Source organism: Moschus berezovskii, chromosome 22 (genome assembly GCF_049115385.1).
Source record: "Moschus berezovskii isolate FMDL1 chromosome 22, NW_MosBer_1.0, whole genome shotgun sequence".
NCBI lineage: Eukaryota > Metazoa > Chordata > Mammalia > Artiodactyla > Moschidae > Moschus > Moschus berezovskii.
Genome location: NC_142481.1, coordinates 12,319,981 through 12,459,322, shown reverse-complemented (window position 1 = coordinate 12,459,322; position 139,342 = coordinate 12,319,981). Strand labels below are relative to the sequence as shown.

General features: G+C 50.4%; 4 protein-coding genes, 3 long non-coding RNA genes and 3 pseudogenes across 32 annotated transcripts in view; all 10 read right to left on the bottom strand.

The window, feature by feature from the left end:
• The window catches only part of LOC129546754 (cell adhesion molecule CEACAM6-like), an 18,600-nt gene extending 17,789 nt beyond the window's left edge, over positions 1-811 (bottom strand). The window contains exon 1 of the mRNA XM_088830909.1: positions 466-811. Coding sequence (XP_088687035.1) covers positions 466-745 — 280 coding nt within the window. The 5' untranslated portion in view covers positions 746-811. The remainder of the gene's footprint in view (positions 1-465) is intronic.
• A 7,888-nt stretch (positions 812-8,699) lies between these two features.
• Positions 8,700-24,025, bottom strand: LOC129546752 (cell adhesion molecule CEACAM7-like). Of its 8 annotated transcripts, none has more exons than XM_088830903.1 (10): positions 23,894-24,025; positions 23,340-23,517; positions 22,087-22,446; positions 20,586-20,864; positions 19,442-19,720; positions 14,816-14,927; positions 13,599-13,627; positions 13,248-13,279; positions 12,586-12,627; positions 8,700-12,325 (listed from the first exon to the last, which is right to left on the bottom strand). In XM_088830903.1, exons 2-10 carry the CDS (start codon positions 23,401-23,403, stop codon positions 12,260-12,262), a joined length of 1,263 nt encoding a protein of 420 aa, XP_088687029.1. In that variant the 5' UTR covers positions 23,404-23,517; positions 23,894-24,025; the 3' UTR covers positions 8,700-12,259. The 8 variants fall into 8 exon arrangements, with proteins under 8 accessions (XP_088687029.1, XP_088687028.1, XP_088687033.1 ...); XM_088830902.1 differs by lacking the exon at positions 14,816-14,927 and adding an exon at positions 14,662-14,815; XM_088830901.1 differs by having other exon boundaries at positions 12,191-12,325; positions 14,662-14,927.
• A 3,443-nt stretch (positions 24,026-27,468) lies between these two features.
• Positions 27,469-33,065, bottom strand: LOC148774349 (uncharacterized). The gene is made up of 3 exons (XR_016035977.1): positions 32,918-33,065; positions 31,702-31,738; positions 27,469-31,462 (listed from the first exon to the last, which is right to left on the bottom strand). It is a non-coding gene; the product is annotated as an uncharacterized LOC148774349 (long non-coding RNA).
• Positions 33,066-41,582: 8,517 nt separating this feature from the next.
• On the bottom strand, positions 41,583-46,605 carry LOC148774348 (cell adhesion molecule CEACAM1-like; annotated as a pseudogene). The gene is made up of 4 exons (XR_016035976.1): positions 46,447-46,605; positions 45,056-45,415; positions 43,585-43,863; positions 41,583-42,730 (listed from the first exon to the last, which is right to left on the bottom strand). The product of XR_016035976.1 is annotated as a cell adhesion molecule CEACAM1-like (transcript).
• Positions 46,606-53,281: 6,676 nt separating this feature from the next.
• Positions 53,282-68,109, bottom strand: LOC148774347 (cell adhesion molecule CEACAM7-like). 5 transcript variants are annotated; one of them, XM_088830300.1, is made up of 10 exons: positions 67,912-68,055; positions 67,521-67,623; positions 66,659-67,018; positions 65,158-65,436; positions 64,014-64,292; positions 59,232-59,385; positions 58,169-58,197; positions 57,818-57,849; positions 57,164-57,205; positions 53,282-56,903 (listed from the first exon to the last, which is right to left on the bottom strand). In XM_088830300.1, exons 3-10 carry the CDS (start codon positions 66,960-66,962, stop codon positions 56,838-56,840), a joined length of 1,185 nt encoding a protein of 394 aa, XP_088686426.1. In that variant the 5' UTR covers positions 66,963-67,018; positions 67,521-67,623; positions 67,912-68,055; the 3' UTR covers positions 53,282-56,837. The 5 variants fall into 5 exon arrangements, with proteins under 5 accessions (XP_088686426.1, XP_088686424.1, XP_088686425.1 ...); XM_088830298.1 differs by lacking the exon at positions 67,521-67,623 and having other exon boundaries at positions 67,912-68,109; XM_088830299.1 differs by lacking the exons at positions 59,232-59,385; positions 67,521-67,623 and adding an exon at positions 59,386-59,497 and having other exon boundaries at positions 67,912-68,089.
• Positions 68,110-68,198: 89 nt separating this feature from the next.
• LOC148774346 (cell adhesion molecule CEACAM7-like) lies at positions 68,199-91,052 on the bottom strand (annotated as a pseudogene). Its single transcript, XR_016035833.1, has 9 exons — positions 90,974-91,052; positions 89,678-90,037; positions 88,208-88,486; positions 77,477-77,588; positions 76,259-76,295; positions 75,912-75,943; positions 75,451-75,550; positions 75,255-75,296; positions 68,199-74,993 (listed from the first exon to the last, which is right to left on the bottom strand). The product of XR_016035833.1 is annotated as a cell adhesion molecule CEACAM7-like (transcript).
• A 3,401-nt stretch (positions 91,053-94,453) lies between these two features.
• Positions 94,454-111,843, bottom strand: LOC148774345 (cell adhesion molecule CEACAM7-like). Of its 7 annotated transcripts, none has more exons than XR_016035832.1 (10): positions 111,664-111,843; positions 110,392-110,751; positions 108,903-109,181; positions 107,732-108,010; positions 102,949-103,214; positions 101,888-101,916; positions 101,534-101,565; positions 100,886-100,927; positions 95,843-95,923; positions 94,454-95,447 (listed from the first exon to the last, which is right to left on the bottom strand). XR_016035832.1 is itself a non-coding variant. In XM_088830295.1 (10 exons), exons 1-9 carry the CDS (start codon positions 111,725-111,727, stop codon positions 95,861-95,863), a joined length of 1,260 nt encoding a protein of 419 aa, XP_088686421.1. In that variant the 5' UTR covers positions 111,728-111,843; the 3' UTR covers positions 94,454-95,447; positions 95,843-95,860. The 7 variants fall into 7 exon arrangements, 6 of the variants coding, with proteins under 6 accessions (XP_088686421.1, XP_088686418.1, XP_088686419.1 ...); XM_088830295.1 differs by having other exon boundaries at positions 103,103-103,214; XM_088830292.1 differs by lacking the exons at positions 94,454-95,447; positions 95,843-95,923 and adding an exon at positions 96,981-100,625.
• A 5,904-nt stretch (positions 111,844-117,747) lies between these two features.
• Positions 117,748-125,792, bottom strand: LOC148774344 (uncharacterized). Of its 7 annotated transcripts, XR_016035840.1 has the most exons (6): positions 125,658-125,792; positions 124,626-125,406; positions 121,972-122,137; positions 121,224-121,335; positions 119,661-119,692; positions 117,748-119,298 (listed from the first exon to the last, which is right to left on the bottom strand). It is a non-coding gene; the product is annotated as an uncharacterized LOC148774344 (long non-coding RNA). The 7 variants fall into 7 exon arrangements; XR_016035837.1 differs by having other exon boundaries at positions 117,748-119,692; XR_016035838.1 differs by lacking the exon at positions 119,661-119,692 and having other exon boundaries at positions 117,748-119,626.
• Positions 125,793-125,866: 74 nt separating this feature from the next.
• Positions 125,867-129,616, bottom strand: LOC148774342 (uncharacterized). The gene is made up of 4 exons (XR_016035843.1): positions 129,482-129,616; positions 129,070-129,180; positions 127,773-127,856; positions 125,867-125,921 (listed from the first exon to the last, which is right to left on the bottom strand). It is a non-coding gene; the product is annotated as an uncharacterized LOC148774342 (long non-coding RNA).
• Positions 127,861-129,004, bottom strand: LOC148774343 (cell adhesion molecule CEACAM6-like; annotated as a pseudogene).
• Positions 129,617-139,342: the final 9,726 nt, after the last annotated feature.

Sequence of the window (139,342 nt, the reverse complement as noted above, 5' to 3'; positions counted from 1 at the left end):
GCTGAGCCCTGGCTGGTGACCTGCTCGGGAGCCTAGGGATCTGGCACAGGCTTTCCAGTGTCACTGGAGGCAGGAGCCCTGGGACCGGGTCTGGGAGGGGCTTCCTGGGGCTGAGCTTCTCCGTGAGGATCCCTGGGGGCCCTCAAGCCAGGGTCTTCCCTGAGTCCTGCAGGGTCTTCCTCAGGGTCATGGTCACGGGGAGGGACCCAGGGGGCTGGACTGAGAGTGCTCTCCCTCTGCTAAGTCCCTCCATCAGACCGTCCTTCCCTCTACACAGTGTCTGCAGGGTCCGGCTTCCTGGAAAGCGTTTCTGACCCTTTGGAGTTTGTCTCCACAGTGTGTGTCCTGCACTGAATGTTCAAACCCCAGCATGAGAAGTAATGCAGAGGGGTTGAAGGCACCATCCAGGTCTGTCATAATAGAATTCACCCCCCAACTCCCCGAGGTTAGACAGGAAGTACTCACGGTATACGTTGAGGTGTCCAGTCTGTCTTTTTGTCTGTAAATCATAAGTAGTAACGAGCAGCGTGTAGGATCCTGTGTCTTCCTGGGTGACGTTCTGCATCAACAGGATTCCGTTGCGGTAAACTGTCTCCCGACCTCTGTGTGCAGGCCCTTTGGTAGTTATATTGCTGTCTATTCTGTAAGATGCAATTAGCTGGCTGTTGTCTACCCTTACTCCTCTGTACCACGCATAGCCTAGAAGATTCTCTGGCACGTTGTGGGCAAGTAGAACAACATCCATCCCTTCTGCAGCAAGGGGGGGCACCGTTTTAATACTGAGCTGAGCAGCAGTGGGCAGGGTCCGAAAGTTTAAGAGTGAGATTAGGAGGGAAGAGAGCGAAACCAGTTAATATTCTGACCAGTGTGGGGGAGGGGAAAATGGTGCCCTGGGTTCAAGCAGGTCTCTTCATCCAACAGTCTTGGTGTGTGAGTGTGTATGAGTGTGTGTGTGGGTATATGTGAGTGTGTGTGAGTGTATGTGAGTGTGTGAGTGTATGTGTGTGTGAGTGTGTGTGAGTGTGTGTGTGAGTGTGTGTGTGTGTGTGAGTGTATGTGAGTGTGTGTGTGTGTGAGTGTGTGTGTGTGTGTGTGTGACTGTGTGTGTGTGTGTGGTTCAAGGTCAGCAGCATGACCCCCATCACTTCAGCCCCTCTGGGCTCGTTTTTCCCTGTTTCCCCAGCTGTGCCCTGGCTCACTCCCTCGCTGCCCTCACACGCCTGCTCACACTCAGGGGCCTCTTGGGAGCTGCCCCTCCCTCGACCAGCTGCTCTAAAGGCCCTCTGTGTTCGCTTGCTGACCCTTCCCTGCTCCGTTTCCTGCATGACTCCTGTAGCACCTGCCAGCACATTCTGGATCTCTCTGCTTGTCTGTCTTCCTCCCCCCAGAGCGTGGTCTCCATGAAGGCAGGGGCTTGTCTGATCCTGGTTATAACCCAGTGCCAGGACCAGCCTCCAGATATTAATACCTGGGGATGAAGGAAGGAGTGTTCCCTGGAATTCTGTAGCCTGGTGTTAGTTTCTTAGGGTGTTGGGTAAGGACAAAGTTTGCTGTCCTGGTTATGTCTTTTTCTGCAGTGACACAATTAATTGTTATTATTGTCATCAGTTTTCAACAATTACTGCTCCGTGAAGAATAACTCATAAAACCTACGGCAGTTGAGGTCTCCCCGCCCCTCACCAGCTCTAGTTCATGCAGCGTCTCCTGTGGCTGAGCCCCCCGCCCTCCCCTGCTCCCCTGTCCTCTGCCCTCGGGTCTGAACAGAAGCCCTCTGTCCCCTCAGAGCCCTGTCTCCCCCAGGGACCAGCCAGTCTCTTGTTCTCCAGTCTCGGCCCACTCCCTAAAATTGTCCCCTCTCACCTGCCAGGAGGAGCCTGTTCCAGGGGACATGCCTCCTGCTTGCAGGGCCTGACGGGGGCTGCATGGTGCCTGCTGTCTGCTGTGTCCCTCTGTCTGAGGAGAACTTCTGGTCCAGAAACCCTTGCGAGCACTGCAGTCCTTGTGTGAGCTGTGCTGTCCTTCCCGCTCTGTGCTGGGCCTGCCCCCGGGGCAGGAGCACTTCTCTGGGTCACGTGGCCTGGGGGAGGGGTCTCTGCCCAGGCCCCGCCCTCTCCCTCCCCTCTCATCCTGCCCTCCCTGCTGGCCCCCCTCCCCCTTCCCCTTCTGTCTGTATTTCTAGTCCCTGAACTCTGACGAGTCCTCTGCCTTTCAGAGCAGTGATTCTCTACCCACACACACACCCCCCCTACACACCTACACACACACACTCCACACACCTATACACACACACCTACAAACACACATCTACACACACCCCTGCACACACACCCCTACACACACACACCCCTGCACACACACGCCTACACATACACACCCCTATACACACACATCCCTACATACATACTTGTGTGGACAAGCAGAAACTTGGGGTGTCCAGTTCTGGGGTCCCCAGTCCTCTGGACCAGAGGCATGCTCAGCCTCCCCCACAGCCCTCCCTCATCCCCTTCTGGCTTTTCCCTTCAGAGCACGAGCCTGGGGGTGGGGGTTGCATGGGAACTCTTTTCACAGGAATGTCATCCCTATGGTGCGTGGCATCACCTGTGGAGCTTCATGAAGACTGCGAACCCCCAGGTGACACCTTCAGTTCAGTTCAGTCGCTCAGTCGTGTCTGACTCTCCGCGACCCCATGAATCACAGCACGCCAGGCCTCCCTGTCCATCACCAACTCCCGGAGTACACTCAAACTCATGTCCACAGAGTCGGTGATGCCATCCAGCCATCTCATTCTCCGTCGTCCCCTTCTCCTCCCGCCCCCAACCTTTCCCACCATCAGAGTCTTTTCCAGTGAGTCAACTCGTCGCATGAGGTGGCCAAAGTATTGCAGTTTCAGCTTTAGCATCAGTCCCTCCAATAAACACCCAGGATTGATCTCCTTTAGAATGGACTGGTTGGATCTCCTTGCAGTATAAGGGACTCTCAAGAGTCTTCTCCAACACCACAGTTCAAAAGCATCGATTCTTCGGCGATCAGCCTTCTTCACAGTCCAACTCTCACATCCTTAGAAATGCTGTTTTGGCAGATTTGCAGGTCACACACTTGCCCAGCCTGCCTGAGACCCCAGAACACCAGTTAGGCTGCACCACCCACCCCAGTGTTGGCCTCTGCTGTGTTTTGGTCTGGGTCTCAGCACAAAGCAAAGACCCAGGGGTTTCCAAATTTTGGTGGTAATTGTTCCTGTGAACAGAAACCCAGCTGGATGCCCAGGGTCTTCCTGTTGTTCTCAAATATCTGAGAAGATTGCATTGACTCCCTGCCTGAGGTCACACTGATTCTGGAGGAGAGAAAGGGGTCACATGAGAGATGACTGGAGAGGGGACCTGACCTCCACTTTCGAGTGTCACCAGCCTGGCATCTGTTTTCAGGGACAGAGACCCAGAACCGGGTGTCAGAAGGAGCTGCAGTTCTCAGGTGAGAGGGGAAAGGTTTCCTGTGTGTCCTGGGCAGAGAGGAACCTGGTGCGGCGGCTGGGCTGACTGGGCTCCCTGGTCCTCGGGTCAAGTTCCGGGAGGCTCTCCCTCTCCCTGTCTGTTGCCTGAGCCTTGGTTCAGAAACCACTCAGGTCCTCCTTGCTGTTACAGGGCCTCCTCTGTCACCCTGGCTGATTTTCCTGTGGTCACTGTGATCTTTCCCAGGGGTGGTTGCAGGCAGGGATGGGAGCTGGCATGGGTGCCCATAGGCCCCTAGAAGGTTGGGCAGCGTAGTGTGGGCACACAGGAGGGGCTCTGAGGGTCTGTTAGAGGAGGGGTCCCCTGGGGTCTAATGATCTGAGGTGGAGCTGATGGAATAGTAATAGGTATAAGTGCACAGTGATTGTAATGCGCTTGAATTATCCCCAGACCACCTCCACCGCTCCGCAGTTATTGTCCATGAAACTGGTCCCTGGTGCCCTTAAGGTGGAGACCGCTGTTTAGAGGGAGGGATGGAAATGAAGCTCCTTCTCTACCTCCTTATCCCAAGCAAAGTTCACCTGTTAATTTCCTGCGTGTTGTCTGTACTGCCCAATGTTGCTCCCTGGAGGACATGAGCAGAGCTGGGGACAATGTAACGGGTTGCACAGGGGTGAAACGCCAAAGGGTGTGAGCCGGCTCTGCACCCTGGGCAGAGGTGGGCGCTGACCTCCAGACTGAGGGGCTATCAGCCGGGGTCCGTGTCACTGTGGGTCCCCAGGCTTCCTGACCTCATCCCAGTGCAGGGTGAGCCCAGGCAGAGGATGGGTGTTACCCAGTGTCAGGAGAACCATCCATCCAGGTGGATGTGTGCTCAGGAGGAGCTCTCAGTCCCTGAGGCTTCAAAGGAAGGGCCGTGATGGGGTCTCTGGGGCTTTGGGGAGACGGTGGAGGCCTGTGGGCTGGACCCTAGGAGGCCCCGTCCTTCTCCGCCTCACAGCACTGGGCCTGCACCCTAGATCTCTGTGACCCCATCGGGGGTCTGCTCTCAGCCTCCTCACAGTGCCAGGACTTGCGGCAGCTCCATCTGGAGACTCTGTCAGGGGAGGGGAGACCCCCTTGGGACCTCAACCCCTCTGAGATGGAGCAACTGCAGAAGCTGGGTTCCTCTGCTCCAGAAGTTCCCCTCCTTTTCCAGGACACCTTGGGGGGAGGGGCTGAGACATCTCCAGGGACCAGACCCAGGTGTCCTCACGGATCAGGGACCTTGGGATGAGGATCTGCTCCCCGATTCCCGTGAGTTCACGCTGGGGCTCTCTCCTCCCCTGTGGTCACTCCCTTGGGATGGAGGATCAGGAGTTTGATCCAGGTCAGCTCTCTGAGAGAAGGAGAAGGACTCAAGCTGCCAGCGCAGGCCCTCCAGGGAGACTAGAGGATTCTCCAGAGTAGAGATGGGAGGGGGTGTGACTATCTGGGAACGAGCAGAGATCTGACTCCTCACAGGTAAGAGGCCCCTGTCCTCAGTCCTGACTCCAGGAGGAATAAAGTCCCGTCCTGGAGCAGCTGTGTGCACTTGCAGGTCTCCTCCCACTCTGACGCCAGGGCTCCTGTGTCCATAAGGAACATTCTCTGACCCCTCGGTGTCACACTGGGTGGCGGGTGGGGTGGCTTCTCTTATGTAGATTCCCTTATCTATTTCAGTTCAGTTCAGTCGCTCAGTCGTGTCCGACTCTCTGCGACCCCATGAACCGCAGCACGCCAGGCCTCCCTGTCCATCACCAACTCCCTGAGTTTAGCCAAACGTCCATTGACTCGGTGATGCCATCCAACCATTTCATCCTCTGTCGTCCCCTTCTCCTCCTGCCCTCAGTCTTTCCCAGGATTAGGGCCTTTTCAAATGAGTCAGCTCTTCGCATCAGGTGGCCACAGTATTGGAGTTTAAGCTTTAGCATCAGTCCTTCCAGTGAACACCAGGACTGATCTCCTTTAGGATGGACTGGTTGGATCTCCTTGAGGTCCAAGGGACTCTCAAGAGTCCTCTCTAACACCACAGTTCAGAAGCATCATTTCTTCGGCGCTCAGCTTTCTTCACAGTCCAAATCACACATCCATACATGACCATTGGAAAAACCATAGCCTTGACTAGATGGACCTTTGTTGACAAAGTAATGTCTCTGCTTTTTAATATGCTGTCTAGGTTGGTCATAGACATTACTTTGCCAACAAAGGTCCGTCTAGTCAAGGCTATGGTTTTTCCCGTGGTCATGTATGGATGTGAGAGTTGGACTGTGAAGAAAGCTGATCGCCGAAGAATCGATGCTTTTGAACTGTGGTGTTGGAGAAGACTCTTGAGAGTCCCTTATACTGCAAGGAGATCCAACCAGTCCATTCTAAAGGAGATCAATCCTGGGTGTTCATTGGAAGGACTGATGCTAAAGCTGAAACTCCAATACTTTGGCCACCTCATGCGACGAGTTGACTCACTGGAAAAGACTCTGATGCTGGGAAAGGTTGGGGGCAGGAGGAGAAGGGGAAGACAGAGAATGAGATGGCTGGATGGCATCACTGACTCTGTGGACATGAGTTTGAGTGTACTCCGGGAGTTGGTGATGGACAGGGAGGCCTGGCGTGCTGTGATTCATGGGGTCGTGGAGAGTCAGACACGACTGAGCGACTGAACTGAACTGAACTGAAATGAGGTTGGTCATAACTTTCCTTCCAAGGAGTAAGCGTCTTTTAATTTCATGGCTGGGATCACCATCTGCAGTGATTTTGGAATCCCCAAAAACAAAGAGTATTTATTGAGCATGTGTGACATGTCAGCCCTGGGTTGTGTCCTGGACTCCAGAGAATAGGACAGACTTGTACTCTGGGCTCACATACCTGACCTTGTGATTGGGAGACAGACACTCAGAAAAAACCTGGAAATAAGGAGCTAATTATACTGGAGGGATGGACTGAAGAGGAAGGGTCTGGTGCATCCGGAGTCTGTCATGGAATCTCAGCTGGAATGGGAATCATGGAAGGCACCCCTGAGAAAGTGATCTTTTGACTGAGACGTGAAGGGTGAGCAGACCCTCAGCAGAGGACAGCAGGCTCAGAGGGCAGAGCTACCTGAGGGGAGTCTAGCCTTCAGGTGGGCCTGGCTGGGAGGAGCGGCTGACAGAGTCCAGTGTGGGGAACTGGGAGAGTGGGGAAGACTGTGGACGGAGTAGGTTGGTGAGGGTCAGAGACTGCTGGGTGGTGGGAGCTGCTAAGGGGGAAGGAGGTGGGCAGCCCTGTGGAGGCTCCAGACTGTGGAGGAGCTCCACCGCCCTCTGGTGGCCATGGAGGGGAGTGTCGAAGGGAAAGGACCTCAAGTAGGTTTTCTCCTAAGACAACTCAAGTATATGTCAAGTGTTTACATATCATTTCACAAATCCCTGATACAGAGGATGCTGGCAGGCTGCAGGCATGAGGTCGTAAAGGATCGTATACGACCAAGCGACTAACCCTTTCAACACTGCATATCAACACTGCATATCATTTATGCTGAATCATGTCCCACTCTGAATTTCCAACATCTCTCATCCAAGATCTTCTCTTATATACCCTACTCCAAGATTTCATCCAGTTGAGATTTGCGTTGATACCAGGCCAATTTCTCGCTGTAGAAGAGGATCCAGTTGCAACATTCTCAGTCCTCGGGCAGGACGGGAGCATCTGTAAGTAGGAGGAGGGTGAGGAAACGTCCGTGTGTCCTGCCTGTGCCAGAGAGTCCATGTGGACGCGAAAAGGCTTCATTTCCTTTTCTCCCCCGACCCCTTAGTGTCTTTACAAAGGGACAGGGCCAGGTGGAAGTGGAAGACCAGGGGTGGTGCAGTGATTCTGTCTCTGCCCCATCAGGGGACCTGGTCTTCATGGTGGGAAGGAAGGTGGGGCTTCTCCGTAGGCTCCTGATCAGAGATTCTTTCAGCAAAAGGGACACCGGGATTGAGCATGTTAGCTCTGGACTCTGTCCCTGTCACCCTGTGTGATGGTAGTGACTGAATTATTTGGATCTCATGGCCTCTTTAGCATTCTAATTATTAGATGGTTTTTACTTCTTTTTACCTTTTGATATTTGAAGTTTCAAAGGTGAATTTCCATTTTCCTTGAGCCTGAGCAGGGTTGGTGCCAGGGCAGTTCAGTTGTCTGAAAGGTTATTTTTTATAGTAGCTTCAGTTTCACAGCAAAAGTGAGGGTAAGGGATAAAACTCATGTCCCATGCTTTGGTAGGTGGATTCCTATCCACTGAGCCATCAGAAAAGTCCTCTAAATGATGCTTAACTTGTAGATAGACACTGGTTCATCATGGCCACCGCACACATGAGGTTTCCATATTTGAGTATGGGTAAATAAACAAGTGATGTATGTCATCCTTTTCGAATTTACAGACACACAACCACTGGCTCTGTATTCATCAGCCCTGATGGTGTGACTTGGGCAGCAGGACTTTTACTGACATTGCGGTTGTTCTAGTTGCTAAGTCCTGTGCAACTCTTTTGTGACCCCACGGACTGCAGCCCGCCAGGCTCCTCTATCCATGGGATTTCCCAGGGAAGAACACTGGAGTGGGTTGCCATTTCTTCTCCAGGAGGTCTTCCTGAGCCAGAAATCAAACCCGGGTCTCCTGAACGGGGAGGAGGATTCTTTACCACGGTGCCACCAGGGAAGCCCACGTTGCTGACGATCACTTGCTCAAACCCATGCAAGTTACGGTACCAAGTTGAACCCTAATGGAAGCTATGAAAGCTGGGTAATTTTCATGTATCCACTAAGTTCATCAGTTGATAAAATGTACACCTCGGGTGTAGAATGTTGAATATTGAGGAGGTCCTACACTTGTGGGTGGCAGGTTATCTAGGAAAACCTCGTGTGTGGGGCGGCCATGATGAACCAGTATCTATCTACAAGTTAAACATTGTTAAGAGGACTTTGCTGGTGGCTCAGTGGATAGGACTCTGCCTGAAAAAGCATGGGACATGGGTTTGATCCCTGCTCAGGAGGGTTTCACATGCTTCTGAGCAACTAAGGCCATGCATCAGAACTACTGAGTCTGTGCTCTAGAGCCCATGAGCTGCAAAGACTGAAGTCTGCTTGCCTAGAGCCCATGCTCAGGAGTAGAGAAACCACCGCAATGAGAAGCCGGCATATCGCAATGAAGAGTAGCCCCTGCTCGTCGCACTAGAGAAAACGGGTGGAAAAGCAATGAAGACCCAGTGCAGCCAGAAATAAGTAAATAAATAAAAATATTTTTTTAAGAGTAGTTCAGAATTAAATGTTATTCCTGAAGTTGTAAGGTCTTCTTTTCATGTCCTTCTTTCTCAAACATCCAGAACACCATTGAAACATTGATTTTCCACAGGCTGAGGACCTGCTCTGCCATTGGGGTGACTTCACTACAAATCTGTTTTCAGTCTGGAACAGCCACTAGCGAGCATCCCACCTTTCACACTGACCATCAGCTCTGCAGTGAACATCCTCACCACAAATCTCGGCCCCCGTGGAGTATGACCCAGGAGCTCATTCATTCGGCACACAGGTATGAAGCTCCCTACACCAGGCCTGGAGCGGGCCAGTGGACTCAGCAGAAGCAGGACAGGTGAATCCTTCCATGTCTGAGCTCCCAGCTCAGGGATCCTCTTAGAACTGGAGTCCTGGTCAACATGTGTGCACGCTGAATGTCACTGTATCCACTAAACTGCATTTGCATGGGGAGTATAGGAATATGTTCATTTCCAACATCCTCACCCTTTACAGAAAAATTCTGTGAGGAGATACCACGTCTATATGTCGATCTCTCTGCCACACCCCATCCCTCCTTTATCCCCTACCCATCCTTCCATTCATCTTTTCATGAAGTCCTTTGGCTGTGTCCTTGTGGTTGACCAGATGCCAAGCCTCTGAGATACCCACAGTAGCTTTCTCTGTTGCTCCATTTAAACACCATGGTTCCACAGGTGGTGCACCTGAGCCGGGGTGATTCCTGCAGAGTCTGTCCCAATGGAAGGTAAGGGAGGCCCCTGGGACCCCGGTGACCATTATTCTGGGTATCTTGAACATTTTTCATGACTGTTAGGGATGCCGGATGGGTTAGACCTGAGCCCTTGGGAAGCATAGTGCTGGTTTTGGGTGTCAGAGTTACCCCTGTCAATGGTACATTTATGGAGAAGAGGAAGTTTGGGGTGACTGTGGGAGTCCCAGTTCCTTCTCTTCCCTGGGGTTCACAGGCAGACAGAGGAGCCCTCAGGTGACGGATTGTACCCTGGAGACTGGTCTTCAGGCCCCACTTGTCCTTCAGCAGGACCTGTGCTCTGTTGGAAGCATGGAGAGATGGCAGAAGCCCTCACACCAGGCTCGGGGCTCGGCCTGGAGGAGCTGCGAGGGTAGCCCAGGCATTCTGCTCAGCCTTGCTCCCTGGGGGATGGGGGATCATTTGGAGAGTGAGGGAATAGGAGGCTGTGCTCGGGGGGCCTCCAGGCTTGGTGATGGCTGTTCCAAGGTCAGGTACCGAGGGTCAGGACTTAATCATGAAACGCTCCCTCCAAGTTGTAGACAAGCCAATTATCTGACACTCAGCAGTGGGGATATACTCTGAGGGACAAAGTTAGTTCTTAGACTCCTTGGGGACACGCTCCAGGTGCAGGAATCATTCACCTGGGAGTTATCATGTGTGTAGCTACAACTAATACACAGATAGCAGAAAGTGTTCCCGATTCATAAAGTAGAGCAAAGTGGGTTATCCCTGCACACCTTCTACCATGTTCATCTTCCTTATAGAATAGAAATGGGCAGGATATCCAGCTGCCCCTTCTTATTGAGGCCTTCTTGCTACAGCCCCTGGGATGAGCACAGCAGAGACACTGTCCATGGTGCTGATGAACACAAGCTACCTAGGGACTTGGGAGTTGTGGTCTTTGAGTCACATCTGCTTTCGTTTCATTCTGAAAAATTGGGCATTGCTAGAAAAGAAGATGCTTCCATGGTGGCTCAGATAGTAAAGAATCTTCCTGCAATGCGGGAGACTTGGGTTTGATGAGCCTACAGAGGTGGGAATGGCTACCCACTCGTAATTCTTGCCTGGAGAATGCCATGGCAGATGTGCCTGGAGGGGTACAGTCCATGGGGTTGCAGAGAGTTGGACAGACTGAGCAACTTTCACTTCACCGAAAGGAAGAGGTGGGGAGAGCTGCAGGGAGTGTGGACTGGCCTCAATCTCCAGGGCTCAGGGACAGTGAGATTGCTGTGGACGTCATGGCAGGACTTGACCCCACATCAGCATGACAAAGTCCAAGCTGCCCAGAGCAGATTGCAGTGAGGGAAGATGATGACCACGGCCTTGAGAGGAGTGGTAGGCAGAGCAAAGAACCATACAAGATGTCCACAACTTCAAGCCCACAATCCGAGAAATGTGCCCCATGATTAAGGAAACCTACAGATGAGCGACCGAAAACTGCTAGCCCAGGTGTGTGGTGGGGGCTGCAGGTGAGATCCGGGTGGGAAGGGCCCTTGGGACACTTTGAGGAGGGGACAGGTAGGCCCTTTGCCGTGGTAGCCAGGTTGAGTTTTAGGTAGAGCCCTGTGACTCTGCCCTGAGGCTCGTGTGTGTGTGTGTGTGTGTGTGAGGGGGAGCCTCATGATCCACACTGGAGAACAAAGTGGAAACCAGTGGGAAGTGGACAGAGGTCATGGGAAGTTGCTGGGAGGGCCTTGGTCAGAGCATGGCTTCTGGGTCCCTCTTACTTGGGTGACTCTTGATGGCTCCTCGGGGTCCCCAGGGACCTCTTACTTGGGTGACTCTTGATGTCCTCAGGGCTTAGGTCCTTAGGGAAACAACAGAAACCCATGGAAAGTGTAGACATTCTGGATCCTAGACCTGTGGACAGACAACAGTCCCTGTCCCATCGCTGACTCAGTGGAGATTAGTGGAAGCAAACTCCGGGGTAAGTGACAGACAGGGAACGCTGGAGTGCTGTAGTCCACAGGGTCCCAAAGAGTCGGACAAAACTTAGTGACTGAACAACAAAAAGTCATCTGAGACAGACACAAGTTGGGGCCAGCAGAGACTGGTGAGGAGGGCCAGAGGGCTCAGGACACCAAGAGGTCTCATCCATAATATTTATCTCACCCACGACTCGTCCTTCCTGACACGTGTTCTAGTGGGTCTCAGATGGCCGCAGATTCTGTGCTCCAGAGACTCCGTTCCAAGTGAGCAAGCACTGGGAGGTTTCTGGGACCCCAGGGCAGTGTGAGGACTGCCGAGTGCCCACGTGGCTGAGAAGGGTCTGATGACCCTCCTTTCCTGTTAGCATGCCCCACCTCCATTCTCACAATCTTCCCCTTCCTTTCTCCCAGAGAGTAGATGGGGAAGTCAGGTAACTAGAGCTAATACTTTCCCTGTGGGACCATGGAGAAACTGGAGCAGAGATTCAGGTGAATTTCTTGCTGGACAGGACCCAAGGGCAGTGTATTTTGCAAGCAGGGGAAGGAAAGTGCTCTTGATTCGGATCTCGGGTGGTCCACAGTGGGTCACAGGCCCAGTCACTTGGCCTGTTGGGACCTCCCCCGACTGTGGGAATCGCAGCCTGAGTTCTGGTCCATCCAGGGTTCAGGGCAGCCTGTCAGGGTCTCCAGGAATCCAGGAGGGACCCTGAGCCTGGGCCCAGGTTCCCAAATAGCCTCAGGTCTCAGAGCTGGTTCTCTGCCTCAGGCTCCACCTCTTGACCTCACTCGGGTTTTGGGTCTCAGATAAGCTCTTTCGCACTGTCCGTAAGGAGATGTATCTGGAGGAACTAAGGACCCACATCTGCTTTGTGGTTGATACGACAGTAAGTGTCTGTGTCAGGGCGTAGTAATTCCTGCAAAAGAAAACCAATGCCTCGGAGCTCATATAACCTTCTCAGATGACTTCCCAGGGACTTCCCAGCCCCAGGTCCCCCAGGGCTGCTCTGTTGGCGGTCTGGTTGTGTTAGAGGTTTTTGGCCCAGGTCCCCTTCTTCTTCATCCCTTTTCCATCATTCCTGCTCTTTCTTGGACCTCCAAGCACAGCCAGGTGTGCAAGGGGCATTTCCTTGGCCCCTTGGGCTTATTGGACCAGAAATTGGATCCCCACACTCACCTGGTATATGGGAACTGGTGATCTGACATCAGCTGCGGAGGCCTGGGCATGGGAGTGAGCGGGCATAGGGAAAGAGGGAAGGAGAGTCATTTTTCCCAAGCAGCCTTCTCCGAGCCTGCAGCCCCTACCCCAAATCCGATCTGGGCTCTGTTTCCCACCCTTGTTAGCCTGGCTCCCCTGACTGATGATCCAGTGCCCACTCTCTTCCTGGCTGAATTCCAAGGTTCTCCTGAGGTCAAGTCAGGGGACCAGGGCAGTCTCAGGATAAGGTGGCGGGTGGTCATGTCCCTGAAGTGCATCCAGTTTCTAGCTTGGTGGGACTCGCCATGTCCTAACTACCCTTATGAGCTTCCCTGGTGGCTCAGAAGGCAAACAATCTGCCTGCAATGTGGGAGACTGAGGCTCGATCCCTGGGTCGGGGAGATTCCCTGGAGAATGCAATGGTAACCCATTCCAGTATTCTTGCCTGGAGAAATCCATGGACAAAGGACCCTGGCAGGCTACAGTCCATGGGGTTGCTTGAGTTGGAAATGACTGAGCGACTTTAAACTACCCTTGAGTGAAAGAGGTATGCACAGTGCGTCAGGGTTAGACATTCCCCCTGCCCTGAGCCTGTGAAGCTGGGAGGCTGGGGAGAAGAGACAAGGAAGGGATGTACTTACCTGGGAGACAGAGCTGCCAGATGGACCACGTCCTGGGAGAAGAAATGGGAGTGAGCACCGGGGCTGTGAGGAAGCTTAGCCCATTCTCTTAGGAGAGGTTGGATATCCACCTTCTGTAGAACCATGGGAGAAAGATCCCCACCAAGGGACAGACACTCTGGCAATTTCAGGCCCCAGTGAGTGTGAGGGAGCCTCCCAGGATTATAAGCCATTACAAGCACACTAGCCATTGGGGTCCCCTGTGCTGAAGCCCCAGAGAAAGGTCCTGAGACCCTGGGCGTGGCAGGCAGGAACAGACAAGGCAGGGCCTGACTGGGGCTCCCCGCTGTCCTGGGCTGAACAGACACTCACCTGAGGTGGACGCTGGGGGCGAGTTCCCTCTGTTGTGGTGCAGGCAACCGGGGTTAGGGAAAAAAATAAGGCTTATTTGTGAGGAGTGTAGATGTAGGTCGAGGCTTTGGTGTCAGAACATGGGACAGGAGGATCCCCACGTCCAAGCAGAGGCTGGACACCTCCTTTCTCCACCAAGGCTGCATAGAGGGGAGGGCCCAGCAAGGAGGCTGAGGAAACTCCTTAAGAAGCCATATCTGCCCTGAGTCCAGAGGGGCAGGACCATAGGCTAATAGGGTTCAGGAGAAAGTGGCCACCAAAGGGACCAAGGTGCTGGGAAAGGCATCCATCCATCCAAAGGCTTTGTCTGAGTGGATTCATCACACTTATGGAGAAACCAGGGCCAGTGCATGGGGAGGAAAGGGGAAGCCCGTCACTCTGGGATCTCACTGGGTGCAATGTCGCTGCTGTGGCCACCTGCCCTCGTCCAGGAACTGCTGAAATGCGACAGTGGCCTTGTCCTCTGTCTCCATCTACCTGGACCTTCAGTGTAAAGACCATCTGCTAACCTGGCACGATGTTCTGTCTCATGTTCCGGGGCTGCTGTTAACGCAGCTGCCAGCTGGGGGCATTTGACCCAACGTGGCCTATCCAGACTTCCACTCTCTGGCCAAGCGTGGACTTGGCGAGGACGACCCTCAGATCCTGGCCCTGTGACTGCCCGTCATAGAGTAGCTGGATTTAAATACACAGGAAGAGATAGCTTTCTCTGAGTACTTACTACCTGCCAGCCTACATATAGGGAACTAGGACAAGGAGGGGTCTTAATTCTGTTAACGGAGAGATGAGGCTTCCCTGGTGGCTCAGAGGTAAAGAACCCGCCCGCCAATGCAGGAGATACACGTTCGATCCCTGGGCCAGGAAGATTCCCTGGGGAAGGAAATGGCAACCCACTCTAGTATTCTTGCCTGGAAATTCCATGGACAGAGGAGTCCATGGAGTGGCAAAGGATTTGGACAAAACTTCGCGACTAAGTAACAAAATAAATGAGGAAAGTGTTAAAGAAGCTGCCACAGGTCAATACCTGGTGAGGGAGGAACTGAAGGACGAAAGAGAATATCCATGGGGAAGTGGGGAGGTCCTGGAGATCCAGGCCGAAAACTGGAGGATGGGGTGTCCTTCTTCTAGGACTAGGGTCAACCTGGAAGCAGGAGCAGAATCTGGGAATGGCACTGTACCTGTGAAGGAAAATGAAACATCCCAGGGCAGCCACCAGTGTCAGGACAAACAAGACCCCAATCACGATGCCGATAATGGCCCCCACACCGAGGGCTCGGGTATTTTCTTGCCCTGAAAGCAGAAGAGAAAGAGAGAGGGGAAATGGGGTCCGAGTTCACTGGAGGGAATATCCAGAGGAGTCTTGCAGGGAGGGGGCCTGGTGAGGAGGAGGGAAATGCTCTGAGGTCTGTGTGTGGCTGTGCTTTGTCATCACAGCTTCTTCCTGACTCTCCCACTGCACGAGGTTGCATCATTTTTCTCTTTATCAAGTTTGAAACTGGGACTTGCTCTAAGTCTCACTCTCTCACTGTAGCCATTTCCGTGTCCTGTTCATTTTCCTCTGAAGGGCTCTTCTTGTCTCACATTATGGCCCCTCCCTCTGAGTTTTTGTTTCCATCACAATTGTCGGTCTTAGACGGTGGTTCTTTTCCAGTCCACTCAACGTTGATTAGTAGTAATAACATTAATGAACTGTTTCCAGGTCCTCCTGTGCGACTGGCACAGTGGGAAATCCTTTACACCCATTTGCTCTGATCTTTCCATCCCCATGAGGGAGGGGTTGTCATCCCCGCTGTGCATACACAGATTTGAGACACACAGTTCTTCAATAAAGGAATGGAGTCATAGAACTAGGACCAGGTAAACCCAAAATGTAACCGAGTTGTTTGACTCTATGGCCAAAAACCACAACGTTGAAAACCAAAATATCACCTGTGAAAACATTTCTTGCATGCTGACTCTGTGTAGGCAAGAACTTTACCTACAGGAAGAATTTTAATCTCACTGACTTCCTAGTGAACATCCTCACAGCAGCCCTAAGATTCAACTCTTCCTCTCCAGTTTTACAGATGGGGAAACAGAGGCACAAGATCCAGCGCCTTGCCTACAGTCACACAAGTCTCACAAACAATAACCAAACCACGACAAAATTAGCTAAGCTTTGCAATTAATTAAACACATTGTTCTACAGGCTCCGAAAGGAGACTACCCACGTCCCCATTATTTGCATTCATTACACACCCACTTCCAGTGAACTTACAAGGGAAGATGCAAAGGTGTTGAAGGTCACTTAGATTGCTCAGCTGGGGAGTGGGCGTCACATCTGCAGACTCTGACTGGGAGGAGACCCTACCCTGATTGGACCCTGCATCCTTCGTCCTGACACTGTTGCTTGTCTGGGACAGCATCGCCTTCCCAGTGAGCTGGAAACTCTGCTCATTGAATCACTGACCATTGGATGCATGTCCCCATATCACTTTGTCTGTTTGCACCCAGATTGGAAGGTTCATGGGATTTCTAAGAGGGAGGGCTTGACTACCAAAGAGCATGACCTTGTCTGTGGTTCCAGATCATTGTATTGGCTCCTCTGTCCGTGGAATTCTCCAGACAAGAATACTGGAGTGGGTTGCCATTTCCTCCTCCAAGGCATCTTCCTGACCCAGGGATCAAACCTGCATCCCTTAGTCTCCTGCATTAGCAGTGGCAGGCAGGTTCTTTGGTTCTTTACCACTAGCCCCACCCTTGAAGCCCCTAGAGAGGGAAGAGGGTACATCAAACGTGACGGCAAGTCCAGTTCCTTGGTTGATGCCATCTGAGAGCTCCTTGGGATGAGCCTTCCTTCTCAGGGTCCCAAACTAGCCTCCTTTCTGTTGTGGTCTTCTACTGCTAACGTGCTTGTCTGAGACTGACCCAGGTAGCTACATAATCAGTGTCCATGTCTAAAGCACTGGAGTCCTTAGTGTGAGGGGATGGCTGTCTCCATATTGGGGAGGTCTGAGGAGAACCTGCTCCTCGAGAAAGATGTGTTCTTCCTCATTGTTAAATTATTCAAACAGGGTTGAAGAAAATCTGGAGCTGAAGTATAAGAACTGAAAACAAGAACTTAGAAGGGTGATTCCTCAGTACATCTGAGCAGGTAGAAGAAAGCATCAGTGAACATGAAGATAGAAGAAAAAAGAAGTTATTCAGACTGGGGCGTAAAAAGGGAAAAAAAAAGAGGACTAGTGACTCCAGGCAAAGTATTATGCAGAACTCCATCAAGTGGACAAACATAAGCAGTATGGGAGTTCTTGAAGTAGAAGAGAGAGGAAAAAGCAATGAAAAATATATAAAAAATAAATGATTTAAAACTTTTGAAACTAGATGAGATCACATACTAGAGATGGTTAAGGAACTCCAAAGAAAAGGTAAGTCAAGGTATGGACACTGTGACACAATATAGTCAAATTGTTGTAATACCGAGGGAAAGAGGAAGTGAAAAATGCAGCAAGAGAGAAGTGACTTATCAAGTACAGTGGATCTTCAATAAGTGAAAAGCAAATTTCACACCAGAAGGTATTGGGATGACTGATTTAAGTCCTAAAGGGAAGACTGTCAGCCAGGAAACCAATGTACAGAGAACCTCTCCTTCAGTGAAGCTCAAATTAGGACTTTCCCAGATAAACAAGAGTCGAGGGAGTTTATTCCTTGGAGACATGGCATATATGAAATGTGAAAGGAGTCCTGATTGAACAAACACTACGCAGTAGTTCAGAACCACAGGAATACATAAAGAAGAGTGGTCAAAATGACACAGAAGCTAGCGATCTCACTTAAGCCAGTATCATTGTCTTTGATGTAATCGGTTGTTTTTGTTTTTTATTTCAAAGGTATTACATGTAACAATATTTATAAATCTATATAACGGGTATATATTGTATAAGGATGGCTGAAATCTATGAGAGTAAGTGTATAGAATGGGGGGATGGAGATGGATAGGAGCACATTGTTTGTATTATACATCATAGGATCTAGTTGGTATTTCAACTTGATAGTTATATGTTTAAGGTATAACTGTCATCTTCAAGTTAGGTACTAAGAAAAGAAATGAAATATACTGGAAAGGGGAAGAATAGAATCAAAATGACACATATGAAAGGAAATCACCTAAATACCAAAGAGGAAGTCATAGAGGAATTAATGAATAAAGCATGTAGGACATATAACAAATAAAGAGATGGCAGAAGTTCTTTGCTATCAGGAAGTCTTTGAATGATAGATGGCCTCAACCTTCAAACTAAAGGCAGAGGTTGACAGAATGGATAAAAATTATGATCCATCTCTATACGCTCTTCAAGGGACTCACTTCAGATACAAAGACATAGAAGGCTGAAGTAAGGTTGAGAAAAGATATTCTATGCAAATAGTAATAAAAAGAGAATTGTGGTGGCTGTATGAGCGTCTGATATAATAATCTCTAAATCATAAAAGCCTGCAAGAGACATTAGTGTTAGCCGCTCAGTCGTGCCCGACTCTGCGACACCATGGACTGCAGCCCACCAGGCTCCTCTGTCCATGGGATTCTCCAGGCAAGGATACTGGAGTGGGTTGCCATTTCCTTCTCCAGGGGATCTTCCCAACCCAGGGATCGAACCCGGGTCTCCTGCACTGCAGGCAGATCCTTTTCCGACTAAGCTACAAGGGAAAGGAACTTACATATCAAGAAAAGTTTCCATTCACCAAGGAAATAGAACAATTATAAGCATCATGCACCTAACAACACCAGAGTTGTAAATCAGAAGTGGACAGCATCGAGGGGAGAAATAGCTCTGTCGTAACAGTGACACTGCAACACCCCACCTTCAGTAATGGACACAGCAGTCCAGAGAATCAGTGAGAACTAGAGACCGTGAAAGCACTGTAAACCAGAGACCTAACGACCAATAACAACACACAATCAGAGGAGTTTATGTTTCGCAAATTACAGTCCTCAAGGCCCCCAACTCTCACCACACTCGACACCGCCCATCCTGTTAGGAAATGGTGTCACTTCCACTGCAGAGACGATGGTGCAACGAAGAAAGACAAGTGGAGCGACCTGGAGTTGAATGTAAGCCTGTATCACAGCAGCGCCAACTCACATACTGACACTTACTGCCTGAAGACATGTCTGCTGTGATTCCACTTTCATTGGAGCGCGAATTCACAAAGCTCTACAAAGTGCCTCGTGAACACCACTGCACACATAAGAAAAAGGAGATTTAGGCTTTGACTCACTGGGATTTCCCAGGAGGCACTAGTGGTAAAGATCCCCCCTGCCAATCGGGAGACATAAGAGACACGGATTCAGTCCCTGGGTGGGGAAGATGCCCTGGAGGAGGACACGGCAACCCCTGCAGTGGAAGGTGGCGTCTTAACCCCTGGACCGATTCTAGTGCTGCTTCCAGCGGTCTCGCAACAAGGCTTCACAGCAGAGGGCCAGGAGAAATCAGGGGATGAGGAGGGCAGAGACAGCACACGTTCCAATTGCTTGACGTGAAGGAAATGAGATGACAGGATAATCGTTGGTGGAATTAATAAAGGAAGGTTATCCAGGTTAAAATGGGCTTCACTGGTGGCTTAAATGGAAAAGAGCGCCTGCAGTGCAGTAGACACAGGTTTGATCCCTGGGTCAGGACGATCCCCTGAGTAGCGAATGGCAACCCACTCCAGGATTCTTGCCTAGGAAATCCCACGGACAGAGTATCCTAGTGAGCTATAGCCTGTGGTGTCCCAAAGAGTCGGACACCACTGAACGACTCACACAGGAGGCAATGATGGTTACTCACAGGTCACACTCAGCCTGAGGGGGTCACTTTTGCTGGAGTTGCCCCTGTTAGAGACCTCACACTGATAATCCCCGGTGTCCTTTCTGCTGACGGGGTCTATGGTGAGGGTTCTATTGTCTGAGGACAGTGTCATCCTCTCTGCGAGGGGGAGACTCTGGCCTTTGAAGAACCAGCGTACGGAGACCCGAGTCTCATCTGTGAGGCAGGTCAGGACCACGGGACCCTCATGTTCTGTGACTGCGGTGTTGCTGGCGTGGAGGGAGGGCCGTGCCACTGGGGCTGTGGAGAGACAGAGGGGTGACTGCTGAGAGTGGGTCAGGGGCCTGGGCCATGCTCCCTCTTGGAGATCTCAGCCGGCCCTGGGCCCCAGTGACCTCTGTAAAGGCGCCTGTAAGGAAGGCCCTGAGTCTTTGTTCAGGTGGCAATGGGAAAGAGATGATCACACATCTCCTCTGACCCTCATATCATGCCAGGGGGACCCTTGCCTGGTTGCTGGGACAACACTCTAGTGTTGGACCGCTCTGTGCTATCAACCCTGGGAACCTTGGTTTTCCGACTGTGGTGCCATCCAGGCCAGGCAGGGAATGTAGGATCTGAGAGTACATGTTATGACTGGGGATACAGAGAACCTGGGCATGTTGCTGGGCCTCACATTGGCAAGCCGGGAGCATGGTGTGGCTGGGTTAGAGGCTGTGTGGCTGGAGAGGTTGAGGTTCCCTCTGGATAGTAACAGAAGTCTGAGGGGGAAGTGGTGGGGTGTCCGGACCATTTGGTGCAATCAGAAGAAAGGGAAGTTCCTGGTCTGTATAGGGCCCCTGGGTCCTTCTGAGCTGGTCACATACTTGTCTGAAAAATCTGCAGTCATTACCCTTCACGCTCACTCATTGTGAGTCTGACGTTAATTTGTTTCTCGCATCATATTCTGGTGATCCTCAGCCACCAAGACAGAGCAGCCCCTTCCCTCCCTGTCTTCATTCAAGGTGGACCTGCCTGGACTTGCCTGAAACAGGAAGTCATGTCCAGCCTGGGTGTCCAGGGGTGACGGGCCATGTACTCGGACCTGAGAGGGATGGGTGTGGATTGGCCTCTGGCAGCGTGCATTTGGGCGGGCAGCTCAGGTCACGTAGGAACAGAGGCTACTCACAGAGGACATGCAGGGTGAATGGGTCACTGCGGCTCACACTCACTGGGTTCCGGGCTTCACACACATAGGGTCCTGCGTCATTCCTTGTCACAGTGACTACTGTGAGAGTCCTCTTGTCCTTGGACAGTTCCAGCCTGGTGCTGCTGGGGAGGCTCTGACTGTTGATCCACCAGGTGTAGGAGGTGCTCTGGGTCTCAGCTCCACATGTTAACACCACAGTGTCCTCATGCTCCCAGGGGTTGGAGTTGTTGCTGGTGATGACGGGGGTGGGTAGCACCGCTGTGCAGGTAACAGAGAGAACACACCCCTGAGCCTCCCTGCTGGCTCAGACAGTAAAGAATCTGCCTGCCAGTCAGCAGACCTGGGTTCAATCCCTGGGTTGGGAAGATCCCCTGGAGATGGGAATTGCTACCCAGTCAGTATTCTTGCCTGGAGAATTCCAAGGACAGCAGAGCCTGCTGGGCTATAGTCCATGAGGTAGCCAAAAGTGGGACATGATTGAGTGACTAACATTTCCCTTTCTTTATACCTTTGCTTCCTCTAGAAACATCTTTAAACAAAATTGGCATCCTTCTCCTATCAGCCAGACAGTCTTTAAAGAATAAGGCAGGCTTGTGTATGGCAGGACAAATGCATGGGGAGCTGAGCTCAGAGAGTGTGAGGCCACCTTGCTCTGTGTCTGGGAGAAGCATAGGCTTCCTCGGGGGTTGACTGTGCAGCAGCGTTTAGTGGTGGACAGAACTGGGTGGGAATCAGAGACCACCGGACATCTGTCCTGGTTTCATCAACCAGCCTCATGAGAGCGTTCCCTGGGCTGCACCCTGGGGATGAGGAGCTGCCCGGAGCTCCTTCTCCTCTCTGTTCCTCCCTGGGGATGCTGAGATTTCTCTGGAGTCTCCAAGTCCCCCAGGGCAGTTGACTAACAGCCTGGGGACCTTGTACCTGTGTGCTCTCCATGCTGAGTCTCAGGAGTAGGACGAGGTTGTGCCCCTGTGCGGATGTGGCTCTCAGGGCTGAGCCCTGGCTGGTGACCAGCTCAGGAGCCTAGGGATCTGGCACAGGCTTCCCAGTGTCACTGGAGGCAGGAGCCCTGGGACAGGGTCTGGGAGGGGCTTCCTGGGGCTGAGCTTCTCTGTGAGGATCCCTGGGGGCCCTCAGGCCAGGGTCTTCCCTGAGTCCTGCAGGGTCTTCCTCAGGGTCATGGTCACAGGACGGGACCCAGGCGGCTCGACTGAGAGTGCTCTCCCTCTGCTGAGTCCCTCCATCAGACCGTCCTTCCCTCTACACAGTGTCTGCAGGGTCTGGGTTCCTGGAAAGCATTTCTGACCCTTCGGAGTTTGTCTCCACAGTGTGTGTCCTGCACTGAATGTTCAAACCCCAACTCGGGACATAATGCAGAGGGGGATGGAGGCACCATCCGGGTCTGTCAGTCCTGTGTGTGTGAACAGAATTCAACCATCCCCCCTACCAAACACCTTGAGGTCAGAGAGAAGGCACTCACTGTATATGCAGAGGTGTCCAGTCTGTCCTTCTGTCTGTAAATCAACCTTTGAAATGAGCAGCATGTAGGATCCTGTGTCTTTCTGGGTGACGTTCTGGATCAGCAGGGTTCCGTTGGGGTAAACTGTCTCCCGACCGCTGTATGCAGGCCCTCTGGTAGTTACATTAGTGTCTACTCTGTATGATGTGATTAGCTGGCTGTTGTCTACCCTTTCTCCTCTGTGCCAGGCATAGCCTAGAGGATTCTCTGGCACGTTGCGGGCAAGTAGAAGAACATCCGTCCCTTCTGCAGCAAAGGGGGGCATCGTTTCAATAATGAACTGGGCAGTGGTGGGTGGGGTCCAGAAAGTTAAGAGTGAGACTAGGAGGGAAGAGAGAGAAACCAGTTAATATCTGACCAGTGTGGGGGAGGGGAACATGGCGCCCTGGGTCCCGAGCAGGTCTCTTCCTTCCTCAGCCTCGGTGTGTGAGTGTATGTGTGTGTGTGTGTGACTGTGTGTGTGTGTGTGGTATAAGGTTAGCAGCATGACTCGCATCACTTCAGCACCTCTGGGCTCGTTTTTCCCTCTGTTTCCCCAGCTGTGCCCTGGCTCACTCCCTCGCTGCCCTCACACGCCTGCTCACACTCAGGGCCTCTTGGGAGCTGCCCCTCCCCAGACCACCTGCTCTAAAGACCCTCCGTGTTCACTTGCTGACCCTTCCCTGCTCTTTTCCTGCGGGACGCCTGTCAGCACGTGCCAGCACATTCTCCATCTCTCTGCTTGTCTGTCTTCCTCCCCGCAGAGCGTGGGCTCTGTGAGGGCAGGGGCTTGTCTGATCCTGCTTGGAACCCAGTGCCAGGACCAGGCTCCAGATATTAATACCTGGGGATGAAGGAAGGAGTGTTCCCTGGAATTCTGTAGCCTGGTGTTAGTTTCTTAGGGTGCTGGGTAAGGACAACGTTTGCTGTCCTGGTTATGTCTTTTTCTGTAGTGACACAATAAATTGTTATTATTGTCATCATTTTTCAACAATTCTGCTCCGTGAAGAATAACTCATAAAACCTACAGCAGTTGAGGTCTCCCCGCCCCTCACCAGCTCTAGTTCATGGAGCGTCCCCTGTGGCTGAGCCCCCCGCCCTCCCCTGCTCCCCTGTCCTCTGCCCTCGGGTCTGAACAGAAGCCCTCTGTCCCCTCCGAGCCCTGTCTCCCCCAGGGACCAGCCAGTCTCTTGTTCTCCAGTCTCGGCCCACTCCCTAAAATTGTCCCCTCTCACCTGCCAGGAGGAGCCTGTTCCAGGGGACATGCCTCCTGCTTGCAGGGCCTGACGGGGCCTCCATGGTGCCTGCTGTCTGCTGTGTCCCTCTGTCTGAGGAGAACTTCCTCTCCAGAAACGCTCACGAGCACTGCAGTCCTTGTGTGAGCTGTGCTGTCCTTCCTGCTCTGTGCTGGGCCTGACCCCGGGGCAGGAGCGCTTGGCTGGGTCACGTGGCCCGGGGCGGGGTCTCTGCCCAGGCCCCGCCCTCTCCCTCCCCTCTCATCCTGCCCTCCCTGCTGGCCCCCTTCCCCTTCTGTCTGTATTTCTAGTCCCTGAACTCTGCCGAGTCCTCTGCCTTCCAGAGGAGTGAGTTTCCACCTACACACACACACACACACATCTACACACAGCTCTACACACACATGCCCACATACACAGACCTACACACACACACCCCTACACACACATACATAGCTACACACAGACACCTACATACACACACATGCACACACACACAGCTACACACAGACACCTACATATACACATGTCTATACACACACACACACCCTTACCTGGAAAACACAACCTTGGGGTGTCCTAGTCCATCCCTGGGACTCTCCAGGCAAGAACACTGGAGTGGGTTGCCATTGCCTTCTCCAGGGACAGAGACCCAGAACCGGGTGTCAGAAGGAGCTGCAGTTCTCAGGTGAGAAGGAAAGGTTTCCTGTGTGTCCTGGGCAGAGAGGAACCTGGTGCGGCGGCTGGGCTGACTGGGCTCCCTGGTCCTCGGGTCAAGTTCCAGGAGGCTCTCCCTCTCCCTGTCTGTTGCCTGAGCCTTGGTTCAGAAACTACTCAGGTCCTCCTTGCCATTACAGGGCCTCCTCTGTCACCCTGGCTGATTTTCCTGTGGTCACTGTGATCTTTCCCAGGGGTGGTTCCAGGCAGGGATGGGAGCTGGCATGGGTGCCCATAGGCCCCTAGAAGGTTGGGCAGCGTAGTGTGGGCACACAGGAGGGGCTCTGAGGATCTGTTAGAGGAGGGGTCCCCTGGGGTCTAATGATCCTAGGTGGAGCTGATGGAATAATAATAGATATAAGTGCACAGTGATTGTAACCCGCTTGAATTATCCCCAGACCACCCCCACTGCTCCACAATTGTCTTCCATGAAACCGGTCCCTGGTGCCCTTAAGGTGGAGACCGCTGTTTAGAGGGAGGGATGGAAATGAAGCTCCTTCACTACCTCCTTAGGCAAAGCAAAGTTCACCTGTTAATTTCCTTGTGTTGTCTATACTGCCCAATGTTGTCCCCTGGAGGTCATGAGCAGAGCTGGGGACAATGTAACAGGCTGCACGGAGGTGCAGGCACCAAAGGGTGTGATCTGGCTCTGCGCCCTGGGCAGAGGTGGGTGCTGACCTCCAGACTGAGGGGCTATCATCTGGGGTCCAGGTCACTGTGGGTCCCCAGGCTTCCTGACTCCATCCCAGCACAGGGTGAGCCCAGGGAGAGGATGGGCATTATCCAGTGTCAGGAGAACCATCCATCCAGGTGGACGTGTGCTCAGGAGGAGCTCTCAGTCCCTGAGGCTTCAAAGGAAGGGTCGGTGGGGGGGTCTCTGGGGCTTTGGGGAGATGATGGCTGCCTGTGGGCTGGACCCCAGAAGGCACTGTTCTTGCCCCTCTCACAGCACTGCGGCTGCCCTCAAGTCATCTGTGTCCCCATCAGTGGTCTGTTCTTGGCCTCCCCACGGTGCCAGGACCTGGGGCAGCTCCACCTGGAGACTCCGTCACGCAGGCTCCCCTGTCAGGGGATGGGAGACCCCCACGGGACCCCAGCTCCTCTGAGATGGAGAAACTGCAGAAGCTGGGTTTCCCTCTTCCACCCTGCTCTGGAATTTCCCCAATTTTCCCCAGATGCCTGGGGAGGCTGAGATGTCTCCAGGGACCAGACCCAGGTGTCCCCACACATCAGGGGCCTTGTGATGAGGAGCTGCTCCCCGATTCCCGTGAGTTCACGCTGGGGCTCCCCCCTCCCCAGGGTGAATCCCTTGGGATGGAGGATCGGGAGTCTGAGCCACGTCACGTCTCCGTGAGAAGGGGAAGGACTCGGACTGCTGGCTCTGACCCTCCAGGGAGACTACAAGATTCTCCCGAGTAGAGATGGGAGCGGGTGTGATTATGTGGGAATGAGCAGAGGTCTGACTCCTCACAGTTAAGAGGCCCCTGTCCTCCTTGCTGACTCCAGGAGGAATAAGGTCCTGTCCTGGAGCAGCTGTTGGCACTTGCAGGTCTCCTCCCACTCTGATGCCATGGCCCCTGTGTCCATAAGGGATATTCTCTGACCCCTCAGTATCACACTGGGTGGGGGGTGGGGGGGTCTGGCTTCTGTTATGTACATTCCCTTATCTATTTAAAGATTATTTATTGAGCATGTGTGACATGTCAGCTCTGGGTTGCGTTCTGGACTCCAGAGAATAGGACAGACTCGGGTCCTGGATGAACACACTTGACTTGTGATGGGGAGGCGGACACTCAGAGAAAGTCCTGGAATTAATGAGCTAATTATAATGGAGGGAAGGGCCATGAAGGGAAAGGTCTTGTGCATCCAGAGTCTGTAATGGGGGCTCAGCTGGACTGGGGTCATGGAAGGCACCCCTGGGAGCAGATGGCTAATAGATTTGGACAGTCAGGTGGACATTAAGGTAGGTTTTGGCAGATAAGGAAGGGGAGGGAGGGTGCCCTTGGCAACACAATGGTTGGCACTTGCCTACACGAGCAAAAACAGGAAGGAGGTTATCCTGGCTGAAGCTTTGAACTTGCGACTGAACTTGGAGGTTCGATGGATGAGCAGAGGTGTTATATGTGTGTCTGTCCCCAGTGTAGACAGGAGAAGGCCTGTGGTCTGGGTTGGTACATGGGTGTTGCGGCCCGCTTAGTGTCTGCTTTAGCTGGTACCGTTCTGCCTAGAGGGTCAGAATGGATCTGAGCGAAGTGGTTAGCATTGTGAGGCGGTCAGTTATGCCCACTGACCCCAGCGAGAGAGGGGAGCGATGAGGGTGCCCCTACACACCTATGGCTCAGCTGTGTGGAGCTGCAGCTGTCTCTCCTGGTGACTCTGGAGAAACATGCCTCAGGGGCGGGTGTCATAGCCATAGTGGGCGTCATTCTTCTGAGGTTGAATGAAGGGGGTCTTGGTGTCCAGGGACCCAGAGCCAAGGTCCTGGTGAAGGGAGGTGTTGGATGGGGCTGAGTGGGTTCACACGGTCAGAGTGTGAAAGATGTGTGGAGGGACAGATCCTCGTCTCCTCTTGACTGGAGCCCTGTCTGTGTTCGGGAGAGAAAACGGGGCAGAGAGGGCAAGCACAGCAGGACACAGAGGACCTGGGTGACTGCTCAGCTGTGGGATGTGAGAGGAAGTCTGTCCCCATGAAAGACAGGGGAGGCCCCTGGCACCCAGGTGACCTTATACTGGGTACTTGAGTGTTTTGAATGACCATTAGGGATGCTGGATGGATTAGACCTGAGTGCCTGGGAAGTATAAGGCTGGGTTTGAGGTGTCAGAGTTACCCCTGTCAATGGGACCTTTATGGGGAAGAGGAAGTTGAGAGTGACTGTGGGAGTCCTAGTTCCTTCTCTTCCCTGGGGTTCACAGGCAGATGGAGGCACCCTCAGGTGATGGATTGTACCCTGGAGACTTGTATTCAGGCCCCAGTTGTCCTTCAGCAGGACCCTTGCTCTGTTGGAAGCATGGAGAGATGGCTCTGACACCAGGCTTGGGGCTCAGACAGGAGGAGCTGGGAGGGTAGCCCAGGCGTTCTGCTCAGCCTTGCTCCCTGGGGAAGGGGCCGCATCTTGAGTTTGGGGGACAATAGAATGTGCACAGGAGCCCTCCAGGCTAGGTAACCGCTGTCTCCTAGGTCAGGCACTGGGGGTCAGGACTAAATCATGAAACATTTTCTCCAAGTTGAAGACAAGACAGTTATCTGGCTCTCAGAGGCGGGGAGATACTCTGCGAGGATAGTTAGTTCCCAACCTCCTTGAGGACACCCTCCATGTGTAGGAATCATTTGCCTGGAAGCTGTCATGGGTGTAGTTGTAACTAATACACAGAGAGAAGAAAGTGCTCCAGACTGATAAACTAGAGCAAACTGGGTTATCCCTGAACACATTCTACTGTGTTCATTGTTCTCATAGAATAGAAATGGGCAAGATATCCAGGTGCCCCTTCTCACTGAGCCCTTCTTGCTGAAGCCCGGGACTGAGCACAGCAGAGATACTGTCCATGGTTCTGAACACTGGCTCCCTACTGACTTGGGAGTTGTGGTCTTTGAGTCACACCTCTTTTCATTCTGAAAAATCGAGCATTGCTAGAAAAGAAGAGGCTTCCCTGGTGGCTCAGACAGTAAAGAATCTGCTTGCAATGCGGAAGACGTGGGCTTGATGAATCTCTGAAGAAGGGAATGGTTACCCACGGCAGTATTCTTGCCTGGAGAATCCCACGGACAGATGTGCCTGGTGTGTTACAGTCCATGGGGTCGCACAGAGTTGGACATGACTGAACAACTTTCACTTCACAGAAAAGAACAGGTGGAGAGAACAGCAGGGAGTGTGGACTGGCCTCTATCTCCATGGCTCAGGGCCAGTGACGGTACTGGGGACATCATGGCAGGACTTGACCCCACATCAGAATGACAAAGTTCAAGATGCCCAGAGAAGATTGCAGTGTGGGAAGATGATGACCATGGCCCTGAGAGGAAGGTAGACAGAACAAAGGCTCCTGAGGGATGAGCACAGCCTCATGATAAAAACCCAAGAATGTGCCCCGTGATTAAGGAAACCTACAGATGAAATTCCAATCATGTGACCGGGAGATTATTTTGGGTATATGGGAGATATGGTGGGGGTGACTGGGAGATTATGGTGGGGAGTGTATGTGGCTGAGCCCAATACATTCACAACGTTCCTTATAAACGTAAGAGGAAGGCAGGAGAGGCAGAGCCAGAGGAACTGGGATGATGGAAGCAGAGCATGGGGAGCTTCAAGATGCTCCACTGCTGGCTTTGAGGCTGGAGGAAGGGGCCACGAACCCAGGAAAGCAGGCCACCTCTCACGGCTTGGAAAGGCGAGGAAATGAACTGTCTGTAGAATCCAGAAAGAACAGGGACATATTGACACCTTGATTTGGCTAGATTTGTGCCACTGAATTCGTGGTCATTTGTTACAGAACAATAAGGAACACCAAGAAGTGTCACCTTGACTCATCCAAGACTGTGTGCCTGGGGGATAAGGAGTAATTTAGACCTAAATCATGATCGGAAGCTTTGCAGGTGGTTTTTCTTACCTCTCCTCTCCTCTCCTCTCGGCACAAATGACACTTTGGCAGAGCATGCTTGTCAACTGTGGGCTCTGCCTTAGGGCACACACCAGCTATATTTGTGTGCGTGTGGGCTCCTGATCTGAGCGGACCTACATGAGAACAGCACCTATCACAGGGACCTCAGGGAGAGACTGAGAACTGCCAGCTCGGGTGTGTGGTGGGGGCTGCAGGTGAGATCCGGGTGGGAAAGGCCCTTGGGACACTTTGAGGAGGATACAGGTGGGCCCTTCGATGTGGCAGCCAGGTTGAGTTTTAGGCAGAGCCTTGCAACTCCACCCTGAGGCTTGTGTGTGTGTGTGTGTGTGTGTGTGTGGTGGGAGAGACTCACAATCCGCACTGGAGAGCAAAGTGAAAACCAGCGGGAAGTGGATAGAGGGCACCAGAAACTTCTGGGAGGGCCTTGCTCAGAGCCTGGCTTCTGGGTCCCTCTTAGTTGGGTGACTCTGATTGCTCCTCTGTGTCCCCCCAGAGGGAACGATTTTCTCAGGGCTTAGGCCCTTGGGGACACAACAGAAACCCATGGAGAGAGTAGGCATTCTGGATCTTGGATCTGGGGACACACAAATGTTCCTGTCCCATCACTGACTCAGTGGACATGATTTGGAGCAAACTCCGGGAGATATTGAGGGACAGGGAAGCCTGGCATGCTGCAGTCCATGTGGTCCCAAGGAGTTGGACATGACTTAGCTATTGAACAACAAAAATTCATTTGAGGTAGCCACCAGTTGGGGCCAGCAGGGCCTGATGAGGAGGATCAGAAGGCTCAAGGACCAAGAGGCTGCAAAGGGGCCTTACCCATAATATTCGTCTCACCCATGAGTTGTTCTTCCTTCCTGACTTGTGTTCTAGAGACTCTCAAAGGATCTCATATTCTGTGCTCCAGAGACTCTGTCACAAGCAATCAAACACCGAGAGGTGTCCATGACTCCAGGGCAGTGTGAGGACTGCCGATTGCCCACGTGGATGGGCAGGGGTCTTGTGACCCTCCTTTCCTGTTAGTATGGTCCCCACCCCCACCATCCTCACATTCTACCCTGTGCTTTCTCCCAGGGAACAGATGGGGAGGTCAGGTAACTTAAGAGTTAATACTTTCCCTGTGGGACCCAGGAGAGAATGGAGCAGAGAGTCAGGTGAATTACTGGCTGGACAAGACCCGAGGGCAGTATATTTTGCAAAGCAAGGGGAAGGTGAAAGTGAAAGTCACTCAGTTGTGTCCAACTCCCTGGGACCCCATGGACTACAGTCCATGGAATTCTCCAGGCCAGAATACTGGAGTGGGTAGCCTTTCTGTTCCAAGGGATCTTCCCAACCATGGGATCGAACCCAGGTCTCCTGCACTGCAGGTGGATTCTTAACCAGCTGAGCCTCAAGGGGGAAGTGCTCTTGATTCAAATCTTGGGTGGTCACAGTGGGTCACAGGCCCGGTCACTTGCCCTGTTGAAACCTCTGCCCACTGTGGGAGTCGCAGCCTGAAATTCTGTTCCATCCAGGGTTCAGGGCAGCCTGTCAGGGTCTCCAGGAATCCAGGAGGACCCTGAGCCTGGGCCCAGGTTCCCAAATAGCCTCAGGTCTCAGAGCTGGTTCTCTGCTTCAGGCTCCACCTCTTGACCTCACTCGGGTCTTGGGTCTCAGGTAAGTTCTTTCCCACAGTCCGTAAGGAGATGTGTCTGGAGGAACTAAGGACCCACATCTGCTTTGTGGTTGATACGACAGTAAACGTCTGTGTCAGGGTGTAGTAATTCCTGCAAAAGAAAACCGATGCCTCGGAGGTCATGTAACCGTCTCAGATGTTGTACCGGGGACTTCCCAGCCCCGTGTCCCCCAGGGTTGCTCTGTGAGGGGCCTGTTTGTATCAGAGGTTTTTGGTCCAGACCTATCTCCTCTTCATCCCATTTTCCATCTTTCCTCCTATTTCTTGAACCTCCAAACACAGCCAGGCATAAAGGGGGCATTTCCTCGGCCCCTTGGGCTTATGAGACCAGAACTTGGATCCCCACACTCAGCTGGTAGATGGGAACTGGTGGGTTGGCATAAGGTAGGGAGGCCTGGGGCATGGGAGAGGGTGGGCATCAGCAGAGAGGGATAGTCATTTCTCCCAAGCATCCATCTCCAAGACCGAGCCCCCATCCCAAATCCCATCTGAGCTGTGTATCCCACCCTTGTTAGCCTGGCGCCCCTGACTGATGATCCAGGGCCCACCTGGTTCCTTCTGGACTCCAAGGTTCTCTTGAGTCCAGGTGACCAGGGCAGCCTCAGGATAAGGTGGTGGGTGGTCATGTCCCTGAAACGCATCCAGGTCCTGGCATGGTGGGAATTGCTGTGTCTTAACAACTGTTAAGAGCTTTCCTGTTGGCTCAGAGGTAAAGAATCTGCCTGCAGTGTGGGAGAACCAGGTTCATTCCCTGGGTCAGGAAGATCCCCTGAAGAAGGCAATGACATCCCACTCCAGTATTCTTGCCTGGAAAATTTCATGGACAGAAGAGCCTGGAGGGCTACAGTCCATTGGGTTGCACAGAGTTGGAGACGTCTGAATGACTTTCACTTTCAACTACCCTCGAGTGAAGGGTGTCTCACAGTGCTTCAGGGTTGGACAGACCCCCTGCCCTGAGCCTGTGAAGCTGGGACCCTGGGGAGGAGAGACAAGGAAGGGATGTACTTACCTGAGAGACAGAGCTGCCAGAGGGACCACATCCTGGGAGCAGAGTCAGGAGTTAGAACTGGGAGTGTGAGGAAGCTTAGCCATTTCCTAGGAGAGGCTGAAAGTCCACCTTCCAGAGAACCATGGGAGAAAGATCCCCACCAAGGGAGAGAGACACTCTGGCAATTTCCAGTGAGTGTGAGGGAGCCTCCCAGGATTCTAACCCTTAGGACGAGCAGACTAGCTGTCGGGGTCCCCTGTGCTGAAGCCCCAGAGAAAGGGCCTGAGACCCTGGGGGTGGCAGGCAGGAACAGACATGGCAGGGCCTGACCGGGGCTCCCCGCTGTCCTGGGCTGAACAGACACTCACCTGAGGTGGACGCTGGGGGCCAGTTCCCTCTCTTGTGCTGCAGGCAACCGGGGTTAGGAAAAAAAAAGGCTTATTTGTGAGGAGTGTAGACGGAGGTCAAGGCTTTGGTGTCAGAACATGGGACAGGAGGATCCCCACGACAGAGCAGAGGCTAGACACCTCCTTTCTCCACCAAGGCTGCTTAGGAGGGGACGGCCCAGCACGGAAGCTGAGGAAAGTCCTTAAGAAGCTGTATCTGCCCTGAGGGCAGAACCATAGGCTAATAGGGTTCAGGAGAAAGTGGCCAGCGATGCCCCAAGGCACTTGCAAAGGCATCCATCCGTCCAAAGGCTTTGTCTGAGTGGATTCATCACACTTATGGAGAAAGCGGGGCCAGTGCATGGGGAGGAAAGGGGAAGCCAGTGACTCTGGGATCTCACTGAGTGCAGTGTTGCTGCTGTGGCCACCTGCCCTCATCCAGGAGCTGCTGAAATGCAACAGTGGCCTTGTCCTCTGTCTCCATCTACCTGGACCTTCAGTGTAAAGACAGCCCACCACCCGTTGGCTTGGCACGATGTTCTGTCCCATGTTCAGGGGCTGTTGTTAATGCATTTGCCACGTGGGGGCATTTGACTCCATGTGGCTGTTAAGACTTCCACTCTCTGGCCAAGTGTGGACTTGACGAGGATGCCCATCAGATCCTGGCCCTGTGACTGCCCCTCATAGAGTAGCTGGATTTAAATACACAGGAAGAGATACCTTTTTCTGAGTACTTACTACCTGCCAGCCTACATATAGGGAACTAGGACAGCACTCAGGTGGTGGAGGGGTCTTAATTGTGTTAACCGATAGAGGAGGCTTCCCTGGTGGCTCAGAGGTAAAGAATCCGCCCGCCAATGCAGGAGATGCAGGTTTGATCCTTGGGTCAGGAAGATTCCCTGGGGAATCTTCAAATGGCAAATTACTCCAGTATTCTTGCCTGGGAAACTCCATGGACAGAGGAGTCCATGGAGTGGCAAAAGAGATGGACTAAATAACAAAATAAATGAGGACGGTGTTAAGGAAGCTGCCACAGGTCAATGCCTTGTGAGGGAGGAACTGAAGGATGAAAGAGAATATCCACGGGCAAGTGGGGAGGCCCTGGAGATCCAGGCCAAACATTGGAGGATGGGGTGTCTTTCCTCTAGGACTAGAGTCAACCTGGGGGCAGGAGCAGAATCTGGGAATGCCACTGTACCTGTGAAGGAAAATGAAACATCCCAGGACAGCCAGAAGTGTCACCACAAGCAGGACCCCAATCACGATGCCAATAATGGCCCCCACACCGAGGGCTCAGTTGTTTTCTTGCCCTGAAAGCAGAAGAGAAAGAGAGAGGGGAAATGGGGTCCGAGTTCACTGGAGGGAATATCCAGAGGAGTCTTACAGGGAGGGGGCCTGGTGAGGAGGAGGGAAATGCTCGAGTCTGTGTGTGGTTGTGTTTTGTTACCACAGGTCCACCTGACTCTCCCACTACACCAGGTTGCATCATTTTTCTCTTTATCAAGTTTGAAACCTTGGACTTGCTCTAACTCTCCATCCTCTCACTGTAGCTAGTTCCATGTCCTGTTCACTTGCCTTTGAAGGACTCTCTTCATCTCACATTAAGCCCCCTCCCTCTGTTTTTTTCTTTCCATGACTATTGTTGGTGGTAGAGGGCAGGTCCTCTCCAGTCTACTAACACTGATTAGTAGTAATAATATTAGCCAACTGTTTCTAGGTCCTCCTGTGCGACTGGCACAGTGGGAAATTCACACCCATCTGTTAGGATCTTTCCATCCCCATGAGGGAGGGGTTGTCATCCCCGCTGTACATACATAGATCTGAGACACATAGTAGTTCAATAAATCAATGGAAGCATAGAACTAGTAGTGGGTGAAACAAAATGTAATCAAGTTGTTTGACTTTGCAGTCAAAAACCACAATGTTGAAAACCAAAATATCACCAGTTAAAATGTTTCTTGCATGCTGACTCTATGTAGCAATCCAGGGAAGGATTTTAATCTCATCAGCTTCCTGGTGTACAGCCTCAGAACAGCCCTAAAATCCAGTTGTCCTTCTTCAGTTTTACAGATGAGGAAACAGGCACAAGATCCAGTGTGCTGCCCACAGTCAGACAGCTCTCACAAACAATAACCAGACTATGACGAGACTGGCTAAGTCTTGAGTAATTAATTAAACACACGGTTCTACAGGCTCTGAAAGGAGACTACACCCTCACTATTTGCATTCCTTACACACCCACTTCCAGTGAAATTACAAGGGAAGATGTAGGGGTGTTGAGGGTCACTTATCGAGTGCTCAGCTGGGGAGTTGGGGTCTCATCTGCAGACTCTGGCTGGGGGAAGACTCTACACTGATGGGATCCTGAATCCTCTGTCCTGACACTGTTGATTGTGTGGGGGCAGCATCACCTTCTCTGTGAGCCGTAAACTCTGCTCATTGATTCACTGAACATTGGATGCATGTCCCCATGTCACTTGATCTGGTTGCACCTGGATTGGAATGTTCATGGAATTTCTAAGAGGTAGGGATTCACTATCGAAGAGCATGAACTTCGCCTGTGGTTCCAGATCATTTGGATTGATGTGTATGTCCACGGAATTCTCCAGGTAAGAATACTGGAGTGGGTTTCCATTTCCTCCTCCAGAGCATCTTCCCAACCCAGGGATTGAACCTGCATCTCTTAGTTTCCGGGATTAGCATTGGCAGACAGGTTCTTTGGTTCTTTACCACTAGCCCCACCCTTGAAGCCCTTAGAGAGGGAAGAGGGTACATCAAATGTGACGACAAGTCCAGTTCCTCGGTTGATGCCATCTGAGTGCACCTTGGGATGAGCCTTCTTTCTCAGGGTCCAAAACTAGCCTCCTTTCTGTTGTGGTCTTCTACTGCTAACGTGCTTGTCTGAGACTGACCCAGGTAGCTACATAATCAGTGTCCATGTCTAAAGCACTGGAGTCCTTAGTGTGAGGGGATGGCTGTCTCCATATTGGGGAGGTCTAAGGAGAACCTGCTCCTCGAGAAAGATGTGTTCTTCCTCATTATAAATAGGTTGGAGAAAATTTGGAGCTGAAGTATAAGAACCAAAAACAATAACTTAGAAGGGTGATTCCTCAGCACATTTGAGCAGGTAGAAGAAAGCGTCAGTGAACGTGAAGATAGGAAATAAAAAGAAATTATTCAGACTGGGGAGAAAAAAGGGGAAAAAAATGAGGATTAGTGACTCCAGGCAAAGTATTATGCCGAACTCCATCAAGTGGACAAACATATTCAGTATGGCAGTTTTTTAGGTAGAAGAGAGAGACAAAAGCAATGAAAAAAATGTTAAAAATTAATGGCTTAAAACTTCCCAAGCTAGATGACAGATTACATATCAAGGGTTGTTTAGGAACTTCAAAAAAGGATCTTTCAAGATACAGATGTTGTGACACAATTTAGTCAAATCACTGAAAGACCGAGGGAAAGGGGGAATGATTAAAGCAGCAAGAGAGAAGTGACTTATCATGTACAATGGATCTTCAACAAGGTTGAAAAGCAAATTTCACATCAGAGACCAAGGGCAGAGAGACTGGGATGACTGAATTAAGTCCTAAACGGAAGATTTCAACCAGGAAAGCAATGTACAGAAAAAGTCTTCTTCAAAGAAGCTCAAATTAGGACTTTCCTAGATAAACAATAGTCAAGGGAGTTTATTCCTTGGAGACGTTCCTCATATGAAACATAAAGGGAATCCTTTAAGATGACTGTTCAAACATTGGACAGTAACTCAAAGCCATAGGAATATATAAAGAACAGTGGTCAGGAGAAGAACAAGATGGTGGACGTGGAGTACATCTCTCTCCACAGATGCATCAGGAATACTTCAGAGACAGAAGTGCATGCAGAACACCAGCTGAGAGTGGAGAGGAGTACCTGACCAGCGGAAAAGAATATATAGAACCATGGGAAACATGGTAGGATGAAGGAACTAGGAGGAAACACAGGAGTGTTAGCAGGACTGGACCTGCCCTTGGTGAGTGGGGGAACTGAAGCAGGGGTCTGATCCCTACCCAGGCCACTGTCTGAGTCAGAGGAGAAACATTTAAGGCTGAGAGGGAAACAACTGATCTGGGGCAGCTCCAGCCAAAAGACACAGCCTGGCTTAATGGATACAAAAACAAGACCCATATATATGCTGTCCACCAGAAACCCACTTCAGACCTAAAGACACATGAAGACTGAAAGTGAGAGGATGGAAAAATATATTACATGCAAATGGGAAGCCAAAGAAAGCTGGAGTATCAATCCTTATACCAGACATTCCATCCAAATGCAGAAGAATACACCTTCTTCTCAAGCGCACATGAAACATTCTCCAGAATAGACCACATCTTGGGTCACAAAGCAAACCTCAGTGAACTTAAGAAAACTGAAACTGTATCAAGCATCTTCTCCGACCACAATGCCATGAGACTAGAAATCAATGACAAGAAAAAAGCTACAAGAAACACAAGCACATGGAGATTAAACGATACATTTCTAAATAACCAACAGGTTACTGAAGAAATCAAAAGGGAAATCAGAAAACTTCTAGAAACAAATGACAATGAAGACACGACAACTCAAAACCTATGGGGTGCAGCTAAAGCAGTTCTAAGAGGAAGGTTTATAGCAATATAGTCCTACCTCAAGAAACAAGAAAAACATGGAATAGACAACCTAACTTCACACATAATACAACTGGAAAAACAAGAACAATAAAACCCCAAAATTAGTAGAAGGAAATAAATCATCAAGATCCGAGCAGAAATAAATGAAAAAGAAATGAAAGAAACAATCAGTTCAGTTCAGTTGCTCAGTCGTGTCCGACTCTCTGCGACCCCATGAATCAAAGCACGCCAGGCCTCCCTGTCCATCACCAACTCCCGGAGTTCACTCAAACTCATGTCCATAGAGTTAGTGATGCCATCCAGCCATCTCATTCTCTGTCGCCCCCTTCTCCTCCTGCCCCCAATCTTTCCCAGCATCAGAGTCTTTTCCAGTGAGTCAACTCGTCGCATGAGGTGGCCAAAGTATTGCAGTTTCAGCTTTAGCATCAGTCCTTCCAATGAACACTCAGGATTGATCTCCTTTAGAATGGACTGGTTGGATCTCCTTGCAGTCCAAGGGACTCTCAAGAGTCTTCTCCAGCACCACAGTTCAAAAGCATCAATTCTTTGGCGATCAGCTTTCTTCACAGTCCAACTCTCACATCCATACATGACCACGGGAAAAACCATAGCCTTGACTAGACGGACCTTTGTTGGAAAAGTAATGTCTCTGCTTTTTAATATACTATCTAGGTTGGTCATAACTTTCCTTCCAAGGAGTAAGCGTCTTTTAATTTCCTGGCTGCAATCAGCATCTGCAGTGATTTTGGAGCCCAAAAAAATAAAGTCTGATACTGTCTCCACTGTTTTTCCATCTATTTCCCATGAAGTGATGGGACCAGATGCTATGATCTTTGTTTTCTGAATGTTGAGCTTCAAGCCAACCTTTTCACTCTCCTCTTTCACTTTCATCAGGAGGCTTTTGAGTTCCTCTTCACTTTCTGCCATAAGGGTGGTGTCATCTGCATATCTGAGGTTATTGATATTTCTCCCAGCAATCTTGATTCCAGCTTGTGCTTCTTCCAGGCCATCGTTCCTTATGACGTACTCCGCATATAAGTTAAATAAGCAGGGTGACAATATACAGCCTTGACGTACTCCTTTTCCTATTTGGAACCAGTCTGTTGTTCCATGGACAGTTCTGACTGTTGCTTCCTGACCTGCATACAGGTTTCTCAAGAGTAAAGAGTAATAAAACTAAAAGCTGGTTCTTTGAGAAGATAAACAAAATTGACAAACCTTTAAGCAGACTCATCAAGAAAAAAGAGAGAAGAATCAAATCAACAAAATTAGAAATGAAAAAGGAGAGGCTACAACAGACAGTGCAGAAATACAAGGATTATAAGAGACTACCGTGAAAGCTATATGGCAATAAAATGGATAATCTGGAAGAAATGGACAGATTCTTAGAAAAATTCAATCTTCCAAGACTGAACCAGGAAGAAATAGAAATTACAAACAACCCAATTACAAGCACTAAAATTGAAGCTGTGATCAAAAATCTCCCAAAAACAAAAGCCCAGGACCAAATGGCTTCACATGAGAATTCTATCAAACATTTAGAGAAGAGCTAATGCCTATCCTTCTAAAACTCTTTCAAAAAATTGCAGAGGAAGGAACACTTCCAAACTCATTCTATGAGGCCACCGTCACCCTGATACCAAAACCAGACAAAGACAGCGCACAGAAAAGAAAAGTATAGGCCAACATCACTGATGAACATAGATGCTAAATCCTCACAAGATTTTAGCAAACAGAATTCAGCAACACATCAAAAAGTTCATAAAACATGATCTAGTTGGGTTTATTCCAGGGATGCAAGGATTCTTCAATATATGCAAATCAATCAATGTGATACATCATATTAACAAATTGAAAGATAAAACCATATGATCATCTCAATAGATGCAGAAAAAGCCTTTGACAAAATTCAGCACCCATTTATGATGACAACTCTTCAGAAAACGGGCGTAGAAGGAACCTACCTCAACATAGTAAAGGCCATATATGAGAAGCCTACAGCAAATATTATTCTCAATGGTGAAAAACTGAAAGCAAGCCCCCTAAGATCAGAAACGAGAGAAGGGTGTCCACTTTCACCACTATTATTCAACATAGTTCTGGAAGTCCTAGCTACAGCAATCAGAGAAGAAAAAGAAATAAAAGGAATCCAGATGGGAAAAGAAAAAGTAAAGCTCTCATTGCTTGCAGATGACATGATACTGTACATAGCAAACCCTAAAGATAGTATCAAAAAATTACTAGAGCTAATCAGTGAATTTAGCAGCTTCAGGATAAAAAATCAATACACAGAAATCACTTTCATTTCTACATACTAATGATGAAAACTCAGAAAGAGAAATTAAAGAATCAATCCCATTCACCATTGCAACAAAAAGAATTAAATATCTAGGAATAAACTTACCTAAGGAGACAAAAGAACGGTACACAGAAAAGTATAAGACACTAATGAAAGAAATCATAGAGGACATAAACAGATGGAGAGATATTCCATGTTCCTGGGTAGACAGAATCAATATTGTGAAAACGACGATACTACTAAACACAATCTACAGATTCCATGTGATCCTTATCAAATTACCAATGACATTTTTTACAGAATTAGAACAAAAAATTTCACAATTCACATGGAAACACAAAAGACCCTGAATAGCCAAAGCAGCCTTAAGAAAGAAGAATGGAGCTGGAGGAATCAACTGTCTTGACTTCAGATTATACTACAAAGCTACAGTCATCAAGACAGTATGGTACTGGCACCAAAAAAACATAATTTTTTTGGTGCCAGTACCATACATAGAAAGAAGCATAGACCAATGAAACAAGACAGAAAGCCCCAAAATAAACCCAGGCACCTGTGGGTACCCTTTTCTTTTGACAAAGAAAGCAATAATATACAATGGGGCAAAGACAGCCTCTTCAATAAATGGTGCTGGGAAAACTGGGCAGCTACAGGTAAAAGAATGAAATTAAAATAAATCCTAACACTGTACACAAAGATATACTCAAAATGGATTAAAGACTTTAATATAAGACCAGAAACTATAAGACTCTTAGAGGAGAACATAGGCAGAACACTTGATGACATAAACCAAAGCAAGATCCTCTATGACCCACCTCCTAGAGTCATGGAAATAAAAACAAAAGTAAACAAATGGGGCCTGATTAAACCTAAAAGCTTTTGCACAGCAAAGGAAACTATAAGCAAGGTGAAAATACAACTCTCAGAATGGGAGAAAATAATAGCAAATTAAATAACTGACAAAGGGTTAATTTCCAAAATATACAAGCAGCTCATACAACTCAATACCAGAAAAAAAAAAACAACCCAATCAAAAAGTAGGAAAAAGACCTAAACAGACACTTCTCCAAAGAAGACATAAAGATGGCTAACAAACAAATGAAAAGATGCTCAACATCGCTCATTATTAGAGAAATGCAAATCAAAACTAAAACGAGATATCACTTCACACCAGTCAGAATGGCCATCATCAAAAAGCCTACAAACAATAAATGTTGGAGAGGGTGTGGAGAAAAGGAAATGCTCTTGTACTGTTGGTGGGAATGTAAATTGATACAGCCACTGTGGAAGACGGTATGGTGATTCCTTTAAAGACTAGGAGTAGAACCACCATATGACCCAGCAATCCCACTGCCAGGCACATACCCTGAGGAAACCAAAACTGAAAAAGACACACGTAACCCATTGTTCACTGCAGCACTATTTACAAGAGCTAGAGCATGGAAGCAACCTAGATGTCCATCGACTGATGAATGGATAAAGAAATTGTGGTACATAGACACAATGGAATATTACTCAGCCATAAAAAGGAACACCTTTGAGTCAGTTCTAATGAGGTGGATGAACCTAGAACCTATTATCCAGAGTGAAGTGAGTCAGAAAAAGAAAGAGAAATATTCTATTCTAATGCATATATATGGAATCTAGAAAAATGGTACTGAAGAATTTACTTACAAGGCAGCAATGGAGAAACAGACTTAGAGAATAGACTTACGGACATGGGGAGAGGGGAGGAGAGGGTGAGATGCACGGAAAGAGTAACATGGAAACTTACCTTACCATCTGTAAAATAGATAGCTAATGGGAATTTGCTGTATGGCTCAGGAAACTCAAACAGTGGCTGTGTATGATCCTAGAGAGGATGGGGAGGGAGGTTCAAAAGGCAGGGGTAAATGTATACCTATGGCTGATTCATGCTGAGGTTTGACAGAAAACAACAAAATTCTGTAAAGCAATTATCCTTCCATAAAAAATTAATTAAGGAAAAAAGAACAGTGCTAAAAGTGACACAAGGTAGCTACCTTATTTAAGCCAATATTATTGTCTTTCTTGTAATCGCTTGTTTTTCTGTCTCATTTCAAACGTATTTCATGAAACAATATTTATAAATCTATATAATGGACACACATTGTATGAAGATGGCTGAAATTTACGACAATAAGTGTATAAAATTGGAATGGAGATGTATAGGAGCACCTTGTTTGTAATATACATCACAGAATCTAGTTGGTATTTCAACTCGATAGATATATGCTTAAGATATTAATTGTAATTTTCAAGTTAACCACTAAGGAAAGAACTGAAATACATTGGAGAGGGAAACAATAGAATCAAAATGACACTTAAGAAAGGAAATCACTTAAATACCAAAGAGGAAGTAATAGAGGAATTAATGAATAAAGCATGTAGGACATACACCAAGTAGCGAGATGGCAGAAGCTCTTTCCTATCAGGAAGTCCTTGACTCATGGATGGCCTCAACCTTCAAACTAAAGGCAGAGGTTGACAGAATGGATTAAAATTATGACCCATCTCTATACTCTCTTCAAGGGACTCTTATACAAAGACACAGAAGGTTGAAGTAAGACTGGAAAAAGATGTTCTATGCAAATAGTAATAAAAAGAGAATAGTGGTGGTTGTATGAGCGGCTGATATAATAATCTCTAAATCAAAAAAGTCTACAAGAGACAAAGTAAGACCTTACATACCAAGAAGTTTCCGTTCACCAAGGAAAGAGCATTATGCACCTAACAACACCAGAGTTGTGAATCAAAAGTGGACAGCATCGAGGGGAAATAGCTCTGTCGTAACAGTGACACTGCAACACCCCACCTTCAGTAATGGACACAGCAGTCCAGAGAATCAGTGAGAACTAGAGACCGTGAAAGCACTGTAAACCAGAGACCTAACGACCAATAACAACACACAATCAGAGGAGTTCATGTTTCGCAAATTACAGTCCTCAAGGCCCCCAACTCTCACCACACTCGACACCGCCCATCCTGTTAGGAAATGGTGTCACTTCCACTGCAGAGACGATGGTGCAACGAAGAAAGACAAGTGGAGGGACCTGGAGTTGAATGTGAGCCTGTATCACAGCAGCGCCAACTCACATACTGGCACTTACTGCCTGCAGACATGTCTGCTGTGATTCCACTTTCATTGGAGCGCGAATTCACAAAGCTCTACAAAGTGCCTCGTGAACACCACTGTACACATAAGAAAAAGGAGATTTAGGCTTTGACTCACTGGGGCTTCCCAGGAGGCACTAGTGGTAAAGATCCCCCCTGCCAATCGGGAGACATAAGAGACACGGATTCAGTCCCTGGGTGGGGAAGATCCCCTGGAGGAGGACACGGCAACCCCTGCAGTGGAAGGTGGAGTCTTAACCCCTGGACCGATTCTAGTGCTGCTTCCAGCGGTCTCGCAACAAGGCTTCACAGCAGAGGGCCAGGAGAAATCAGGGGATGAGGAGGGCAGAGACAGCACACGTTCCAATTGCTTGAAATGAAGAAAATGAGATTATAGGCTGATTCCTGGTGAAATTAATAAAAGAAGGTTATCCAGGTTAAAATGGCCTTCCCTGGTGGCTTATACGGGAAGAGCGCCTGCAGTGCAGTGGACAGGGGTTCGATCCTTGGGTCAGGACGATCCCTTGGAGTAGCGAATGGCAACCCACTCCAGGATTCTTGCCTGGGAAATCCCATGGACAGAGTATCCTAGTGAGCTATAGCCTGTGGTGTCCCAAAGAGTCGGACACCACTGAACGACTCACACAGGAGGCAATGATGGTTACTCACAGGTCGCACTCAGCCTGAGGAGGTCACTTTTGCTGGAGTTGCCCCTGTTGGAGACCTCACACTGATAATCCCCGGCGTCCTTTCTGCTGACGGGGTCTATGGTGAGGGTTCTATTGTCCGAGGACAGTGAGGGGGAGACTCTGGCCTTTGAGGAACCATCGTATGGAGACCCCAGTCTCATCTGTGAGGCAGGTCAGGACTACGGGACCCTCATGTTCTGTGACTGCGGTGTTGCTGGCGTGGAGGGAGGGCCGTGCCACTGGGGCTGTGGAGAGACAGAGGGGTGACTGCTGAGAGCGGGTCAGGGGCCTGGGCCATGCTCTCTCCTCAGTCTCAGGGCTCTGTGACCTCTGTAAAGGCGCCTGTAAGGAAGGCCCTGAGTCTTTATTCAGGTGACAATGGGAAAGAGATGATCACACATCTCCTCTGACCCTCATATCACGCCAGGGGGACCCTTGCCTGGTTGCTGGGACAACACTCTAGTATTGGACCGCTCTGTGCTATCAACCCTGGGAACCTTGGTTTTCCGACTGTGGTGCCATCCAGGCCAGTCAGGGAATGTAGGATCTGAGAGTACACGTTATGACTGGGGATACAGAGAACCTGGGCATGTTGCTGGGCCTCACATTGGCCAGCCGGGAGCATGGTGTGGCTGGATTAGAGGCTGTGTGGCAGGAGAGGTTGAGGTTCCCCTCTGGATGATAACAGAAGTCTGAGGGGGAAGTGGTGGGGTGTCCGGACCATTTGGTGCAATCAGAGGAAAGGGAAGTTCCTGGTCTGTATAGGGCCCCTGGGTCATTCTGAGCTGTTCACATACTTGTCTGAAAAATCTGCAATCCTTACCCTTCACGCTCACTCATTGTGAGTCTGATGTTAATTTGTTTCTCGCCTCATATTCTGGTGATCTTCAGCCACCAAGACAGAGCAGCCCACCCCCTCCCTGTCTTCATTCAAGGTGGACCTGCCTGGACTTGCCTGAAACAGGAAGTCATGTCCAGCCTGGGTGTCCAGGGGTGACGGGCCATGTACTCGGACCTGAGAGGGATGGGTGTGGATTGGCCTCTGGCAGCATGCATTTGGGCGGGCAGCTCAGGTCACGTAGGAACAGAGGCTACTCACAGAGGACATGCAGGGTGAACGGGTCACTGCGGCTGACACTCATTGGGTTCTGGGCTTCACACACATAGGGTCCTGCGTCATTCCTTGTCACGGTGAACACCGTGAGAGTCCTCTTGTCCTCGGACAGTTCCAGCCTGGTGCTGCTGGGGACGCTCTGACTGTTGATCCACCAGGTGTAGGAGGTGTTCTGGGTCTCAGCTCCACATGTTAACACCACAGTGTCCTCATGCTCCCAGGGGCGGGAGTTGTTGCTGGTGATGATGGGGGTGGGTAGCACCGCTGTGCAGGTAACAGAGAGTAGACATCCCTGAGCCTCCCTGGTGGCTCAGACAGTAAAGAATCTGCCTGCCAGTCAGCAGACCTGGTGTCAATCCGTGGGTCAGAAAGATCCGCTGGAGATGGGAATTGCTACCCAGTCAGTATTCTTGACTGGAGAATTCCAAGGACAGCGGAGCCTGCTGGGCTATAGTCCATGGGGTAGCCAAGAGTGGGACACTGAGCGTCTAATACTTTCCCTTATATCTTTGCCTCCTCTAGAAACATCTTTAAACAAAATTGGCATCCTTTGCCTGTCAGCCAAACAGAGTCTTTAAAGAATAAGGCAGGCTTGTGTATGGCAGGACAAATGCATGGGGAGCTGAGCTCAGAGAGTGTGAGGCCACCTGCTCTGTGTCTGGGAGAAGCACAGGCTTCCTTGGGGGTTGACTGTGCAGCAGAGTTTAGTGGTGGCAGAACTGGGTGGGAATCGGAGACCACCTGGCATCTGTCCCGGTTTCATCAACCAGCCTCATGAGAGCGTTCCCTGGGCTGCACCCCAGGGGATGAGGAGCTGCCCGGAGTTCCTTCTCCTCTCTGTTCCTCCCTGGGGGTGCTGAGATTTCTCTGGAGTCTCCAAGTCCCCCAGGGCAGTTGACTAACAGCCTGGGGACCTTGTACCTGTGTGCTCTCTATGCTGAATCTCAGAAGCAGGATCAGGTTGCACCTTTTCGGGGATGTGGCTCTCAGGGCTGAGCCCTGGCTGGTGACCTGCTCGGGAGCCTAGGGATCTGGCACAGGCTTCCCAGTGTCACTGGAGGCAGGAGCCCTGGGACCGGGTCTGGGAGGGGCTTCCTGGGGCTGAGCTTCTCCGTGAGGATCCCTGGGGGCCCTCAAGCCAGGGTCTTCCCTGAGTCCTGCAGGGTCTTCCTCAGGGTCATGGTCACGGGGAGGGACCCAGGGGGCTGGACTGAGAGTGCTCTCCCTCTGCTAAGTCCCTCCATCAGACCGTCCTTCCCTCTACACAGTGTCTGCAGGGTCCGGCTTCCTGGAAAGCGTTTCTGACCCTTTGGAGTTTGTCTCCACAGTGTGTGTCCTGCCCTGAATGTTCAAACCCCAGCATGAGAAGTAATGCAGAGGGGTTGAAGGCACCATCCAGGTCTGTCATAATAGAATTCACCCCCCAACTCCCCGAGGTTAGACAGGAAGTACTCACGGTATACGTTGAGGTGTCCAGTCTGTCTTTTTGTCTGTAAATCATAAGTAGTAACGAGCAGCGTGTAGGATCCTGTGTCTTCCTGGGTGACGTTCTGCATCAACAGGATTCCGTTGCGGTAAACTGTCTCCCGACCTCTGTGTGCAGGCCCTTTGGTAGTTATATTGCTGTCTATTCTGTAAGATGCAATTAGCTGGCTGTTGTCTACCCTTACTCCTCTGTACCAGGCATAGCCTAGAAGATTCTCTGGCACGTTGTGGGCAAGTAGAACAACATCCATCCCTTCTGCAGCAAGGGGGGGCACCGTTTTAATACTGAGCTGAGCAGCAGTGGGCAGGGTCCGAAAGTTTAAGAGTGAGACTAGGAGGGAAGAGAGCGAAACCAGTTAATATTCTGACCAGTGTGGGGGAGGGGAAAATGGTGCCCTGGGTTCAAGCAGGTCTCTTCATCCAACAGTCTTGGTGTGTGAGTGTGTATGAGTGTATGTGAGTGTGTGTGAGTGTATGTGAGTGTGTGTGAGTGTGTGTGTGTGTGAGTGTGTGTGTGTGTGTGTGAGTGTGTGAGTGTGTGTGTGTGTGTGTTAGTGTATGTGTGTGTGAGTGTATGTGTGTGTGAGTGTATGTGTGTGTGTTTGTGTGTCCTACTGGTTCAAGGTCAGCAGCATGACCCCCATCACTTCAGCGCCTCTGGGCTCGTTTTTCCCTGTTTCCCCAGCTGTGCCCTGGCTCACTCCCTCGCTGCCCTCACACGCCTGCTCACACTCAGGGGCCTCTTGGGAGCTGCCCCTCCCCCGACCAGCTGCTCTAAAGGCCCTCTGTGTTCGCTTGCTGACCCTTCCCTGCTCCGTTTCCTGCATGACTCCTGTAGCACCTGCCAGCACATTCTGGATCTCTCTGCTTGTCTGTCTTCCTCCCCGCAGAGCGTGGTCTCCATGAAGGCAGGGGCTTGTCTGATCCTGGTTATAACCCAGTGCCAGGACCAGGCTCCAGATATTAATACCTGGGGATGAAGGAAGGAGTGTTCCCTGGAATTCTGTAGCCTGGTGTTAGTTTCTTAGGGTGTTGGGTAAGGACAAAGTTTGCTGTCCTGGTTATGTCTTTTTCTGCAGTGACACAATTAATTGTTATTATTGTCATCAGTTTTCAACAATTACTGCTCCGTGAAGAATAACTCATAAAACCTACGGCAGTTGAGGTCTCCCCGCCCCTCACCAGCTCTAGTTCATGCAGCGTCTCCTGTGGCTGAGCCCCCCGCCCTCCCCTGCTCCCCTGTCCTCTGCCCTCGGGTCTGAACAGAAGCCCTCTGTCCCCTCAGAGCCCTGTCTCCTGCAGGGACCAGCCAGTCTCTTGTTCTCCAGTCTCGGCCCACTCCCTAAAATTGTCCCCTCTCACCTGCCAGGAGGAGCCTGTTCCAGGGGACATGCCTCCTGCTTGCAGGGCCTGACGGGGGCTGCATGGTGCCTGCTGTCTGCTGTGTCCCTCTGTCTGAGGAGAACTTCCTCTCCAGAAACGCTTGCGAGCACTGCAGTCCTTGTGTGAGCTGTGCTGTCCTTCCCGCTCTGTTTTGGGCCTGCCCCCGGGGCAGGAGCACTTCTCTGGGTCACGTGGCCTGGGGGAGGGGTCTCTGCCCAGGCCCCACCCTCTCCCTCCCCTCTCATCCTGCCCTCCCTGCTGGCCCCCCTCCCCCTTCCCCTTCTGTCTGTATTTCTAGTCCCTGAACTCTGCCGAGTCCTCTGCCTTTCAGAGCAGTGATTCTCTACCCACACACACACACCCCTACACACCTACACACACACACTCCACACACCTATACACACACACCTACAAACACACATCTACACACACCCCTGCACACACACCCCTACACACACACACCCCTGCACACACACGCCTACACATACACACCCCTATACACACACATCCCTACATACATACTTGTGTGGACAAGCAGAAACCTGGGGTGTCCAGTTCTGGGGTCCCCAGTCCTCTGGACCAGAGGCATGCTCAGCCTCCCCCACAGCCCTCCCTCACCCCCTTCTGGCTTTTCCCTTCAGAGCACGAGCCTGGGGGTGGGGGTTGCATGGGAACTCTTTTCACAGGAATGTCATCCCTATGGTGCGTGGCATCACCTGTGGAGCTTCATGAAGACTGCGAACCCCCAGGTGACACCTTCAGTTCAGTTCAGTCGCTCAGTCGTGTCTGACTCTCCGCGACCCCATGAATCACAGCACGCCAGGCCTCCCTGTCCATCACCAACTCCCGGAGTACACTCAAACTCATGTCCACAGAGTCGGTGATGCCATCCAGCCATCTCATTCTCCGTCGTCCCCTTCTCCTCCCGCCCCCAACCTTTCCCAGCATCAGAGTCTTTTCCAGTGAGTCAACTCGTCGCATGAGGTGGCCAAAGTATTGCAGTTTCAGCTTTAGCATCAGTCCCTCCAATGAACATCCAGGATTGATCTCCTTTAGAATGGACTGGTTGGATCTCCTTGCAGTATAAGGGACTCTCAAGAGTCTTCTCCAACACCACAGTTCAAAAGCATCGATTCTTCGGCGATCAGCCTTCTTCACAGTCCAACTCTCACATCCTTAGAAATGCTGTTTTGGCAGATTTGCAGGTCACACACTTGCCCAGCCTGCCTGAGACCCCAGAACACCAGTTAGGCTGCACCACCCACCCCAGTGTTGGCCTCTGCTGTGTTTTGGTCTGGGGTCTCAGCACAAAGCAAAGACCCAGGGGTTTCCAAATTTTGGTGGTAATTGTTCCTGTGAACAGAAACCCAGCTGGATGCCCAGGGTCTTCCTGTTGTTCTCAAATATCTGAGAAGATTGCATTGACTCCCTGCCTGAGGTCACACTGATTCTGGAGGAGAGAAAGGGGTCACATGAGAGATGACTGGAGAGGGGACCTGACCTCCACTTTCGAGTGTCACCAGCCTGGCATCTGTTTTCAGGGACAGAGACCCAGAACCGGGTGTCAGAAGGAGCTGCAGTTCTCAGGTGAGAAGGGAAAGGTTTCCTGTGTGTCCTGGGAAGAGAGGAACCTGGTGCGGCGGCTGGGCTGACTGGGCTCCCTGGTCCTCGGGTCAAGTTCCGGGAGGCTCTCTCTCTCCGTGTCTGTTGCCTGAGCCTTGGTTCAGAAACCACTCAGGTCCTCCTTGCTGTTACAGGGCCTCCTCTGCCACCCTGGCTGATTTTCCTGTGGTCACTGTGATCTTTCCCAGGGGTGGTTGCAGGCAGGGATGGGAGCTGGCATGGGTGCCCATAGGCCCCTAGAAGGTTGGGCAGTGTAGTGTGGGCACACAGGAGGGGCTCTGAGGGTCTGTTAGAGGAGGGGTCCCCTGGGGTCTAAGGCCTGATGATCCGAGGTGGAGCTGATGGAATAGTAATAGGTATAAGTGCACAGTGATTGTAACGCGCTTGAATTATCCCCAGACCACCTCCACCGCTCCGCAGTTATTGTCCATGAAACTGGTCCCTGGTGCCCTTAAGGTGGAGACCGCTGTTTAGAGGGAGGGATGGAAATGAAGCTCCTTCTCTACCTCCTTATCCCAAGCAAAGTTCACCTGTTAATTTCCTGAGTGTTGTCTGTACTGCCCAATGTTGCTCCCTGGAGGACATGAGCAGAGCTGGGGACAATGTAACGGGTTTCACAGGGGTGAAACGCCAAAGGGTGTGAGCCGGCTCTGCGCCCTGGGCAGAGGTGGGCGCTGACCTCCAGACTGAGGGGCTATCAGCCGGGGTCCGTGTCACTGTGGGTCCCCAGGCTTCCTGACCTCATCCCAGTGCAGGGTGAGCCCAGGCAGAGGATGGGTGTTACCCAGTGTCAGGAGAACCATCCATCCAGGTGGATGTGTGCTCCGGAGGAGCTCTCAGTCCCTGAGGCTTCAAAGGAAGGGCCGTGATGGGGTCTCTGGGGCTTTGGGGAGACGGTGGCGGCCTGTGGGCTGGACCCCAGGAGGCCCCGTCCTTCTCCACCTCACAGCACTGGGCCTGCACCCTAGATCTCTGTCACCCCATCAGGGGTCTGCTCTCAGCCTCCTCACAGTGCCAGGACTTGCGGCAGCTCCATCTGGAGACTCTGTCAGGGGAGGGGAGACCCCCTTGGGACCTCAACCCCTCTGAGATGGAGCAACTGCAGAAGCTGGGTTCCTGTGCTCCAGAAGTTCCCCTCCTTTTCCAGGACACCTTGGGGGGAGGGGCTGAGACGTCTCCAGGGACCAGACCCAGGTGTCCTCACGGATCAGGGACCTTGGGATGAGGATCTCCTCCCCGATTCCTGTGAGTTCACGCTGGGGCTCTCTCCTCCCCTGTGGTCACTCCCTTGGGATGGAGGATCAGGAGTTTGATCCAGGTCAGCTCTCTGAGAGAAGGAGAAGGACTCAAGCTGCCAGCGCAGGCCCTCCAGGGAGACTAGAGGATTCTCCCGAGTAGAGATGGGAGGGGGTGTGACTATCTGGGAATGAGCCGAGATCTGACTCCTCACAGGTAAGAGGCCCCTGTCCTCAGTCCTGACTCCAGGAGGAATAAAGTCCCGTCCTGGAGCAGCTGTGTGCACTTGCAGGTCTCCTCCCACTCTGACGCCAGGGCTCCTGTGTCCATAAGGAACATTCTCTGACCCCTCGGTGTCACACTGGGTGGCGGGTGGGGTGGCTTCTCTTATGTAGATTCCCTTATCTATTTCAGTTCAGTTCAGTCACTCAGTCGTGTCCGACTCTCTGCGACCCCATGAACCGCAGCACGCCAGGCCTCCCTGTCCATCACCAACTCCCTGAGTTTAGCCAAACGTCCATTGACTCGGTGATGCCATCCAACCATTTCATCCTCTGTCGTCCCCTTCTCCTCCTGCCCTCTCAGTCTTTCCCAGGATTAGGGCCTTTTCAAATGAGTCAGCTCTTCGCATCAGGTGGCCACAGTATTGGAGTTTAAGCTTTAGCATCAGTCCTTCCAGTGAACACCAGGACTGATCTCCTTTAGGATGGACTGGTTGGATCTCCTTGAGGTCCAAGGGACTCTCAAGAGTCCTCTCTAACACCACAGTTCAGAAGCATCATTTCTTCGGTGCTCAGCTTTCTTCACAGTCCAAATCACACATCCATACATGACCATTGGAAAAACCATAGCCTTGACTAGATGGACCTTTGTTGACAAAGTAATGTCTCTGCTTTTTAATATGCTGTCTAGGTTGGTCATAGACATTACTTTGCCAACAAAGGTCTGTCTAGTCAAGGCTATGGTTTTTCCCGTGGTCATGTATGGATGTGAGAGTTGGACTGTGAAGAAAGCTGATCGCCGAAGAATCGATGCTTTTGAACTGTGGTGTTGGAGAAGACTCTTGAGAGTCCCTTATACTGCAAGGAGATCCAACCAGTCCATTCTAAAGGAGATCAATCCTGGGTGTTCATTGGAAGGACTGATGCTAAAGCTGAAACTGCAATACTTTGGCCACCTCATGCGACGAGTTGACTCACTGGAAAAGACTCTGATGCTGGGAAAGGTTGGGGGCAGGAGGAGAAGGGGAAGACAGAGAATGAGATGGCTGGATGGCATCACTGACTCTGTGGACATGAGTTTGAGTGTACTCCGGGAGTTGGTGATGGACAGGGAGGCCTGGCGTGCTGTGATTCATGGGGTCGCGGAGAGTCAGACACGACTGAGCGACTGAACTGAACTGAACTGAACTGAGGTTGGTCATAACTTTCCTTCCAAGGAGTAAACATCTTTTAATTTCATGGCTGGGATCACCATCTGCAGTGATTTTGGAATCCCCCAAAACAAAGAGTATTTATTGAGCATGTGTGACATGTCAGCCCTGGGTTGTGTCCTGGACTCCAGAGAATAGGACAGACTTGTACTCTGGGCTCACATACCTGACCTTGTGATTGGGAGACAGACACTCAGAAAAAACCTGGAAATAAGGAGCTAATTATAATGGAGGGATGGACTGAAGAGGAAGGGTCTGGTGCATCCGGAGTCTGTCATGGAATCTCAGCTGGAATGGGAATCATGGAAGCCACCCCTGAGAAAGTGATCTTTTGACTGAGACGTGAAGGGTGAGCAGACCCTCAGCAGAGGACAGCAGGCTCAGAGGGCAGAGCTACCTGAGGGGAGTCTAGCCTTCAGGTGGGCCTGGCTGGGAGGAGCGGCTGACAGAGTCCAGTGTGGGGAACTGGGAGAGTGGGGAAGACTGTGGATGGAGTAGGTTGGTGAGGGTCAGAGACTGCTGGGCGGTGGGAGCTGCTAAGGGGGAAGGAGGTGGGCAGCCCTGTGGAGGCTCCAGACTGTGGAGGAGCTCCACCGCCCTCTGGTGGCCATGGAGGGGAGTGTCGAAGGGAAAGGACCTCAAGTAGGTTTTCTCCTAAGACAACTCAAGCATATGTCAAGTGTTTACATATCATTTCACAAATCCCTGATACAGAGGATGCTGGCAGGCTGCAGGCATGAGGTCGTAAAGGATCGTATACGACCAAGCGACTAACCCTTTCAACACTGCATATCATTTATGCTGAATCATGTCCCACTCTGAATTTCCAACATCTCTCATCCAAGATCTTCTCTTATATACCCTACTCCAAGATTTCATCCAGTTGAGATTTGCGTTGATACCAGGCCAATTTCTCGCTGTAGAAGAGGATCCAGTTGCAACATTCTCAGTCCTCGGGCAGGACGGGAGCATCTGTAAGTAGGAGGAGGGTGAGGAAACGTCCGTGTGTCCTGCCTGTGCCAGAGAGTCCATGTGGACGCGAAAAGGCTTCATTTCCTTTTCTCCCCCGACCCCTTAGTGTCTTTACAAAGGGACAGGGCCAGGTGGAAGTGGAAGACCAGGGGTGGTGCAGTGATTCTGTCTCTGCCCCATCAGGGGACCTGGTCTTCATGGTGGGAAGGAAGGTGGGGCTTCTCCGTAGGCTCCTGATCAGAGATTCTTTCAGCAAAAGGGACACTGGGATTGAGCATGTTAGCTCTGGACTCTGTCCCTGTCACCCTGTGTGATTGTAGTAACTGAATTATTTGGATCTCATGGCCTCTTTAGCATTCTAATTATTAGATGGTTTTTACTTCTTTTTACCTTTTGATATTTGAAGTTTCAAAGGTGAATTTCCATTTTCCTTGAGCCTGAGCAGGGTTGGTGCCAGGGCAGTTCAGTTGTCTGAAAGGTTATTTTTTATAGTAGCTTCAGTTTCACAGCAAAAGTGAGGGTAAGGGATAAAACTCATGTCCCATGCTTTGGTAGGTGGATTCCTATCCACTGAGCCATCAGAAAAGTCCTCTAAATGATGCTTAACTTGTAGATAGACACTGGTTCATCATGGCCACCGCACACATGAGGTTTCCATATTTGAGTATGGGTAAATAAACAAGTGATGTATGTCATCCTTTTCAAATTTACAGACACACAACCATTGGCTCTGTATTCATCAGCCCTGATGGTGTGACTTGGGCAGCAGGACTTTTACTGACATTGCGGTTGTTCTAGTTGCTAAGTCCTGTGCAACTCTTTTGTGACCCCATGGACTGCAGCCCGCCAGGCTCCTCTATCCATGGGATTTCCCAGGGAAGAACACTGGAGTGGGTTGCCATTTCTTCTCCAGGAGGTCTTCCTGAGCCAGAAATCAAACCCGGGTCTCCTGAACGGGGAGGAGGATTCTTTACCACGGTGCCACCAGGGAAGCCCATGTTGCTGACGATCACTTGCTCAAACCCATGCAAGTTACGGTACCAAGTTGAACCCTAATGGAAGCTATGGAAGCTGGGTAATTTTCATGTATCCACTAAGTTCATCAATTGATAAAATGTACACCTCGGGTGTAGAATGTTGAATATTGAGGAGGTCCTACACTTGTGGGTGGCAGGTTATCTAGGAAAACCTCGTGTGTGGGGCGGCCATGATGAACCAGTATCTATCTACAAGTTAAACATTGTTAAGAGGACTTTGCTGGTGGCTCAGTGGATAGGACTCTGCCTGAAAAAGCATGGGACATGGGTTTGATCCCTGCTCAGGAGGGTTTCACATGCTTCTGAGCAACTAAGGCCATGCATCAGAACTACTGAGTCTGTGCTCTAGAGCCCATGAGCTGCAACGACTGAAGTCTGCTTGCCTAGAGCCCATGCTCAGGAGTAGAGAAGCCACCGCAATGAGAAGCCGGCGTATCACAACGAAGAGTAGCCCCTGCTCGTCGCACTAGAGAAAACTGGTGGAAAAGCAATGAAGACCCAGTGCAGCCAGAAATAAAAAAATAAATAAAAATATATTTTAAAGAGTAGTTCAGAATTAAATGTTATTCCCGAAGTTGTAAGGTCTTCTTTTCATGTCCTTCTTTCTCAAACATCCAGAACACCATTGAAACATTGATTTTCCACAGGCTGACGACCTGCTCTGCCATTGGGGTGACTTCAAGACAAATCTGTTTTCATTCTGGAACAGCAACTAGTGAGCATCCCACCTTTCACACTGACCATCAGCTCTGCAGTGAACATCGTCACCACAAATCTCGGCCCCCGTGGAGTATGACCCAGGAGCTCATTCATTCGGCACACAGGTATGAAGCTCCCTACACCAGGCCTGGAGCGGGCCAGTGGACTCAGCAGAAGCAGGACAGGTGAATCCTTCCATGTCTGAGCTCCCAGCTCAGGGATCCTCTTAGAACTGGAGTCCTGGTCAACATGTGTGCACACTGAATGTCACTGTATCCACTAAACTGCATTTGCATGGGGAGTATAGGAATATGTTCATTTCCAACATCCTCACCCTTTACAGAAAAATTCTGTGAGGAGATACCACATCTATATGTCGATCTCTCTGCCACACCCCATCCCTCCTTTATCCCCTACCCATCCTTCCATTCATCTTTTCATGAAGTCCTTTGGCTGTGCCCTTGTGGTTGACCAGATGCCAAGCCCCTGAGATACCCACAGTAGCTTTCTCCGTTGCTCCATTTAAACACCATGGTTCCACAGGTGGTGCACCTGAGCCGCGGTGATTCCTGCAGAGTCTGTCCCAATGGAAGGTAAGGGAGGCCCCTAGGACCCCGGTGACCATTATTCTGGGTATCTTGAACATTTTTCATGACTGTTAGGGATGCCGGATGGGTTAGACCTGAGCCCTTGGGAAGCATAGTGCTGGTTTTGGGTGTCAGAGTTACCCCTGTCAATGGTACATTTATGGAGAAGAGGAAGTTTGGGGTGACTGTGGGAGTCCCAGTTCCTTCTCTTCCCTGGGGTTCACAGGCAGACAGAGGAGCCCTCGGGTGACGGATTGTACCCTGGAGACTGGTCTTCGGGCCCCACTTGTCCTTCAGCAGGACCCGTGCTCTGTTGGAAGCATGGAGAGATGGCAGAAGCCCTCACACCAGGCTCGGGGCTCGGCCTGGAGGAGCTGCGAGGGTAGCCCAGGCGTTCTGCTCAGCCTTGCTCCCTGGGGGAGGGGGGATCATTTGGAGAGTGAGGGAATAGGAGGCTGTGCTCAGGGGGCCTCCAGGCTTGGTGATGGCTGTTCCAAGGTCAGGTACCGAGGGTCAGGACTTAATCATGAAACGTTCCCTCCAAGTTGTAGACAAGCCAATTATCTGACACTCAGCAGTGGGGATATACTCTGAGGGACAAAGTTAGTTCTTAGACTCCTTGGGGACACGCTCCAGGTGCAGGAATCATTCACCTGGGAGTTATCATGGGTGTAGCTACAACTAATACACAGATAGCAGAAAGTGTTCCCGATTCATAAAGTAGAGCAAAGTGGGTTATCCCTGCACACCTTCTACCATGTTCATCTTCCTTACAGAATAGAAATGGGCAGGATATCCAGCTGCCCCTTCTTATTGAGGCCTTCTTGCTACAGCCCCTGGGATGAGCACAGCAGAGACACTGTCCATGGTGCTGATGAACACAAGCTACCTAGGGACTTGGGAGTTGTGGTCTTTGAGTCACATCTGCTTTCGTTTCATTCTGAAAAATTGGGCATTGCTAGAAAAGAAGATGCTTCCATGGTGGCTCAGATAGTAAAGAATCTTCCTGCAATGCGGGAGACTTGGGTTTGATGAGCCTACAGAGGTGGGAATGGCTACCCACTCGTAATTCTTGCCTGGAGAATGCCATGGCAGATGTGCCTGGAGGGGTACAGTCCATGGGGTTGCAGAGAGTTGGACAGACTGAGCAACTTTCACTTCACCGAAAGGAAGAGGTGGGGAGAGCTGCAGGGAGTGTGGACTGGCCTCAATCTCCAGGGCTCAGGGACAGTGAGATTGCTGTGGACGTCATGGCAGGACTTGACCCCACATCAGCATGACAAAGTCCAAGCTGCCCAGAGCAGATTGCAGTGAGGGAAGATGATGACCACGGCCTTGAGAGGAGTGGTAGGCAGAGCAAAGAACCATACAAGATGTCCACAACTTCAAGCCCACAATCCGAGAAATGTGCCCCATGATTAAGGAAACCTACAGATGAGTGACCGAAAACTGCTAGCCCAGGTGTGTGGTGGGGGCTGCAGGTGAGATCCGGGTGGGAAGGGCCCTTGGGACACTTTGAGGAGGGGACAGGTAGGCCCTTTGCCGTGGTAGCCAGGTTGAGTTTTAGGTAGAGCCCTGTGACTCTGCCCTGAGGCTCGTGTGTGTGTGTGTGTGTGAGGGGGAGCCTCATGATCCACACTGGAGAACAAAGTGGAAACCAGTGGGAAGTGGACAGAGGTCATGGGAAGTTGCTGGGAGGGCCTTGGTCAGAGCATGGCTTCTGGGTCCCTCTTACTTGGGTGACTCTTGATGGCTCCTCGGGGTCCCCAGGGACCTCTTACTTGGGTGACTCTTGATGTCCTCAGGGCTTAGGTCCTTAGGGAAACAACAGAAACCCATGGAAAGTGTAGACATTCTGGATCCTAGACCTGTGGACAGACAACAGTCCCTGTCCCATCGCTGACTCAGTGGAGATTAGTGGAAGCAAACTCCGGGGTAAGTGACAGACAGGGAACGCTGGAGTGCTGTAGTCCACAGGGTCCCAAAGAGTCGGACAAAACTTAGTGACTGAACAACAAAAAGTCATCTGAGACAGACACAAGTTGGGGCCAGCAGAGACTGGTGAGGAGGGCCAGAGGGCTCAGGACACCAAGAGGTCTCATCCATAATATTTATCTCACCCACGACTCGTCCTTCCTGACACGTGTTCTAGTGGGTCTCAGATGGCCGCAGATTCTGTGCTCCAGAGACTCCGTTCCAAGTGAGCAAGCACTGGGAGGTTTCTGGGACCCCAGGGCAGTGTGAGGACTGCCGAGTGCCCACGTGGCTGAGAAGGGTCTGATGACCCTCCTTTCCTGTTAGCATGCCCCACCTCCATTCTCACAATCTTCCCCTTCCTTTCTCCCAGAGAGTAGATGGGGAAGTCAGGTAACTAGAGCTAATACTTTCCCTGTGGGACCATGGAGAAACTGGAGCAGAGATTCAGGTGAATTTCTTGCTGGACAGGACCCAAGGGCAGTGTATTTTGCAAGCAGGGGAAGGAAAGTGCTCTTGATTCGGATCTCGGGTGGTCCACAGTGGGTCACAGGCCCAGTCACTTGGCCTGTTGGGACCTCCCCCGACTGTGGGAATCGCAGCCTGAGTTCTGGTCCATCCAGGGTTCAGGGCAGCCTGTCAGGGTCTCCAGGAATCCAGGAGGGACCCTGAGCCTGGGCCCAGGTTCCCAAATAGCCTCAGGTCTCAGAGCTGGTTCTCTGCCTCAGGCTCCACCTCTTGACCTCACTCGGGTTTTGGGTCTCAGATAAGCTCTTTCGCACTGTCCGTAAGGAGATGTATCTGGAGGAACTAAGGACCCACATCTGCTTTGTGGTTGATACGACAGTAAGTGTCTGTGTCGGGGCGTAGTAATTCCTGCAAAAGAAAACCAATGCCTCGGAGCTCATATAACCTTCTCAGATGACTTCCCAGGGACTTCCCAGCCCCAGGTCCCCCAGGGCTGCTCTGTTGGCGGTCTGGTTGTGTTAGAGGTTTTTGGCCCAGGTCCCCTTCTTCTTCATCCCTTTTCCATCATTCCTGCTCTTTCTTGGACCTCCAAGCACAGCCAGGTGTGCAAGGGGCATTTCCTTGGCCCCTTGGGCTTATTGGACCAGAAATTGGATCCCCACACTCACCTGGTATATGGGAACTGGTGATCTGACATCAGCTGCGGAGGCCTGGGCATGGGAGTGAGCGGGCATAGGGAAAGAGGGAAGGAGAGTCATTTTTCCCAAGCAGCCTTCTCCGAGCCTGCAGCCCCTACCCCAAATCCGATCTGGGCTCTGTTTCCCACCCTTGTTAGCCTGGCTCCCCTGACTGATGATCCAGTGCCCACTCTCTGAATTCCAAGGTTCTCCTGAGGTCAAGTCAGGGGACCAGGGCAGTCTCAGGATAAGGTGGCGGGTGGTCATGTCCCTGAAGTGCATCCAGTTTCTAGCTTGGTGGGACTCGCCATGTCCTAACTACCCTTATGAGCTTCCCTGGTGGCTCAGAAGGCAAACAATCTGCCTGCAATGCGGGAGACTGAGGCTTGATCCCTGGGTCGGGGAGATTCCCTGGAGAATGCAATGGTAACCCATTCCAGTATTCTTGCCTGGAGAAATCCATGGACAAAGGACCCTGGCAGGCTACAGTCCATGGGGTTGCTTGAGTTGGAAATGACTGAGCGACTTTAAACTACCCTTGAGTGAAAGAGGTATGCACAGTGCGTCAGGGTTAGACATTCCCCCTGCCCTGAGCCTGTGAAGCTGGGAGGCTGGGGAGAAGAGACAAGGAAGGGATGTACTTACCTGGGAGACAGAGCTGCCAGATGGACCACGTCCTGGGAGAAGAAATGGGAGTGAGCACCGGGGCTGTGAGGAAGCTTAGCCCATTCTCTTAGGAGAGGTTGGATATCCACCTTCTGTAGAACCATGGGAGAAAGATCCCCACCAAGGGACAGACACTCTGGCAATTTCAGGCCCCAGTGAGTGTGAGGGAGCCTCCCAGGATTATAAGCCATTACAAGCACACTAGCCATTGGGGTCCCCTGTGCTGAAGCCCCAGAGAAAGGTCCTGAGACCCTGGGCGTGGCAGGCAGGAACAGACAAGGCAGGGCCTGACTGGGGCTCCCCGCTGTCCTGGGCTGAACAGACACTCACCTGAGGTGGACGCTGGGGGCGAGTTCCCTCTGTTGTGGTGCAGGCAACCGGGGTTAGGGAAAAAAATAAGGCTTATTTGTGAGGAGTGTAGATGTAGGTCGAGGCTTTGGTGTCAGAACATGGGACAGGAGGATCCCCACGTCCAAGCAGAGGCTGGACACCTCCTTTCTCCACCAAGGCTGCATAGAGGGGAGGGCCCAGCAAGGAGGCTGAGGAAAGTCCTTAAGAAGCCATATCTGCCCTCAGTCCAGAGGGGCAGGACCATAGGCTAATAGGGTTCAGGAGAAAGTGGCCACCAAAGGGACCAAGGTGCTGGGAAAGGCATCCATCCATCCAAAGGCTTTGTCTGAGTGGATTCATCACACTTATGGAGAAACCAGGGCCAGTGCATGGGGAGGAAAGGGGAAGCCCGTCACTCTGGGATCTCACTGGGTGCAGTGTCGCTGCTGTGGCCACCTGCCCTCGTCCAGGAACTGCTGAAATGCGACAGTGGCCTTGTCCTCTGTCTCCATCTACCTGGACCTTCAGTGTAAAGACCATCTGCTAACCTGGCACGATGTTCTGTCTCATGTTCCGGGGCTGCTGTTAACGCAGCTGCCAGCTGGGGGCATTTGACCCAACGTGGCCTATCCAGACTTCCACTCTCTGGCCAAGCGTGGACTTGGCGAGGACGACCCTCAGATCCTGGCCCTGTGACTGCCCGTCATAGAGTAGCTGGATTTAAATACACAGGAAGAGATAGCTTTCTCTGAGTACTTACTACCTGCCAGCCTACATATAGGGAACTAGGACAAGGAGGGGTCTTAATTCTGTTAACGGAGAGATGAGGCTTCCCTGGTGGCTCAGAGGTAAAGAACCCGCCCGCCAATGCAGGAGATACACGTTTGATCCCTGGGCCAGGAAGATTCCCTGGGGAAGGAAATGGCAACCCACTCTAGTATTCTTGCCTGGAAATTCCATGGACAGAGGAGTCCATGGAGTGGCAAAGGATTTGGACAAAACTTCGCGACTAAATAACAAAATAAATGAGGAAAGTGTTAAAGAAGGTGCCACAGGTCAATACCTGGTGAGGGAGGAACTGAAGGACGAAAGAGAATATCCATGGGGAAGTGGGGAGGTCCTGGAGATCCAGGCCGAAAACTGGAGGATGGGGTGTCCTTCTTCTAGGACTAGGGTCAACCTGGAAGCAGGAGCAGAATCTGGGAATGGCACTGTACCTGTGAAGGAAAATGAAACATCCCAGGGCAGCCACCAGTGTCAGGACAAACAAGACCCCAATCACGATGCCGATAATGGCCCCCACACCGAGGGCTCGGGTATTTTCTTGCCCTGAAAGCAGAAGAGAAAGAGAGAGGGGAAATGGGGTCCGAGTTCACTGGAGGGAATATCCAGAGGAGTCTTGCAGGGAGGGGGCCTGGTGAGGAGGAGGGAAATGCTCTGAGGTCTGTGTGTGGCTGTGCTTTGTCATCACAGCTTCTTCCTGACTCTCCCACTGCACGAGGTTGCATCATTTTTCTCTTTATCAAGTTTGAAACTGGGACTTGCTCTAAGTCTCACTCTCTCACTGTAGCCATTTCCGTGTCCTGTTCATTTTCCTCTGAAGGGCTCTTCTTGTCTCACATTATGGCCCCTCCCTCTGAGTTTTTGTTTCCATCACAATTGTCGGTCTTAGACGGTGGTTCTTTTCCAGTCCACTCAACGTTGATTAGTAGTAATAACATTAATGAACTGTTTCCAGGTCCTCCTGTGCGACTGGCACAGTGGGAAATCCTTTACACCCATTTGCTCTGATCTTTCCATCCCCATGAGGGAGGGGTTGTCATCCCCGCTGTGCATACACAGATTTGAGACACACAGTTCTTCAATAAAGGAATGGAGTCATAGAACTAGGACCAGGTAAACCCAAAATGTAACCGAGTTGTTTGACTCTACGGCCAAAAACCACAACGTTGAAAACCAAAATATCACCTGTGAAAACATTTCTTGCATGCTGACTCTGTGTAGGCAAGAACTTTACCTACAGGAAGAATTTTAATCTCACTCACTTCCTAGTGAACATCCTTCACAGCAGCCCTAAGATTCAACCCTTCCTCTCCAGTTTTACAGATGGGGAAACAGAGGCACAAGATCCAGCGCCTTGCCTACAGTCAAACAAGTCTCACAAACAATAACCAAACTACGACAAAATTAGCTAAGCTTTGCAATTAATTAAACACATTGTTCTGCAGGCTCCGAAAGGAGACTACCCACGTCCCCATTATTTGCATTCATTACACACCCACTTCCAGTGAACTTACAAGGGAAGATGCAAAGGTGTTGAAGGTCACTTAGATTGCTCAGCTGGGGAGTGGGCGTCACATCTGCAGACTCTGACTGGGAGGAGACCCTACCCTGATTGGACCCTGCATCCTTCGTCCTGACACTGTTGCTTGTCTGGGACAGCATCGCCTTCCCAGTGAGCTGGAAACTCTGCTCATTGAATCACTGACCATTGGATGCATGTCCCCATATCACTTTGTCTGTTTGCACCCAGATTGGAAGGTTCATGGGATTTCTAAGAGGGAGGGCTTGACTACCAAAGAGCATGACCTTTACTGTGGTTCCAGATCATTGTATTCACTCCTCTGTCCGTGGAATTCTCCAGACAAGAATACTGGAGTGGGTTGCCATTTCCTACCCCAAGGCATCTTCCTGACCCAGGGATCAAACCTGCATCCCTCAGTTTCCTGCATTAGCAGTGGCAGGCAGGTTCTTTGGTTCTTTACCACTAGCCCCACCCTTGAAGCCCCTAGAGAGGGAAGAGGGTACATCAAACGTGACCACAAGTCCAGTTCCTCAGTTGATGCCATCTGAGAGCTCCTTGGGATGAGCCTTCCTTCTCAGGGTCCCAAACTAGCCTCCTTTCTGTTGTGGTCTTCTACTGCTAACGTGCTTGTCTGAGACTGACCCAGGTAGCTACATAATCAGTGTCCATGTCTAAAGCACTGGAGTCCTTAGTGTGAGGGGATGGCTGTCTCCATATTGGGGAGGTCTGAGGAGAACCTGCTCCTCGAGAAAGATGTGTTCTTCCTCATTGTTAAATTATTCAAACAGGGTTGAAGAAAATCTGGAGCTGAAGTATAAGAACTGAAAACAAGAACTTAGAAGGGTGATTCCTCAGTACATCTGAGCAGGTAGAAGAAAGCATCAGTGAACATGAAGATAGAAGAAAAAAGAAGTTATTCAGACTGGGGCGTAAAAAGGGAAAAAAAAAGAGGACTAGTGACTCCAGGCAAAGTATTATGCAGAACTCCATCAAGTGGACAAACATAAGCAGTATGGGAGTTCTTGAAGTAGAAGAGAGAGGAAAAAGCAATGAAAAATATATATAAAAAATAAATGATTTAAAACTTTTGAAACTAGATGAGATCACATACTAGAGATGGTTAAGGAACTCCAAAGAAAAGGTAAGTCAAGGTAAGACACTGTGACACAATATAGTCAAATTGTTGTAATACCGAGGGAAAGAGGAAGTGAAAAACGCAGCAAGAGAGAAGTGACTTATCAAGTACAGTGGATCTTCAATAAGTGAAAAGCAAATTTCACACCAGAAGGTATTGGGATGACTGATTTAAGTCCTAAAGGGAAGACTGTCAGCCAGGAAACCAATGTACAGAGAACCTCTCCTTCAGTGAAGCTCAAATTAGGACTTTCCCAGATAAACAAGAGTCGAGGGAGTTTATTCCTTGGAGACATGGCATATATGAAATGTGAAAGGAGTCCTGATTGAACAAACACTACGCAGTAGTTCAGAACCACAGGAATACGTAAAGAGGAGTGGTCAAAATGACACAGAAGCTAGCGATCTCACTTAAGCCAGTATCATTGTCTTTGATGTAATCGGTTGTTTTTGTTTTTTATTTCAAAGGTATTACATGTAACAATATTTATAAATCTATATAACGGGTATATATTGTATAAGGATGGCTGAAATCTATGAGAGTAAGTGTATAGAATGGGGGGATGGAGATGGATAGGAGCACATTGTTTGTATTATACATCATAGGATCTAGTTGGTATTTCAACTTGATAGTTATATGTTTAAGGTATAACTGTCATCTTCAAGTTAGGTACTAAGAAAAGAAATGAAATATACTGGAAAGGGGAAGAATAGAATCAAAATGACACATATGAAAGGAAATCACCTAAATACCAAAGAGGAAGTCATAGAGGAATTAATGAATAAAGCATGTAGGACATATAACAAATAAAGAGATGGCAGAAGTTCTTTGCTATCAGGAAGTCTTTGAATGATAGATGGCCTCAACCTTCAAACTAAAGGCAGAGGTTGACAGAATGGATAAAAATTATGATCCATCTCTATACGCTCTTCAAGGGACTCACTTCAGATACAAAGACATAGAAGGCTGAAGTAAGGTTGAGAAAAGATATTCTATGCAAATAGTAATAAAAAGAGAATTGTGGTGGCTGTATGAGCGTCTGATATAATAATCTCTAAATCATAAAAGCCTGCAAGAGACATTAGTGTTAGCCGCTCAGTCGTGCCCGACTCTGCGACCCCATGGACTGAAGCCCACCAGGCTCCTCTGTCCATGGGATTCTCCAGGCAAGGATACTGGAGTGGGTTGCCATTTCCTTCTCCAGGGGATCTTCCCAACCCAGGGATCGAACCCGGGTCTCCTGCACTGCAGGCAGATCCTTTTCCGACTAAGCTACAAGGGAAAGGAACTTACATATCGAGAAAAGTTTCCATTCACCAAGGGAATCAGACAATTATAAGCATCATGCACCTAACAACACCAGAGTTGTGAATCTAAAGTGGACAGCATCGAGGGGAGAAATAGCTCTGTCGTAACAGTGACACTGCAACACCCCACCTTCAGTAATGGACACAGCAGTCCAGAGAATCAGTGAGAACTAGAGACCGTGAAAGCACTGTAAACCTGAGACCTAATGACCAATAACAACACACAATCAGAGGAGTTTATGTTTCGCAAATTACAGTCCTCAAGGCCCCCAACTCTCACCACACTCGACACCGCCCATCCTGTTAGGAAATGGTGTCACTTCCACTGCAGAGACGATGGTGCAACGAAGAAAGACAAGTGGAGCGACCTGGAGTTGAATGTAAGCCTGTATCACAGCAGCGCCAACTCACATACTGACACTTACTGCCTGAAGACATGTCTGCTGTGATTCCACTTTCATTGGAGCGCGAATTCACAAAGCTCTACAAAGTGCCTCGTGAACACCACTGTACACATAAGAAAAAGGAGATTTAGGCTTTGACTCACTGGGATTTCCCAGGAGGCACTAGTGGTAAAGATCCCCCCTGCCAATCGGGAGACATAAGAGACACGGATTCAGTCCCTGGGTGGGGAAGATGCCCTGGAGGAGGACACGGCAACCCCTGCAGTGGAAGGTGGCGTCTTAACCCCTGGACCGATTCTAGTGCTGCTTCCAGCGGTCTCGCAACAAGGCTTCACAGCAGAGGGCCAGGAGAAATCAGGGGATGAGGAGGGCAGAGACAGCACACGTTCCAATTGCTTGACGTGAAGGAAATGAGATGACAGGATAATCGTTGGTGGAATTAATAAAGGAAGGTTATCCAGGTTAAAATGGGCTTCACTGGTGGCTTAAATGGAAAAGAGCGCCTGCAGTGCAGTAGACACAGGTTTGATCCCTGGGTCAGGACGATCCCCTGAGTAGCGAATGGCAACCCACTCCAGGATTCTTGCCTAGGAAATCCCACGGACAGAGTATCCTAGTGAGCTATAGCCTGTGGTGTCCCAAAGAGTCGGACACCACTGAACGACTCACACAGGAGGCAATGATGGTTACTCACAGGTCACACTCAGCCTGAGGGGGTCACTTTTGCTGGAGTTGCCCCTGTTAGAGACCTCACACTGATAATCCCCGGTGTCCTTTCTGCTGACGGGGTCTATGGTGAGGGTTCTATTGTCTGAGGACAGTGTCATCCTCTCTGCGAGGGGGAGACTCTGGCCTTTGAAGAACCAGCGTACGGAGACCCGAGTCTCATCTGTGAGGCAGGTCAGGACCACGGGACCCTCATGTTCTGTGACTGCGGTGTTGCTGGCGTGGAGGGAGGGCCGTGCCACTGGGGCTGTGGAGAGACAGAGGGGTGACTGCTGAGAGTGGGTCAGGGGCCTGGGCCATGCTCCCTCTTGGAGATCTCAGCCGGCCCTGGGCCCCAGTGACCTCTGTAAAGGCGCCTGTAAGGAAGGCCCTGAGTCTTTGTTCAGGTGGCAATGGGAAAGAGATGATCACACATCTCCTCTGACCCTCATATCATGCCAGGGGGACCCTTGCCTGGTTGCTGGGACAACACTCTAGTGTTGGACCGCTCTGTGCTATCAACCCTGGGAACCTTGGTTTTCCGACTGTGGTGCCATCCAGGCCAGGCAGGGAATGTAGGATCTGAGAGTACATGTTATGACTGGGGATACAGAGAACCTGGGCATGTTGCTGGGCCTCACATTGGCAAGCCGGGAGCATGGTGTGGCTGGGTTAGAGGCTGTGTGGCTGGAGAGGTTGAGGTTCCCTCTGGATAGTAACAGAAGTCTGAGGGGGAAGTGGTGGGGTGTCCGGACCATTTGGTGCAATCAGAAGAAAGGGAAGTTCCTGGTCTGTATAGGGCCCCTGGGTCCTTCTGAGCTGGTCACATACTTGTCTGAAAAATCTGCAGTCATTACCCTTCACGCTCACTCATTGTGAGTCTGACGTTAATTTGTTTCTCGCATCATATTCTGGTGATCCTCAGCCACCAAGACAGAGCAGCCCCTTCCCTCCCTGTCTTCATTCAAGGTGGACCTGCCTGGACTTGCCTGAAACAGGAAGTCATGTCCAGCCTGGGTGTCCAGGGGTGACGGGCCATGTACTCGGACCTGAGAGGGATGGGTGTGGATTGGCCTCTGGCAGCGTGCATTTGGGCGGGCAGCTCAGGTCACGTAGGAACAGAGGCTACTCACAGAGGACATGCAGGGTGAATGGGTCACTGCGGCTCACACTCACTGGGTTCCGGGCTTCACACACATAGGGTCCTGCGTCATTCCTTGTCACAGTGACTACTGTGAGAGTCCTCTTGTCCTTGGACAGTTCCAGCCTGGTGCTGCTGGGGAGGCTCTGACTGTTGATCCACCAGGTGTAGGAGGTGCTCTGGGTCTCAGCTCCACATGTTAACACCACAGTGTCCTCATGCTCCCAGGGGTTGGAGTTGTTGCTGGTGATGACGGGGGTGGGTAGCACCGCTGTGCAGGTAACAGAGAGAACACACCCCTGAGCCTCCCTGGTGGCTCAGACAGTAAAGAATCTGCCTGCCAGTCAGCAGACCTGGGTTCAATCCCTGGGTTGGGAAGATCCCCTGGAGATGGGAATTGCTACCCAGTCAGTATTCTTGCCTGGAGAATTCCAAGGACAGCAGAGCCTGCTGGGCTATAGTCCATGAGGTAGCCAAAAGTGGGACATGATTGAGTGACTAACATTTCCCTTTCTTTATACCTTTGCTTCCTCTAGAAACATCTTTAAACAAAATTGGCATCCTTCTCCTATCAGCCAGACAGTCTTTAAAGAATAAGGCAGGCTTGTGTATGGCAGGACAAATGCATGGGGAGCTGAGCTCAGAGAGTGTGAGGCCACCTTGCTCTGTGTCTGGGAGAAGCATAGGCTTCCTCGGGGGTTGACTGTGCAGCAGCGTTTAGTGGTGGACAGAACTGGGTGGGAATCAGAGACCACCGGACATCTGTCCTGGTTTCATCAACCAGCCTCATGAGAGCGTTCCCTGGGCTGCACCCTGGGGATGAGGAGCTGCCCGGAGCTCCTTCTCCTCTCTGTTCCTCCCTGGGGATGCTGAGATTTCTCTGGAGTCTCCAAGTCCCCCAGGGCAGTTGACTAACAGCCTGGGGACCTTGTACCTGTGTGCTCTCCATGCTGAGTCTCAGGAGTAGGACGAGGTTGTGCCCCTGTGCGGATGTGGCTCTCAGGGCTGAGCCCTGGCTGGTGACCAGCTCAGGAGCCTAGGGATCTGGCACAGGCTTCCCAGTGTCACTGGAGGCAGGAGCCCTGGGACAGGGTCTGGGAGGGGCTTCCTGGGGCTGAGCTTCTCTGTGAGGATCCCTGGGGGCCCTCAGGCCAGGGTCTTCCCTGAGTCCTGCAGGGTCTTCCTCAGGGTCATGGTCACAGGACGGGACCCAGGCGGCTCGACTGAGAGTGCTCTCCCTCTGCTGAGTCCCTCCATCAGACCGTCCTTCCCTCTACACAGTGTCTGCAGGGTCTGGGTTCCTGGAAAGCATTTCTGACCCTTCGGAGTTTGTCTCCACAGTGTGTGTCCTGCACTGAATGTTCAAACCCCAACTCGGGACATAATGCAGAGGGGGATGGAGGCACCATCCGGGTCTGTCAGTCCTGTGTGTGTGAACAGAATTCAACCATCCCCCCTACCAAACACCTTGAGGTCAGAGAGAAGGCACTCACTGTATATGCAGAGGTGTCCAGTCTGTCCTTCTGTCTGTAAATCAACCTTTGAAATGAGCAGCATGTAGGATCCTGTGTCTTTCTGGGTGACGTTCTGGATCAGCAGGGTTCCGTTGGGGTAAACTGTCTCCCGACCGCTGTATGCAGGCCCTCTGGTAGTTACATTAGTGTCTACTCTGTATGATGTGATTAGCTGGCTGTTGTCTACCCTTTCTCCTCTGTGCCAGGCATAGCCTAGAGGATTCTCTGGCACGTTGCGGGCAAGTAGAAGAACATCCGTCCCTTCTGCAGCAAAGGGGGGCATCGTTTCAATAATGAACTGGGCAGTGGTGGGTGGGGTCCAGAAAGTTAAGAGTGAGACTAGGAGGGAAGAGAGAGAAACCAGTTAATATCTGACCAGTGTCGGGGAGGGGAACATGGCGCCCTGGGTCCCGAGCAGGTCTCTTCCTTCCTCAGCCTCGGTGTGTGAGTGTATGTGTGTGTGTGTGTGACTGTGTGTGTGTGTGTGGTATAAGGTTAGCAGCATGACTCGCATCACTTCAGCACCTCTGGGCTCGTTTTTCCCTCTGTTTCCCCAGCTGTGCCCTGGCTCACTCCCTCGCTGCCCTCACACGCCTGCTCACACTCAGGGCCTCTTGGGAGCTGCCCCTCCCCAGACCACCTGCTCTAAAGACCCTCCGTGTTCACTTGCTGACCCTTCCCTGCTCTTTTCCTGCGGGACGCCTGTCAGCACGTGCCAGCACATTCTCCATCTCTCTGCTTGTCTGTCTTCCTCCCCGCAGAGCGTGGGCTCTGTGAGGGCAGGGGCTTGTCTGATCCTGCTTGGAACCCAGTGCCAGGACCAGGCTCCAGATATTAATACCTGGGGATGAAGGAAGGAGTGTTCCCTGGAATTCTGTAGCCTGGTGTTAGTTTCTTAGGGTGCTGGGTAAGGACAACGTTTGCTGTCCTGGTTATGTCTTTTTCTGTAGTGACACAATAAATTGTTATTATTGTCATCATTTTTCAACAATTCTGCTCCGTGAAGAATAACTCATAAAACCTACAGCAGTTGAGGTCTCCCCGCCCCTCACCAGCTCTAGTTCATGGAGCGTCCCCTGTGGCTGAGCCCCCCGCCCTCCCCTGCTCCCCTGTCCTCTGCCCTCGGGTCTGAACAGAAGCCCTCTGTCCCCTCAGAGCCCTGTCTCCCCCAGGGACCAGCCAGTTTCTTGTTCTCCAGTCTCGGCCCACTCCCTAAAATTGTCCCCTCTCACCTGCCAGGAGGAGCCTGTTCCAGGGGACATGCCTCCTGCTTGCAGGGCCTGACGGGGCCTCCATGGTGCCTGCTGTCTGCTGTGTCCCTCTGTCTGAGGAGAACTTCCTCTCCAGAAACGCTCACGAGCACTGCAGTCCTTGTGTGAGCTGTGCTGTCCTTCCTGCTCTGTGCTGGGCCTGACCCCGGGGCAGGAGCGCTTGGCTGGGTCACGTGGCCCGGGGCGGGGTCTCTGCCCAGGCCCCGCCCTCTCCCTCCCCTCTCATCCTGCCCTCCCTGCTGGCCCCCTTCCCCTTCTGTCTGTATTTCTAGTCCCTGAACTCTGCCGAGTCCTCTGCCTTCCAGAGGAGTGAGTTTCCACCTACACACACACACACACACATCTACACACAGCTCTACACACACATGCCCACATACACAGACCTACACACACACACCCCTACACACACATACATAGCTACACACAGACACCTACATACACACACATGCACACACACACAGCTACACACAGACACCTACATATACACATGTCTATACACACACACACACCCTTACCTGGAAAACACAACCTTGGGGTGTCCTAGTCCATCCCTGGGACTCTCCAGGCAAGAACACTGGAGTGGGTTGCCATTGCCTTCTCCAGGGACAGAGACCCAGAACCGGGTGTCAGAAGGACCTGCAGTTCTCAGGTGAGAAGGAAAGGTTTCCTGTGTGTCCTGGGCAGAGAGGAACCTGGTGCGGCGGCTGGGCTGACTGGGCTCCCTGGTCCTCGGGTCAAGTTCCAGGAGGCTCTCCCTCTCCCTGTCTGTTGCCTGAGCCTTGGTTCAGAAACTACTCAGGTCCTCCTTGCCATTACAGGGCCTCCTCTGTCACCCTGGCTGATTTTCCTGTGGTCACTGTGATCTTTCCCAGGGGTGGTTGCAGGCAGGGATGGGAGCTGGCATGGGTGCCCATAGGCCCCTAGAAGGTTGGGCAGCGTAGTGTGGGCACACAGGAGGGGCTCTGAGGATCTGTTAGAGGAGGGGTCCCCTGGGGTCTAATGATCCTAGGTGGAGCTGATGGAATAATAATAGATATAAGTGCACAGTGATTGTAACCCGCTTGAATTATCCCCAGACCACCCCCACTGCTCCACAATTGTCTTCCATGAAACCGGTCCCTGGTGCCCTTAAGGTGGAGACCGCTGTTTAGAGGGAGGGATGGAAATGAAGCTCCTTCACTACCTCCTTAGGCAAAGCAAAGTTCACCTGTTAATTTCCTTGTGTTGTCTATACTGCCCAATGTTGTCCCCTGGAGGTCATGAGCAGAGCTGGGGACAATGTAACAGGCTGCACGGAGGTGCAGGCACCAAAGGGTGTGATCTGGCTCTGCGCCCTGGGCAGAGGTGGGTGCTGACCTCCAGACTGAGGGGCTATCATCTGGGGTCCAGGTCACTGTGGGTCCCCAGGCTTCCTGACTCCATCCCAGCACAGGGTGAGCCCAGGGAGAGGATGGGCATTATCCAGTGTCAGGAGAACCATCCATCCAGGTGGACGTGTGCTCAGGAGGAGCTCTCAGTCCCTGAGGCTTCAAAGGAAGGGTCGGTGGGGGGGTCTCTGGGGCTTTGGGGAGATGATGGCTGCCTGTGGGCTGGACCCCAGAAGGCACTGTTCTTGCCCCTCTCACAGCACTGCGGCTGCCCTCAAGTCATCTGTGTCCCCATCAGTGGTCTGTTCTTGGCCTCCCCACGGTGCCAGGACCTGGGGCAGCTCCACCTGGAGACTCCGTCACGCAGGCTCCCCTGTCAGGGGATGGGAGACCCCCACGGGACCCCAGCTCCTCTGAGATGGAGAAACTGCAGAAGCTGGGTTTCCCTCTTCCACCCTGCTCTGGAATTTCCCCAATTTTCCCCAGATGCCTGGGGAGGCTGAGATGTCTCCAGGGACCAGACCCAGGTGTCCCCACACATCAGGGGCCTTGTGATGAGGAGCTGCTCCCCGATTCCCGTGAGTTCACGCTGGGGCTCCCCCCTCCCCAGGGTGAATCCCTTGGGATGGAGGATCGGGAGTCTGAGCCACGTCACGTCTCCGTGAGAAGGGGAAGGACTCGGACTGCTGGCTCTGACCCTCCAGGGAGACTACAAGATTCTCCCGAGTAGAGATGGGAGCGGGTGTGGTTATGTGGGAATGAGCAGAGGTCTGACTCCTCACAGTTAAGAGGCCCCTGTCCTCCTTGCTGACTCCAGGAGGAATAAGGTCCTGTCCTGGAGCAGCTGTTGGCACTTGCAGGTCTCCTCCCACTCTGATGCCATGGCCCCTGTGTCCATAAGGGATATTCTCTGACCCCTCAGTATCACACTGGGTGGGGGGTGGGGGGGTCTGGCTTCTGTTATGTACATTCCCTTATCTATTTAAAGATTATTTATTGAGCATGTGTGACATGTCAGCTCTGGGTTGCGTTCTGGACTCCAGAGAATAGGACAGACTCGGGTCCTGGATGAACACACTTGACTTGTGATGGGGAGGCGGACACTCAGAGAAAGTCCTGGAATTAATGAGCTAATTATAATGGAGGGAAGGGCCATGAAGGGAAAGGTCTTGTGCATCCAGAGTCTGTAATGGGGGCTCAGCTGGACTGGGGTCATGGAAGGCACCCCTGGGAGCAGATGGCTAATAGATTTGGACAGTCAGGTGGACATTAAGGTAGGTTTTGGCAGATAAGGAAGGGGAGGGAGGGTGCCCTTGGCAACACAATGGTTGGCACTTGCCTACACGAGCAAAAACAGGAAGGAGGTTATCCTGGCTGAAGCTTTGAACTTGCGACTGAACTTGGAGGTTCGATGGATGAGCAGAGGTGTTATATGTGTGTCTGTCCCCAGTGTAGACAGGAGAAGGCCTGTGGTCTGGGTTGGTACATGGGTGTTGCGGCCCGCTTAGTGTCTGCTTTAGCTGGTACCGTTCTGCCTAGAGGGTCAGAATGGATCTGAGCGAAGTGGTTAGCATTGTGAGGCGGTCAGTTATGCCCACTGACCCCAGCGAGAGAGGGGAGCGATGAGGGTGCCCCTACACACCTATGGCTCAGCTGTGTGGAGCTGCAGCTGTCTCTCCTGGTGACTCTGGAGAAACATGCCTCAGGGGCGGGTGTCATAGCCATAGTGGGCGTCATTCTTCTGAGGTTGAATGAAGGGGGTCTTGGTGTCCAGGGACCCAGAGCCAAGGTCCTGGTGAAGGGAGGTGTTGGATGGGGCTGAGTGGGTTCACACGGTCAGAGTGTGAAAGATGTGTGGAGGGACAGATCCTCGTCTCCTCTTGACTGGAGCCCTGTCTGTGTTCGGGAGAGAAAACGGGGCAGAGAGGGCAAGCACAGCAGGACACAGAGGACCTGGGTGACTGCTCAGCTGTGGGATGTGAGAGGAAGTCTGTCCCCATGAAAGACAGGGGAGGCCCCTGGCACCCAGGTGACCTTATACTGGGTACTTGAGTGTTTTGAATGACCATTAGGGATGCTGGATGGATTAGACCTGAGTGCCTGGGAAGTATAAGGCTGGGTTTGAGGTGTCAGAGTTACCCCTGTCAATGGGACCTTTATGGGGAAGAGGAAGTTGAGAGTGACTGTGGGAGTCCTAGTTCCTTCTCTTCCCTGGGGTTCACAGGCAGATGGAGGCACCCTCAGGTGATGGATTGTACCCTTCAGGCCCCAGTTGTCCTTCAGCAGGACTCTTGCTCTGTTGGAAGCATGGAGAGATGGCTCTGACACCAGGCTTGGGGCTCAGATAGGAGGAGCTGGGAGGGTAGCCCAGGCGTTCTGCTCAGCCTTGCTCCCTGGGGAAGGGGCCGCATCTTGAGTTTGGGGGACAATAGAATGTGCACAGGAGCCCTCCAGGCTAGGTAACCGCTGTCTCCTAGGTCAGGCACTGGGGGTCAGGACTAAATCATGAAACATTTTCTCCAAGTTGAAGACAAGACAGTTATCTGGCTCTCAGAGGCGGGGAGATACTCTGCGAGGATAGTTAGTTCCCAACCTCCTTGAGGACACCCTCCATGTGTAGGAATCATTTGCCTGGAAGCTGTCATGGGTGTAGCTGTAACTAATACACAGAGAGAAGAAAGTGCTCCAGACTGATAAACTAGAGCAAACTGGGTTATCCCTGAACACATTCTACTGTGTTCATTGTTCTCATAGAATAGAAATGGGCAAGATATCCAGGTGCCCCTTCTCACTGAGCCCTTCTTGCTGAAGCCCGGGACTGAGCACAGCAGAGATACTGTCCATGGTTCTGAACACTGGCTCCCTACTGACTTGGGAGTTGTGGTCTTTGAGTCACACCTCTTTTCATTCTGAAAAATCGAGCATTGCTAGAAAAGAAGAGGCTTCCCTGGTGGCTCAGACAGTAAAGAATCTGCTTGCAATGCGGAAGACGTGGGCTTGATGAATCTCTGAAGAAGGGAATGGTTACCCACGGCAGTATTCTTGCCTGGAGAATCCCACGGACAGATGTGCCTGGTGTGTTACAGTCCATGGGGTCGCACAGAGTTGGACATGACTGAACAACTTTCACTTCACAGAAAAGAACAGGTGGAGAGAACAGCAGGGAGTGTGGACTGGCCTCTATCTCCATGGCTCAGGGCCAGTGACGGTACTGGGGACATCATGGCAGGACTTGACCCCACATCAGAATGACAAAGTTCAAGATGCCCAGAGAAGATTGCAGTGTGGGAAGATGATGACCATGGCCCTGAGAGGAAGGTAGACAGAACAAAGGCTCCTGAGGGATGAGCACAGCCTCATGATAAAAACCCAAGAATGTGCCCCGTGATTAAGGAAACCTACAGATGAAATTCCAATCATGTGACCGGGAGATTATTTTGGGTATATGGGAGATATGGTGGGGGTGACTGGGAGATTATGGTGGGGAGTGTATGTGGCTGAGCCCAATACATTCACAACGTTCCTTATAAACGTAAGAGGAAGGCAGGAGAGGCAGAGCCAGAGGAACTGGGATGATGGAAGCAGAGCATGGGGAGCTTCAAGATGCTCCACTGCTGGCTTTGAGGCTGGAGGAAGGGGCCACGAACCCAGGAAAGCAGGCCACCTCTCACGGCTTGGAAAGGCGAGGAAATGAACTGTCTGTAGAATCCAGAAAGAACAGGGACATATTGACACCTTGATTTGGCTAGATTTGTGCCACTGAATTCGTGGTCATTTGTTACAGAACAATAAGGAACACCAAGAAGTGTCACCTTGACTCATCCAAGACTGTGTGCCTGGGGGATAAGGAGTAATTTAGACCTAAATCATGATCGGAAGCTTTGCAGGTGGTTTTTCTTACCTCTCCTCTCCTCTCGGCACAAATGACACTTTGGCAGAGCATGCTTGTCAACTGTGGGCTCTGCCTTAGGGCACACACCAGCTATATTTGTGTGCGTGTGGGCTCCTGATCTGAGCGGACCTACATGAGAACAGCACCTATCACAGGGACCTCAGGGAGAGACTGAGAACTGCCAGCTCGGGTGTGTGGTGGGGGCTGCAGGTGAGATCCGGGTGGGAAAGGCCCTTGGGACACTTTGAGGAGGAGACAGGTGGGCCCTTCGATGTGGCAGCCAGGTTGAGTTTTAGGCAGAGCCTTGCAACTCCACCCTGAGGCTTGTGTGTGTGTGTGTGTGTGTGTGTGTGTGGTGGGAGAGACTCACAATCCGCACTGTAGAGCAAAGTGAAAACCAGCGGGAAGTGGATAGAGGGCACCAGAAACTTCTGGGAGGGCCTTGCTCAGAGCCTGGCTTCTGGGTCCCTCTTAGTTGGGTGACTCTGATTGCTCCTCTGTGTCCCCCCAGAGGGAACGATTTTCTCAGGGCTTAGGCCCTTGGGGACACAACAGAAACCCATGGAGAGAGTAGGCATTCTGGATCTTGGATCTGGGGACACACAAATGTTCCTGTCCCATCACTGACTCAGTGGACATGATTTGGAGCAAACTCCGGGAGATATTGAGGGACAGGGAAGCCTGGCATGCTGCAGTCCATGTGGTCCCAAGGAGTTGGACATGACTTAGCTATTGAACAACAAAAATTCATTTGAGGTAGCCACCAGTTGGGGCCAGCAGGGCCTGATGAGGAGGATCAGAAGGCTCAAGGACCAAGAGGCTGCAAAGGGGCCTTACCCATAATATTTGTCTCACCCATGAGTTGTTCTTCCTTCCTGACTTGTGTTCTAGAGACTCTCAAAGGATCTCATATTCTGTGCTCCAGAGACTCTGTCACAAGCAATCAAACACCGAGAGGTGTCCATGACTCCAGGGCAGTGTGAGGACTGCCGATTGCCCACGTGGATGGGCAGGGGTCTTGTGACCCTCCTTTCCTGTTAGTATGGTCCCCACCCCCACCATCCTCACATTCTACCCTGTGCTTTCTCCCAGGGAACAGATGGGGAGGTCAGGTAACTTAAAAGTTAATACTTTCCCTGTGGGACCCAGGAGAGAATGGAGCAGAGAGTCAGGTGAATTACTGGCTGGACAAGACCCGAGGGCAGTATATTTTGCAAAGCAAGGGGAAGGTGAAAGTGAAAGTCGCTCAGTCGTGTCCAACTCCCTGGGACCCCATGGACTACAGTCCATGGAATTCTCCAGGCCAGAATACTGGAGTGGGTAGCCTTTCTGTTCCAAGGGATCTTCCCAACCATGGGATCGAACCCAGGTCTCCTGCACTGCAGGTGGATTCTTAACCAGCTGAGCCTCAAGGGGGAAGTGCTCTTGATTCAAATCTTGGGTGGTCACAGTGGGTCACAGGCCCGGTCACTTGCCCTGTTGAAACCTCTGCCCACTGTGGGAGTCGCAGCCTGAAATTCTGTTCCATCCAGGGTTCAGGGCAGCCTGTCAGGGTCTCCAGGAATCCAGGAGGACCCTGAGCCTGGGCCCAGGTTCCCAAATAGCCTCAGGTCTCAGAGCTGGTTCTCTGCTTCAGGCTCCACCTCTTGACCTCACTCGGGTCTTGGGTCTCAGGTAAGCTCTTTCCCACAGTCCGTAAGGAGATGTGTCTGGAGGAACTAAGGACCCACATCTGCTTTGTGGTTGATACGACAGTAAACGTCTGTGTCAGGGTGTAGTAATTCCTGCAAAAGAAAACCGATGCCTCGGAGGTCATGTAACCGTCTCAGATGTTGTACCGGGGACCTCCCAGCCCCGTGTCCCCCAGGGTTGCTCTGTGAGGGGCCTGTTTGTATCAGAGGTTTTTGGTCCAGACCTATCTCCTCTTCATCCCATTTTCCATCTTTCCTCCTATTTCTTGAACCTCCAAACACAGCCAGGCATAAAGGGGGCATTTCCTCGGCCCCTTGGGCTTATGAGACCAGAACTTGGATCCCCACACTCACCTGGTAGATGGGAACTGGTGGCTTGGCATAAGGTAGGGAGGCCTGGGGCATGGGAGAGGGTGGGCATCAGCGGAGAGGGATAGTCATTTTTCCCAAGCATCCATCTCCAAGACTGAGCCCCCATCCCAAATCCCATCTGAGCTGTGTATCCCACCCTTGTTAGCCTGGCGCCCCTGACTGATGATCCAGGGCCCACCTGGTTCCTTCTGGACTCCAAGGTTCTCTTGAGTCCAGGTGACCAGGGCAGCCTCAGGATAAGGTGGTGGGTGGTCATGTCCCTGAAACGCATCCAGGTCCTGGCATGGTGGGAATTGCTGTGTCTTAACAACTGTTAAGAGCTTTCCTGTTGGCTCAGAGGTAAAGAATCTGCCTGCAGTGTGGGAGAACCAGGTTCATTCCCTGGGTCAGGAAGATCCCCTGAAGAAGGCAATGACATCCCACTCCAGTATTCTTGCCTGGAAAATTTCATGGACAGAAGAGCCTGGAGGGCTACAGTCCATTGGGTTGCACAGAGTTGGAGACGTCTGAATGACTTTCACTTTCAACTACCCTCGAGTGAAGGGTGTCTCACAGTGCTTCAGGGTTGGACAGACCCCCTGCCCTGAGCCTGTGAAGCTGGGACCCTGGGGAGGAGAGACAAGGAAGGGATGTACTTACCTGAGAGACAGAGCTGCCAGAGGGACCACATCCTGGGAGCAGAGTCAGGAGTTAGAACTGGGAGTGTGAGGAAGCTTAGCCATTTCCTAGGAGAGGCTGAAAGTCCACCTTCCAGAGAACCATGGGAGAAAGATCCCCACCAAGGGAGAGAGACACTCTGGCAATTTCCAGTGAGTGTGAGGGAGCCTCCCAGGATTCTAACCCTTAGGACGAGCAGACTAGCTGTCGGGGTCCCCTGTGCTGAAGCCCCAGAGAAAGGGCCTGAGACCCTGGGGGTGGCAGGCAGGAACAGACATGGCAGGGCCTGACCGGGGCTCCCCGCTGTCCTGGGCTGAACAGACACTCACCTGAGGTGGACGCTGGGGGCCAGTTCCCTCTCTTGTGCTGCAGGCAACCGGGGTTAGGAAAAAAAAAAAGGCTTATTTGTGAGGAGTGTAGACGGAGGTCAAGGCTTTGGTGTCAGAACATGGGACAGGAGGATCCCCACGACAGAGCAGAGGCTAGACACCTCCTTTCTCCACCAAGGCTGCTTAGGAGGGGACGGCCCAGCACGGAAGCTGAGGAAAGTCCTTAAGAAGCTGTATCTGCCCTGAGGGCAGAACCATAGGCTAATAGGGTTCAGGAGAAAGTGGCCAGCGATGCCCCAAGGCACTTGCAAAGGCATCCATCCGTCCAAAGGCTTTGTCTGAGTGGATTCATCACACTTATGGAGAAAGCGGGGCCAGTGCATGGGGAGGAAAGGGGAAGCCAGTGACTCTGGGATCTCACTGAGTGCAGTGTTGCTGCTGTGGCCACCTGCCCTCATCCAGGAGCTGCTGAAATGCAACAGTGGCCTTGTCCTCTGTCTCCATCTACCTGGACCTTCAGTGTAAAGACAGCCCACCACCCGTTGGCTTGGCACGATGTTCTGTCCCATGTTCAGGGGCTGTTGTTAACGCATTTGCCACGTGGGGGCATTTGACTCCATGTGACTGTTAAGACTTCCACTCTCTGGCCAAGTGTGGACTTGACGAGGATGCCCATCAGATCCTGGCCCTGTGACTGCCCCTCATAGAGTAGCTGGATTTAAATACAGAGGAAGAGATACCTTTTTCTGAGTACTTACTACCTGCCAGCCTACATATAGGGAACTAGGACAGCACTCAGGTGGCGGAGGGGTCTTAATTGTGTTAACTGATAGAGGAGGCTTCCCTGGTGGCTCAGAGGTAAAGAATCCGCCCGCCAATGCAGGAGATGTAGGTTCGATCCCTGGGTCAGGAAGATTCCCTGGGGAATCTTCAAATGGCAAATTACTCCAGTATTCTTGCCTGGGAAACTCCATGGACAGAGGAGTCCATGGAGTGGCAAAAGAGATGGACTAAATAACAAAATAAATGAGGACGGTGTTAAGGAAGCTGCCACAGGTCAATGCCTTGTGAGGGAGGAACTGAAGGATGAAAGAGAATATCCACGGGCAAGTGGGGAGGCCCTGGAGATCCAGGCCAAACATTGGAGGATGGGGTGTCTTTCCTCTAGGACTAGAGTCAACCTGGGGGCAGGAGCAGAATCTGGGAATGCCACTGTACCTGTGAAGGAAAATGAAACATCCCAGGACAGCCAGAAGTGTCACCACAAGCAGGACCCCAATCACGATGCCAATAATGGCCCCCACACCGAGGGCTCAGTTGTTTTCTTGCCCTGAAAGCAGAAGAGAAAGAGAGAGGGGAAATGGGGTCCGAGTTCACTGGAGGGAATATCCAGAGGAGTCTTACAGGGAGGGGGCCTGGTGAGGAGGAGGGAAATGCTCGAGTCTGTGTGTGGTTGTGTTTTGTTACCACAGGTCCACCTGACTCTCCCACTACACCAGGTTGCATCATTTTTCTCTTTATCAAGTTTGAAACCTTGGACTTGCTCTAACTCTCCATCCTCTCACTGTAGCTAGTTCCATGTCCTGTTCACTTGCCTTTGAAGGACTCTCTTCATCTCACATTAAGCCCCCTCCCTCTGTTTTTTTCTTTCCATGACTATTGTTGGTGGTAGAGGGCAGGTCCTCTCCAGTCTACTAACACTGATTAGTAGTAATAATATTAGCCAACTGTTTCCAGGTCCTCCTGTGCGACTGGCACAGTGGGAAATTCACACCCATCTGTTAGGATCTTTCCATCCCCATGAGGGAGGGGTTGTCATCCCCGCTGTACATACATAGATCTGAGACACATAGTAGTTCAATAAATCAATGGAAGCATAGAACTAGTAGTGGGTGAAACAAAATGTAATCAAGTTGTTTGACTTTGCAGTCAAAAACCACAATGTTGAAAACCAAAATATCACCAGTTAAAATGTTTCTTGCATGCTGACTCTATGTAGCAATCCAGGGAAGGATTTTAATCTCATCAGCTTCCTGGTGTACAGCCTCAGAACAGCCCTAAAATCCAGTTGTCCTTCTTCAGTTTTACAGATGAGGAAACAGGCACAAGATCCAGTGTGCTGCCCACAGTCAGACAGCTCTCACAAACAATAACCAGACTATGACGAGACTGGCTAAGTCTTGAGTAATTAATTAAACACACGGTTCTACAGGCTCTGAAAGGAGACTACACCCTCACTATTTGCATTCCTTACACACCCACTTCCAGTGAAATTACAAGGGAAGATGTAGGGGTGTTGAGGGTCACTTATCGAGTGCTCAGCTGGGGAGTTGGGGTCTCATCTGCAGACTCTGGCTGGGGGAAGACTCTACACTGATGGGATCCTGAATCCTCTGTCCTGACACTGTTGATTGTGTGGGGGCAGCATCACCTTCTCTGTGAGCCGTAAACTCTGCTCATTGATTCACTGAACATTGGATGCATGTCCCCATGTCACTTGATCTGGTTGCACCTGGATTGGAATGTTCATGGAATTTCTAAGAGGTAGGGATTCACTATCGAAGAGCATGAACTTCGCCTGTGGTTCCAGATCATTTGGATTGATGTGTATGTCCACGGAATTCTCCAGGTAAGAATACTGGAGTGGGTTTCCATTTCCTCCTCCAGAGCATCTTCCCAACCCAGGGATTGAACCTGCATCTCTTAGTTTCCGGGATTAGCATTGGCAGACAGGTTCTTTGGTTCTTTACCACTAGCCCCACCCTTGAAGCCCTTAGAGAGGGAAGAGGGTACATCAAATGTGACGACAAGTCCAGTTCCTCGGTTGATGCCATCTGAGTGCACCTTGGGATGAGCCTTCTTTCTCAGGGTCCAAAACTAGCCTCCTTTCTGTTGTGGTCTTCTACTGCTAACGTGCTTGTCTGAGACTGACCCAGGTAGCTACATAATCAGTGTCCATGTCTAAAGCACTGGAGTCCTTAGTGTGAGGGGATGGCTGTCTCCATATTGGGGAGGTCTAAGGAGAACCTGCTTCTCGAGAAAGATGTGTTCTTCCTCGTTATTAAATTATTTAAATAGGTTGAAGAAAATTTGGAGATGAAGTATAAGAACCAAAAACAATAGCTTAGAAGAGTGATTCCTCAGCACATTTGAGCAAATAGAAGAAAACGTCAGTGAACGTGAAGACAGGAAATAAAAAGAAATTATTCAGACTGGGGAGTAAAAAGGGGGAAAAAATGAGGATTAGTGACTCCAGGCAAAGTATTATGCCGAACTCCATCAAGTGGACAAACATATTCAGTATGGCAGTTTTTGAAGTAGAAGAGAGAGACAAGAGCAATGAAAAAAATGTTAAAAATTAATGGCTTAAAACTTCCCAAGCTAGATGACAGATTACATATCAAGGGTTGTTTAGGAACTTCAAAAAAGGATCTTTCAAGATACAGATGTTGTGACACAATTTAGTCAAATCACTGAAAGCCCGAGGGAAAGAGGGAATGATTAAAGCAGCAAGAGAGAAGTGACTTATCATGTACAATGGATCTTCAACAAGGTTGAAAAGCAAATTTCGCATCAGAGACCAGGGGCAGAGAGACTGGGATGACTGAATTAAGTCCTAAACGGAAGATTTCAACCAGGAAAGCAATGTACAGAAAAAGTCTTCTTCAAAGAAGCTCAAATTAGGACTTTCCTAGATAAACAATAGTCAAGGGAGTTTATTCCTTGGAGACGTTCCTCATATGAAACATAAAGGGAATCCTTTAAGATGACTGTTCAAACATTGGACAGTAACTCAAAGCCATAGGAATATATAAAGAACAGTGGTCAGCAGGAGAACAAGATGGTGGACGTGGAGTACATCTCTCTCCACAGATGCATCAGGAATACTTCAGAGACAGAAGTGCATGCAGAACACCAGCTGAGAGTGGAGAGGAGTACCTGACCAGCGGAAAAGAATATATAGAACCATGGGAAACATGGTAGGATGAAGGAACTAGGAGGAAACACAGGAGTGTTAGCAGGACTGGACCTGGCCTTGGTGAGTGGGGGAACTGAACCAGGGGTCTGATCCCTAACCAGGCCACTGTCTGAGTCAGAGGAGAAACATTTAAGGCTGAGAGGGAAACAACTAATCTGGGGCAGCTCCAGCCAAAAGACACAGCCTGGCTGAATGGATACAAAAACAAGACCCATATATATGCTGTCCACCAGAAACCCACTTCAGACCTAAAGACACATGAAGACTGAAAGTGAGAGGATGGAAAAATATATTACATGCAAATGGGAAGCAAAAGAAAGCTGGAGTATCAATCCTTATACCAGACATTCCATCCAAATGCAGAAGAATACACCTTCTTCTCAAGCGCACATGAAACATTCTCCAGAATAGACCACATCTTGGGTCACAAAGCAAACCTCAGTGAACTTAAGAAAACTGAAACTGTATCAAGCATCTTCTCCGACCACAATGCCATGAGACTAGAAATCAATGACAAGAAAAAAGCTATAAGAAACACAAGCACATGGAGATTAAACGATACATTTCTAAATAACCAACAGGTTACTGAAGAAATCAAAAGGGAAATCAGAAAACTTCTAGAAACAAATGACAATGAAGACACGACAACTCAAAACCTATGGGGTGCAGCTAAAGCAGTTCTAAGAGGAAGGTTTATAGCAATATAGTCCTACTTCAAGAAACAAGAAAAACATGGAATAGACAACCTAAATTCACACATAATACACCTGGAAAAACAAGAACAATAAAACCCCAAAATTAGTAGAAGGAAATAAATCATCAAGATCCGAGCAGAAATAAATGAAAAAGAAATGAAAGAAACAATCAGTTCAGTTCAGTTGCTCAGTCGTGTCCGACTCTCTGCGACCCCATGAATCAAAGCACTCCAGGCCTCCCTGTCCATCACCAACTCCTGGAGTTCACTCAAACTCATGTCCATAGAATTAGTGATGCCATCCAGCCATCTCATTCTCTGTCGTCCCCTTCTCCTCCTGCCCCCAATCTTTCCCAGCATCAGAGTCTTTTCCAGTGAGTCAACTCGTCGCATGAGGTGGCCAAAGTATTGCAGTTTCAGCTTTAGCATCAGTCCCTCCAATGAACACCCAGGATTGATCTCCTTTAAAATGGACTGGTTGGATCTCCTTGCAGTCCAAGGGACTCTCAAGAGTCTTCTCCAGCACCACAGTTCAAAAGCATCAATTCTTCGGCGAACAGCTTTCTTCACAGTCCAACTCTCACATCCATACATGACCACGGGAAAAACCATAGCCTTGACTAGATGGACCTTTGTTGGCAAAGTAATGTCTCTGCTTTTTAATATACTCTCTAGGTTGGTCATAACTTTCCTTCCAAGGAGTAAGCGTCTTTTAATTTCATGGCTGCAATCAGCATCTGCAGTGATTTTGGAGCCCCAAAAAATAAAGTCTGATACTGTCTCCACTGTTTTTCCATCTATTTCCCATGAAGTGATGGGACCAGATGCTATGATCTTTGTTTTCTGAATGTTGAGCTTCAAGCCAACCTTTTCACTCTCCTCTTTCACTTTCATCAGGAGGCTTTTGAGTTCCTCTTCACTTTCTGCCATAAGGGAGGTGTCATCTGCATATCTGAGGTTATTGATATTTCTCCCAGCAATCTTGATTCCAGCTTGTGCTTCTTCCAGCCCATCGTTCCTTATGATGTACTCCGCATATAAGTTAAATAAGCAGGGTGACAATATACAGCCTTGACGTACTCCTTTTCCTATTTGGAACCAGTCTGTTGTTCCATGGACAGTTCTGACTGTTGCTTCCTGACCTGCATACAGGTTTCTCAAGAGTAAAGAGTAATAAAACTAAAAGCTGGTTCTTTGAGAAGATAAACAAAATTGACAAACCTTTAAGCAGACTCATCAAGAAAAAAGAGAGAAGAATCAAATCAACAAAATTAGAAATGAAAAAGGAGAGGCTACAACAGACAGTGCAGAAATACAAGGATTATAAGAGACTACTGTGAAAGCTATATGGCAATAAAATGGATAATCTGGAAGAAATGGACAGATTCTTAGAAAAATTCAATCTTCCAAGACTGAACCAGGAAGAAATAGAAATTACAAACAACCCAATTACAAGCACTGAAATTGAAGCTGTGATCAAAAATCTCCCAAAAACAAAAGCCCAGGACCAAATGACTTCACATGAGAATTCTATCAAACATTTAGAGAAGAGCTAATGCCTATCCTTCTAAAACTCTTTCAAAAAACTGCAGAGGAAGGAACACTTCCAAACTCATTCTATGAGGCCACCGTCACCTTGATACCAAAACCAGACAAAGACAGCGCACAAAAAAGAAAAGTATAGGCCAACATCACTGACGAACATAGATGCTAAATCCTCAACAAGATTTTAGCAAACAGAATTCAGCAACACATCAAAAAGTTCATAAAACATGATCTAGTTGGGTTTATTCCAGGGATGCAAGGAGTCTTCAATATACGCAAATCAATCAATGTGATACATCATATTAACAAATTGAAAGATAAAACCATATGATCATCTCAATAGATGCAGAAAAAGCCTTTGACAAAATTCAGCACCCATTTATGATGACAACTCTTCAGAAAACGGGCGTAGAAGGAACCTACCTCAACATAGTAAAGGCCATATATGAGAAGCCTACAGCAAATATTATTCTCAATGGTGAAAAACTGAAAGCAAGCCCCCTAAGATCAGAAACAAGACAAGGGTGTCCACTTTCACCACTATTATTCAACATAGTTCTGGAAGTCCTAGCTACAGCAATCAGAGAAGGAAAAGAAATAAAAGGAATCCAGATGGGAAAAGAAAAAGTAAAGCTCTCATTGTTTGCAGATGACACGATACTGTACATAGCAAACCCTAAAGATAGTATCAAAAAATTACTAGAGCTAATCAGTGAATTTAGCAGCTTCAGGATAAAAAATCAATACACAGAAATCACTTTCATTTCTATATACTAATGATGAAAACTCAGAAAGAGAAATTAAAGAATCAATCCCATTCACCATTGCAACAAAAAGAATTAAATATCTAGGAATAAACTTACCTAAGGAGACAAAAGAACGGTACACAGAAAAGTATAAGACACTAATGAAAGAAATCATAGAGGACATAAACAGATGGAGAGATATTCCATGTTCCTGGGTAGGCAGAATCAATATTGTGAAAACGACGATACTACTAAACACAATCTACAGATTCCATGTGATCCTTATCAAATTACCAATGAAATTTTTTACAGAATTAGAACAAAAAATTTCACAATTCATATGGAAACACAAAAGACCCTGAATAGCCAAATCAGCCTTGAGAAAGAAGAATGGAGCTGGAGGAATCAACCGTCCTGACTTCAGATTATACTACAAAGCTACAGTCATCAAGACAGTATGGTACTGGCACCAAAAAAACATAATTTTTTTTGGTGCCAGTACCATACATAGAAAGAAACATAGACCAATGAAACAAGACAGAAAGCCCCAAAATAAACCCAGGCACCTGTGGGTACCCTTTTCTTTTGACAAAGAAAGCAATAATATACAATGGGGCAAAGACAGCCTCTTCAATAAATGGTGCTGGGAAAACTGGACAGCTACAGGTAAAAGAATGAAATTAAAATAAATCCTAACACTGTACACAAAGATATACTCAAAATGGATTAAAGACTTTAATATAAGACCAGAAACTATAAGACTCTTAGAGGAGAACATAGGCAGAACACTTGATGACATAAACCAAAGCAAGATCCTCTATGACCCACCTCCTAGAGTCATGGAAATAAAAACAAAAGTAAACAAATGGGGCCTGATTAAACTTAAAAGCTTTTGCACAGCAAAGGAAACTATAAGCAAGGTGAAAATACAACTCTCAGAATGGGAGAAAATAATAGCAAATTAAATAACTGACAAAGGGTTAATTTCCAAAATATACAAGCAGCTCATACAACTCAATACCAGAAAAAAAAAACAACCCAATCAAAAAGTAGGAAAAAGACCTAAACAGACACTTCTCCAAAGAAGACATAAAGATGGCTAACAAACAAATGAAAAGATGCTCAACATCGCTCATTATTAGAGAAATGCAAATCAAAACTACAACGAGATATCACTTCACACCAGTCAGAATGGCCATCATCAAAAAGCCTACAAACAATAAATGTTGGAGAGGGTGTGGAGAAAAGGAAATGCTCTTGTACTGTTGGTGGGAATGTAAATTGATACAGCCACTGTGCAAGACGGTATGGTGATTCCTTTAAAGACCAGGAGTAGAACCACCATATGACCCAGCAATCCCACTGCCAGGCACATACCCTGAGGAAACCAAAACTGAAAAAGACACACGTAACCCACTGTTCACTGCAGCACTATTTACAAGAGCTAGAGCATGGAAGCAACCTAGATGTCTATCGACTGATGAATGGATAAAGAAATTGTGGTACATAGACACAATGGAATATTACTCAGCCATAAAAAGGAACACCTTTGAGTCAGTTCTAATGAGGTGGATGAACCTAGAACCTATTATCCAGAGTGAAGTGAGTCAGAAAAAGAAAGATAAATATTCTATTCTAATGCATATATATGGAATTTAGAAAAATGGTACTGAAGAATTTACTTACAAGGCAGCAATGGAGAAACAGACTTAGAGAATAGACTTACGGACATGGGGAGAGGGGAGGAGAGGGTGAGATGCACGGAAAGAGTAACATGGAAACTTACCTTACCATCTGTAAAATAGATAGCTAATGGGAATTTGCTGTATGGCTCAGGAAACTCAAACAGTGGCTGTGTATGAACCTAGAGAGGATGGGGAGGGAGGTTCAAAAGGCAGGGGTAAATGTATACCTATGGCTGATTCATGCTGAGGTTTGACAGAAAACAACAAAATTCTGTAATGCAATTATCCTTCCATAAAAAATTAATTAAGGAAAAAAGAACAGTGCTAAAAGTGACACAAGGTAGCTACCTTATTTAAGCCAATATCATTGTCTTTCTTGTAATCGCTTGTTTTTCTGTCTCATTTCAAAGGTATTTCATGAAACAATATTTATAAATCTATATAATGGACACACATTGTATGAGGATGGCTGAAATTTACGACAATAAGTGTATAAAATTGGGGGAACGGAGATGTATAGGAGCACCTTGTTTGTAATATACGTCACAGAATCTAGTTGGTATTTCAACTCGATAGATATATGTTTAAGATATTAATTGTAATTTTCAAGTTAGCCACTAAGGAAAGAGCTGAAATACATTGGAAAGGGAAACAACAGAATCAAAATGACACTTAAGAAAGGAAATCACCTAAATACCAAAGAGGAAGTAGTAGAGGAATTAATGAATAAAGCATGTAGGACATACACCAAGTAGCGAGATGGCAGAAGCTCTTTCCTATCAGGAAGTCCTTGACTCATGGATGGCCTCAACCTTCAAACTAAAGGCAGAGGTTGACAGAATGGATTAAAATTATGACCCATCTCTATACTCTCTTCAAGGGACTCATACAAAGACATAGAAGGTTGAAGTAAGACTGGAAAAAGATGTTCTATGCAAATAGTAATAAAAAGAGAACAGTGGTGGCTGTATGAGCGGCTGATATAATAATCTCTAAATCAAAAAAGCCTACAAGAGACAAAGTAAGACCTTACATACCAAGAAGTTTCCGTTCACCAAGGGAATCTGACAATTATAAGCATCATGCACCTAACAACACCAGAGTTGTAAATCAGAAGTGGACAGCATCGAGGGGAGAAATAGCTCTGTCGCAACAGTGACACTGCAACACCCCACCTTCAGTAATGGACACAGCAGTCCAGAGAGTCAGTGAGAACTAGAGACCATGAAAGCACTGTAAACCTGAGACCTAACGACCAATAACAACACACAATCAGAGGAGTTCATGTTTCGCAAATTACAGTCCTCAAGGCCCCCAACTCTCACCACACTCGACACCGCCCATCCTGTTAGGAAATGGTGTCACTTCCACTGTAGAGACGATGGTGCAACGAAGAAAGACAAGTGGAGCGACCTGGAGTTGAATGTAAGCCTGTATCACAGCAGCGCCAACTCACACACTGACACTTACTGCCTGCAGACACGTCTGCTGTGGTTCCACTTTCATTGGAGCGCGAATTCACAAAGCTCTACAAAGTGCCTCGTGAACACCACTGCACACATAAGAAAAAGGAGATTCAGGCTTTGACTCACTGGGGCTTCCCAGGAGGCACTAGTGGTAAAGATCCCCCCTGCCAATCGGGAGACATAAGAGACACGGATTCAGTCCCTGGGTGGGGAAGATGCCCTGGAGGAGGACACGGCAACCCCTGCAGTGGAAGGTGGAGTCTTAACCCCTGGACCGATTCTAGTGCTGCTTCCAGCGGCCTCGCAACAAGGCTTCACAGCAGAGGGCCAGGAGAAATCAGGGGATGAGGAGGGCAGAGAGAGCACACGTTCCAATTGCTTGAAATGAAGAAAATGAGATTATAGGCTGATTCCTGGTGAAATTAATAAAAGAAGGTTATCCAGGTTAAAATGGCCTTCCCTGGTGGCTTATACGGGAAGAGCGCCTGCAGTGCAGTGGACAGGGGTTCGATCCTTGGGTCAGGACGATCCCTTGGAGTAGCGAATGGCAACCCACTCCAGGATTCTTGCCTGGGAAATCCCATGGACAGAGTATCCTAGTGAGCTATAGCCTGTGGTGTCCCAAAGAGTCGGACACCACTGAACGACTCACACAGGAGGCAATGATGGTTACTCACAGGTCACACTCAGCCTGAGGGGGTCACTTTTGCTGGAGTTGCCCCTGTTGGAGACCTCACACTGATAACCTCCAGCGTCCTTTCTGCTGATGGGGTCTATGATGAGGGTTCTATTGTCCGAGGACAGTGAGGGGGAGACTCTGGCCTTTGAGGAACCAGCGTACGGAGACCCCAGTCTCATCTGTGAGGCAGGTCAGGACCACGGGACCCTCATGTTCTGTGACTGCGGTGTTGCTGGCGTGGAGGGAGGGCCGTGCCACTGGGGCTGTGGAGAGACAGAGGGGTGACTGCTGAGAGTGGGTCAGGGGCCTGGGCCATGCTCCCTCTTGGAGATCTCAGCCGGCCCTGGGCCCCAGTGACCTCTGTAAAGGCGCCTGTAAGGAAGGCCCTGGGTCTTTGTTCAGGTGACAATGGGAAAGAGATGATCACACATCTCCTCTGACCCTCATATCACGCCAGGGGGACCCTTGCCTGGTTGCTGGGACAACACTCTAGTATTGGACCGCTCTGTGCTGTCAACCCTGGGAACCTTGGTTTTCCGACTGTGGTGCCATCCAGGCCAGGCAGGGAATGTAGGATCTGAGAGTACACGTTATGACTGGGGATACAGAGAACCTGGGCATGTTGCTGGGCCTCACATTGGCCAGCCGGGAGCACGGTGTGGCTGGATTTGAGGCTGTGTGGCAGGAGAAGTTGAGGTTCCCCTCTGGATGGTAACAGAAGTCTGAGGGGGAAGTGGTGGGGTGTTTGGACCATTTGGAGCAAAGAGCATAAAGCCACACGTGGTGCAATCAGAGGAAAGGGAAGTTCCTGGTCTGTATAGGGCCCCTGGGTCCTTCTGAGCTGGTCACATACTTGTCTGAAAAATTTGCAGTCATTACCCTTCACGCTCACTCATTGTGAGTCTGACGTTAATTTGTTTCTCGCATCATATTCTGGTGATCCTCAGCCACCAAGACAGAGCAGCCCACCCCCTCCCTGTCTTCATTCAAGGTGGACCTGCCTGGACTTGCCTGAAACAGGAAGTCATGTCCAGCCTGGGTGTCCAGGGGTGACGGGCCATGTACTCGGACCTGAGAGGGATGGGTGTGGATTGGCCTCTGGCAGCGTGCATTTGGGCGGGCAGCTCAGGTCACATAGGAACAGAGGCTACTCACAGAGGACATGCAGGGTGAACGGGTCACTGCGGCTGACACTCACTGGGTTCCGGGCTTCACACACATAAGGTCCTGTGTCATTCCTTGTCACGGTGACTACTGTGAGAGTCCTCTTGTCCTCGGACAGTTCCAGCCTGGTGCTGCTGGGGAGGCTCTGACTGTTGATCCACCAGGTGTAGGAGGTGTTCTGGGTCTCAGCTCCACATGTTAACACCACAGTGTCCTCATGCTCCCAGGGGTTGGAGTTGTTGCTGGTGATGACTGGGGTGGGTAGCACCGCTGTGCAGGTAACAGAGAGTAGACATCCCTGAGCCTCCCTCATGGCTCAGACAGTAAAGAATCTGCCTGCCAGTCAGCAGACCTGGGTTCAATCCGTGGGTCAGAAAGATCCGCTGGAGATGGGAATTGCTACCCAGTCAGTATTCTTGCCTGGAGAATTCCAAGGACAGTGGAGCCTCCTGGGCGATAGTCCATGGGGTAGCCAAGAGTGGGACATTGAGCGTCTAATACTTTCTTTTATATCTTTGCCTCCTCTAGAAACATCTTTACACAAAACTGGCATCCTTTGCCTGTCAGCCAAACAGAGACTTTAAAGAATAAGGCAGGCTTGTGTATGGCAGGACAAATGCATGGGGAGCTGAGCTCAGAGCGTGTGAGGCCACCTGCTCTGTGTCTGGGAGAAGCACAGGCTTCCTTGGGGGTTGACTGTGCAGCAGAGTTTAGTGGTGGCAGAACTGGGTGGGAATCGGAGACCACCGGGCGTCTCTCCCGGTTTCATCAACCAGCCTCATGAGAGCGTTCCCTGGGCTGCACCCTGGGGATGAGGAGCTGCCCGGAGCTCCTTCTCCTCTCTGTTCCTCCCTGGGGGTGCTGAGATTTCTCTGGAGTCTCCAAGTCCCCCAGGGCAGTTGACTAACAGCCTGGGGACCTTGTACCTGTGTGCTCTCTATGCTGAATCTCAGAAGCAGGATCAGGTTGCACCCCTTCGGGGATGTGGCTCTCAGGGCTGAGCCCTGGCTGGTGACCTGCTCGGGAGCCTAGGGATCTGGCACAGGCTTCCCAGTGTCACTGGAGGCAGGAGCCCTGGGACAGGGTCTGGGAGGGGCTTCCTGGGGCTGAGCTTCTCTGTGAGGATCCCTGGGGGCCCTCAGCCCAGGGTCTTCCCTGAGTCCTGCAGGGTCTTCCTCAGGGTCATGGTCACGGGGAGGGACCCAGGGGGCTGGACTGAGAGTGCTCTCCCTCTGCTGAGTCCCTCCATCAGACCGTCCTTCCCTCTACACAGTGTCTGCAGGGTCTGGTTTCCTGGAAAGCGTTTCTGACCCTTTGGAGTTTGTCTCCACAGTGTGTGTCCTGCACAGAACATTCAAACCCCAACATGAGAAGTAATGCAGAGGGGTTGAAGGCACCATCCAGGTCTGTCATAATAGAATTCACCCCCCAACTCCCCGAGGTTAGACAGGAAGTACTCACGGTATACGTTGAGGTGTCCAGTCTGTCTTTTTGTCTGTAAATCATAAGTAGTAACGAGCAGCGTGTAGGATCCTGTGTCTTCCTGGGTGACGTTCTGCATCAACAGGATTCCGTTGCGGTAAACTGTCTCCCGACCTCTGTGTGCAGGCCCTTTGGTAGTTATATTGCTGTCTATTCTGTATGATGCAATTAGCTGGCTGTTGTCTACCCTTTCTCCTCTGTACCAGGCATAGCCTAGAAGATTCTCTGGCACGTTGTGGGCAAGTAGAAGAACATCCATCCCTTCTGCAGCAACGGGGGGCACCGTTTTAATACTGAGCTGAGCAGCAGTGGGCAGGGTCCGAAAGTTTAAGAGTGAGACTAGGAGGGAAGAGAACGAAACCAGTTAATATTCTGACCAGTGTGGGGGAGGGGAAAATGGTGCCCTGGGTCCCAAGCAGGTCTCTTCATCCAATAGTCTTGGTGTGTGAGTGTGAGCGTGTATGAGTGTGTGTGTGTGAGTGTATGTGAGTGTGAGTGTATGTGTGTGTGTTTGTGTGTCCTACTGGTTCAAGGTCAGCAGCATGACCCCCATCACTTCAGCCCCTCTGGGCTCGTTTTTCCCTGTTTCCCCAGCTGTGCCCTGGCTCACTTCCTCGCTGCCCTCACACGCCTGCTTACACTCAGGGGCCTCTTGGGAGCTGCCCCTCCCCCGACCAGCTGCTCTGAAGGCCCTCTGTGTTCGCTTGCTGGCCCTTCCTCTCTCCGTTTCCTGCGTGACTCCTGTAGCACCTGCCAGCACATTCTAGATCTCTCTGCTTGTCTGTCTTCCTCCCCGCAGAGCGTGGGCTCCATGAGGGCAGGTGCTTGTCTGATCCTGGTTATAACCCAGGGCCAGGACCAGCCTCCAGATATTAATACCTGGGGATGAAGGAAGGAGTGTTCCCAGGAATTCCACAGCCTGGTATTAGTCAATTTCTAAGGGTGGCAGGTAAGGACAACGTTTGCTGTCCTGGTTATGTCTTTTTCTGTAGTGACACAATAAATTGTTATTATTGTCATCAGTTTTCAACAATTACTGCTCCATGAAGAATAACTCATAAAACCTACAGCAGTTGAGGTCTCCCCGCCCCTCACCAGCTCCAGTTCATGGAGCGTCCCCTGTGGCTGAGCCCCCCGCCCTCCCCTGCTCCCCTGTCCTCTGCCCTCGGGTCTGAACAGAAGCCCTCTGTCCCCTCAGAGCCCTGTCTCCCCCAGGGACCAGCCAGTCTCTTGTTCTCCAGTCTCGGCCCACTCCCTAAAATTGTCCCCTCTCACCTGCCAGGAGGAGCCTGTTCCAGGGAACATGCCTCCTGCTTGCAGGGCCTGACGGGGGCTGCATGGTGCCTGCTGTCTGCTGTGTCCCTCTGTCTGAGGATAACTTCCTCTCCAGAAACGCTCGCGAGCACTGCAGTGCTCCTGTGAGCTGTGCTGTCCTGCTGGCTCTGTGCTGGGCCTGCCCCCGGGGCAGGAGCACTTCTCTGGGTCACGTGGCCCGGGGGCGGGGTCTCTGCCCAGGCCCCGCCCTCTCCCTCCCCTCTCATCCTGCCCTCCCTGTTGGCCCCCCTCCCCCTTCCCCTTTTGTCTGTATTTCTAGTCCCTGAACTCTGCCGAGTCCTCTGCCTTTCAGAGCAGTGATTCTCTACCTACACACACACACCCCCCTACACACCTACACACACACTCCACACACCTATACACACACACCTACAAACACACATCTACACACAACCCTGCACACACACCCCTACACACACACACCCCTGCACACACACCCCTACACACACACACCCCTATACACACATACACACACATCCCTACATACATACTTGTGTGGACAAGCAGAAACCTGGGGTGTCCAGTTCTGGGGTCCCCAGTCCTCTGGACCAGAGGCATGCTCAGCCTCCCCCACAGCCCTCCCTCATCCCCTTCTGGCTTTTCCCTTCAGAGCACGAGCCTGGGGGTGGGGGTTGCATGGGGAACTCTTGTCACAGGAACGTCATCCCTATGGTGCGTGGCATCACCTGTGGAGCTTCATGAAGACTGCGAACCCCCAGGTGACACCTTAGAAATGCTGTTTTGGCAGATTTGCAGGTCACACACTTGCCCAGCCTGCCTGAGACCCCAGAACACCAGTTAGGCTGCACCACCCACCCCAGTGTTGGCCTCTGCTGTGTTTTGGTCTGGGATCTCAGCACAAAGCAAAGACCCAGGGGTTTCCAAATTTTGGTGGTAATTGTTCCTGTGAACAGAAACCCAGCTGGATGCCCAGGGTCTTCCTGTTGTTCTCAAATATCTGAGAAGATTGCATTGACTCCCTGCCTGAGGTCACACTGATTCTGGAGGAGAGAAAGGGGTCACATGAGAGATGACTGGAGAAGGGACCTGACCTCCACTTTCGAGTGTCACCAGCCTGGCATCTGTTTTCAGGGACAGAGACCCAGAACCGGGTGTCAGGAGGAGCTGCAGTTCTCAGGTGAGAGGGGAAAGGCTTCCTGTGTGTCCTGGGAAGAGAGGAACCTGGTGCGGAGGCTGGGCAGACGGTGGGCTCCTTGGTCCTCGGGTCAAGTTCCGGGAGGCTCTCCCTCTCCCTGTCTGTTGCCTGAGTCTTGGTTCAGAAACTACTCAGGTCCTCCTTGCCATTACAGGGCCTCCTCTGTTACCCTGGCTGATTTTCCTGTGGTCACTGTGATCTTTCCCAGGGGTGGTTGCAGGCAGGGATGGGAGCTGGCATGGGTGCCCATAGGCCCCTAGAAGGTTGGGCAGCGTAGTGTGGGCACACAGGAGGGGCTCTGAGGGTCTGTTAGAGGAGGAGTCCCCTGGGGTCTAAGGCCTGATGATCCGAGGTGGAGCTGATGGAATAGTAATAGGTATAAGTGCACAGTGATTGTAACGCGCTTGAATTATCCCCAGACCACCTCCACCGCTCCGCAGTTATTGTCCATGAAACTGGTCCCTGGTGCCCTTAAGGTGGAGACCGCTGCTTAGAGGGAGGGATGGAAATGAAGCTCCTTCTCTACCTCCTTATCCCAAGCAAAGTTCACCTGTTAATTTCCTGCCTGTTGTCTGTACTGCCCAATGTTGCTCCCTGGAGGACATGAGCAGAGCTGGGGACAATGTAACGGGTTGCACAGGGGTGAAACGCCAAAGGGTGTGAGCCGGCTCTGCGCCCTGTACAGAGGTGGGCGCTGACCTCCAGACTGAGGGGCTATCAGCCGGGGTCCGTGTCACTGTGGGTCCCCAGGCTTCCTGATCTCATCCCAGTGCAGGGTGAGCCCAGGCAGAGGATGGGTGTTACCCAATGTCAGGAGAACCATCCATCCAGGTGGACATGTGCTCAGGAGGAGCTCTCAGTCCCTGAGGCTTCAAAGGAAGGGCCGTGGGGGGGTCTCTGGGGCTTTGGGGAGATGGTGGCGGCCTGTGGGCTGGACCCCAGGAGGCCCCGTCCTTCTCTGCCTCACAGCACTGGGCCTGCACCCCAGATCTCTGTGACCCCATCGGGGGTCTGCTCTCAGCCTCCTCACAGTGCCAGGACCTGCGGCAGCTCCATCTGGAGACTCTGTCAGGGGAGGGGAGACCCCCTTGGGACCTCAACCCCTCTGAGATGGAGCAACTGCAGAAGCTGGGTTCTTCCGCTCCAGAAGTTCCCCTCCTTTCCTGGGACACCTTGGGGGGAAGGGCTGAGACGTCTCCAGGGACCAGACCCAGCTGTCCTCACGAATCAGGGACCTTGGGATGAGGAGCTGCTCCCCGATTCCTGTGAGTTCACGCTGGGGCTCTCTCCTCCCCTGTGGTCACTCCCTTGGGATGGAGGATCAGGAGTTTGATCCAGGTCAGCTCTCTCAGAGAAGGAGAAGGACTCAAGCTGCCAGCCCAGGCCCTCCAAGGAGACTAGAGGATTCTCCCGAGTAGAGATGGGAGAGGGTGCGACTATCTGGGAACGAGCAGAGATCTGACTCCTCACAGGTAAGAGGCCCCTGTCCTCAGTCCTGACTCCAGGAGGAATAAAGTCCCGTCCTGGAGCAGCTGTGGGCACTTGTAGGTCTCCTCCCACTCTGACGCCAGGGCTCCTGTGTCCATAAGGAACATTCTCTGACCCCTCGGTGTCACACTGGGTGGGGGGTGGGGTGGCTTCTCTTATGTAGATTCCCTTATCTATTTCAGTTCAGTTCAGTTCAGTCGCTCAGTCATGTCTGACTCTCTGCGACCCCATGAACCGCAGCAAGCCAGGCTTCCCTGTCCATCACAAACTCCCGGAGTTTAGCCAAATGTCCATTGAGTCGGTGATGCCATCCAACCGTGGTGGGGTCTCTGGGGCTTTGGGGAGACGGTGGCAGTGTCGAAGGTAAAGGACCTCAAGGACCTTAGGTTTCCTCCTAAGACAACTCAAGCATATGTCAAGTGTTTACATATCTGTCGTCCCCTTCTCCTCCTGCCCTCAATCTTTCCCAGGATTAGGGCCTTTTCAAATGAGTCAGCTCTTCGCATCAGGTGGCCACAGTATTGGAGTTTAAGCTTTAGCATCAGTCCTTCCAGTGAACACCCAGGACTGATCTCCTTTAGCATGGACTGGTTGGATCTCCTTGAGGTCCAAGGGACTCTCAAGAGTCCTCTCTAACACCACAGTTCAGAAGCATCATTTCTTCGGCGCTCAGCTTTCTTCACAGTCCAAATCACACATCCATACATGACCACTGGAAAAACCAGAGCCTTGACTAGATGGACCTTTGTTGACAAAGTAATGTCTCTGCTTTTTAATATGCTGTCTAGGTTGGTCATAACTTTCCTTCCAAGGAGTAAGCGTCTTTTAATTTCATGGCTGGGATCACCATCTGCAGTGATTTTGAAACCCCCCCAAAACAAAGAGTATTTATTGAGCATGTGTGACATGTCAGCCCTGGGTTGTGTCCTGGACTCCAGAGAATAGGATAGACGTGGACTCCGGGCTCACATACCTGACCTTGTGATGGGGAGACAGACAGAGAAGATCCTGGAAATAAGGAGCTAATTATAATGGAGGGATGGACTGAAGAGGAAGGGTCTGGTGCATCCGGAGTCTGTCATGGAATCTCAGCTGGAATGGGAATCCTGGAAGGCACCCCTGAGAAAGTGATCTTTTGACTAAGACGTGAATGGTGAGCAGACCCTCAACAGAGAAGGACAGCAGGCTCAGAGGGCAGAGCTACCTGAGGGGAGTCTAGCCTTCAGGTGGGCCTGGCTGGGAGGAGCGGCTGACAGAGTCCAGTGTGGGGAACTGGGAGAGTGGGGAGGACTGTGGACGGAGTAGGTTGGTGAGGGTCAGACTGCTGGGCGGTGGGAGCTGCTAAGTGGGAAGGAGGTGGGCAGCCCTGTGGAGGCTCCAGACTGTGGAGGAGCTCCACCGCCCTCTGGTGGCCATGGAGGGGAGTGTCGAAGGGAAAGGACCTCAAGTAGGTTTTCTCCTAAGACAACTCAAGCATATGTCAAGTGTTTACATATCATTTCACAAATCCAGGTACAGAGGATGCTGGCAGGCTACCGGCACGAGGTCGCAAAGGATCGTATACGACCAAGCGACTAACCCTTTCAACACTACATATCATTTATGCTGAATCATGTCCCACTCTGAATTTCCAACATCGAGAGATCTTCTCTTATATATCCCACTCCAATATTTCATCCAGTTGAGATTTGTGTTGATACCAGGCCAATTTCTCTCTGTAGAAGAGGATGCAGTTGCAACATTCTCAGTCCTCGGGCAGGACGGGAGCATCTGTAAGTAGGAGGAGGGTAAGGAAACGTCCGTGTGTCCTGCCTGTGCCAGAGGGTCCACGTGGACTCGAAAAGGCTTCATTTCCTTTTCTCCCCCGACCCCTTAGTGTCTCCCCCAAGGGGCAAGGCCAGGTGGAATTGGAAGACCAGGGGTGGTGCAGTGATTCTGTCTCTGCCCCATCAGGGGACCTGGTCTTCATGGTGGGAAGGAAGGTGGGGCTTCTCCATAGGCTCCTGATCAGAGATTCTTTCAGCAAAAGGGACACCGGGATTGAGCATGTTAGCTCCGGACTCTGTCCCTGTCACCCTGTGTGATTGTAGTAACTGAATTATTTGGATCTAATGGCCTCTTTAGCATTCTAGTTTAATTATTAGATTGTTTTTACTTCTTTTTACCTTTTGATATTTGAAGTTTCAAAGGTGAATTTCCATCTTCCTTGAGCCTGAGCAGGGTTGGTGCCAGGGCAGTTCAGTTGTCTGAAAGGTTATTTTTTATAGTAGCTTCAGTTTCACAGCAAAAGTGAGGGTAAGGGATCAAACCCATGTCCCATTCACTGAGCCATCAGAAAAGTCCTCTAAACGATGCTTAACTTGTAGATAGACACTGGTTCATCATGGCCACCGCACACATGAGGTTTCCATATTTGAGCATGGGTAAATAAACAAGCGATGTATGTCATCCTTTTTGAATTTACAGACACACAACCATTGACTCTGTATTCATCAGCCCTGATGGTGTGACTTGGGCAGCAGGACTTTTACTGCCATTGTGGTTGTTCTAGTTGCTAAGTCCTGTGCAACTTTTTTGTGACCCCTTGGACTGCAGCCCGCCAGTCTCCTCTATCCATGGGATTTCCCAGGCAAGAACACTGGAGTGTGTTGCCATTTCTTCTCCAGGAGATCTTCCTGAGCCAGAAATCAAACCCGGGTCTCCTGAATGGGGAGGAGGATTCTTTACCACAGTGCCACCAGGGAAGCCCATGTTGCTGACGATCACTTGCTCAAACCCATGCAAGTTACAGTACCAAGTTGAACCCTAATGGAAGCTATGGAAGCTGGGTAATTTTCATGTATCCACTAAGTTCATCAGTTGATAAAATGTACACTCGGGTGTAGAATGTTGAATATTGAGGAGGTCCTACACTTGTGGGTCGCAGGTTATCTAGGAAAACCTCATGTGTGGGGCGGCCATGATGAACCAGTATCTATCTACAAGTTAAACATTGTTAAGAGGACTTTGCTGGTGGCTCAGTGGATAGGAATCTGCCTGAAAAAGCATGGGACACGGGTTTGATCCCTGCTCAGGAGGATTTCACATGCTTCTGAGCAACTAAGGCCATGCATCAGAACTACTGAGTCTGTGCTCTAGAGCCCAAGAGCTGCAACGACTGAAGTCTGCTTGCCTAGAGCCCATGCTCAGGAGTAGAGAAGCCACCGCAATGAGAAGCCGGCATTTCGCAATGAAGAGTAGCCCCTGCTCGTCGCACTAGAGAAAACGGGTGGAAAAGCAATGAAGACCCAGTGCAGCCAGAAATAAGTAAATAAATAAAAATATTTTCTTAAGAGTAGTTCAGAATTAAATGTTATTCCCGAAGTTGTAAGGTCTTCTTTTCATGTCCTTCTTTCTCAAACATCCAGAACACCATTGAAACATTGATTTTCCACAGGCTGAGGACCTGCTCTGCCATTGGGGTGACTTCACTACAAATCTGTTTTCAGTCTGGAACAGCCACTAGCGAGCATCCCACCTTTCACACTGACCATCAGCTCTGCAGTGAACATCCTCACCACAAATCTCGGCCCCCGTGGAGTATGACCCAGGAGCTCATTCATTCGGCACACAGGTATGAAGCTCCCTGCACCAGGCCTGGAGCGGGCCAGTGGACTCAGCAGAAGCAGGACAGGTGAATCCTTCCATGTCTGAGCTCCCAGCTCAGGGATCCTCTTAGAACTGGAATCCTGATCAACATGTGTGCACGCTGAATGTCACTGTATCCACTAAACTGCATTTGCATGGGGAGTATAGGAATATGTTCATTTCCAACATCCTCACCCTTTACAGAAAAATTCTGTGAGGAGATACCACATCTATATGTCGATCTCTCTGCCACACCCCATCCCTCCTTTATCCCCTACCCATCCTTCCATTCATCTTTTCATGAAGTCCTTTGGCTGTGCCCTTGTGGTTGATCAGATGCCAAGCCCCTGAGATACCCACAGTAGCTTTCTCTGCTGCTCCATTTAAACACCATGGTTCCACAGGTGGTGCACCTGAGCCCGGGTGATTCCTGCAGAGTCTGTCCCCATGGAAGGTAAGGGAGGCCCCTGGGACCCCGGTGACCATTAAACTGGGTATCTTGAGCATTTTGCATGACTGTTAGGGATGCCGGATGGGTTAGACCTGAGCCCTTGGGAAGCATAGTGCTGGTTTTGGGTGTCAGAGTTACCCCTGTCAATGGTACATTTACGGAGAAGAGGAAGTTTGGGGTGACTGTGGGAGTCCTACTTCCTTCTCTTCCCTGGGGTTCACAGGCAGACAGAGGAGCCCTCAGGTGACGGATTGTACCCTGGAGACTGGTCTTCGGGCCCCACTTGTCCTTCAGCAGGACCCGTGCTCTGTGGGAAGCATGGAGAGATGGCAGAAGCTCTCACACCAGGCTCGGGGCTCGGCCTAGAGGAGCTGGGAGGGTAGCCCAGGCGTTCTGCTCAGCCTTGCTCCCTGGGGGAGGGGGGATCATTTGGAGAGTGAGGGAATAGGAGGCTGTGCTCGGGGGGCCTCCAGGCTTGGTGATGGCTGTTCCAAGGTCAGGTACCGAGGGTCAGGACTTAATCATGAAACGCTCCCTCCAAGTTGTAGACAAGCCAATTATCTGACACTCAGCAGTGGGGAGATACTCTGAGGGACAAAGTTAGTTCTTAGACTCCTTGGGGACACGCTCCAGGTGCAGGAATCATTCACCTGGGAGTTATCATGTGTGTAGCTACAACTAATACACAGATAGCAGAAAGTGTTCCCGATTTATAAACTAGAGCAAAGTGGGTTATCCCTGCACACCTTCTACCATGTTCATCTTCCTTATAGAATAGAAATGGGCAGGATATCCAGCTGCCCCTTCTTATGGAGGCCCCTGGGTTGAGCACAGCAGAGACACTGTCCATGGTGCTGATGAGCACAAGCTACCTAGGGACTTCTGAGTTGTGGTCTGAGTCACATCTGCTTTCTTTTCATTCTGAAAAATTGGGCATTGCTAGAAAAGAAGATGCTTCCATGGTGGCTCAGATAGTAAAGAATCTTCCTGCAATGCGGGAGACCTGGGTTTGATGAGCCTACAGAGATGGGAATGGCTACCCACTCATAATTCTTGCCTGGAGAATCCCATGGCAGATGTGCCTGGAGGTTTACAGTCCATGGGGTTGCAGAGAGTTGGACAGACTGAGCAACTTTCACTTCACCGAAAGGAAGAGGTGGGGAGAGCTGCAGGGAGTGTGGACTGGCCTCAATCTCCAGGGCTCAGGGCCAGTGAGATTGCTGTGGACGTCATGGCAGGACTTGACCCCACATCAGCATGACAAAGTCCAAGCTGCCCAGAGCAGATTGCAGTGAGGGAAGAAGACGACCACGGCCTTGAGAAGAGTGGTATGCAGAGCAAAGAACCATACAAGATGTCCACAACCTCAAGCCCACAATCCGAGAAATGTGCCCCATGATTAAGGAAACCTACAGATGAGTGACCGACAACTGCTAGCCCAGGTGTGTGGTGGGGGCTGCAGGTGAGATCCGGGTGGGAAGGGCCCTTGGGACACTTTGAGGAGGGGACAGGTAGGCCCTTTGCCGTGGTAGCCAGGTTGAGTTTTAGGTAGAGCCCTGTGACTCCGCCCAGAGGCGTGTGTGTGTGTGTGTGTGTGTGTGTGTGTGTAGAGCCCTGTGACTCTGCCCAGAGGCGTGTGTGTGTGTGTGTGTGTGGTAGCCTCATACTCCACACTGGAGAACAAAGTGGAAACCAGCGGGAAGTGGACAGAGGTCATGGGAAGTTCCTGGGAGGGCCTTGGTCAGAGCATGGCTTCTGGGTCCCTCTTACTTGGGTGACTCTTGATTGCTCCTCGGGGTCCCCCCAGAGATAACGATGTCCTCAGGGCTTAGGCCCTTAGGGAAACAACAGAAACCCATGGAAAGTGTAGACATTCTGGATCCTAGATCTGTGGACAGACAAAAGTCCCTGTCCCATCGCTGACTCAGTGGAGATTAGTGGAAGCAAACTCCGGGGTAAGTGACAGACAGGGAACGCTGGAGTGCTGCAGTCCACAGGGTCCCAAAGAGTCGGACAAAACTTAGCGACTGAACAACAAAAAGTCATCTGAGGCAGCCACCAGTTGGGGCCAGCAGAGACTGGTGAGGAGGGCCAGAGGGCTCAGGACACCAAGAGGTCTCATCCATTATATTTATCTCACACACGACTCGTCCTTCCTGACATGTGTTCTAGTGGGTCTCAGATGGCCCCAGATTCTGTGCTCCAGAGACTCCATTCCAAGTGAGCAAGCACTGGGAGGTGTCTGGGACCCCAGGGCAGTGTGAGGACTGCTGAGTGCCCACGTGGCTGCGAAGGGTCTGATGACCCTCCTTTCCTGTTAGCATGCCCCACCTCCATTCTCACAATCTTCCCCTTCCTTTCCCCCAGGGAGTAGATGGGGAGGTCAGGTAACTAGAGCTAATACTTTCCCTGTGGGACCATGGAGAAACTGGAGCAGAGATTCAGGTGAATTTCTTGCTGGACAGGACCCAAGGGCAGTGTACTTTGCAAGCAGGGGAAGGAAAGTGCTCTTGATTCGGATCTCGGGTGGTCCACAATGGGTCACAGGCCCAGTCACTTGGCCTGTTGGGACCTCCCCCGACTGTGGGAATCGCAGCCTGAGTTCTGGTCCATCCAGGGTTCAGGGCAGCCTGTCAGGGTCTCCAGGAATCCAGGAGGGACCCTGAGCCTGGGCCCAGGTTCCTAAATAGCCTCAGGTCTCAGAGCTGGTTCTCTGCCTCAGGCTCCACCTCTTGACCTCACTCGGGGTTTGGGTCTCAGATAAGCTCTTTCGCACTGTCCGTAAGGAGATGTATCTGGAGGAACTAAGGACCCACATCTGCTTTGTGGTTGATACGACAGTAAATATCTGTGTCGGGGCGTAGTAATTCCTGCAAAAGAAAACCAATGCCTCGGAGCTCATGTAACCTTCTCAGATGACTTCCCAGGGACTTCCCAGCCCCGGGTCCCCCAGGACTGCTCTGTTGGCAGTCTGGTTGTGTTAGAGGTTTTTGGCCCAGGTCCCCCTCTTCTTCATCCCTTTCCCATCCTTCCTGCTCTTTCTTGGACCTCCAAGCACAGCCAGGTGTGCAAGGGGCATTTCCTCGGCCCCTTGGGCTTATTGGACCAGAACTTGGATCCCCACACTCACCTGGTATATGGGAACTGGTGATCTGGCATCAGCTGCGGAGGCCTGGGCATGGGAGTGAACAGGCATAGGGAAAGAGGGAAGGAGAGTCATTTTTCCCAAGCAGCCATCTCCAAGCCTGCAGCCCCTCCCCCAAATCCGATCTGGGCTCTGTTTCCCACCCTTGTTAGCCTGGCTCCCCTGACTGATGATCCAGTGCCCACTCTCTTCCTGGCTGAATCCAAGGTTCTCCTGTGGTCAAGTCAGTCTCAGGATAAGGTGGCGAGTGGTCATGTCCCTGAAGTGCATCCAGTTCCTAGCTTGGTGGGACTTGCCATGTCCTAACTACCCTTATGAGCTTCCCTGGTGGCTCAGAAGGCAAACAATCTGCCTGCAATGCGGGAGACTGAGGCTTGATCCCTGGGTCGGGGAGATTCCCTGGAGAATGCAATGGTAACCCATTCCAGTATTCTTGCCTGGAGAAATCCATGGACAAAGGACCGTGGCAGGCTACAGTCCATGGGGTTGCTTGAGTTGGAAATGACTGAGTGACTTTAAACTACCCTTGAGTGAAAGGGGTCTGCACAGTGCGTCAGGGTTGGACATTCCCCCTGCCCTGAGCCTGTGAAGCTGGGAGGCTGGGGAGAAGAGACAAGGAAGGGATGTACTTACCTGGGAGACAGAGCTGCCAGATGGACCACGTCCTGGGAGAAGAAATGGGGGTGAGCACCTGGGCTGTGAGGAAGCTTAGCCCATTCTCTTAGGAGAGGTTGGATGTCCACCTTCTGGAGAACCATGGGAGAAAGATCCCCACCAAGGGAGAGACACTCTGGCAATTTCAGGCCCCAGTGAGGGTGAGGGAGCCTCCCAGGATTCTAACCCATAGGACAAGCAGACTAGCCAATCGGGGTCCCCTGTGCTGAAGCCCCAGAGAAAAGGCCTGAGTCCCTGGGGGTGGCAGGCAGGAACAGACAAGGCAGGGCCTGACTGGGGCTCCCCGCTGTCCTGGGCTGAACAGACACTCACCTGAGGTGGACGCTGGGGGCGAGTTCCCTCTGTTGTGGTGCAGGCAACCAGGGTTAGGGAAAAAAATAAGCTTATTTGTGAGCAGTGTAGATGTAGGTCAAGGCTTTGGTGTCAGAACACGGGACAGGAGGATACCCACATCCAAGCAGAGGCTAGACACCTCCTTTCTCCACCAAGGCTGCAGAGAGGGGAGGGTCCAGCAAGGAAGCTGAGGAAAGTCCGTAAGAAGCCGTATCTGCCCTGAGTCCAGAGGGGCAGGACCACAGGCTAATAGGGTTCAGGAGAAAGTGGTTAGTGATGCCCTAAGGCACTTGGAAAGGCATCCATCCATCCAAAGGCTTTGTCTGAGTGGATTCATCACACTTATGGAGAAACTAGGGCCAGTGCATGGGGAGGAAAGGGGAAGCCAGTGACTCTGGGATCCCACTGGGTGCAGTGTCGCTGCTGTGGCCACCTGCCCTCATCCAGGAGCTGCTGAAATGCAACTGTGGCCTTGTCCTCTGTCTCCATCTACCTGGACCTTCAGTGTAAAGACCACCTGCTGACCTGGCGTGATGTTCTGTCTCATGTTCCGGGGCTGCTGTTAACGCAGCTGCCAGCTGGGGGCATTTGACCCAACGTGGCCTGTCCAGACTTCCACTCTCTAGCCAAGTGTGGTCTTGGCGAGGACAACCCTCAGATCCTGGCCCTGTGACTGCCCCTCATAGAGTAGTTGGATTTAAATACACAGGAAGAGATACCTTTCTCTGAGTACTTACTACCTGCCAGCCTACATATAGGGAACTAGGACAAGGAGGGGTCTTAATTCTGTTAACGGATAGATGAGGCTTCCCTGGTGGCTCAGAGGTAAAGAATCTGCCTGCCAACGCAGGAGATGCGGGTTCGATCCCTGGGCCAGGAAGATTCCCTGGGGAAGGAAATGGCAACCCACTCTAGTATTCTTGCCTGGAAATTCCATGGACAGAGGAGTCCATGGAGTGGCAAAGGATTTGGACAAAACTTTGCGACTAAATAACAAAATAAATGAGTAAAGTGTTAAAGAAGCTGCCACAGGTCAATACCTGGTGAGGGAGGAACTGAAGGACGAAAGAGAATATCCATGGGGAAGTGGGGAGGTCCTGGAGATCCAGGCCGAAAACTGGAGGATGGGGTGTCCTTCTTCTAGGACTAGGGTCAACCTGGAAGCAGGAGCAGAATCTGGGAATGGCACTGTACCTGTGAAGGAAAATGAAACATCCCAGGGCAGCCACCAGTGTCAGGACAAACAAGACCCCAATCACGATGCCGATAATGGCCCCCACACCGAGGGCTCGGGTATTTTCTTGCCCTGAAAGCAGAAGAGAAAGAGAGAGGGGAAATGGGGTCCGAGTTCACTGGAGGGAATATCCAGAGGAGTCTTGCAGGGAGGGGGCCTGGTGAGGAGGAGGGAAATGCTCTGAGGTCTGTGTGTGGCTGTGCTTTGTCATCACAGCTTCTTCCTGACTCTCCCACTGCACGAGGTTGCATCATTTTTCTCTTTATCAAGTTTGAAACTGGGACTTGCTCTAAGTCTCACTCTCTCACTGTAGCCACTTCCGTGTCCTGTTCATTTTCCTCTGAAGGGCTCTTTTCGTCTCACATTATGGCCCCTCCCTCTGAGTTTTTGTTTCCATCACAATTGTCGGTCTTAGATGGTGGTTCTTTTCCAGTCCACTCAACGTTGATTAGTAGTAATAACATTAATGAACTGTTTCCAGGTCCTCCTGTGGGACTGGCATAGTGGGAAATCCTTTACACCCATTTGCTCTGATCTTTCCATCCCCATGAGGGAGGGGTTGTCATCCCCGCTGTGCATACACAGATTTGAGACACACAGTTCTTCAATAAAGGAATGGAGTCATAGAACTAGGACCAGGTAAACCCAAAATGTAACCGAGTTGTTTGACTCTACAGCCAAAAACCACAACGTTGGAAACCAAAATATCACCTGTGAAAACATTTCTTGCATGCTGACTCTGTGTAGGCAAGAACTTTACCTACAGGAAGAATTTTAATCTCACTCACTTCCTAGTGAACATCCTTCACAGCAGCCCTAAGATTCAACCCTTCCTCTCCAGTTTTACAGATGGGGAAACAGAGGCACAAGATCCAGCGCCTTGCCTACAGTCACACAAGTCTCACAAACAATAACCAAACTACGACAAAATTAGCTAAGCTTTGCATAATTAATTAAACACATTGTTCTACAGGCTCCGAAAGGAGACTACCCACGTCCCCATTATTTGCATTCATTACACACCCACTTCCAGTGAACTTACAAGGGAAGATGCAAAGGTGTTGAAGGTCACTTAGATTGCTCAGCTGGGGAGTGGGCGTCACATCTGCAGACTCTGACTGGGAGGAGACCCTACCCTGATTGGACCCTGCATCCTTCGTCCTGACACTGTTGCTTGTCTGGGACAGCATCACCTTCTCAGGGAGCTGGAAACTCTGCTCATTGAATCACTGACTATTGGATGCATGTCCCCATATCACTTTGTCTGTTTGCACCCAGATTGGAAGGTTCATGGGATTTCTAAGAGGGAGGGCTTGACTACCAAAGAGCATGACCTTGTCTGTGGTTCCAGATCATTGTATTGGTTCCTCTGTCCGTGGAATTCTCCAGACAAGAATACTGGAGTGGGTTGCCATTTCCTCCTCCAAGGCATCTTCCTGACCCAGGGATCAAACCTGCATCCCTCAGTTTCCTGCATTAGCACTGGCAGGCAGGTTCTTTGGTTCTTTACCACTAGCCCCACCCTTGAAGCCCCTAGAGAGGGAAGAGGGTACATCAAACGTGACCACAAGTCCAGTTCCTCGGTTGATGCCATCTGAGAGCTCCTTGGGATGAGCCTTCCTTCTCAGGGTCCCAAACTAGCCTCCTTTCTGTTGTGGTCTTCTACTGCTAACGTGCTTGCCTGAGACTGACCCAGGTAGCTACATAATCAATGTCCATGTCTAAAGCACTGGAGTCCTTAGTGTGAGGGGATGGCTGTCTCCATATTGGGGAGGTCTGAGGAGAACCTGCTCCTCGAGAAAGATGTGTTCTTCCTCATTGTTAAATTATTCAAACAGGGTTGAAGAAAATCTGGAGCTGAAGTATAAGAACTGAAAACAATAACTTAGAAGGGTGATTCCTCAGTACATCTGAGCAGGTAGAAGAAAGCATCAGTGAACATGAAGATAGAAGAAAAAAGAAGTTATTCAGACTGGGGCGTAAAAAGGGAAAAAAATGAGGACTAGTGACTCCAGGCAAAGTATTATGCAGAACTCCATCAGGTGGACAAACATAAGCAGTATGGGAGTTCTTGAAGTAGAAGAGAGAGGAAAAAGCAATGAAAAATATATATAAAAAATAAATGATTTAAAACTTTTGAAACTAGATGAGATCACATACTAGAGATGGTTAAGGAACTCCAAAGAAAAGGTAAGTCAAGGTAAGACACTGTGACACAATATAGTCAAATTGTTGTAATACCGAGGGAAAGAGGAAGTGAAAAACGCAGCAAGAGAGAAGTGACTTATCAAGTACAGTGGATCTTCAATAAGTGAAAAGCAAATTTCACACCAGAAGGTATTGGGATGACTGATTTAAGTCCTAAAGGGAAGACTGTCAGCCAGGAAACCAATGTACAGAGAACCTCTCCTTCAATGAAGCTCAAATTAGGACTTTCCCAGATAAACAAGAGTCGAGGGAGTTTATTCCTTGGAGACATGGCATATATGAAATGTGAAAGGAATCCTGACTGAACAAACACTACGCAGTAGTTCAGAACCACAGGGATACGTAAAGAAGAGTGGTCAAAATGACACAGAAGCTAGCGATCTCACTTAAGCCAGTATCATTGTCTTTGATGTAATCGGTAGTTTTTGTTTTTTATTTCAAAGGTATTACATGTAACAATATTTATAAATCTATATAACAGGCATATATTGTACAAGGATGGCTGAAATCTATGAGAGTAAGTGTATAGAATGGGGGGATGGAGATGGATAGGAGCACATTGTTTGTATTATACATCATAGGATCTAGCTGGTATTTCAACTTGATAGTTATATGTTTAAGGTATAACTGTCATCTTCAAGTTAGGTACTAAGAAAAGAAATGAAATATACTGGAAAGGGGAAGAATAGAATCAAAATGACACATATGAAAGGAAATCACCTAAATACCAAAGAGGAAGTCTTAGATTAATTAATGAATAAAGCATGTAGGACATATAACAAATAGAGAGATGGCAGAAGCTCTTTGCTATCAGGAAGTCTTTGAATGATAGATGGCCTCAACCTTCAAACTAAAGGCAGAGGTTGACAGAATGGATAAAAATTATGACCCATCTCTATACGCTCTTCAAGGGACTCACTTCAGATACAAAGACATAGAAGGCTGAAGTAAGGTTGAGAAAAGATATTCTATGCAAATAGTAATAAAAAGAGAATTGTGGTGGCTGTATGAGCGTCTGATATAACAATCTCTAAATCATAAAAGCCTGCAAGAGACATTAGTGTTAGCCGCTCAGTCGTGCCCGACTCTGCGACCCCATGGACTGCAGCCCACCAGGCTCCTCTGTCCATGGGATTCTCCAGGCAAGGATACTGGAGTGGGTTGCCATTTCCTTCTCCAGGGGATCTTCCCAACCCAGGGATCGAACCCAGGTCTCCTGCACTGCAGGCAGATCCTTTTCCGACTGAGCTACAAGGGAAAGGAACTTACATATCGAGAAAAGTTTCCATTCACCAAGGGAATCAGACAATTATAAGCATCATGCACCTAACAACACCAGAGTTGTGAATCAAAAGTGGACAGCATTGAGGGGAGAAATAGCTCTGTCATAACAGTGACACTGCAACACCCCACCTTCAGTAATGGACACAGCAGTCCAGAGAATCAGTGAGAACTAGAGACTGTGAAAGCACTGTAAACCAGAGACCTAATGACCAATAACAACACACAATCAGAGGAGTTTATGTTTCGCAAATTATAGTCCTCAAGGCCCCCAACTCTCACCACACTCGACACCGCCCATCCTGTTAGGAAATGGTGTCACTTCCACTGTAGAGACGATGGTGCAACGAAGAAAGACAAGTGGAGGGACCTGGAATTGAATGTAAGCCTGTATCACAGCAGCGCCAACTCACATACTGACACTTACTGCCTGAAGACATGTCTGCTGTGGTTCCACTTTCATTGGAGCACGAATTCACAAAGCTCTACAAAGTGCCTCGTGAACACCACTGTACACGTAAGAAAAAGGAGATTTAGGCTTTGACTCACTGGGGCTTCCCAGGAGGCACTAGTGGTAAAGATCCCGCCTGCCAATCGGGAAACATAAGAGACACGGATTCAGTCCCTGGGTGGGGAAGATCCCCTGGAGGAGGACACGGCAACCCCTGCAGTGGAAGGTGGAGTCTTAACCCCTGGACCGATTTTAGTGCTGCTTCCAGCGGCCTCGCAACAAGGCTTCACAGCAGAGGGCCAGGAGAAATCAGGGGATGAGGAGGGCAGAGACAGCACACGTTCCAATTGCTTGACGTGAAGGAAATGAGATGACAGGATAATCGTTGGTGGAATTAATAAAGGAAGGTTATCCAGGTTAAAATGGGCTTCACTGGTGGCTTAAATGGAAAAGAGCGCCTGCAGTGCAGTAGACACAGGTTTGATCCCTGGGTCAGGACGATCCCCTGAGTAGCGAATGGCAACCCACTCCAGGATTCTTGCCTGGGAAATCCCATGGACAGAGTATCCTAGTGAGCTATAGCCTGTGGTGTCCCAAAGAGTCGGACACCACTGAACGACTCACACAGGAGGCAATGATGGTTACTCACAGGTCACACTCAGCCTGAGGGGGTCACTTTTGCTGGAGTTGCCCCTGTTGGAGACCTCACACTGATAACCTCCAGCGTCCTTTCTGCTGATGGGGTCTATGATGAGGGTTCTATTGTCCGAGGACAGTGTCATCCTCTCTGTGAGGGGGAGACTCTGGCCTTTGAGGAACCATCGTATGGAGACCCCAGTCTCATCTGTGAGGCAGGTCAGGACCACGGGACCCTCATGTTCTGTGACTGTGGTGTTGCTGGCGTGGAGGGAGGGCCGTGCCATTGGGTCTGTGGAGAGACAGAGGGGTGACTGCTGAGAGTGGGTCAGGGGTCTGGGCCATGCTTTCTCTTGGAGATCTCAGCCAGCCCCGGGCCCCAGTGACCTCTGTAAAGGCGCCTGTAAGGAAGGCCCTGAGTCTTTGTTCAGGTGACAATGGGAAAGAGATGATCACACATCTCCTCTGACCCTCATATCACGCCAGGGGGACCCTTGCCTGGTTGCTGGGACAACACTCTAGTATTGGACTGCTCTGTGCTATCATCCCTGGGAACCTTGGTTTTCCGACTGTGGTGCCATCCAGGCCAGGCAGGGAATGTAGGATCTGAGAGTACACGTTATGATTGGGGATACAGAGAACCTGGGCATGTTGCTGGGCCTCACATTGGCAAGTCGGGAGCATGGTGTGGCTGGGTTAGAGGCTGTGTGGCAGGAGAGGTTGAGGTTCCCCTCTGGATGGAAACAGAAGTCTGAGGGGGAAGTGGTGGGGTGTTTGGACCATTTGGAGCAAAGAGCATAAAGTCACACGTGGTGCAATCAGAGGAAAGGGAAGTTCCTGGTCTGTATAGGGCCCCTGGGTCCTTCTGAGCTGTTCACATATTTGTCTGAAAAATTTGCAGTCATTACCCTTCACGCTCACTCATTGTGAGTCTGACGTTAATTTGTTTCTCGCATCATATTCTGGTGATCCTCAGCCACCAAGACAGAGCAGCCCACCCCATCCCTGTCTTCATTCAAGGTGGACCTGCCTGGACTTGCCTGAAACAGGAAGTCATGTCCAGCCTGGGTGTCCAGGGGTGACGGGCCATGTACTCGGACCTGAGAGGGATGGGTGTGGATTGGCCTCTGGCAGCGTGCATTTGGGCGGGCAGCTCAGGTCACATAGGAACAGAGGCTACTCACAGAGGACATGCAGGGTGAACGGGTCACTGCGGCTCACACTCACTGGGTTCCGGGCTTCACACACATAGGGTCCTGCGTCATTCCTTGTCACGGTGACTACTGTGAGAGTCCTCTTGTCCTTGGACAGTTCCAGCCTGGTGCTGCTGGGGACGCTCTGACTGTTGATCCACCAGGTGTAGGAGGTGTTCTGGGTCTCAGCTCCACATGTTAACACCACAGTGTCCTCATGCTCCCAGGGGTTGGAGTTGTTGCTGGTAATGACGGGGGTGGGTAGCACCGCTGTGCAGGTAACAGAGAGTAGACATCCCTGAGCCTCCCTGGTGGCTCAGACAGTAAAGAATCTGCCTGCCAGTCAGCAGACCTGGGTTCAATCCCTGGTTTGGGAAGATCCCCTAGAGATGGGAATTGCTACCCAGTCAGTATTCTTGCCTGGAGAATTCCAAGGACAGCGGAGCCTGCTGGGCTATAGTCTGTGGGGTAGCCAAGAGTGGGACATGATTGAGCAACTAACACTTTCCCTTTCTTTATACCTTTGCCTCCTCTAGAAACATCTTTAAACAAAACTGTCATCCTTCTGTCAGTCAGACAGTCTTTAAAGAGTAAGGCAGGCTTGTGTATGGCAGGAGAAATGCATGGGGAGCTGAGCTCAGAGAGTGTGAGGCCACCTTGCTCTGTGTCTGGGAGAGGCACAGGCTTCCTTGGGGGTTGACTGTGCAGCAGCGTTTAGTGGCGGGTGGGAATCAGAGACCACCTGGCGTCTGTCCCGGTTTCATCAACCAGCCTCAAGAGAGCGTTCCCTGGGCTTCATCCTGGGGATGAGGAGCTGCCTGGAGCTCCTTCTCCTCTCTGTTCCTCCCTGGGGGTGCTGAGATTTCTCTGGAGTCTCCAAGTCCCCCAGGGCAGTTGACTAACAGCCTGGGGACCTTGCACCTGTGTGCTCTCCATGCTGAGTCTCAGGAGTAGGACGAGGTTGTGCCCCTGTGCGGATGTGGCTCTCAGGGCTGAGCCCTGGCTGGTGACCAGCTCAGGAGCCTAGGGATCTGGCACAGGCTTCCCAGTGTCACTGGAGGCAGGAGCCCTGGGACAGCGTCTGGGAGGGGCTTCCTGGGGCTGAGCTTCTCTGTGAGGATCCCTGGGGGCCCTCAGGCCAGGGTCTTCCCTGAGTCCTGCAGGGTCTTCCTCAGGGTCATGGTCACGGGGCGGGACCCAGGCGGCTGGACTGAGAGTGCTCTCCCTCTGCTGAGTCCCTCCATCAGACCGTCCTTCCCTCTACACAGTGTCTGTAGGGTCTGGGTTCCTGGAAAGCGTTTCTGACCCTTCGGAGTTTGTCTCCACAGTATGTGTCCTGCACTGAATGTTCAAACCCCAACTTGGGACATAATGCAGAGGGGGATGGAGGCACCATCCGGGTCTGTCAGTCCTGTGTGTGTGAACAGAATTCAACCACCCCCCCTACCAAACACCTTGAGGTCAGAGAGAAGGCACTCACTGTATATGCAGAGATATCCAGTCTTTCCTTCTGTCTCTAAATCAACCTTTGTAACGAGCAGCATGTAGGATCCTGTGTCTTTCTGGGTGACGTTCTGGATCAGCAGGGTTCCGTTGGGGTAAACTGTCTCCCGACTGCTGTATGCAGGCCCTCTGGCAGTTACATTAGTGTCTACTCTGTATGATGTGATTAGCTGGCTGTTGTCTACCCTTTCTCCTCTGTGCCAGGCATAGCCTAGAGGATTCTCTGGCACGTTGCGGGCAAGTAGAAGAACATCCGTCCCTTCTGCAGCAAGGCGGGGCACCGTTTCAATAATGAACTGGGCAGTGGTGGGCGGGGTCCAGAAAGTTAAGAGTGAGACTAGGAGGGAAGAGAGAGAAACCAGTTAATATCTGACCAGTGTCGGGGAGGGGAACATGGCGCCCTGGGTCCCGAGCAGGTCTCTTCATCCCTCAGCCTCGGTGTGTGAGTGTATGTGTGTGTGTGTGTGACTGTGTGTGTGTGTGTGACTGTGTGTGTGTGTGTGTGTGGTTCAAGGTCAGCAGCATGACCCCCATCACTTCAGCACCTCTGGGCTCGTTTTTTCCTGTTTCCCCAGCTGTGCCCTGGCTCACTCCCTTGCTGCCCTCACACGCCTGCTCACACTCAGGGCCTCTTGGGAGCTGCCCCTCCCCCGACCACCTGCTCTAAAGACCCTCCGTGTTCACTTGCTGACCCTTCCCTGCTCTTTTCCTGCGGGACGCCTGTCAGCACGTGCCAGCACATTCTCCATCTCTCTGCTTGTCTGTCTTCCTCCCCGCAGAGCGTGGGCTCTGTGAGGGCAGGGGCTTGTCTGATCCTGCTTGGAACCCAGTGCCAGGACCAGGCTCCAGATATTAATACCTGGGGATGAAGGAAGGAGTGTTCCCTGGAATTCTGTAGCCTGGTGTTAGTTTCTTAGGGTGCTGGGTAAGGACAACGTTTGCTGTCCTGGTTATGTCTTTTTCTGTAGTGACACAATAAATTGTTATTATTGTCATCAGTTTTCAACAATTCTGCTCCGTGAAGAATAACTCATAAAACCTACAGCAGTTGAGGTCTCCCCGCCCCTCACCAGCTCTAGTTCATGGAGCGTCCCCTGTGGCTGAGCCCCCCGCCCTCCCCTGCTCCCCTGTCCTCTGCCCTCGGGTCTGAACAGAAGCCCTCTGTCCCCTCAGAGCCCTGTCTCCCCCAGGGACCAGCCAGTCTCTTGTTCTCCAGTCTCGGCCCACTCCCTAAAATTGTCCCCCTCACCTGCCAGGAGGAGCCTGTTCCAGGGGACATGCCTCCTGCTTGCAGGGCCTGACGGGGCCTCCATGGTGCCTGCTGTCTGCTGTGTCCCTCTGTCTGAGGAGAACTTCCTCTCCAGAAACGCTCACGAGCACTGCAGTGCTTGTGTGAGCTGTGCTGTCCTTCCTGCTCTGTGCTGGGCCTGACCCCGGGGCAGGAGCGCTTGGCTGGGTCACGTGGCCCGGGGCGGGGTCTCTGCCCAGGCCCCGCCCTCTCCCTCCCCTCTCATCCTGCCCTCCCTGCTGGCCCCCTTCCCCTTCTGTCTGTATTTCTAGTCCCTGAACTCTGCCGAGTCCTCTGCCTTCCAGAGGAGTGAGTTTCCACCTACACACACACACACACACATCTACACACAGCCCTACACACACATGCCCACATACACAGACCTACACACACACACCCCTACACACACATACATAGCTACACACAGACACCTACATACACACACATGCACACACACACAGCTACACACAGACACCTACATATACACACGTCTATACACACACACACACCCTTACCTGGAAAACACAACCTTGGGGTGTCCTAGTCCATCCCTGGGACTCTCCAGGCAAGAACACTGGAGTGGGTTGCCATTGCCTTCTCCAGGGACAGAGACCCAGAACCGGGTGTCAGAAGGACCTGCAGTTCTCAGGTGAGAAGGAAAGGTTTGCTGTGTGTCCTGGGCAGAGAGGAACCTGGTGCGGAGGCTGGGCTGACTGGGCTCCCTGGTCCTCGGGTCAAGTTCCGGGAGGCTCTCCTTCTCCCTGTCTGTTGCCTGAGCCTGGGTTCAGAAACCACTCAGGTCCTCCTTGCCGTTACAGGGCCTCCTCTGCCACCCTGGCTGATTTTCCTGTGGTCACTGTGATCTTTCCCAGGGGTGGTTCCAGGCAGGGATGGGAGCTGGCATGGGTGCCCATAGGCCCCTAGAAGGTTGGGCAGCGTAGTGTGGGCACACAGGAGGGGCTCTGAGGATCTGTTAGAGGAGGGGTCCCCTGGGGTCTAATGATCTGAGGTGGAGCTGATGGAATAATAATAGATATAAGTGCACAGTGATTGTAACGTGCTTGAATTATCCCCAGACCACCCCCACTGCTGCACAATTGTCTTCCATGAAACCGGTCCCTGGTGCCTTTAAGGTGGAGACCGCTGTTTAGAGGGAGGGATGGAAATGAAGCTCCTTCACTACCTCCTTAGGCAAAGCAAAGTTCACCTGTTAATTTCCTTGTGTTGTCTATACTGCCCAATGTTGCCCCCTGGAGGTCATGAGCAGAGCTGGGGACAATGTAACAGGCTGCACGGAGGTGCAGGCACCAAACGGTGTGATCTGGCTCTGCGCCCTGGGCAGAGGTGGGTGCTGACCTCCAGACTGAGGGGCTATCATCTGGGGTCCAGGTCACTGTGGGTCCCCAGGCTTCCTGACTCCATCCCAGCACAGGGTGAGCCCAGGGAGAGGATGGGCATTATCCAGTGTCAGGAGAACCATCCATCCAGGTGGACGTGTGCTCAGGAGGAGCTCTCAGTCCCTGAGGCTTCAAAGGAAGGGCCGGTGGGGGGGTCTCTGGGGCTTTGGGGAGATGATGGCGGCCTGTGGGCTGGACCCCAGAAGGCACTGTTCTTGCCCCTCTCACAGCACTGCGGCTGCCCTCAAGTCGTCTGTGTCCCCATCAGTGGTCTGTTCTTGGCCTCCCCACGGTGCCAGGACCTGGGGCAGCTCCACCTGGAGACTCCGTCACGCAGGCTCCCCTGTCAGGGGATGGGAGACCCCCACGGGACCCCAGCTCGTCTGAGATGGAGAAACTGCAGAAGCTGGGTTTCCCTCTTCCACCCTGCTCTGGAATTTCCCCAATTTTCCCCAGATGCCTGGGGAGGCTGAGATGTCTCCAGGGACCAGACCCAGGTGTCCCCACACATCAGGGGCCTTGTGATGAGGAGCTGCTCCCCGATTCCCGTGAGTTCACGCTGGGGCTCCCCCCTCCCCAGGGTGAATCCCTTGGGATGGAGGATCGGGAGTCTGAGCCACGTCAGGTCTCCGTGAGAAGGGGAAGGACTCGGACTGCTGGCTCTGACCCTCCAGGGAGACTACAAGATTCTCCCGAGTAGAGATGGGAGCGGGTGTGATTATGTGGGAATGAGCAGAGGTCTGACTCCTCACAGTTAAGAGGCCCCTGTCCTCCTTGCTGACTCCAGGAGGAATAAGGTCCTGTCCTGGAGCAGCTGTTGGCACTTGCAGGTCTCCTCCCACTCTGATGCCATGGCCCCTGTGTCCATAAGGGATATTCTCTGACCCCTCAGTATCACACTGGGTGGGGGGTGGGAGGGTCTGGCTTCTGTTATGTACATTCCCTTATCTATTTAAAGATTATTTATTGAGCATGTGTGACATGTCAGCTCTGGGTTGCGTTCTGGACTCCAGAGAATAGGACAGACTCGGGTCCTGGATGAACACACTTGACTTGTGATGGGGAGGCGGACACTCAGAGAAAGTCCTGGAATTAATGAGCTAATTATAATGGAGGGAAGGGCCATGAAGGGAAAGGTCTTGTGCATCCAGAGTCTGTAATGGGGTCTCAGCTGGACTGGGGTCATGGAAGGCACCCCTGGGAGCAGATGGCTAATAGATTTGGACAGTCAGGTGGACATTAAGGTAGGTTTTGGCAGATAGGGAAGGGGAGGGAGGGTACCCCTGGCAACACAATGGTTGGCACTTGCCTACACGAGCAAGAACAGGAAGGAGGTTATCCTGGCTGAAGCTTTGAACTTGCGACTGAACTTGGAGGTTCGATGGATGAGCAGAGGTGTTATATGTGTGTCTGTCCCCAGTGTAGACAGGAGAAGGCCTGAGGTCTGGGTTGGTACATGGGTGTTGCGGCCCGTTTAGTGTCTGCTTTAGCTGGTACCGTTCTGCCTAGAGGGTCAGAATGGATCTGAGCGAAGTGGTTAGCATTGTGAGGCGGTCAGTTATGCCCACTGACCCCAGCGAGAGAGGGGAGCGATGAGGGTGCCCCTACACACCTATGGCTCAGCTGTGTGGAGCTGCAGCTGTCTCTCCTGGTGACTCTGGAGAAACATGCCTCAGGGACGGGTGTCATAGCCATAGTGGGCGTCATTCTTCTGAGGTTGAATGAAGGGGGTCCTGGTGTCCAGGGACCCAGAGCCAAGGTCCTGGTGAAGGGAGGTGTTGGATGGGGCTGAGTGGGTTCACACGGTCAGAGTGTGAAAGATGTGTGGAGGGACAGATCCTCGTCTCCTCTTGACTGGAGCCCTGTCTGTGTTCGGGAGAGAAAACGGGGCAGAGAGAGGGCAAGCACAGCAGGGCACAGAGGACCTGGGTGACTGCTCAGCTGTGGGATGTGAGAGGAAGTCTGTCCCCATGAAAGACAGGGGAGGCCCCTGGCACCCAGGTGACCTTATACTGGGTACTTGAGTGTTTTGAATGACCATTAGGGATGCTGGATGGATTAGACCTGAGTGCCTGGGAAGTATAAGGCTGGGTTTGAGGTGTCAGAGTTACCCCTGTCAATGGGACCTTTATGGGGAAGAGGAAGTTGAGAGTGACTGTGGGAGTCCTAGTTCCTTCTCTTCCCTGGGGTTCATAGGCAGATGGAGGCACCCTCAGGTGATGGATTGTACCCTTCAGGCCCCAGTTGTCCTTCAGCAGGACTCTTGCTCTGTTGGAAGCATGGAGAGATGGCTCTGACACCAGGCTTGGGGCTCAGACAGGAGGAGCTGGGAGGGTAGCTCAGGCGTTCTGCTCAGCCTTGCTCCCTGGGGAAGGGGCCGCATCTTGAGTTTGGGGGACAATAGAATGTGCACAGGAGCCCTCCAGGCTAGGTAACCGCTGTCTCCTAGGTCAGGCACTGGGGGTCAGGACTAAATCATGAAACATTTTCTCCAAGTTGAAGACAAGACAGTTATCTGGCTCTCAGAAGCGGGGAGATACTCTGCGAGGATAGTTAGTTCCCAACCTCCTTGAGGACACCCTCCATGTGTAGGAATCATTTGCCTGGAAGCTGTCATGGGTGTAGCTGTAACTAATACACAGAGAGAAGAAAGTGCTCCAGACTGATAAACTAGAGCAAACTGGGTTATCCCTGAACACATTCTACTGTGTTCATTGTTCTCATAGAATAGAAATGGGCAAGATATCCAGGTGCCCCTTCTCACTGAGCCCTTCTTGCTGAAGCCCGGGACTGAGCACAGCAGAGATACTGTCCATGGTTCTGAACACAGGCTCCCTACTGACTTGGGAGTTGTGGTCTTTGAGTCACACCTCTTTTCATTCTGAAAAATCGAGCATTGCTAGAAAAGAAGAGGCTTCCCTGGTGGCTCAGACAGTAAAGAATCTGCTTGCAATGCGGAAGACGTGGGTTTGATGAATCTCTGAAGAAGGGAATGGTTACCCACGGCAGTATTCTTGCCTGGAGAATCCCACGGACAGATGTGCCTGGTGTGTTACAGTCCATGGGGTCGCACAGAGTTGGACATGACTGAACAACTTTCACTTCACAGAAAAGAACAGGTGGAGAGAACAGCAGGGAGTGTGGACTGGCCTCTATCTCCATGGCTCAGGGCCAGTGACGGTACTGGGGACATCATGGCAGGACTTGACCCCACATCAGAATGACAAAGTTCAAGATGCCCAGAGAAGATTGCAGTGTGGGAAGATGATGACCACGGTCCTGAGAGGAAGGTAGACAGAACAAAGACTCCTGAGGGATGTGCACAGCCTCATGATAAAAACCCAAGAATGTGCCTCGTGATTAAGGAAACCTACAGATGAAATTCCCATCATGTGACCGGGAGATTATTTGGGGGTATATGGGAGATATGGTGGGGGTGACTGGGAGATTATGGTGGGGAATGTATGTGGCTGAGCCCAATACATTCACAATGTTCCTTATAAACGTAAGAGGAAGGCAGGAGAGGCAGAGCCAGAGGAACTGGGATGATGGAAGCAGAGTATGGGGAGCTTCAAGATGCTCCACTGCTGGCTTTGAGGATGGAGGAAGGGGCCACGAACCCAGGAAAGCAGGCCACCTCTCACGGCTTGGAAAGGCGAGGAAATGAACTGTCTGTAGAATCCAGAAAGAACAGGGACATATTGACACCTTGATTTGGCTAGATTTGTGCCACTGAATTCGTGGTCATTTGTTACAGAACAATAAGGAACACCAAGAAGTGTCACCTTGACTCATCCAAGACTGTGTGCCTGGGGGATAAGGAGTAATTTAGACCTAAATCATGATCGGAAGCTTTGCAGGTGGTTTTTCTTACCTCTCCTCTCCTCTCGGCACAAATGACACTTTGGCAGAGCATGCTTGTCAACTGTGGGCTCTGCCTTAGGGCACACACCAGCTATATTTGTGTGCGTGTGGGCTCCTGATCTGAGCGGACCTACATGAGAACAGCACCTATCACAGGGACCTCAGGGAGAGACTGAGAACTGCCAGCTCGGGTGTGTGGTGGGGGCTGCAGGTGAGATCCGGGTGGGAAAGGCCCTTGGGACACTTTGAGGAGGAGACAGGTGGGCCCTTCGATGTGGCAGCCAGGTTGAGTTTTAGGCAGAGACTTGCAACTCCGCCCTGAGGCTTGTGTGTGTGTGTGTGTGTGTGTGGTGGGAGAGACTCACAATCCGCACTGGAGAGCAAAGTGAAAACCACCAGGAAGTGGATAGAGGGCACCAGAAACTTCTGGGAGGGCCTTGCTCAGAGCCTGGCTTCTGGGTCCCTCTTAGTTGGGTGACTCTGATTGCTCCTCTGTGTCCCCCCAGAGGGAACGATTTTCTCAGGGCTTAGGCCCTTGGGGACACATCAGAAACCCATGGAGAGAGTAGGCATTCTGGATCTTGGATCTGGGGACACACAAATGTTCCTGTCCCATCACTGACTCAGTGGACATGATTTGGAGCAAACTCCGGGAGATATTGAGGGACAGGGAAGCCTGGCATGCTGCAGTCCATGTGGTCCCAAGGAGTTGGACATGACTTAGCTATTGAACAACAAAAATTCATTTGAGGTGGCCACCAGTTGCGGCCAGCAGGGCCTGATGAGGAGGATCAGAAGGCTCAAGGACCAAGAGGCTGCAAAGGGGCCTTACCCATAATATTTGTCTCACCCATGAGTTGTTCTTCCTTCCTGACTTGTGTTCTAGAGACTCTCAAAGGATCTCATATTCTGTGCTCCAGAGACTCTGTCACAAGCAATCAAACACTGAGAGGTGTCCATGACTCCAGGGCAGTGTGAGGACTGCCGATTGCCCACGTGGATGGGCAGGGGTCTTGTGACCCTCCTTTCCTGTTAGTATGGTCCCCACCCCCACCATCCTCACATTCTACCCTGTGCTTTCTCCCAGGGAACAGATGGAGAGGTCAGGTAACTTAAGAGTTAATACTTTCCCTGTGGGACCCAGGAGAGAATGGAGCAGAGAGTCAGGTGAATTACTGGCTGGACAAGACCCGAGGGCAGTATATTTTGCAAAGCAAGGGGAAGGTGAAAGTGAAAGTCGCTCAGTCGTGTCCAACTCCCTGGGACCCCATGGACTACAGTCCATGGAATTCTCCAGGCCAGAATACTGGAGTGGGTAGCCTTTCTGTTCCAAGGGATCTTCCCAACCATGGGATCGAACCCAGGTCTCCTGCACTGCAGGTGGATTCTTAACCAGCTGAGCCTCAAGGGAGAAGTGCTCTTGATTCAAATCTTGGGTGGTCACAGTGGGTCACAGGCCCGGTCACTTGCCCTGTTGAAACCTCTGCCCACTGTGGGAGTCGCAGCCTGAAATTCTGTTCCATCCAGGGTTCAGGGCAGCCTGTCAGGGTCTCCAGGAATCCAGGAGGACCCTGAGCCTGGGCCCAGGTTCCCAAATAGCCTCAGATCTCAGAGCTGGTTCTCTGCCTCAGGCTCCACCTCTTGACCTCACTCGGGTCTTGGGTCTCAGGTAAGTTCTTTCCCACAGTCCATAAGGAGATGTGTCTGGAGGAACTAAGGACCCACATCTGCTTTGTGGTTGATACGACAGTAAACGTCTGTGTCAGGGTGTAGTAATTCCTGCAAAAGAAAACCGATGCCTCGGAGCTCATGTAACCTTCTCAGATGTTGTACCAGGGACTTCCCAGCCCGGGGTCCCCCAGGGTTGCTCTGTGAGGGGCCTGTTTGTATCAGAGGTTTTTGGTCCAGACCTTCTCCTCTTCATCCCATTTTCCATCTTTCCTCCTATTTCTTGAACCTCCAAACACAGCCAGGCATAAAGGGGGCATTTCCTCGGCCCCTTGGGCTTATGAGACCAGAACTTGGATCCCCACACTCAGCTGGTAGATGGGAACTGGTGGGTTGGCATAAGGTAGGGAGGCCTGGGGCATGGGAGAGGGTGGGCATCAGCAGAGAGGGATAGTCATTTCTCCCAAGCATCCATCTCCAAGACCGAGCCCCCATCCCAAATCCCATCTGAGCTGTGTATCCCACCCTTGTTAGCCTGGCGCCCCTGACTGATGATCCAGGGCCCACCTGGTTCCTTCTGGACTCCAAGGTTCTCTTGAGTCCAGGTGACCAGGGCAGCCTCAGGATAAGGTGGTGGGTGGTCATGTCCCTGAAACGCATCCAGGTCCTGGCATGGTGGGAATTGCTGTGTCTTAACAACTGTTACTGAGCTTTCCTGTCGGCTCAGAGGTAAAGAATCTGCCTGCAGTGTAGGAGAACCAGGTTCATTCCCTGGGTCAGGAAGATCCCCTGGAGAAGGCAATGACATCCCACTCCAGTATTCTTGCCTGGAAAATTTCATGGACAGAAGAGCCTGGAGGGCCATAGTCCATTGGGTTGCACAGAGTTGGAGACGACTGACTGACTTTCACTTTCAACTACCCTCGAGTGAAGGGTGTCTCACAGTGCTTCAGGGTTGGACAGACCCCCTGCCCTGAGCCTGTGAAGCTGGGACCCTGGGGAGGAGAGACAAGGAAGGGATGTACTTACCTGAGAGACAGAGCTGCCAGAGGGACCACATCCTGGGAGCAGAGTCAGGAGTTAGAACTGGGAGTGTGAGGAAGCTTAGCCATTTCCTAGGAGAGGCTGAGAGTCCACCTTCCGGAGAACCATGGGAGAAAGATCCCCACCAAGGGAGAGACACTCTGGCAATTTCCAGTGAGTGCTAGGGAGCCTCCCAGGATTCTAACCCTTAGGACTAGCAGACTAGCTGTCGGGGTCCCCCGTGCTGAAGCCCGAGAGAAAGGGCCTGAGACCCTGGGGGTGGCAGGCAGGAACAGACATGGCAGGGCCTGACCAGGGCTCCCCTCTGTCCTGGGCTGAACAGACAATCACCTGAGGTGGACACTGGGGGCCAGTTCCCTCTGTTGTGCTGCAGGCAACCGGGGTTAGGGAAAAAAAAAAGGCTTATTTGTGAGGAGTGTAGACGGAGATCAAGGCTTTGGTGTCAGAACATGGGACAGGAGGATCCCCACGACAGAGCAGAGGCTAGACACCTCCTTTCTCCACCAAGGCTGCTTAGGAGGGGACGGCCCAGCACGGAAGCTGAGGAAAGTCCTTAAGAAGCTGTATCTGCCCTGAGGGCAGAACCATAGGCTAATAGGGTTCAGGAGAAAGTGGCCAGCGATGCCCCAAGGCACTTGCAAAGGCATCCATCCATCCAAAGGCTTTGTCTGAGTGGATTCATCACATTTATGGAGAAAGCGGGGCCAGTGCATGGGGAGGAAAGGGGAAGCCAGTGACTCTGGGATCTCACTGAGTGCAGTGTTGCTGCTGTGGCCACCTGCCCTCATCCAGGGGCTGCTGAAATGCGACAGTGGCCTTGTCCTCTGTCTCCATCTACCTGGACCTTCAGTGTAAAGACAGCCCACCACCCGCTGGCTTGGCATGATGTTCTGTCCCATGTTCAGGGGCTGTTGTTAACACATTTGCCACGTGGGGGCATTTGACTCCATGTGGCTGTTAAGACTTCCACTCTCTGGCCAAGTGTGGATTTGGCGAGGATGCCCGTCAGATCCTGACCCTGTGACTGCCCCTCATAGAGTAGCTGGATTTAAATACACAGGAAGAGATACCTTTTTCTGAGTACTTACTACCTGCCAGCCTACATATAGGGAACTAGGACAGCACTCAGGTGGCGGAGGGGTCTTAATTGTGTTAACCGATAGAGGAGGCTTCCCTGGTGGCTCAGAGGTAAAGAATCCGCCCGCCAATGCAGGAGATGCAGGTTTGATCCCTGGGTCAGGAAGATTCCCTGGGGAATCTTCAAATGGCAAATCACTCCAGTATTCTTGCCTGGGAAACTCCATGGACAGAGGAGTCCATGGAGTGGCAAAAGAGATGGACTAAATAACAAAATAAATGAGGACGGTGTTAAGGAAGCTGCCACAGGTCAATGCCTTGTGAGGGAGGAACTGAAGGACGAAAGAGAATATCCATGGGCAAGTGGGGAGGCCCTCGAGATCCAGGCCGAACATTGGAGGATGGGGTGTCTTTCCTCTAGGACTAGAGTCAACCTGGGGGCAGGAGCAGAATCTGGGAATGCCACTGTACCTGTGAAGGAAAATGAAACATCCCAGGACAGCCAGAAGCGTCACCACAAGCAGGACCCCAATCACGATGCCGATAATGGCCCCCACACCGAGGGCTCAGTTGTTTTCTTGCCCTGAAAGCAGAAGAGAAAGAGAGGGGAAACGGGGTCCGAGTTCACTGGAGGGAATATCCAGAGGAGTCTTACAGGGAGGGGGCCTGGTGAGGAGGAGGGAAATGCTCGAGTCTGTGTGTGGTTGTGTGTTGTCACCACAGGTCCGCCTGACTCTCCCACTGCACCAGGTTGCATCATTTTACTCTTTATCAAGTTTGAAACTTGGGACTTGCTCTAACTCTCCATTCTCTCTCTGTAGCTAGTTCCACGTCCTGTTCATTTTCCTCTGAAGGGCTCTTTTTGTCTCACATTATGGCCCCTCCCTCTGAGTTTTTCTTTCCATGACTATTGTTGGTCTTAGAGGGCAGGTCCTTTCTGGCCCACTCAACATTGATTAATAGTAATAATATTAACCAACTATTTCTAGGTCCTCCTGTGTGACTGGCACAGTGGGAAACCCTTCACACTCATCTGTTTGGATCTTTCCATCCCCATGAGGGAGGGGTTGTGATCCCTACTGTACACACATAAATCTGAGACACATAGTAGTTCAATAACTCAACGGAAGTCATAGAACTAGGACTGGATGAAACAAAATGCAATCAAGTTGTTTGACTTCACAGCCCAAAACCACAATGTTGCAAAACAAAATATCACCTGCGAAAACATTTCTTGCATGCTGACTCTGTGTAGGTACCCGGGGAAGGATTTTAATCTCTTCATCTTCCTAGTGAACATCCTCACAACATCCCTAAGATCCAGCCGTTCTCCAGTTTTACAGGTGAGGAAACTGAAGCACAAGATCCAGTGTGATGCTCACAGTCTAAGAACTCACACAAATAATAACCAGACCATGACAATGAGCCTTGCATCATTATTTGGACACATTCTTCTGCAGGCTCTGAAAGGAGACTACCCACACCCTCATTATTTGCATTCATGCCACACCAACTTCCAGTAAAATTACAAGGGAAGAGTAAAGGTGTTGAGGGTCATTCACAGTGCTCATCCGGGGTTTGGGGTCACAACTGCAGATTCTGACTGGGGAGACACCTCACACTGATGGGACCCTGCATCCTCCGTCCTGACACCGTTGCTTGTCTCGGACCAGCATCATCCTCTCAGTGAGCCGTAAACTCTGCTCATTGATTCACGGACCATTGGCTGCATGTCCTCATGTCACTTGCCCTGTTTTCACCCAGCTTGGAATGTGTATGGGAATTCTAGGAGGGAGGGATTGACTGCTGAAGAACACGACTTTGTGGTTGCTGATGATTTAGAGAGGGAAGAGTGTACGTCAAACTTGAGGACAAGTTCAGCTCCTTGGCTGATGCCATCTGAGTGCTCCTTGGGATGAACCTTCCTTCTCAGGGCCCAAAACTAGCCTCCTCTCTGTCTTGTGTTTTTCTACTCCTAATGTACTTGTCTGAGATTGACTCAGGTAACTTTATAATCAGTGTTCATGTCTAAAGTGCTGCAGTCCTTAATGTGGGAGAATGGCTGTATCCATATTGGAGAGGTCTGAGACGAACCTGTTTCTCAAGAACATGCTCTTTCTTGCTATTAACTTATTTATCCATGGTTGAAGAGAATCTGGAGCTGAAGTATAAGAATTGAAAGCAATAACTTACAAGACTGATTCATCAGCACATTTGAGCAAGTAGAAGAAAGAATCAGTGAACATGAAGACAGAAAAAAAATTATTCAGACTGGGAAGTAGAAAGGAAAAAAATGAAGAATAGTGAAATCGGGCAAAGTATTATGCAGAACTCCATCAAGTGGACAAACATATGCAGTATGGCAGTTCCTGAAGTAGAAGAGAGAAACAAGCAATGAAAAAAAATATAAAAAATTAATGGCTTAAAACTTCCTAACCTAGATGAGAGATTACATATCAAGGGTGGTTAAGGAACTCCAAAAAAGGATCTTTCAAGATACAGGTGTTCTATCACAATATAGTCAAATCACTGAAAGGCCAAGGGCAAGAGGGAATGATTAAAGCAGCAGGAGAGAAGTGACTTATCATGTACAATGGATCTTCAATAAGGTGAAAAATAAATTTCACGTCAGAGAAAAGGGGCCAGAAAGTATTGGGACCACTGATTTAAGTCCTAAAAGGAAGACTGTCAACCAGGAAAGCAATGTACAGAAAAAGTATCCTTCAATGAAGATCAAATTAGGACTTTCCCAGATAAACAAGAGTCAAGGGAGTTAATTCCTTGGACACAAGCCATATATGAAATGTAAAAGGAATCCTTTTAGATGTCTGAACAAACATTGGACAGTAACTCAAAGTCATTGGAATATATAAAGAACAGTGGTCAAAGTGACTCAATATCTTATTTAAGCCAATATTATTGTCTTTTTTGCAATCATTTGTTTTTATTTTTCATTTCAAAGGTATTTCATGAAACAATATTTATAAATCTATATAATGGACACACATTGTATAAGGATGGCTGAAATTTATGACAATAAGTGTATAAAGCCGGGGGAATGGAGATGTACACTACACATTGTTTGTATTATACATCATAGAATCTAGTTGGTTTCAACTTGATAGATACACATTTAAGATATTAATTGTCATCTTCAAGTTAGCCACTAAGGAAAGAACTGAAATACATTGGAAAGGGAAAGAATAGAATCAAAACGACACTTAAGAAAGGAAATCACCTAAATACCAAAGAGGACGTAATAGAGGAATTAAAGCATATAGGACATATACCAAGTAGCGAGATGGCAGAAGCTCTTTCCTATCAGGAAGTATTTGACTCATAGATAGCCTCAGCTTTCAAATTAAAGGCAGAGGTTGACAGGATGGATAAAAATTATGACCCTCTCTTGACTCTCTTCAAGAGACTCACTTTAGATACAAAGACATAGAAGGTTGAAGTAAGACTGGAAAAAGATATGCTATGCAAATAGTAATAAAAAGAGAATTGTGGTGGCTGTATGAGTGTCTGATATAATAATCTCTAAATCAAAAAAGCCTACAAGAGACAAAGTAGGACCTTACATATCAAGAAAAGTTTCCATTCACCAAGGAAATAGAACAATTGTAAGCATTATGCACCTAACAACACCAGAGTTGTGAATCAAAAGTGTACAGCATCGAGGGGAGAAATAGCTCTGTCGTAACAGTGACACTGCAACACCCCACCTTCAGTAATGGACACAGCAGTCCAGAGAGTCAGTGAGAACTAGAGACCGTGAAAGCACTGTAAACCAGAGACCTAATGACCAATAACAACACAATCAGAGGAGTTTATGTTTCGCAAATTACAGTCCTCAAGGCCCCCAACTCTCACCACACATGACACCGCCCATCCTGTTAGGAAATGGTGTCACTTCCACTGTAGAGATGATGTCGCAACAGAAAGACAAGTGGAGGGACCTGGAGTTGAATGTGACAGCAAGCCTGCAATTACAACAGCGCCAACTCACATAGTGAACACTTGAAAGTGAAAGTCACTCAGTCCTGTTGGACTCTTTGAGATCACATGGACTATACAGTCCATGGAATTCTCCCAGTCTGAATGCTGGAGTGGGTAGCCTTTCCCTTCTCCAGGGGATCTTCCCAACTGAGTGACTGAACCCAGGTCTCCTGCACTGCAGGTAAATTCTTTATCAGCTGAGCCACCAGGGAAGTCCTACTTCCTGAATACACATCTGCTGTGTGATTTCCACCTTCATTGGAAATCCTATGACAAAACTTTATAAAAGTGCATATAAGCACCACTGTACACATATGAAAAAGGAGATTTAGACTTTAATACCTCACTGGGGCTTCCCAGGTGGAACGAGTGGTAAAGAACTTACCTGCCACTGCAGGAGACGTAAGAGATACAGATTCAGTCCCTGGTGGGGAAGATCCCCTGGAGGAGGTAACAGCAACCCCTGCAGTGGAAGGTGGAGTCTTAACCCCTGGACTGCCCAGGAAGTCCCAGGTACTGATTTTAGTGCTGCTTCCAGCGGTCTGGCAACGAGGCTTCACAGCAGAGGGCCAGGAGAAATCAGGGGATGAGGAGGGCAGAAACAGCACACGTTCCAATTGCTTGAAGTGAAGGATATGAGATGATAGGCTAATTCCTGGTGGAATTAATAAAGGAAGGTTATCCAGATTAAAATGGGCTTCCCTGGAGGCTTAGAAGATAATGCAGGAGACACGGGTTCAGTCCCTGAGCTGGAAAGATCCCCTGGAGAAGGGAATGGCAACCCATTCCAGGATTCTTGCCTGGGCAATGCAATGGACAGAGGAGCCTAGCGGCTACAGTCTGTGGTGTCGCAAAGAGTCAGACAGGACTGAACAACTAACACAGGGGGTGATGACGGTTACTCACCCAGCCTACGGGGTCACTTATTCTGGAGGTGCCCCCGCTGGAGACCTCACACTGATAATCCCCGCGTCCTCTCTGCTGACCCAGTCTATGGGGCGGGTGCTGTTGTTGGGGGTCAGGGTCATCCCCTCTGTCACCCTCTCTGGCCTTTGAAGAACCAGCATACGGAGACCCCAGTCTCATCTGTGAGGCAGGTCAAGACCATGGGACCCTCATGTTCTGTGACTGTGGTGTTGCTGGCATGGAGGGAGGGCCATGCCACTGGGGCTGTGGAGGGACAGAGGGGTGCCTGCTGAGAGTGGGTCAGGGGCCTGGGCCATGCTCCCTCCTCGGTCTTGGGGTCCAGTGACCTCCGTAAAGGCAACTCTAAGGCAGGCCCTGGGTCTTTGTTCAGGTGACAATGGGAAAGAGATGACTTCACATCTCCTCCGACCCCCAGATCACACCAGGGGGACCCTTGCCTGGTTGCTGGAACAACACTGTAGTATTGGACAGCTTGTCGCATCAGCCCTGGGACCTTTTCCTTTAGGATTGATTCGTTTGATCTCTCGGCTGTCCAAGGGACTCTCAGAAGTCTTCTCCAGCACCACAGTTCGAAAGCATCAGTTCTTTGGCACTCAGCCTTCTTTATGGTCAATTCTCTATGGTCAATTCTCACATCCTTACCTGACTACTGGATAAACTTTGACTATATGGACCTTCACATCTGTTTATTTTGGGGAGGCAGGCTTGCCATCCCTCTCCATGTTTTGGGCAGAACAGCTTGATATCGTTAAGGAACGTGTTCCCATTTGTGAAATAATTTAGTTTGGCATGAAGATGATCCAGTTAGTTTCCATGATCTTAGGACCACAGGAGATTATAGTTGAATGATTTCTTAATCTGAAGAAGTCTTTTAATCCTGGCCTGTGGAGTGAATATCATGGTGAAGGAAATCTCCAGAGAGAAGTGGTTATGGTTTTAACAAAACGCTGTAAAAACTAGTCCTTCTGTAAACTAGGGGAACTGTCTATGGGACACAGCTTGGTTAATAATTACTTCCGGGATGTTTTAGAAGGCCAGAGAAGCCTCGCTGTGTGTCTCTCTCCCTCTTTCTCTTGCCCCCTTCTCTGTTCTCTCTCCCTTCTCTGTCTCTGGGCTTCCCTCATAGCTCAGTTGGGAAAGAATCCACCTGCAATGCGTGAGACCTGGGTTCGATCCCTGAGTTGGGAAGATTCCCTGGAGAAGGGAAAGGCTACCCACTCCAATATTCTGGCCTGGAGAATTCCATGGACTGTACAATCCATGGGGTCACAAAGAGTCGAACACGACTGAGCGACTTTCACTTTCACTTCACTTCTCTGTCTCTGCCTCTCTCTTTCTCCCTCCCACCCCTCCAACCTTCTGTTGAAAGAGAGAAGGAAGATAGAAAAAAAGAAGAAAGAAAACCAGAGAGATCTCCACTTGAGACTCAGTCAGAATGCTCCAGGGACCACTTATTAGAGACCCCGACTTTCTGATTGTGGTGCTGTCCAGGCTTGTCAGGTAATGTTGGATCTGAGAGTACAAGTTATGACTGGGAATATAGAGAACCTGGGTATTTCTGGGGCTTCGCGTTGACAAGCCAAGAATCCTGTGTGGCTGCATTAGAAGCTGTGTGGCAGGAGAGGTTGAGGTTTTCCTCTGGATGGTAACAGGAGTCTGAGGGGGAACTGGTGGGGGCGTCTGGGCCATCTGAAGCAAAGAGCGTAAAGCCACACATGGTGCAATCAGAGGGAAGGGAAATTCTTGGTCTGTATTAGGGCCCCAAGGTTCTTCTGAGTTGTTCACACACATGTCTGAAAATTTTCTCATCATTACCCTTCATGCTCACTCATTGTGAGTCTGACATATTTACCTGTTTCTCCCATCATATTCTGGTGATCTTCAACCCCTCAAGACAGAGCAGCCCCTTCCCTCTCCATCTTGATTTAAGGTGGGCCTGCCTGAACTTGCCTGAAACAGGAAGTCACGGCCAGACTCGGTGTCCAGGGGTGGGAGTCCGTGTGCCTAGGCCTGACAGGGATGGGTATGGCCTGGCCTCTGGCAGCATGCATGTGGGTAGGCAGCCTGGACCACATAGGAACAGAGGTTACTCACAGAGGACATCCAGGGTGAATGGGTCACTGCAGCTGACACTCACTGGGTTCCCAGCTTCACACACATAGGGTCCTGTGTCATTCCCTGTCACAATGAGTACAGTGAGAATCCTGTTGTCCTCAGACAGTTCCAGCCTGGTGCTGCTGGGGAGGCTCTGACTGCTGATCCACCACATGTAGGAGGTGTTCTGAGTCTCAGCTCCACATTTTAACGCCAGTGTGTGAACAGAACTCACCCCCCACCCTCCTACACTCTGAGGTCAGAGAGGACGCACTCACAGTACACACAGAGATGTCCGATTTGTCTTTCTGTCTCTAACTCATTCTTTGTATCGAGCAGGGTGTAGGACCCTGTGTCTTTCTGGATGACGTTCTGGATCGGCAGGATTTCGTTGGGGTAAAGTGTCTCCCGACCACTGTGGGCAGACCCTTTGGTATTTACATTCGTGTCTACTGGCAATGGCAACCCACACCAGTACTCTTGCCTGGAGAATCCCAGGGATGGGGGAGCCTGGTGGGCTGCCGTCTATGGGGTTGCACAGAGTCGGACACGACTAAAGTGACTTAGCAGCAGCAGCAGCTACTCTATATGATGCAATTAGCTGGTTACTGTCTACCCTTTCTCCTCTGTGCCAGGCAGGCATAGCCTAGAGGATTCTCTGGCAGACTGTGGGCAAGTAGGAGAACATCTGTCCCTTCTGTGTCAAGGTGGGGCAACAATTTAATAGAGAGTAGACCAGTGGTGGGCGGGGTCCAGAAGTTTGAGACTAGGAGGGAAGAGAGAGAAACCAGTTAATATTCTGACTTGTGTGTTGGGATGGAAAAATGGTGCCCTGGGTCCTGAACAGATCTCTTCATCTTCATCCCTCAGCCTTGGGTGTGTGTGTGTGTGTGTGTGTGTGTGTGTGTGCATCTGTGTGTTTATGTGTGTGTGTCCTACTGTTTCAACATCAGAAGCATGACCCCCATTACTTCAGCCTCTCTGGGCTCAGTATTTCCTCTGTTTCCCTGGCTGTCTGCCTGGCTCACTCCCTCGCTGCCTTCACATGCCTGCTCACACTCAGGGCCTGTTGGAAGATGCCCCCAACAACAACCAGCTGCTCTAAAGACCCTCTGTGTTCACTTGCTGACCCTTCCCCGCTCCGTTTCCTGTGTGATGCCTGTCAGCAGCTGACAGCACATTCTAGATCTCTCTGCTTGTCTGTCTTCCTCCCCATAGAGCATGGGCTCCATGAAGGCAGGGGCTTGTCTGATCTGGTTATAACCGAGTGCCTTTACCAGGCTCCAGACATTAATACCTGGGGATGAAGGAAGGAGTGTTCCCAGGAATTCCACAGCCTGGTGTTTATTTGTCAGTTTCTAAGGGTGCCGGGTAAGGATAGTGTTTACTGTTCTGGTGATGTCATTTTCTGTAGTCAAATGAAGACATAAATTATTATCATCATCATCAGTTTTCAACTGTTACTGCTCAGTGAAGAATAACTGATAAAACCTACAGCAGTTGAGGTCTTCCCGCCCCTCACCAGTTCTAGTTCATGGAGATTTCCTTGCTGCTGCTCCCCTCCCCGCACCCTCCCCTGCTCCCCTGTCCTCTGCCCTCAGGTCTGAACAGAAGCCCTGTGTCCTCTCAGAGCCCTGTCTCCCCCAGAGACCCCAGCCAGTCTCTTGTTCTCTCATCTCTGCCCCCTCCCTGAAAATTGACCCTCTCACCTGCCAGCAGGAGCCTGTTCCAGGGGACACACCATCTGCAGGAAGGGCCTGAGGGGGTCCCCACGGTGCCTGCTGTCTGCTGTGTCCCTCTCTCTGTGAGGAGATGCTCACAAGCACTGATGTCCATCGTGTGAGCTCCGCTGTCCTTCGCCCTCTGGCTGGGCCTCTGCCTGGGGCAGGGGCACTTCCCTGGGTCACGCGGCCCGGGGGCGGGGTCTCTGCCCAGGCCCCTCCCTCTGGCTGGGCCCTCTGCCTGGGCCTCTGCCTGGGGCAGGAGCACTTCCCTGGGTCACGCGGCCCGGGGGCGGGGTCTCTGCCCAGGCCCCTCCCTCTCCCTCTCCTCATTCCTTCCAGCTTCTCTGGTTGCCTCTTCCTCTCTCTTTTTTTTCTTTCTCTCTACACACGCATACCTCAGAGATATTGTGGCTTGGTTCTAGACCATTGGAAAAGCAAGTGCATGAACTTGGGGTATCTCGGGGCACTTGTGGAGGATGTATTCACACTTACAGTCACAGACATAGGAAACATCTTATGGTTACCAAAGGGGAAGAGGGGGTAAATTAGGAACTTGGAATTAACAGATATACACTATTATATATAAAATCAACAACAAGGACCTACTTTATAGCACAGGGAACTATATTCAATATCCTGTAATAACGTATAATAGAAAAGAATTTGAAAAAGAAAAAAAAAAATATATAAATGAATCACTTTGCTGTATACCTGCAACTTTGGAAATCAACATTACCTCAATACAAAATGATATGTTTATTCTATTGTAGTCTATTAAGTACGCAATAGCATTATGCCCAAAAAACCAGTGTACTATACCTTACTTAAAAGTACATTATTGTCAAAAATGCTAACCACCATTGGAACCTTCAGTGAGTTGTCTTCTTTTTGCTGTTGGAGCGTCCTTCCTGTGAGTTGACAGCTGCTGCCTGATCAGGGTGGTGGGTGCTGAAGGTTGGTGTCAGTGGCAATTTCTTGGAATAAGACAGCAGTGAAGTCTGCTTGACTCTTTCTTCACTTACAGACTTAGAAGCCAGCATGTTACTTCTTTCTAATAATTTATTTATTTTTGGCTACGCAGGGTCTCCGTAGCTGCGCTCAGGCTTTCCCTAGTTGCAGTGAATGGGGGCTATTCTTTAGTTGTGGTGCTTGGCTTGTCATTGGGGTGGTTTCTCTTGTTGCAGAGCAGGGGTTCAGTAATTGTGGCCCGTGGGCTTAGCTGCTTCATGGCATGTGGGATCTTCCTGGACTAAGGATTGAACCGGTGCCCCCTGTGGTGGAAGGCAGATTCTTCACCACTGAGCCACCAGGGAATCCCACTGAGTACTGATTTTAGTGCTGCTTCCAACAGTCTTGGGAAGGAGGCACCACAGCAGAGGGCCAGGGGAAATCAGGGAATGAGGAAGGGAAAGACAGCACATGTTGCAATTGCTTGGAAGTGAAGGAAATGAGATGCCAGGCTAATTCTTGGTGGAATTAATAAAGGAGGGTTATCCTGGTTGGAAGAGCTCTGACTCTCTGAGGGGCAGAAAAAGGGACAGGGAACAAGGAGGTGGGGTGTGCTGGAGAGATGTCTATACGCCTGAGACCACGGAGACTGTGGGAGTGAATGCTGGATCAGGCGTGGGATGCACTGGGGCCGTCTGCGTGGGCAGTGCGGTGTGTCCCTAGTGAAGAGCCCAGCAGACCTTTTACTCATGAACTCATCTTCTCTCCCAGTGGAAGACAGGCAGGTCCTCCCAGGCAGGTTGCAGTGGTGACCTGTGGCTCTAGAAGGACGCACTTTGTCAGCAGGTATGCACACAAATTCATCGAGCTCCCGGATCCCAGGATCAAACACCTCTGGACTTAGAAACAGGCTCACTCTGACTCCCTGTTGAGCCATTTCTGTTTCTTCTGCCTGTAAGGAAGGCAAGGCAGAAAGCAGTACCAACTGCAGGCAGCATGTTGATATCTGATACACAATGTTTATTATAGATGTGGAGCAGTTTTACAAATCATTCAGAAGCGGCCTTAGCCAGGCGAAATTAAATTACGCAGACGTGCGTGCCTGAGGGGAGGTGTACACAGTCTGTGTCAGGGTGAGAAAACCCTGAAAAAGGTACCTGAGTACAGAGCGATCCCAGCCACCCCTTTATGGGGGGCCAGTTCCACACAGCAGGAGGTCCGTCAGGAAGGTGGAATAAAGCCTTTCTCTCAGCAGCCCAAGGAGCCCCGTCTGTGCAGAAGCCACAGAAGTAGATGTGCCTCGGAGAAGGCCTTGGAGACGTGCCTTGGAGAAGGCACCCCACTCCAGTACTCTTGCCGGGAAAATCCCATGGACGGAGGAGCCTGGTAGGCTGCATGGACACGACTGAGCGACTTCACTTTCACTTTTCACTTTCATGCACTGGAGAAAGAAATGGCAACCCACTCCAGTGTTCTTTCCTGGAGAATCCCAGGGACGGCGGATCCTGGTGGGCTGACGTCTATGGGGTCGCACAGAGTTGAACATGACTGAAGAGACGCAGCAGCAGCAGCAGAAGTTTCTCTCCTCCTCCCGTGGATCCCATGGGAGAAGAATTCCAGAGGCTCTTCAAGAAGCCCAGGACTGAGTCATAATCCGCCCCTTGTGTCCTAAGGAGCATGCGCACCAGTGCGGCTTACAAAGCGAGGGGGCGTGTTCCCTTCAAGGCGCTCCTGCTTCTCAAGGACCACACAGCCCTCCGCAGAGACCAAGGCGTCCTGAGAAGGTGAGTGGGGCAGACAGACGGAAGAGGAGGGGGTTTATGACTGGCCTGGGGCTTCCCAGGTGGTGCTAGTGGTAAAGAACCAGCCTGCCAAGGCAGGAGACAGGTTCGATCAGGTGAGGAAGACCCCCCTTGTGAAGTGAATGGCAAAACACTCTGGTATTCTTGCCAGGAGAATCCCATGGACAGAGGAGCCTGGAGGGCTACAGTCAATGGTGTCACACACAGTCAGACATGATTGAGCAACTGAGCAGGATGACTGGCCTGAGGTGCCTAGAAATGGAATGGGATCCATTTCTGGGCATGAATGTAGAAAACTGCTGCTTCTTATTTTCTGTGTGGAGCCTCTCACACAGAAGGCTTGGGGAGCTCCTGGTCAGAGGGACGTGCAGGATTTTGGTGGCTTCTTTCCTTTAAAGCAGTCAGATTGGCTTATGCAGCAAGTTAAACAGAACCCCTTTCACATAAACAAGCAGTTAAGTCATGCTCAAAATTCTCCAAGCCAGGCTTCAGCAGTATGTAAACCGTGAACTCCCAGATGTTCAAGCAGGTTTTAGAAAAGGCAGAGGCACCAGAGATCAAATTGCCAACATCCGCTGGATCATGGAGAAAGCAAGAGAGTTCCAGAAAAACATCTATTTCTGCTTCATTGACTATGCCAAAGCCTTTGACTGTGTGGATCACAATAAACTGTGGAACATTCTGAAAGAGATGGGAATCCCAGACCACCTGACCTGCCTCTTGAGAAACCTGTATGCAGGTCAGGAAGCAACAGTCAGAACTGTACATGGAACAACAGACTGGTTCCAAATAGGAAAAGGGGTATGTCAAGGTTGTATATTGTCACCTTGCTTATTTAACTTATATGCAGAGTACATCATGAGGAACGCTGGGCTGGAAGAAGCACAAGCTGGAATCAAGATTGCTGGGAGAAATATCAATAACCTCAGATATGCAGATGACACTACCCTTATGGCAAAGAGTGAAGAGGAACTCAAAAGCCTCTTGATGAAAGTGAAAGAGGAGAGTGAAAAGGTTGGCTTGAAGCTCAACATTCAGAAAACAAAGATCATGGCATCTGGTCCCATCACTTCATGGGAAATAGATGGAAAAACAGTGGAAACAGTGTTCGACTTTATTTTTTTGGGCTCCAAAATCACTGCAGATGCTGATTGCAGCCATGAAATTAAAAGACGCTTACTCCTTGGAAGGAAAGTTATGACCAACCTTGATAGTATATTAAAAAGCAGAGACATTACTTTGCCAACCAAGGTCCGTCTAGTCAAGGCTATGGTTTTTCCTGTGGTCATGTATGGATGTGAGAGTTGGCCTGTGAAGAAAGCTGATCACCGAAGAATTGATGCTTTTGAACTGTGGTGTTGGAGAAGACTCTTGAGAGTCCCTTATACTGCAAGGAGATCCAACCAGTCCATTCTAAAGGAGATCAATCCTGGGTGTTCATTGGAGGGACTGATGCTAAAGCTGAAACTGCAATACTTTGGCCACCTCATGCGATGAGTTGACTCACTGGAAAAGACTCTGATGCTGGGAAAGGTTGGGGGCAGGAGGAGAAGGGGACGACAGAGAATGAGATGGCTGGATGGCATCACCGACTCTGTGGACATGAGTTTGAGTGTACTCCGGGAGTTGGTGATGGACAGGGAGGCCTGGCGTGCTGTGATTCATGGGGTCGCGGAGAGTCGGACACGACTGAGCGACTGAACTGAACTGAACTGAACTGACAAAAATTAAAATGGCAGAATGTCTCAGAAGGAAGGGGAAAAAACAATAACCCAAATTGTACATTCTTTGACCATTATTTAAATAATCTCTAGAGGGTAAATTTCTGAGTCTTTTCCCCAGTCCCAGCAGATTGTATCTGATAAGAGCTGACTAGATGAAACCAGATTGTTGTTGACATCAGCAACCTCAGATACACAGATGCCAAGCGAAGAGGAACTAAAGAGCCTTTTGATGAGGGTAAAGGAGAGTGAGAGAGCTGGCTTAAAACTAAATATTAAAAAAAATTAAGATCATGGCATCCAGTCCCATTATTTCATGGCAGATAGAAAGGGCAAATGTGGAAGTAGTGACGGATTTCCTCTTCTCGGGCTCTAAAATCACTGCGGATGGTAACTGCAGCCATAAAATCAGAAGACGTATGCTTCTTGGCAGGAATGTGATGACAAACCTAGACAGTGTGTTGAAAAGCAGAGACACGACTTTACCAACAAAGATCCATGTAGTCAAGACTATGGTCTTCCCAGTGGTCACATATGGTTGTGAGAGCTGGACCATAAAGAAGGCGGAGTACCAAAGAATCCACGCCTTCAAACTGTGGTGCTGGAGAAGACTCCTGAAAGTTCCTTGGACAGCAAGGAGGTCAAACCAGTCAATCTTAAGGGAAATCAACCCTGAATATTTGTTGGAATGACAGATGCTGAAGCTGAAATTCTAGTATTTTGGTCATCTGACGCAAACAGCTGACTTATTGCAAAAGTCCCTGATGCTGGGAAAAACTGAGGGCAGAAAGAGAAGAGGACGTCAGAGGATGAGATTGCAGGATGACATCACCGATGCAATGGACATGAACTTGGTCAAACTTTGGGAGATGGTGAGGGACCTACAAGACCTTTTAGAACTAACACCCAAAAATGATGTCCTTTTCATTATAGGGGATTGGAATGCAAAAGCAGGAAGTCAAGAAATACCTGGAGTAACAGGCAAATTTGGCCTTGGAGCATGGAATGAAGCAGGGCAAAGGCTAATAAGAGTTTTGCCAAGAGAACGCACTGGTCATAGCAAACACCCTCTTCCAACAACACAAGAGAAGACTCTACACATGGACATCACCAGACAGTCAACACCGAAATCAGATTGATTATATTCTTTGCAGCCAAAGATGGAGAAGCTCTATACAGTTAGCAAAAACAAGACCAGGAAGCTGACTGTGGCTCAGATCATGAACTCTTTATTGCCAAATTCAGACTTAAATTGAAGAAAGTAGGGAAAACCACTAGACCATTCAGATATGACCTAAATCAAATCCCTTATGATTATACAGTGGAAGTAAGAAATAGATTTAAGGGACTAGATCTGATAGATAGAGTGCCTGATGAACTCTGGACAGAGGTTCGTGACATTGTACGGGAGACAGGGACCAAGACCATCCCCATGGAAAAGAAATGCAAAAAAGCAAAATGGCTGTCTGAGGAGGCCTTACAAATAGCTGTGAAAAGAAGAGAAGTAAAAAGCAAGGGAGAAAAGGAAAGATATAAGCATCTGAATGCAGAGTTGCAAAGAATAGCAAGGAGAGATAAGAAAGCCTTCCTCAGCGATCAGTGCAAAGAAATAGAGGAAAACAACAGAATAGGGAAAACAGATCTTTTCAAGAAAATTAAAGATATCAAGGGAACATTTCATGCAAAGATGGGCTCGATAAAGGATAGAAATGGTATGGACCTAACAGAAGCAGAAGATATTAAGAAGAGGTGGCAAGAATACACAGAAGAACTGTACAAAACAGATCTTCACGACCAAGATAGTCACGATAATGTGATCACTGACCTAGAGCCAGACATCTTGGAATGTGAAGTCAAGTGGGCCTTAGAAAGCATGACTATGAACAAAGCTAGTGGAGGTGATGGAATTCCAGTTGAGCTATTTCAAATCTTGAAAGATGATGCTGTGAAAGTGCTGCACTCAATATGCCAGCAAATTTGGAAAACTCAGCAGTGGCCACAGGACTGGAAAAGGTCAGTCTTCATTCCAATCCCAAAGAAAGGGACTGCCAAAGAATGCTCAAACTACCACACAATTGCACTCATCTCACACGCTAGTAAAGTCATGCTGAAAATTCTCCAAGCCAGGCTTCAGCAATATGTGAACCGTGAACTGCCAGATGTTCAAGCAGGTTTTAGAAAAGGCAGAGGCACCAGAGATCAAATTGCCAACATCCGCTGGATCATGGAGAAAGCAAGAGAGTTCCAGAAAAACATCTATTTCTGCTTCATTGACTATGCCAAAGCCTTTGACTGTGTGGATCACAATAAACTGTGGAACATTCTGAAAGAGATGGGAATCCCAGACCACCTGACCTGCCTCTTGAGAAACCTGTATGCAGGTCAGGAAGCAACAGTTAGAACTGGACATGGAACAACAGACTGGTTCCAAATAGGAAAAGGAGTATGTCAAGGTTGTATATTGTCACCCTGCTTATTTAACTTATATGCAGAGTACATCATGAGGAAAGCTGGGCTGGAAGAAGCACCAGCAGGAATCAAGATTGCTGGGAGAAATATCAATAACCTCAGATACGCAGATGACACCACCCTTATGGCAGAAAATGAGGAGGAACTAAAAAGCCTCTTGATGAAAGTGAAAGAGGAAAGTGAAAAGTTTGGCTTGAAGCTCAACATTCAGAAAACGAAGATCATGGCATCTGATCCCATCACTTCATGGGAAATAGATGGAAAAACAGTGGAAACAGTGTCAGACTTTATTTTTTTGGGCTCCAAAATCACTGCAGATGCTGATTGCAGCCAGGAAATTAAAAGACACTTACTCCTTGGAAGGAAAGTTATGACCAACCTAGATAGCATATTAAAAAGTAGAGACATTACTTTGCCAACCAAGGTCCGCCTAGTCAAGGCTGTGGTTTTTCCCGTGGTCATGTATGGATGTGAGAGTTGGACTGTGAAGAAGCTGATCACCAAAGAATTGATGCTTTTGAACTGTGGTGCTGGAGAAGACTCTTGAGAGTCCCTTGGACTGCAAGGAGATCCAACCAGTCCATCCTAAAGGGTGTTCATTGGAAGGACTGATGCTAAAGCTGAAACTCCAATACTTTGGCCACCTCATGCGATGAGTTGACTCACTGGAAAAGACTCTGATGCTGGGAGGGATTGCGGGCGGGAGGAGAAGGAGACGACAGAGAATGAGATGGCTAGATGGCATCACTGACTCGATGGACATGAGTTTGAGTGAACTCCGGGAGTTGGTGATGGACAGGGAGGCCTGGCATGCCGTGATTCATGGGGTCGCAAAGAGTCAGACATGACTGATCGACTGAACTGAACTGAGGGACAGAGAGGCCTGGCGTGCTGCAGTCTGTGGGGTCACAAGAGTCGGACATGACTGGGCGACTCAACAACAACAACAACAAGAGCTGACTGGCCCCCCCCACCCAAAGTGATAATCCCTTCCTCTGTGAGCACTTCTTGAAATGAAGCCCATGAAGTCCTTTAAACATACCTGTATTTTTAAAATTAAGAATTACTTATGGACCTAGACAAGTAGTTGTTTAGTTACTTCTAGTAGGTTCTCTGGTAGCTCAGTGGTAAAGAATCCTCCTGCCAATGAGGAGACACAGGTTCAATCCCTGGGTCGGGAAAATTCCCTGGAGGAGGATATGGCAACCCACTCCAGCATTCTAGCCTGGGGGAAATCCCATGGACAGAGGAGTCTGGCCGGCTACAGTCCATGGAGTCCAAAAGAATGGGACACAACTGAGCACGCATGCACTCACACAGTAGGATCTCTGAAGACAAGCTTTCCAAAGGAACTGGTGGTGTAGGGTAAGGGAGTTAGAAAAGGCAAGGTTTGGAAAAAGAACGAGAGCGGCACTTTACAGGAACAGTTCACTTTTAATGAGGCGAGAAGGGGCAGCAGTCAGATTAGTGAGCTGCTGCACTAACCCAAGAAAAGAGTAAGTATATACAGGCATGTGTGTGGAAATCTACTGTCTTAAGGGGGCCTGTTCTTCTCCAAGGTTGTTCGGAGTAGTTATCTCTTAAACGGCTGGGGCAAGGAATTCTGGAGATAGGCCAGAGGCTGGACCTGCTGGAAGCTGGTCGTAATCAACCTTAATGTCCATTTTCTTTTTCCTTAGGTGAGAGAGTTCTTTGTTTTGCATAGAATGGTGGGGAGGACCCAGAGGGGAGTTTTAACTCCAGGCTATTTTGAGCCATGTAACTTTCCTTCAGGTGGTCTTCTAGGTAAGCATCAAGGTGTTTAAGCCCTGGTCCTGCAGGTAGACAACCTTGATAGGGACAAAGCTGTTGAATTTGCAGTCCTAACTCAATTATATATGTATTTCCTGTGGATGTTGAGTTCATACTGGACTTTGAAGAGCTAGGAAAAAGCTTTTCTTTTTCTTCTCTCTTCTGTTCTGACACATGCATTTCAGTGAGAAGGACATAACTTGCAAATCTGTGGCAAATTCAAGTTAGACTCCAATAGGCCAGGACTGGGGTGGGAAGCGCTGTCTACAATAGCTGAGACATGGAAGCAACCTAGGTGTCCATGACGAGATGAATGGATAAAGAAGCTGTGGGACATACATACAATGGACCACTCAGCCAGTGTGCTCTGAATAAGCAAGTTTACAGCTGGTCTCCGTCAGCAAATACCCACCCCAGTGTTCTTGCCTGGAGAATCCCAGGGACGGGGGAGCCTGGTGGGCTGCTGTCTATGGGGTCGCACAGAGGTGGACACGACTGAAGCGACTTAGCAGCAGCAGGTCAGCAAATGGGGAGGGGCAGAGATTCTGACAACTGTCTCCCAAGGTCCTCTTTGCCAAAGTTCAATGACCAGGAAGGTAGGGTTTCCTACAGACCTCCTCGTGGATGTGCCTTTTCATCTACTGACACCGAAGGAAAGGGCTGTGACCAGGCAGCCTGGAGGAGCCTTGTTAGAGGATTATGGGAGAGTTGGGGAAAGACAGTCTTCCACTTTCCCTAATGGTGAAAGAATCTCCTAGTGACGGAATAAGAACCTTGAGATGTCAGCAGTGTCACGAGCACTACCTCTTCTTTTTTGCATTACTTCTTCTTTTTGTTTCTCTTCGTCTCCCCTCCTCCTCCCTCTTCTTCTTCACTTCTCCATAAACTGTTTCTGTGGCTGTTGGAGATGGGGGACCTGAAGTTGCTTTCTTTGATTCCTGGGCATTAACGTGCAACTTTGTCAGTCTGAAAGGCATCAGCAGTGGTTGTTTAAGTCAGCGTCATGGGCTAGGCCCTCACCATGTCCAGGGTGATTCAGCACCCCAGGCCTTCATCCCTTTGAAACTTTTAGCTTCAGAGAAAGGCTTTTATTACCCATTTTTTTCCTGCTTGCT

Excerpts from the sequence above, each read along its gene's own strand:
- LOC148774347 (XM_088830298.1), bottom strand. The coding sequence starts at position 67,975 with ATGGAGGCCCCGTCAGGCCCTGCAAGCAGGAGGCATGTCCCCTGGAAC. Across the intron at positions 65,437-66,658 it reads TGGACACCTCTGCATATACA|CGGTGCTACCCACCCCCGTC; the intron begins GTGAGTGCCTTC and ends TTACCTGCACAG. Across the intron at positions 64,293-65,157 it reads ATTCACCCTGCATGTCCTCT|CCCCAGTGGCACGGCCCTCC; the intron begins GTGAGTAGCCTC and ends GTCTCTCCACAG.
- LOC148774345 (XM_088830292.1), bottom strand. The coding sequence starts at position 111,727 with ATGGAGGCCCCGTCAGGCCCTGCAAGCAGGAGGCATGTCCCCTGGAAC. Across the intron at positions 108,011-108,902 it reads GTTCACCCTGCATGTCCTCT|ACCCAATGGCACGGCCCTCC; the intron begins GTGAGTAGCCTC and ends GTCTCTCCACAG. Across the intron at positions 103,215-107,731 it reads CCTCAGGCTGAGTGTGACCT|GGCAAGAAAATACCCGAGCC; the intron begins GTGAGTAACCAT and ends TTCTGCTTTCAG.
- LOC129546752 (XM_088830901.1), bottom strand. The coding sequence starts at position 23,403 with ATGGAGGCCCCGTCAGGCCCTGCAAGCAGGAGGCATGTCCCCTGGAAC. Across the intron at positions 22,447-23,339 it reads GAACAGGCTCCTCCTGGCAG|TCTCACTCTTAACTTTCTGG; the intron begins GTGAGAGGGGAC and ends CTTCCCTCCTAG. Across the intron at positions 19,721-20,585 it reads ATTCACCCTGCATGTCCTCT|CCCCAGTGGCACGGCCCTCC; the intron begins GTGAGTAGCCTC and ends GTCTCTCCACAG.